The following is a 144,179-nucleotide window of genomic DNA, read 5'->3' as shown; positions in this document are numbered from 1 at the left end:
TTTAAAATTAATAACTCATAATTATTTATCATGCTGTATCAGTGAAGCTATGAATTTCCCTTTTCCCCAGGTACTTATTTCCTCTAGTGCTTCCCTCTCCCCCTGCACTTAGGCCATTAGGAGGCTCTGTTAGGCCCTGGATCTAATGCGGTTCCCTTCATTCTACAGGCATTAATTGGGATAAATCAGCACTTAAGGAAAGCCATCTATTCTAAAGGACAAATGGTGATAATTTAATCAGAGCTTTCTCTGAATGGAGGGGAGGGGGAGGGAGGGGTAGACAGGGATGAGGTGGGGCAAAAAGGGGACTCAGTGAACTCTAGTCATAAATGTTTTCGATCCCATACAAATACCTTGGAACGGCCAGCATTTTGCCATAGAAAGTGTTGGGATCAGATGTGATGAATAATCTCCATTACTTTGGGATGGGAATAAGCCAAGATGTCCCTCAGATCGCATGTGTTCTCTCCCTCTCTTTGCACACAACTGGAAAAACCACACTGGGAACGCTGCCTTAGTTTCCATGTGGGAGCACAAATCTAGGGTGGACAAGGTGTACCAGGCCAAATGCCCCCCCCCCCCCCCCGTGAGGGAGCAGGGAGAGGCGGGGCAACCTGCCCCTGCTCAAACTCCAGCCTGCAGACCGGCATGAAGCTTCCAATGCGGAAATGGACCTCCTTGTTTGTGACTCGCCATGTAATGTTAGAAAGGAAGAAAAGTTGTGTTTTATACTCCGCTTTTTCACTATGTATGGAAGTAGCAAATTGACTTCTAAACACCTTATCCTTCCTCTTCCCACTGACCACCTACTGGAATGTGAAGTAGTTTTTTCAGGCAGCAAAACGTTTCTGTTTGTGAGAAGAAGAAGAGCTGGTATTTTTACCCCTCTGCCTTTCATTGGCCAAAGGAGGAAGGCACTGGCAAACCACCCCGTATTCAGTCTGCCATGAAAATGCTAGAGGGCGTCACCCCAAGGGTCAGACATGACCCGGTGCTTGCACAGGGGATACCTTTACCTTTACCTATTAAACCCAACTTTCATTTGACGCTCTTCCTCGGTGTTTGTGGGGGGTACTGTTGCAGAGAAGCCATGACCTTTGACGCCGCCAGATGCCTTAACTATCAATGCAAGGTACCCCACAGAGATGCGCTGCACTTCCCAGAGGTCTCTACAAAATGAATGTCCTCCCTCTGCAAACACATTCACCCTGCCCATCACAATTCTGGACATGTCACAACTGATGCCGCAGCATGAACCAGAATTTCCCTATCAAAGATTGCACGGTCCTTGGCCCTCTTGCATATCCCTCCCAGTCTCCTTCCACAGCTTGCATCTCCTTGGGGATACGCTCCCACCCAAATGGTCTAAGAACCCTTGTCCTCTTTTAAAGGAAGGGTCCGCTTCTGCCAAAGCTTCATGGAGTTTTCTGGATGTGACATATCCCAGAGATCAAAGTGCTAAAATGTATTCAGTATTTTGATCAGAGACCTGCTGGAGGAGCAGAGTGGGCTTGGGTTGTGAGGCATGGAAAGGAGCAGAAATAATCAGCAGGCATTTATTATTCATAAGACTAATAAATAAGGCTAATAAATTATTTTTGATGTACAAATATAATCTGAGCTGCATCAGGCCTGAGCACACTGCTCAGGGACTCAGAGACTCCATCGATTAGAGTAGGGATAGTCAACCTGTGGTCCTCCAGATGTTCATGGACTACAATTCCCATGGGCCTTTTCCAGCAAATGCTGGCAGGGGCTCATGGGAATTGTAGTCCATGAACATCTAGAGGACCACAGGTTGACTACCCCTGGATTAGAGGACTGACCTTAGGCAAGGTCAAAACTCGCAGTGGCATAGAATCATAGAGTAGGAAGGGACCTCTTAGAGGTGGAAGGGATCTAGTCCAACCCCCTGCACAATGCAAAGAACTCACAATTACCTGGCTACTCCCAAAGGACAGATGAAGCAGGAGAGAAGAAAAGAAGATCAGGTGTGAAGTTAAAGATGGACAGACTTTCAACCCACTTGTTCTGTGTTCATGAAAAGGTTGGAGCACAGGACCCCATAACATGTCTTGCTGCACAGCCCTTAGTTCCTAGCTAGGCCACTGGCTGTCACTTGCATGCTTGGAGCTGAATTTACTTTTGAGTAAATGCATTTAGATTACAGGCTGTAAAGACTAGCTCTGCCCTCTCAGGCTTGTCCAGGATCTTCTTGACTGTGGTGAGCCTCCCTGCCCACAAAGGGAAAATACGGTGGGAGAAAGAAGACGCTGTCCCTTTAAAAATAAATAAAGGCCCATGCATACATATACAAGGCAATAAGGATATGCAAATACCTTGAGCTGTTCATGGCTGTCTGTGAAACAGATGAAGAAAAAAGTGCTTCAAGCTAAAGAGAGGAATGAAGCAGCAATAGCTGACCCCGGGGTTAATAATTTTTACTTTTCCATCTTGCTTCATCCATAAAATACAGGAGGGGAGGAGGGGAGGGGAAGGGAGGGGAGGTGGGGGAGAAAGAGGCAAGAAGATGCATAGTAGGGAAGCAGCATGGCCACAGTTCTTGCTGATGTGACTTAACATTCCCTGGAAGAAAACAAAAAGAGAGAAGAGTTCCAAAAAACCCTTTGTAGTTTTGGCTCTGACCATTTAGACGTATGAACCTGCCCTTCCACCTCAGTCTGCTGCACAAAGCAACCAGGCTTCACTTCCAGACTAAGAGTTGTCACTGTGTAGGAAGAGCACTTCTGGATCAAGCCAAAGGCCTGTCCGGTTCAGCATCCCCTTTCCTGCAGCAGCCAGCAAGGTATGTCCAAGAAACTCAAGGCTACAGCCCTCCCCAGTGATTTAGCTGAATATCTGGCATCCCTAGGCAGACTTACGGAGGCCAGCCTTCAGTTGGGGCCTGGGAATCTTCTGGAATTACAACTGGTATCTGGACTACAGAAATCAGTTCCATTGGAGAAAATGGATGCTTTTGAAGGTGGACTCTATGGCACTGAGGTCCCTGTCCTCTTCATCTCCCAAATCTCCAGGGATTTCCAACCTGGAGCTGAGAACCCTATCCCCCACCCCCTGCTGATGGTCTGAGGGAGGGTACCTGACAACCCTAGTGAGACTACATCTGAACAAGGAGATTCCATTTCTGGATTGCAGCTAATAGCTGTTGGTAGCTCTTTCCTTGAGAATTTTCCTAATCCCCCTGTTGAGGCTGGCTAAGAGAATGAGACAGAATTACATCATGCAGCCCCGAGTTCTATGTGTTCGGTTAGTATCATCTGACCCACTTGCTAGTGCAGTTCTTGCTCTCTGCTTTCCTGCTTTCTTAAAACACTTGTGGTTATCATGAGGAATCATAAGTGTAGCTTGAAGAGCAATGAGATGCAGAATAAATAATTTCAGTCTCTTCATCTAGAAGTGAGGCCTGGTTGCTTTCATCCTTCTTTCAAGGAACATGGCTGTAAAAAAGTCACATATAGGTTATCCTCCTGTTTGTTTTTGTTTTGAGATAGCAGACAGGTGAGCTAGTCTTTTAACTCTATATCTGCCTGATTCTGCCTGGCTTTAAAAACAGCATTCCTTTATCTTGGCAAATATAACCCTGCAAGGTTATAAATCCCTGGGCCCATAACCTGATCGAAGATGCACATAGGAAATTCCCTTAATTTGGATGCAGAGTGCACAAAGCTAAGCACAACAGAAATAAAAACATGCTCTGTTGTGAGTGCAGTAAGAAAAAATAACAAATGCAGTTAAGCAGGCTCAGACAGTACTTCTTCAGGCTAATATAACTAGTTTATTATAGGAAATTCATCAATGATAGCATTGGTAAAGATAGTGAGCTATTCTAGGCTAAAATGTCTAAGATAGAGGGAGATGCAAACCTCATATTTGCATCTTGCTCTCATAGATGGAAAGTCTTTACAGAGAAAGACAAAGAGTTGTAAAAGAAGGAGGAAGAAACCTCAATTTCCTGAGATCAACCAGTCTACTTCAAAGGAGACAGTAATGAAAGGTCAGAGAGTAACCGGGAAGTTTAGAGACCTAACATCTACCCTAAACTAAGCATAACACTCTTTGAAAGCTAGAACTCAGAGACAGTGCAATTTGCTTCTCTTCTAAATCTTTGTTCCTTGAACTGCTGGGAGGATAAAGACTGCCATACTGGAAAAAAAGAAACAGAATGCTGACGGAGGCAGGAAAAACGGTCTTGAAAGGTCTGGTCACATCCCTGGCTCCAGACATTTGCTGGTTCTTTTAACGCAGAGGCCTGCAAGAGGAGGAAGGAAGAAATGAAAACGGCCTCCCTTTCTGCAGGGAAAATGGTTAAGTATGAACCATCCCGGGGTATTCCTAAAAGCTGAGAACATTGGATGTTACATAATAATTGCCTGTGTACACTCCCTTGGGATGGGGGCCTGACTCTTCCTCCCCCTGTTTATTCATTTTACACACACAAACACACACACACACACACCCATCCCATGCTCAGGGCTCAGAGTGGGCCAGTCTTCTGTTCTCACCCTGTCAGGGCCTCGCTGGAGGAGCCGGTCTTGCGTTTGCAGCCCCGGGAAGCTCCTCTCACAAGGGTCTGTTATTTTGTTTCCCCCCAAGTGGCTCAGCATCTCTCCTGCTCCCCAATTAATTCCACCGGGGTCGATTTCTTCGCAAAGGTTCTTCTGACCCCGAGGGTGGGGTGGGGGTGGGGTGGGGGAGGTCGGTGCTTCCCCCACAATTCGGATCCCGGCCAAGCTGATTAAGGGAGCAGAGGGAGAGAGGCTTTGCTGCAAATAATGGCTGCCCCCTCGGCATGTGCCGGCGGGAGGGGAGCCCGGGGCAGCGCTTCGCCCGCCTTCCTCCCCGCCTGTGTGATTTTGCACACTGCTGTGCGGAGAAATTGCAGGCCATTGCCAAGTGAGCGGCACACTCCGGTCTGCGTTTGGCAGCAGTGTGCTGGCTGCAAGCAGAGAGGGAAGGCAACAGGGAAAATGAATCCCGTGCTTAACTCTTTCTGGCCTGTTCCCTTCCGAAAGAAATCCAGGGCCAGAGATTATTTTTTGTTGTTGTTTTTCTTATTTCCTCCAAAGCAAAACGAGGCCGATTGCATTAGATTCAGAACAGTGTCACCCCAGTTTCTGATTTGGCACACTTGTTCTTTCCGAACACTGCCCTCTCATGCCTGAAACGCGGTCTCACAGGATCAGAAGAGCCCCATCTATGGTGTGTCTCTGCATGAGCCAGCGTTCAGGGAGTTCTCCTTTGACGGCAGGGCGATTCAGCCATCTCTCTGCACTAGGGCTGATTGAATGTGAACATTCAGCAGTATTCACACACATACAAACACACACACATACATACAATGCCTTCCACATAGACACCGGAAGCTTGGATAGGAATGAGACCACAACGCTAAAACTTGCAGAGAGACAGTGGGCAACATCTTCTGGGAATCTGTGCTCACAAGAGACTTTAGGGTTGCAATTAATCTGTTTCTTGCAACACAGGGATGGGGGGGGTGAATACAGCTGCATGTTTTCAAATTTAAAAAAAATTCACTTGAGAAGCAATTTTAATTTTTTTTAATTTTACGCTTTAAAGAAAAGGTTACTTAAGTTTGAAGGCAAACATTTGATCTTAGAACCTGACCCCACAGAACCCACCTGTTTGGGAGGTGGTGTGAGAAACCACTCAAACAGGGTGCATCCATTGAGAGTAAAGTGACCAGATTTCGACATTGGTAAAGCAGGACACCATTGACAGTTCTTGATTAAAAATTCGGTCTATATGGAGCAACAAAAAGCTCCATAGCACGCATAGAACGCAAAAAAATAGTATTGTAACATATATTTTTAAATTTCAACATAAGTGCAATTTGCTGGGTGCCCCCAGATGTCCCTCCAAAAATGGGACAAATGGGACCTCTCTAGCATCAATGAATACCCGTGAACGCTATAAGGCAAAATTCACTGCCTAATGCAGGAGTAGTCAAACTGCGGCCCTCCAAATGTCCATGGACTTCAATTCCCAGGAGCCCCTGCCAGCATTCGCTGGCAGGGGGCTCCTGGGAATTGTAGTCCATAGACATCTGGAGGGCCGCAGTTTGACTACCCCTGGCCTAATGTGTCCTCCTGCAAGTTTTGCTAACATTTTGAATGACAATTTATATTTTTTCTAGGTTTTTTTTAACACCAAAAGAACAAACACTTCCCTGTTTTTTAGATTGGCAGGGGACATCTGCGTACCCACAGTGGATGCATATAAAAGATTATGAGGGCCATGGTATAGTTTAAGGTGGCATGGTATAGCTTAAGCTCTGAGATTTGGGAGCTAAGTGGGGCTGGGAGGTAAGCGAGGCCCAGAAAGTTCTGAGAGAACTGTGACTGGCCCAAGGTCACCCGTCTGACAAGACGTGGAGGAGGAGTGGGGAATCAAATCTGGCTCTCCAGATGAGAGGCTGAGTCTCTAAAAGGCGCTTCATCATATGTGTATTCAGTGAGAACAGTTTTGTTCCATTTGATTCAAAACTGGGCCAGATTTACTCAACAAATTCTGGAACAGAGGCCTCATTTCTGGGTTTGGCAGGGTGTACATGTGTACACAAACATCTGGCAATTGGCCCAAAGTTGGCCAGAACTCCCCCCCCCCCGTATGCCCCTGGTTGGCTGGCAGCTCTGGTTCTAGTTGTTCACTTTTCTGCTCCTCCGATCTGCCCCTGGTCCCGTAACTCTGTCACCATCCTTTTCCTAAGCAGCACAGGGCCCTATTGTGACTGTGAGCAGCTACAGCAGCCAGCCAGCCAGCCTCCCTCTCCCCCTGCCCCTGTCCAGCCTTGGGAAGTTTATGGCCCTCCACCCCAGGCAGTAAAAAGTGACACGTCAGCGAAGCTTGAGGCTCTGCGGCCTGCCAGCTTCTTCCGTGGAGAAAGCCCTCCTCCTCCTCCTCCTCTCCTCCTCCTCCCCGCTCCGGCAGATCAATACGGAGAGCACGGAGCTGACACTGAGTCTCATTAGGGGTTAGTTTTCATCTCTCTGCTCCTTGGCAGCCTTCACATTATCCCATAAAATTTATTTACTATTTCATGAATACATAAGCAGCAGGCAAACGCCGGCTTTTTATATATTTACACTGTATATATTTCACAGGAGAGTTATGTATGTCTCTGAGGCAGAGCGGAGGGAGGGAGCCGGGAACGCGAGCAGAAGGAGAGAACAGCTGTGAGGATGGAGAAGAGGCAGGGAGGAGGAGGAGAAAGGCTCCAGAGGGGCCTGCAGGGGTTTGAGTCCAGGCGCCTCTCCCTGGGGGCACTGTGCCCCCAAGGGCCCAGGCAGAAAAGCCCAAGGGTCTCCCCAATTGAAGAAACGGAACAATGGACAATTGGCCACCCTTGAACAGCTCCTAGAATTGTCTCCCTGAGGCCACTGCCTCCATTGCAAATTGACAGCCTCATGGTGGGATTGTCCCAAGCCATGATCCAGTTTCAATGTTCAGGGTAGCTATAGGCGTGTGGGTTTGTGGCTGTAAGCAAGGCAGAAGTCACCTTGGTCCTCTCAGCCTTCAGTTAGGAAGCATGACCAGTGAAGGAAGCATGACCCTGGAGGAAGCATGGGATTTCCCCCCAACAGAGACAAATAGGGGGCACGTTGCTGAGGAATCATAGAAGTGGGCACCTTGATCCAGTTTGCTTGAAATCTGGGAGGGAGGGGGTCTCTAGTGGCTTCCTACAATTTTGGTGTCATATGCTTGCAAAACAGCTGTTACAACCTCCAGAAAGTGCCTTCTGTATGGAACAATGAACTCCAACATTTCAGAACTCAGAAAAGAACCTGCATTTGAATGCCAAAATGGGATCCAGATGCTTGAGCAACCTGGAATACCAGTATCCATACCCTTTCTGAAATCAGAATCTGAAAAAAGTACTGATTTTTTTTCTAGTCCTCTGAACCACAGTATAAATGCTGCCATCCATGGTAGAATTGCAGAGGGAAGGTGGCATGGCATAGTCCAATTTCATCAGAACTCAGAAGTGAAGCAGAGTTAGTACCTGGATGGGAGAACATAGACGAAGGCCACCACTATCTCACTTGCCTTGGAAGCTTCTTGATGGGGTCACCATACCCTGCTGTGACCTGAAGGTCCATCTATGTGTATAGCTGAATGTTACAATACGATTGCCCTGATATGGCGTTTCCAGAGACTCTAATCCCAGCAACCCATCCAAGGGACCTTGGCAGTGGCATTTGGTGCTCCTTCTTGATAACTTGCCCCTTCCACATTCATTTAAACTCTGAATGATATGGAACATCGGAATGTATTCCTTAACTGAATTTGTAATTGTTTTGGTGAAAGCCACTGGACATTTTGCAGCGCATTGGTCCTCCCGGTTTGACGTATGAAAAGTTCTAGATTTAATTTTCCATTTCCAATCCTCTTGCTTTTATGAGCAGCCAGTTCCATGCAAGGATCCCTCTTGATATACATCTGTGTTTACAATGGTTTGTTAACAGGCCTGATCTCCCTGTCTCTTTAATAGAAGTTGAATGCGTGGAAATAGGCAGCTGAAGCTTTTAAAGGCATGGAGATAAATAATCTCACCTGATAAATGCCATCCTATTAAGCCACTGTTAAGGGGGCAGGGCATTTCTTGCTCTAGGCCAGGCTTTCATGAAACCCTGGGGTTTCTTGACAGCCCTGGAAGGGTTTCCCAAATGGGTGGGAGTTAATTTTTTAATATATTTTGATGATGATGAAGAAGAAGAGTTGGTTCTTATATAGCACTTTTCTCTACCCGAAGGAGGCTCATTCGCCTTCCCTTTCCTCTCCCCAAAACAGACACCCTGTGGGGTGGGTGGGGCTGAGAGTGCCCTGATATCACTGCTCAGTCAGAACAGCTTTATCAGTGCCGTGGCAAGCCCAAGGTCATCCAGCTGGCTGCATGTGGAGGAGCACGGAATTAAACCCGGCTCGCCAGAGTAGAAGTCCACGCTCCTAACTACTACACCAAGCTGGCTCTTTACAAATTTGTTATGCAGTTATTGGGTGATAAGATCATATATGGTCATGTCATCCCACCCACCCCTCCCCGAATGTCCAATGATGGGCCTGGAGGGGGTGGGAAGGGGAGGGGCCCTGGGTAGGTGTGTACCCAGCTATGGTTCCCAACTATATTGTACACAACTGCACCACTTTGGGGGTTTCTCGAAGCATGAAGAATGTTTCCGTGGTTCCTCAATGGTAAAATAGCTGAGAAAGGCTGTTCTAGACATTTGGCAACCCTAAGTAATAATCGAACAAACCAGTCAGTCCTAGAGGAGATCAGCCCTGACTGCTCCTTATAAGACCAGATCCTGAAGATGAAACTCAAATACTTTGGCCACCACATGAGAAGGAAGGACTCCCTGGAGAAGAGCCTAATGCTGGGAGCGATCGATGGCAAAAGAAGAAGGGGATGACAGAGAATGAGGTGACTGGATGGAGTAACTGATGTAGTCGGTGCGAGTTTAAATGGACTTTGGGGAATGGTAGAGGACAGGAAGGCCTGGAGGATCATTGTCCATGGGGTCGTGATGGGTCAGACACAGCTTCGCAACCAACAACAAAGTAATAATCGGGTGATCAGTTGGTTATATACTTCCTGTGTGGCCTACGTGTAATGCTGCATTACACCAAATAAGATCTTTGACCCTTCTAGCTCCCTACTCTCTACAGTGCCAGCAGATTTCCAGGGTCTTGGGGTCTTTCCAACCTTGCTGCCTGAGATCATAGAATCATAGAGTTGAAAGGGACCTCCAGGGTCATCTAGTCTAACCCCCCTGCACGATGCAAGATCCTTTTAGCAGTGACGCCAGGAAATGAACCTGAAACCTTCTATGTGCAAAAGACCACTGAGTGTTGGCTTCCCAAATCTCCTGAGTCTTCTTTTAAGCATAGGACAGAATGTCAGCAAAGATGTGGCCAGGCAGACTTCCCTTGGGGGGAAATGCCAAAGTTGCAGCACCGCTGTAGAGAAACTGGGGGAACACACGGAAGTGAGCTCTGAGAATGACCTCAGCGCGGATGTATAAATGACCTGTAAATCATAAGGTGTCCACTAACACCCCTCCCACCAGAGTTTTGAAGGTGAGTCCTGATCAGACATGTAACATAGCTTGTATTACACATCTTGTATAATGAGGATACAACTCTGCCTTCAACTTCTGTTTCCTCCTGCTTCGGTTATTTACGGCTTGAAAAATATTTATTTACTTTGCTTCCAGCCCACTTTTCCCACCGGGTCTCAAGTAAGAAAGCAATTCAACCAGATAGCATAAAACACGCTCAATTAACAATGCAATAATACTAAGATTGCTGCTTTTTCCTGTTTGCCTCGTTTCCTAAGGCATGATATACCATCAATTACACACTTGTTTCCCCTGTGATATTTGTTGGTCTCCCCCACCCCTGCTGTCCCTCCTCCTTCCCCACCACCTCTGTCTGTTTTCATCTCTTCCTCTAGGTCCCTTTCAGACCATTCAAGCTCCTCTCCTCCACGCAGCCGATCTCTCCTTTGTTAACCCGACCCCTGGTCATTCATCACTCTTCTGAGTCTGCCTTGATCAATTCATGTCTTTCTCCCGCGAGAAAATTGATGGTGAGGTGTAGGCTGAAAAGGTATTGATGCTCGGCCACAGGTAGCCGAGCACACGTTGTGCAGAAAATGCGAGGACCCAGCCGAAATGGGACTCAAATTGAGATGGAGTGCTACCCCAGGGGGCTTTGGCATAGCTGAAGAGCGGGCCACTTTGAGGTGCCACAGGAAGGTCAAAGGAGGAGAAGGTCTAAACCGAGGAGACCAAGGACAAAGGCCAGAAGTGAGGATGCAGGGAAACTGTGGTCAGGATGCAGATGGGAAGATATGGAGGACGGCAGGTTGGTAAGGCAGCAGGAGGCCTGGGATGCTGAGACTTTGACCAGCCCAGGGCTAAAGTGTATTTGTTGTGGAGGCAAAGAGCCAGACCTGTCCTGGAAGCAATTAATGGCCAAGCCAGGTCAGAAGGTGGGCGCAGCCAAGCTTGGAGCCGAGATAATGTCTGAGAGCCAGCGTGGTGTAGCAGTTAAGAGGCACAGCCTCTAATGTGGAGAAGCGGGTTTGACTCCCTGCTCTTCTTCCACATGCAGCCAGCTGGGTGACCTTGGGCTAATCATAGCAGTAGAAAGCCGCAGTAACACAGGAGAGACTACAGTCTAATTGTGCTCAAAAATAGCACCGTGTTATCACGTGGAAACTCTACCACCATCTGATAACCAATTGCCTTGAAATACTCATGGAGAAAGCTCTTCTAGGTGGTGAACCAGATGAATGTAATTGCTGAATCATGGCAGAGAGGCCCATCCGTGGCTGTTCGACCATGTTGGCCCATTGACTCCATGTCTGGGGGGCAGTATACCTCTGATTGCCAGGTGCTAAGAGGCAGGGGCAAAGGGAAGCTTTGGCCTTTGAGTCTCTGCTGTGGGCTGTCTGGAAAATCTGGCTGGCCACTGCACCAAACAGAATGCTGGACTGGATGTGCCATTGGTCTGATCTGGAAGGGATCTTCTTTATGTTGGTCGAATCCCCAGTACGTTTAACTTGCATGCCTTGAAAGTATGTAAAACCTAAACGCCGGCCTTTGTGTTTTCCATACTACAATTGCAAGGAGCTGATTAAGAACAAGCTCATTTGGGACTGAGGGGAAAGCTAAGAGCATGTGCCACTTCACCCAGTAGGTGGAGATTCACACTAAGTTTTCCAGTAGTGGGTTTCATATGTTCAGGATTGCACAACAGGCACTCTGTGTAGTAGGTGAAGCTGAGAGCCCTGATATTACTGCTCTGTGAGAACAGTACTATTAGGGCTGTGACAAGTCAAAGATCACCCAGCTGGCTGCATGTGGAGGAGCAGGGAATCAAGAAGCCCCTGGTCTTAACCACTACGCCACACCGGCTCTTGAATGTATAAACGGGCTCTTATGTCAGACCAGGGATCCACAATTTCGGCTCCCAATCTGGATGTGCCAATTTCCCCATGTTGGCCAATAGCTCTTAATAGACCCATCCTCCATGGCTTCCGGAGCCATTGCAGCCCACCCCCCTTGCAGACCTTGCGGGCAATGAATCCTAGAAGTTAATTATGCATTATGCACCAGACAAACCCAGAGTGCCTCGATCGAGGAGACAGAAACATGGACCACCAGTGTGAGCATCCTGCCTTCCACCCCCTTTTAGCACAGACCTGTCCAGGCCGGAGTCGCCCGGCAGCTTGATGGACGAGGAAGTGCTGATACAGCCAGCAGTGTCTTCCGACTTTACGCCGCTCGATACTTTGCCGAACGCGTCCATTTATACACCATGATATATAAGGCTATCAAGGCAGCGTGGTAATAGCTCCTGCGAGGATTGGGTGGGTTTCTCATCCCCTCCCTCCCCTCAGTCCAAGGAGCGGGTGTAAATTTAGCAAAACAGCTTCACTAACCTTTGACTGCCTATTACTCTGGAGCCTAGCTGGAAATTCAGGAGCACCCAGATTTGGCAGGGTAGGCTTATCGAGGCTGTCGCCGACCCCAGTGGGACTAAGGGCCAGTTGGCCTAATGGTTAAGAATGGCAGCTTCTAATCTGGAGAACTGGGTTTGATTCCCCACTCCTCTTCCACATGCAGCCAGTTGGGTGACTTTGGGCTAGTCACAGTCCTGATAGATCTGTTCTCACAGAGAAGTTCTCTCCGAGCACTTACAGCGGAGAGGAAGGGGACTGTAAGCCACTTTGAGGCTCCTTTGGGTGGTGAAAAACGGGATATGTAAAAAATGACTCTTCTTCTTCTTCTAAATGTGACCTGCTGTTGTCATTGAGAAGAGGCCGGGAGGTCTCTCTTCTTCAGAGCCTGCAGTTGTGGGAAACAGCGTCCCAACCTGTGTGTTTTCCTGAACTTGTTCCTTATCATTGACTTCTGCTGGCAGGAGTAGGAGAATACATGACCGGGTGACATCCCACCATGTAGGTGGAAGACAGGGGGGAGGATAGGGACACTGCGAATTTTGCTGTGAGTTACGATGCTTGATTGTGAGGATAAGTTCTACATGAAGACTCGAACGCCCAAGAAATAGGATTGAATCAGGATTTTGCAAAAACTTGCATATGCATATACATTGCTGCTCCAAAGGGATTGCCATTGCTAAGGACTATTTAGATGAACATTAAAACGATTGGGTTTAACATATATACACGTGCACATACCCATGCACAGTCTTTATTTACGACTGATTTTTAGGCCCTGTAATTGATTTCTCCATCTCGTAACTTTCTGAGCCTTTCACACCAAGGTTGGGGTGCGGGGACTCCCCGGTCAGCTCCGTGGAGCTGACAGGGGCATGCAGCGTGCCTCCAGGGACACTGTAGGTTGAGGGAAGGGCTAGGCCAAAAAGCCCGGCTCTTTCGATTATGCACGGGGCTGACCCGACCCAGCCCCCTCTGGCACCCGAGGCATCCCAGGGAACGTGGAAGATTCCGTGTTCCCTTGTTGCGGGTCTTCCAGGGCACTGCTCCAGGCCAGGGCTGGGATGGTGGCAGCGGGGTGCATAATCAGGGCTGCTCTGCTGCCACCATCCCAGATTTCCAGTCCCATGCATAATGGGTCGGAGAGAAGAAGACCCAGGAGGGAAAGGGGTGCTCTATTGTTCTGGTGCACCCTAGCCCACAGTGCTGAACCATGAATCCTGTTTACCAGTAAGTTTGGGGGACCAAGCCCTATGAAGATAGGTTGAGGGACTTGGGAATATTCAGCCTGGAGAAAAGGAGGTTGAGAGGGGACATGATAGCCCTCTTTAAGTTTTTGAAAGGTTGTCACTTGGAGGAGGTTGTCACTTGTTTCTGTTGGCTGCAGAGGAGAGGACATGCAGTAATGGGTTTAAACTTCAAGTACAACAATATAGGCTAGATATCAGGAAAAAAATTTTCACAGTCAGAGTAGTTCAGCATTGGAATAGGCTGCCTAAGGAGGTGGTGAGCTCCCCCTCACTGGCAGTCTTCAAGCAAAGGTTGGATGCAAACTTTTCTTGGATGCTTTAGGGTGCTTTGGGCTGATCCTGCGTTGAGCAGGGGGTTGGACTAGATGGCCTGTATGGCCCCTTCCAACTCTTTGATTCTATGATATTTTTATGTAAGCAACTAGACATGGATTTTGCCTTCTCAGGGGCTCTGCTGACTTCCTTGAGTCACATTGCAATAGCTATGTTGAGTTGGAAGGGTCATCTAGTCCAGCCCCCTACAGAGTGTCGAGGCTTTGCGAGACAAAGAAGGAACTCTTGGGACGATGAAGGAGAGGACAAACTCATTTGGTTAGGCGATTGCCATTCGGTTGTGTCCCTGTAACAAGGAATGAAGACAAAAACATTTAAACACACTCTTTCGTATTTGATCCCGGAATAAGAGACAGTAGCTTTTATTTATTAAACGGTTAGCTATCTAACTTCCTTGCGCAGCTCAACGTGTCCTGCCCCCCTCCCCACTTCCATGTCGAGTTTTGGCGAACTGCACATTTATTGAAATGTAATTGATTAATGAATCAATTAATCGGATCAAAGGTTGGTGATTAATCAGCTCAAAATTCTTTAGGCCGGTTGACAGCCCTCCCCTCCGCCGATAAAAAGCCTCCAGACTTCTAATCTGTTTGCAAAGCTCTTCCAGGCCGAGGCTGACTTTGGTTTTCCAAGAGCTCGTCCTCTGCCGCCTCCTTTCATTCCACACCTGCAGGTGAACGAGCCCTCTGCTTGTGTTGGGAGGAAGCTCATCTGCTTAACCAGCTCAGCCACAAGGGCTCTGGTGTGCGAACGCATACAGTGACAGACACTCATCATCGGCCCAGGAGAGCAGGTGATATTTCGGTATCGTTTTGGCAGGCGGGGAGCCTCCTCGGGGACCGGACACACAGCCTGCTGATGCCCCCCTTTTATGGGAGGGGGAGGGAAGCTTCCCTCCCCTTTGGAATCCCAAAGGGGAAAAGCCAAGAATCAAATCTGCAGATTATATTTCTCATCAGGACCGGAGGGGGAGAAAAAGAGACGGAGCCCTGACAAAAGGAGAAATCACCATAATCAAGGCTGGACGCCGCTGTGATTAAAATGCTGCCATTGACTCGGGTCCCTTTCTTTCGGCTGTGGGGCAAGCCATGTGGGAACGAGCCTTATTCACAAAGGAACGAGATCGTTTTCAACCAGGGAGGGGGGCGGGGGGGGGGCGGGAAGGGTCTGCTTGCAACACATGTCCCCATCACCTTTACATTCCAGTGTCAGCGGGAATGGAAGGACGACGTAGATATTCAGGGCTCAGTCTTATTTGGGGTCTGGAGGGTCAGTTGCTTCCCATAAAATGACACTTGCTCTCTCTGTCCTGGCCTGCTGTGCTTGGTTTTGCAAATTTGGCATTTTGGTCTCCGTTTTCACAGCGCGGAGAGGGACTGGAAACTCCATGTCAGCTCTGCACATTCAGTCTGAATCGGTGCACTGCAAAGCAAACCAAGGCAAACTCATGTTGCGCAGGGCAAAGGGGGCAGACCCCAGACCTAAGCTGGGTGGTTTGCAAGGTTTGAAGAACTTTTCTCTGGGTCTTAGAATACATTTGTATCTTGCCCTTCCTCTCTGGAGCTCAAGTTGCGATATATGGTTGAGAGGCAGCTTGGTACAGTGGTTAAGAGGGGTGGCCTCTAGTCTGGAGAACTGGGTTTGATTCCCCGCTCCTCCACATGCAGCCAGCTGGGTGACCTTGAGCCAGTCACAGTTCTCTCTCAGCCTCACCTAACTCACAGGGTGTCTATTGTGAGGAGTGGAAGGGTAAATGATTGCAAGACACTTAGAGATTCCTTCAGGTTGTGCAAAGGGGGGGAGGTACAGAAGAGAGTCCTTCTTCGACTTCATCTTTGTCTTCCCTCCTTTTCGTCCTGACAACAATCTTGTTAGGTAGGGTAACTTGAGAAAGAATGACTGGGCCATGGGCTTTCAGTGAGAAGAACGGCACACTGGGGATTTGTGCGTCGAGTTCCCCCAGCCCAATCTGTCTTCTCCCTCCTTGATCTAAGCCTTTCTTTGCACGACTCCCTCTTAGTAACAAGATTCTCTCTTCCTGCCAAGTGAACCTGCCATTTCCACTGTAGCGGACACAGCCCTCAGCTTCTGCACTCGACAAGTGCTACGTGTCCCTTATCAGCTTCTCTGACATCACTGCAAGCTTAGCCAATTACGTTTTAGCGTGGGAGAACTTGCAGATACATGACAGATGGTGGCTTTTTGCAAAAGCTCCCCATTGCTTCCTTTCTCTGCATCCTCCAGATGAAAAAAAAAAAAAACCCAAACAAACGCATGAACGACTGTGTTTCAAAAAATACTGCTTCTACCTCCACTCCCTCTGTGGGCCAGAAATATAGAATTTGGTTTCCATTGATTCATTGAACGCGGAAGTGTCAGAAATAGCAACAAAAAACCTGAGAATGGGATTGGAGAATGGGCTTTGTTTGTGGCTTTGGAAACGCAGAACGGCCGCCTGTGTGCGTGCCTGCAGCATAGATTCTCGCCATTGTATGCGCGCTGCACCAGTATCTGCGATTGCAGCTCCTTAGTTCCTCCGGCGCCTCCTGCTAGCTAGACGGGGAAATCGGCTCAGGCACTAATGCGCCGCACATCAGGATACAAGGCTGTTAAACAGCTGCCAAGCAGCCCCAAGGCCGGGCGCCTGGCAGGCAGCAAGCCCGTGCCTGCCACCGCTTTGCACTTTTATCAAGTGCTCAATTAAATGGCTTTCACTCTGGGCAAAAGACAGCTGTGCCCAACAAGTCTGGAATTGTTGGCTGGCCCAGTCCAGCCCATCAGGCTGTCCAGTTGCAGAGACAACTTCCTGTCTCCTGCGCAAAAGTTCCCCCTCTCCCTCCTTCTCAGCCTGCTGCATCCAACTTGGCACATCCGATATCTTTTTGGAGGGGCCTGCAGCCAGGATGGGCTATAACGCTTGTGCATTGTTCTCAGTCGTTGACCTATGACCCTTTCATGAGAGACAGAATCCCCCCTGAAACAGATGGTGGCGGTCAGGTAAAGTGAAATAGGAGATACAAGATCCAAGGCCCTCAGCACCGGAGTTGCTTTCATGGGACTACCAAACCCATAATGCTGTGCGAGTGTAAGGGGAAATAGCACAAGGGAAAAGACCCAGAGTCGGCAAGAGAAATTAGTGAAGGTTGGTAGCAAAATGGGGCAACCTGATAAATCATAAGTAGAATTCCTATTGAAGAAGAAGAGGAAGAAGAAGAAGAAGAATTGAGAGGCTGGTTCTTATATACTCCTTTTCTCTCCCTTTTTATCCATTAAAAGGATAAAAATGCATCAAATATAACACTTAAAACTTCTTAAAAATGCATCCACAATAAAACTTAAAACTTCTTAAAAATGCATCGACAACAAAACCTAAAACTTCTTAAAAACTTTAAAAAATAGTTTGCTAAATGCAGTTAAAATGTTTTAAAATTACACAGCTCATATTGCCGTAAATATGAGAAGGGGGGGGGGACCTGGGGGCTACAGGCAGAGTAGTCAGCAGCTAGATGTTACTGTAGGCCTCAGCTGTAGGCCTGAAATAGAAGAGCCGGTTTTTGTATCTCACTTGTTACTACCCGAAGGAGTCTCAAAGCGGCTTCCCTTCCCTTCCTCTCCCAACAACAGGCACCCTGTGAGGTAGGTGGGGCTGAGAGAGAACCTTTACTGGCATACACAAACACAATCCAAGGTAACCAAATAGATTAAATAATATTACATCCCTGAGTTGAGCAGGGGGTTCGGCTAGATGGCCTGTGTGGCCCCTTCCAACTCTATGATTCTATGATTCTACATTTCCGCTCTATAATAAATAAAATAAAAAAATAAATAAATAATTTATTTGGAACATGCTTCCAAGGGCATTGGCCACCCTGGCAAGTTTCTTGGCATCTTTTTCTGAAAGCATTAATTTGATGATGATGGATTTAGAATTGACTTTGGAATTTAAATCCCTCAAATATGACTGGACTGAAGCTTTTTGGGGAGAGAAGACTGGACACTCCAAAATAATATGTGGTAGCGTGTTGGGGACTTTACACCCATGTCGAGAAAGTATTTTGGAGTCGGGAATGTGATGGAATCTCCCCCAGGACACACTTGAGGGAAAGGACTTGACTCTGACAAGGATAATAAAATAACATTTCTTGGTCTACTACTTACTTTTTTTTTTCCTGAAAAAGCAAGTAGTAGATCAAGAAATGTGATTTTATTATCTCTGTAGCAATATTGTGCCCTGACCTGGATGTCTCAGGTTAGCCCAATCTCACCTGACCCCAGAAGCTAATCAGAGCGAACCCGATTAGTGCCTGGATGGGAGGCTACCAAAGATGGCTGTGCAGAGAAATGCACAAACCAACCCCTTCTACTGTCTGGTGCCTTATAAGGGCTATAGGGTTGCCCTAAGTTGGCGGCGATTTGACAGCTCTTCCCACCACCATAACTATATTGTAGCTTAGTGACAACTTATATTGTAGCACAATAATGCTACTGCTGAAGCGACTTGACGTGATTGGCTGAGCTGCTTTGAGGTCACAGAAGAGCTGGCCAGGAGGAAAGGATCCTGACTGCTTTTGATTGAGGGCTGCTTTAAACTTGAGGGCTGCAGGGCAAGCAGCTTGGCCGGGGGGGGGGGGGTCCATCTACACAACAGCCTTGCAGGGTAGATCGAGACAGAGCATTCATCTGTCTGGAGCAGCAGAAAAGAGTGAGATCGGCACGGCGGGACAAGAGGCAGAACTGAACTGAGAAACCCCGGAAAAAAAACAATTCATATACAATCATGAACAATGGATCGTCACGCCATTGGTCAGTTTCAGTTTAATTTTTGTGAACGAACACTTGCATAATTTTATGTTTGGGGCTCACCACAACATGGGGAACTGTATTAAAGGGTCACAGCATTAGGAAGGTTGAGAATCATTGCAGTACGTTCTACCCTACAGAGGCTTGAGTACATTTTCCTTATTTCCTTACTTTGATCCTTTTTTTTGGTGGGGGGGAGCAGTCTTGACTTGGGTCAGGATATTTTCTCCTTTTCGTTGTGACCAATAAGATCAGGCCGCTATTCTCTAGATTGCATTTTATTCTGTTCTTCTGCCCAAGAGAGTACAAGTCACCGAGTTCACAGCAGAGTGAACATTTGTTGTTGTTCTCTATTTTAATGTTGGGCATCTACCTTCAGTTAAGGCCTGACGGACCAGGCCAGGCATGGGGGTGAGGCCAGGATGAGAAAGACTTTATCTCTGATTCAGGTACTCAGAGAGTAAAATCATTCCCTGGCTGTATAGCAGGTGATTGTAGGCTTTGGGGGAGGGGGGGTTATGGGAGAGGGGAAGGGGAGAGAGTTTTTTTATTGGGTAGTCTTATTGTTGATTTGATTGTGTTTTAATGAATGCTGTAAGCTGCTGTGAGCTATCAGGCTAGGAGCAGCGGCTTAGAAATCAAACAAACAAAAAAAAACCAAATAGCTTATTTATATAGCACCTTTCGGCAAGAACGGAAAAGGCCAAAACATTTCTTCTTATTCAGGCTTTTAATTGAGTGGTTCCCATCTTTTAAAAGCCATTTCAACCGCTTGTTTTATGGCTGGCAATTCTGCTTTGCGGTTTTATTTTTTACTTTGATTCGATGAACCACCTTGTCCGTCCTTCTGGAGAGGTGGCAGAGACATTTGATTTGGGTTTTAAAAACACCATGTCAATTAAATAATCTATTGTACTCCGAAACGACAGAAATAGAATCTATCAGCAGCTAGAGTCAGGCCCTGCCAGAGGCCCAGGATCAGGTAAAACCTTCTCTCCTGTCACCCCTGATCTGGACAGCCCAGGCTAGCCCAATCTTGCCAGATTTCGGAAGCTAAGCAGGGTCACCCCTGGAAGGTATTTGGATAAGAGACCTCCAAGGAATGCCAAGGTCATGATGCAGAGGCAGGCAATGGGATACCGTCTCTGTATGTCTCTTGCCATGAAAACCCCAAGGAATAGCCATGAGTCAGCTCGGATTTGATGGCCCTTCCCACCACCACCCCCCTGGCATGCGTGGACCTTTGTTCTCGTCAAACACTCTAACCCAGGGGTAGTCAAACTGCGGCCCTCCAGATGTCCATGGACTACAATTCCCAGAAGCCCCCTGCCAGCATTGGCTGGCAGGGGCTCTTGGGAACTGTAGTCCATGGACATCTGGAGGGCCGCAGTTTGACTACCCCTGCTCTAACCATTACACACGACCATGCCCACAAAACTTCCCGCTAGGTGCTCCTTTGGGTTGCCACGAATATTCTGCGACCACACCTGCCTCTTCTCTCAAACTCTGGAAATCAAGGTGTATCGCTCATCGCTTTAGCATGACGCGTGGCGAAGTTTCTGGACCATCATGCCCGGGGTCTCCAATGGATCCCTACGCCTTTTCACCCCCTTTCGGTCTCATGATATCTCCTGCTACATCCCCTCGGATGGACTCGTCCCCCCGCCCCCCCCCCCGGAACAGCGCCCTTCTCTGCGTCCCCCCCCCCCCTCCCCAAGCCCACATTGTGTTTGCATTGCTGGGATGGAGAGGTTACTGTAAATGGCAGGAAGGAGAGGTCAAAAGTAATCAACCCGCCAGGTGACCCTTCACCCCTTCCCCAGCGTTACACATGCCCGGGCTAATACACTTGAGCCCAGCTGCTTGGCAGCTGACCCCCCCCAGAGGCCCCCTCACTGACAAAAGGCCTATCTTCTCTCCACCTAAATGATTTAAATTCTAATCAAACATCATTTATAGTACATCTCGCCGCCGTCTCCTGGGAACTGCTCCCACGTGAGCCGTTGCCAGGGCAACCAGGGGGTCTCATTTCAGAAATGTCAGATTGTATTATTGTCTTCACACTTCTCTGATAACCTGGTGTCTCTCTCTCTCTCCTTCTTCCCACCATCCCGATGTTTTTTTCCCCCCTGCTCTTCCCCGCCACCCCATCCTTCCCCTTGCCAATCCATCCCCACCCCACGTCCCAGGAGAAAATTACCATCTCTCTTTCATTACCTGCTCTGCCGCCGTCATCGGCCCTTACACGCGCATGCACACACACAGACACACACACACAGACAGACACACACACACAGAGTCATGCACATCTCTCTCCCCCCCCCCTTTGGGGCTCGACTGTGTGGTCGGGTGTCATTTCATTTCACTAGATATGAAAATGAGACATAGATTTTTGCCACAGATTAGAAAGAAGCCAGGTTGTTCCCGAGATTCTCCCTGGATTTAGGCCGCAAAGCAGTTAGGCTTCTAGGCCTGGAGATAACGCGTGACTACAAGACCTGGGAGCAGCCGAGTTTGTTTGTTTGTAATCTGGAAAAAGATTCCTTTCAAAGGAAAACGAGAATCGCCGGAACCTGAATACAAACACGTAACCCACCCTCAAGATTTCACTGAGGGAAATAGGGAAATCTCTCAGGTTTAGTACACAGTTGTCACTTTGGGAGTCCCGCCTTCACCAACAGAATTCGGAGAGCTGGTTGTTTGTATCCTGCTTGCTACTACACAGCGAAATCTCAAAGTGGCTTACAGTGGCCTTCCCTTCCTCTCCCCACCCTGTGAGGTGGCTGAGGCTGAGAGAGCTCTGAGAGAACTGTGACTTGCTCAAGGTTACCCAGAAGGCCACATGTGTCTCAAAGTGGCTTACAATCGCCTTACCTTCCTCTCTCCACAGCAGAAATGCCGTGAGGGAGTAGAGCAGAGAGCCATGAGAATATGGTGAATAATCCAAGGTCACCCTGATGGCTGCATGTGGAGGAGCGGGGAATCGAACCCAATTCTCCAGAGTAGAGGCTGCCACTCTTAACTACTAAACCAGGGGTGCCCAAAATGTTGCTCTGCAGATGTCTATGGACTACAATTACCATAAGCCTCAGCCAGTTAGCCATCCTGGCAGGGGCTCATGGTAATTGATGTCCATGGACATTTGGAGAGCAACTTTGACCCAAACCAAGGTAGGTCAACTGAAGACTCTGAATGACTTTCTGGATACTTGTGGTTTGTATTGCAATGACTTCATCTGATCCTAGTTGATAATCTAAAAAGGCACTTGGTCTTGAAAGTTAGATATCTGATTTAAATTGGACTATCAAAAGAATTTGCTCATTTGACTTTGCCTTATTTAAACTGGACTGTGAACTGTATAAGAAGAGTTGGTTGTTATACCCTGCTTTTCACTGCCCGAAGGCATCTCAAAGTGGCTTACAATTGCCTTCCCTCCCTCTCCCAACAACAGACACCCTGTGAGGTAGGTGGGACTGAGAAAGTTCTGATAGAACTGCTCTGTGAGAACAGCACTATCAGGACTGTGACAAGTCCAAGGTCACCCAGCTGGTGGCATGTGGAGGAGCGGGGAATCAAACCCAGCTTATCAGATTGGAAGCTGCCGCTCTTCACCACTACCCCCCAGCTGGCTCTCAAACCAACTCAGCGCTCCGTCAGCTGTGAAGGGGACTTACACATTGCTAATTTAGCCCATATAGCTGCTTTGCATGGGGAACAGCTAAGTTGAAATGAGATGCATGTGCAAAGTTGGACAGACAGGTGTGTTTTTTTAAATGTACAAAAGTTGTAGCCCACTTTTCGGCCCAATCAGGACTGCCAAGGTGGTTAACTGTTAGGACAAATAATTGTAAAGACCTATACAAAAACAATTAATAAAAGCGTGTACAACAACAATGGAAAGATAGGGCAGGAAGGATAGCAGAGGGAATGGCAGGTGAAACTAGATTGCAGCAATACTAGCAGGATTTGTTGTGGGGAGAGGAATGTGAAGGTGACTGTAAGCTGCTTTGAGACTCCTTCAGGTAGAGAAAAGCGGCATATAAGGACCAACTCTTCTTGTGAAAGGGTAGTCTGTTCCCAGGGAGAGCCTGACTGCAATCCAAAAACACTTTCCTCGGAGTAAGCCTCATTAAACAGACCTGAGAAGGATTCTGAGTAGCATTGCGTCAGATTGTGCTGTGTTCACGCACATGCACTGTCTCGTAGGCATGTATTACAAAAACATCGGGAGGGAGAGAAGTCCCAAAGAATGACAATGCAAGCAAAGAGCAGTACAAGCATTTCCCTAGGAAAACAGAGAGAAAACCGGACACCACGATTTACCAGAGAGGGGGAGCAAGTAGCTGTCCGTGGTCAATAGGGACGGTTATATTGATCCCAAAAGGGTTCATAGCAAGAAACCTGCAAGGCAAAAGAGGGAGCCACTTTGATTGAGGTTGACGGTTTACCCTACAGGGATATGTATATTTTTAAAGAGCACAATGCCCTTCAAAGGAGGTATCGATGGCCCGGTGGTTAAGGCTCAGGCATAGATATTGACAACTGAGCTCCAAATCCACGCTCAGCTCTGAAGCAAACCGGGTGAAGAGATTAGCCATGATCCCTACAGATCAGGTGGATGCTCAGCCTCGCCTACTTTGTGGTGAACATGAGGGAGGAAGCATGGGCTAGTAATGCCACAGTTCCCAGAAGATGGAGATGACTGAATTTTCTTCTTGTTGTTGCCTTGTCATTCCAGAACCTCCCTCTGTGCTAAGTCCTTCTCCTCTCCTACTGAATGAGGAGAACTATAATTGATCTGTGCCCCGTTGGCTATCACTTTCTATTTGTTCAGTATGTCTATATGACAGCCCTTCAAGTATTGACCCCCACCTGGTGGAACAAGCTCCCCGAAGAGAACTCCCACAGTTCCACAGCGCCTACAAAAGGGAGCTCCTCCACCAGGCATTTATCTGAGACTGACCAACCTAATACCATCTACAGGTTCCCCCCTCAGACACCTCCTCCATAGCTTGAACGTCTGACCTCTCTGGTTTTTTTTAAAATCTAGGTTGTCATTCCTGTCCTATTATTGTTGATCAATTTATTATTATGTTAATTAAAACCACTGTTGGATTACTGTTGATGTTATTTCTGATTATGTTATATGCTTAGGTTGTTCCATGTACTACCCCTCGGTGTTATATGTAAACCACCCTGAGCCATATGGGAAGGTGGCATAAAAATCAAATGAATGAGTGAATAAGTGAATGAATGAATGAATGAATGAATGAATGCCTTCCCTGTTATGTCCATGGTTGCAGGGGTCAGCTTGGTGCAGTGTTTACGAGCGGCAGCTTCTACTCTGATGAGACAGGCATGATTCCCTGCTCCTCCACATGCAGCCACCTGGGTGATCTTGGGCCAGTCGCAGTCCTGTTAGAGCTGTTCTCACTGAGCAGTCCTGTCAGAGCTCTTCCAGCCCCACCTACCTCACAGAGTTTATCTTGTGGGGAGAGGAAGGGAAGGCTTTGAGGCTCCTTCTGGTAGTGAAAAATGGGGTATAAAAAGCAACCCTTCTTAATTTCCTAGTGACTCCTCAGCAGCTGAGCTTGCATGTATCCACAGACCACAGAGACATTCAGGGCACCTGCTTCTTTCTCCACTTTACTTTGGCACGTGGAGAGATTCCAAGCATCCAAACACGACCATAGATAAAAAGAATGGCTGTTCTGAGTCAGTGGATGAGATATGCTCTGACTGACAGCAATGCCTCAATGTCTTCAACAGAGAAAGCTCTTTCCAGGCACTTGATACTCAAGATCCTCTAAATGCAAAGGCCCTGGGCCCTCCTGCATGCAAATCCACACAATCTGTGACTGAGACATCTCTCTGCGCATGCTCCCACAAACTGGTCTACATTGACTCATCCATTCTCATTCTTGCAGCTCAAATCTCACTGCTAAACGCAGAGAGGATTTCAAGCGTTCAGAGCACATGAGGTCAGCAGGGAAGGCCAGGTCTCAGGAAACAGTTCTGTGTTGCCAGGCAAAACATACCAAGCTGCCTTTCTGCTAAGACATCCAGCTAGCCAAGAATTGTCTTTTGCCTGGCAGCAGACAGCCTGGGTCTTAGGCAAGGGTTTCCTCCAGCTCTGTTAGCTAAACCCAGCAAGGGTTTGAATCTGGGATTTTCTACATGCAAACATTCCACAGTCAACCCCTACTGTATTTCCTGCTTGCAACGTATTCTCTGCCATGGAAGCCCTTGGTACGAGTCATTCATTCGTCCGTTGTTGGCAAAGGGGCGAGATTATATTTGGGCCTTTGTTTTTCAGGCTTTCTGGTTTTTAAACAAAGAATACCGGGGGAAGGAATTCTGCCTTAAGGGTCATAGGTACGGAGACATATAGTGACAAAGAGGCATTATCTTACCTCGTAATTTTTTGTCCAAGGAAGCGTGCCTGCATGCAAAAGCTCACGCCTCGAATAAAACTTTGTTGATCTTAAAGGTGCCTTTGGACTCACATTTCGTGCTGTTTTAATATCACCTTGCAAAAACTGCTTCCCCCTGGACACACACATGCATGGATTGAATATAGCACTTCCCCAAGAGCTATAAACTTCCAAGCAGTGGCCAGGTTAAGTTCCCTGAATGGGATATAGCACTAGTGATTTACAGCAGGGGTAGTCAACCTGTGGTCCTCCAGATGTTCATGGACTACAATTCGCATGAGCCCCTGCCAGCGTTTGCTGGCAGGGGCTCATGGGAATTGTAGTCCATGAACATCTGGAGGACCACAGGTTGACTACCCCTGATTTACAGCATCTTGGGCAGTGGAGAGAGAAGGGTGGATCTGAAAGACAAGTCCTCCAAGGGAAAAGTTGAAGTATGGAGAAGACCGAGGATATAGGAGCCCAGCTGGATAAGACCAGGGCCCCATCCAGTTCAGCATCCTGTCTTACTCAGTGTCCAGTCAGTGGCTATGAAGAGGAATAGCTTCCTGGAAGCTGGTAAATCCAGGACACCCCTCTGACTTGGGATCCAGTGGAGACAGCCATGTTTCCCAGCTCCCACCTGTCCTAGAGAGATGGTTAAAGGCAGGAAGAAACCAAGCTTTGACCCGGATCAGGCAAGAATCCTGTTTGCGAGGAATCCCATCTACAACTCACACTGAATTCCTGTTAGCTGTTTTAGGAGTCAACTTTTTGGCTGCCAAGTGGACTACAAGTGTAAAAAGGTTAAGCTGCTAGATGACAGGGGGTGGGGGAGAAGAGGTTTAGGATTTGGCCCAGGCTTGCAAAACAAAGCAACATGCACACCTCTGAAGCCATTTTCCAGTTCCACCCCCATGTTGGACTTCGCTCCTCTCCAGTGGTTGCCAGGAAACAATGTCTCATCCCTTTAATAGAGGCTTAATAGGCAGAAGCGGCAGGCTGAAGTTTCCAGGGCTAAATAACATGACCTGATAATTGTTGCAGATTAAAAGCTGTCCATCTTCCCTTTGTCTTTCGGGGCTGCAGTCATTTCCCAAAACTCTAAGGCCGCTCGTCTGAGTCTTTTAAGGTGGGACCCTTTTGGGATTCTGGGTGCTTCAGGCAAAAACGCATGGATCTCCCTGACTTAGCAAAGTGGGTGGCCTCTCTCCTCTACCCGAGCGGCTGTAATGAACCTTCCCACACTCTTCTCCGCAAAGAATAAACCCATCCTGGCCCAGGCGGTTAATATTTAACTGAATAAAGAGCCATAAATATGGAAAATGGGACTTTTAATTAAATAAGCAGCTTTTAAAAAGACCCTAGGGCTGGAGCGGCTTTTGTTTAAATATGATTGATTGGTCTCCCTTTCTCTCCTGCTTGTGCAAAGTCCAACGAGAGGGGATGGCCGGGCCTTGTCACACTCCAGCTGGCTGGCTGCTAAAGGGGAGAGCTTCAAGGTGGAGACGGAGAGCAGGCTGTATTTCATTGGGGAAGGGGAGGGGTGGAACTAAGGGTCAAGGCTAACTGGAAGTCAGAGGCTTGGTCTGAGTGACTGGTGTAAATGAGGTATGAATCAGGAAGTCTCTGGTTTCACTGTGCCATGAATACACAAGGAAGAAGAAGAAGAAGAAGAAGAAGAGGAAGAGGAGGAGGAGGAGGAGGAGGAGGAGGAGGAGGGGGAGGAAGGGAAAGGGAAAGGGAAAGGGAAAGAGGAAGAGGAAGAAGGGGGAGTAGGAGGAGTTGATTTTTAAAGCCCCCTTTTCACTTCCTGAAGAAGTCTCTCTGACAGGTCTGCTCTGTGAGAACAGCACTATCAGGGCTGTGACTGGCCCAAGGTCACCCAACTGGCTGCATGTGGAGGAGTGGGGAATCAAATCAGATTAGATACAAGGGGCGCTAGGAAAGCAGGATTAGAGAGTGTCCCTGGTCCCCCTGGGCCTCCCCAATTCCCCAGCTTCGGCGCGCCCCAAGGAGTTCCCCCCCTGCCTCCTACCCACCCCCCTCCCCGCCGACTCCCTGGCTTCGGCACGGGATTGCTCCTTTACCCCACCGCCCCCCAAAGTGCCCATTCAGTTGTAATTCTGGGACAAAGCCAGATTCCACCTGGAGGTTGGCATCCCTGGATAAGCATGTCATAAATCCCTCTGGGGTGGCCAAACTGGCTCTCTTAATGTCCATGGACTACAGTTCCCATGAGCACCTGTGCTGGCAGGGACTCATGGGAATTGTAGCCCATGGACATCTGGAGAGCTACAGTTTGGCCACCCTTGCTTTAGGGTAATCCATGATTTCCTGGTCAGAGAAGAATGTAGAAGCAACGTAGGATTTCCATTCCAATCTTTCTCTTTTTAAAAGTAGCTTATTTTTGATCCAAAAAGAAAAGAAATAAAACTAATACATACAGAGATTTAAAGTACAAACCACAAAGCCACCATAAAACATCAGTAATACAAGCCTGAAATTAATTTCTCATTCTAGATAGGAAAGCATTCCATTTTTCAAACTTATCATACATTTGGCTATGTAGCTGACAGGTTGGTTTACATAAATGAATACATTCTGCTAATTTCTCTTTCTTTGGGGTTATGTTTTTCTTCCACTGCTGAGCAAAAACTATAATAATTAACCCTGCAGATGTTGTGGCTGTTATTATTATTATTTAAAACAATTATTTCTAATAATTATTAATTATTAATTAATTAACAATTATTAATTAATAATAATAATTTCATTTATATGCCGCCCTTCTCTTTGACTCAGGGTGGTCACAGAGTTTGAAATACACATCTACATATAAAAACATATAATAATTTAAAGAATAGTGCCCATTCTTCTTCTTCTACTACTAGAAGAAGAAGAAGAGTTGGTTCTTATATGCCGCTTTTCCCTACCCGAAGGAGGCTCAAAGCGGCTTACAGTCGCCTTCCCATTCCTCTCCCCACAACAGACACCCTGTGAGGTGGGTGAGGCTGAGAGAGCCCTGATATCACTGCCCGGTCAGAACAGTTTTATCAGTGCCCTGGCGAGCCCAAGGTCACCCAGCTGGTTGCATGTGGGGGACTGCAGAATCGAACCCGGCATGCCAGATTAGAAGTCCGCACTCCTAACCACTACACCAAACTGGCTCTCTACTACTACTACTACTACTACTACTACTACTACTGCTACTGCTACTGCTACTGCTACTGCTACTGCTACTGCTACTGCTACTACTACTATTATTATTATTATTATTTCAATTTATTTCCCGCCACTCCTGGTACTGGCTCATGGCAGGATACAATTGTCCATAATAAAACCCCAATAACACTCCATTAAAACACACTAGGACATAAAAACCATATCACAAGAAATCAGAAATCCCAAGAACATGGCAGTGTAACCCAACCTCCAGTCCCCCCAGCAATATCTACTAGAGGAAGTGGGGGCGCAGATGCCACATAACCAGCCACTGCTTAACACCAGGGGGCCCAAGCAGATCTTCCTCACCACGTCGGCCTTAACCATAAGCCTGAGTGTTTCTCTCTGAAACACCTCCGATTTCTAGGAAATGGCGAGCAACAGTGTAAGTGTAGATGGGTGGGTGCAGGCTATCTGCTGACCCCAGCGTCTAGGAGCATCTCTGGAGTGATTTCCCATTCCTAATGTATGCATTGCCCATCTCCTGCTGGTGGTGGGTCTGCAGTTGTGCCATGGGCATCAGGAGATGCCAGCTTTGGTTACTCTTGTCTCGTGAAGACAACCTTCTTACCGTCAAGATTTCAGACTTAAGCAAGTGCTTGTAAAACTGTTCCTGGACAGTGGCACTCGAGGTTGCCCGCTACAGGTTGGGAAATACCTGGCCACTTTGGGGATAGAGATCCAGGAAAGCAGGATTTAAGGCATGGAGGGACTTCATTGGGGTATATTACCAGAGAGCCAGCATGGTGTAGAACAGTGGCTTCTAATCTGGCGAGCCGGGTTTGATCCCCCGCTCCCCCACATGCAGCCCACTGGGTGACCTTGGGCTTGCCACAGCACTGATTAAGCTGTTCTGAGCAGTAATATCAGGGTTCTCTCAGCTTCACGCACCTCACAGGGTGTCTGTTGTAGGGAGAGGAATGGAAAGGGGATTGTAAGCCACTTTGGGATTCCTTTGGGTCATGAAAAGCGGGGTATAAAACCAACTCTTTTTCTTCTACCTTCCAAACTAGCCATTTTCAACAGGTGAATTGATCTCTGTTTCCCAGAGATCAGCGGCAATCCCAGGAATTCTCCAGCCATCACCTGGAGATTGGCAGCCCTAATATCACTTCATGTGCTCGAACGGAGCTCCAACACTTCTCAGAAAGTTCGGAGAGGAAGAGTTAACCAGCTCGCGTCTTATATTTTTAACTGCAATTAAAATTATTTTTAACTGCTTTCGAACCTCCTTTCCGATTTCACCATGACCTGCCTTGAGCCTCGTTGAAGGGGCAGGCGTGAATCCCTCATGGAGGTAATCAACTCCTCTCATCCGACAGATGCCTCTGGATGACCAAAGGTAGGAAATGGCTTGGCAGGTACAGCTGGCTTCGCCCCGCCCACGGGGGAACAGAAGAGCGAACGCAACCTCAATCCCTCCAGCTCGTGAATCATTTTAATACAGCCACTGCCCTCTGTGTGATAATAGGGAGACTTGTCAAGTTCAAGCCCCTTGATTAGAAGTAATGCCCCCCGGCTGGCACAGGAATAACAGAGCCAGTGATGAGCACAGAGGATGGAACCTTTGCAAGAGATCTAAATGAGGATGGAAGGGTGGCTGTAGCCAGGCCCAGCAAACTTCACCTCCAGGAAACCTTTCTGGCCTTCCCAGGCTGTTTCATATCCAGCACCTGGATCCTTTAATACGAGAGGCTTATTAGCGGCTTGTGGGCCTGTGTGGTGCCAAGAGCCATTTTGGGGTAGTGGCAAAGAGCGATGGCTTATAACCTGGAGAACCGGCTTTGATTCCCCGCTCCTCCACATGCAGCCAGCTTGGGCCAGTCACAGTTCTCTCAGAGCTCTCTCAGCTCCACCTGCCTCACAGGGTGCCTGTTGTGGGGAGAGGAAGGGAAGGCGATTGTAAGTCACTTTGAGACTCCTTCAGGTAGTAAAAAATGGGGAACACCCCCCCCCTCCAGCTCTTCTATACTGGGTAGAAGAGCAGATGGACTATGGAGACTTGGGTTTAAATGCATTTGTACGTAAGACTTTGGGCTAGCTTGCTTTACAGTGCTGTTTTGAGGATCATATGGAATGAGAACCGTGTGGGATTTTAAAATGTGCAGGGAGTACCAGGAGAAAAGAACACAAAGCGATTGATGGTTGCTAAATGGAGCTTCTGAGTTCAGTGGCAGTATATCTTTCAGAACTGGTTTCCAGGGAACAAACATTGGAGAAGGGCTCTTTCCCTTGTGCCTGGCTTGTATGTTTTCCAGTGGCAGATGGCTGGGCCAGGGTTCTGAGCTAGATGCCCGGTGGTTAATGCTCATATGTTCAGAACCCCTCTGAACTCAAGATAGCTAAAATGTAGGACTTCCTAATTAATTACATTAAGAGCCTCTTGTGGCGCAGGGTGGTAAGGGAGCTGACATGCTGTCTGAAGCTGTCTGCCCATGAGGTTGGGAGTTCAATCCCAGCAGCCGGCTCAAGGTTGACTCAGCCTTCCATCCTTCTGAGGTTGGTAAAATGACTACCCAGCTTGCTGGGAGGTAAACGGTAATGACTGGGGAAGGCACTGGCAAACCACCCCGTATTGAGTCTGCCATGAAAACGCTAGAGGGCATTACCCCAAGGGTCAGACATGACCCGGTGCTTGCACAGGGGATACCATTACCTTTACCTTTACCATCTAGCCTGGGTGGTCAGTCGACTGTCCCTTCCCCTGAGGAAGGAAGGAGAGGTATTTGAACCCAAAGGACCTCCTGTTCGAATACAATCTGAAAGCACAGAATTAAAACTCCTAGCTTTAAAAATGGACCTAACTTGGCCTTTCATTTAGGCTGAGAATTGCCCTTCCAGCAAGTGGTCCACTCCAGAGCGGTACCACGCACAATATTTGCGGAAATAAATCTCAGTCCAAAATCCCACGCCCACGTTCGTTTCCCCCCCCGCCCCCATCCCATTCTCCTCTTGCCCGCCCCATGCAAACGGGCCTCTGGACATCAGCATCTTCATATCCTCTCTGCCTTGGCTGGTGGCATGAATCACCAGTGACATTTGGCCAGAGCTGGGTGACTGTGACCCTTCCCTTGCCCCTATTGCGTCCTCCGTCCCCCCCTCCCCGCAGCTCCTCTGTGGTGGTTCGCAGCTACCTGAGCGAACGCAACTCATCATCCGGCAGGCCCACCACTTGCCCTGTTGCCATGGCAGCAGCTGTGGCTTCGTGGAGGCAGGCGTGAGTGATGGCTCCAGCCTCTGCCCCAAGGCTCTCTCCATAAAGCGGGGATACGGTGGAAGGGCAGTGACGGCGGCTGTAAATCGCCCTCGGAGCTGGCGTGCGGAAATGAGGGACTGCTCTCGGTTCTCTCCGGCAGGGGGGGGAAGGCGAGGCCCGGCGGCTGAAGAAACACCCTGTCTTGTCCCGGTGCTGGGCGGAGGCGCTGTCCCTGTGTATCTTTGGGCTGTCCAGGCGTGCTCATGTGAATCTGGGAGGGGATGCTGCTTGTGGCTGGGGCATTCTGTCCTCTGCCAACTTGCCATTGTCATCCCTTATTTCCTCACTCAATTCCAGCCACCACCTTTGGCCTTTTTCGGGCACTGTGTGTGTGTGTGTGTGTGTGTATGTTTGTGTGTGTTTTCGACCTGATCCAATGCTAAAATATTAAAAGATAGATTCAAGCGGGTGGCCATGTTGGTCTGAAGTAGCACAATAAAACCAGAGTCCAGTAGCACCTTCAAGACCAACAAAGATTTATTCAGGGCGTGAGCTTTCGAGTGCAAGCACTCGAAAGCTCACGCCCTGAATAAATCTTTGTTGGTCTTGAAGGTGCTACTGGACTCTGGTTGTCTTAAAATATTAAAAATTCACCCTTGCCTTTATGCGGTTTGACAAGACCGGCTGTTTCGCTTTGTATTTTCAGAGGCCTCCGATTATTTTGGGGAAGCTTCATCTGAGTAACAGTAAGGGAGGTGTTCTGAGATGGCGTTCTCTGATAGGCACTGAACAATTTGGCACAGACGATACTGACTTTCCACCCCCCTTCCTTTTAAAGGAGCTTCTGGTCTGAAGAGTTGCTGAATAAGGGTTATGGTAGCCAGAATAAGATCTAAAATGTTCATTTTTACACACACACACACACACACACAAAGAGGAGAGTTGATGATCCTGTCCCTTTCCGCTGTGGCAGAAGCGCAATCTATTATGCAAACGAGTAAAATTGCTGCATAAATTATGCATAATAAGAAAACCGTTGTGCATTTGTATAATTTATGCAGCATGCATAATCCCACTTTTCCTCTTGCGGAATTCGAGCTACCTTCCCGCTGATTGATTTGTGTGCCTGTGGCACGCGTGGCATGCACAATGCCCTGTACATAAGCAAGCACCTGCTTTGGAGAGCTTCGACAGGAAGAGAACTGCAGCAGCAGAAAGGAACCGAAATCTTACAGGGAGTGTATACTTGGGAAAATTCTCTTGGTTAACCCCAGATCGCAACATGGGGAGACAGTCTTTAAGGTCTGTGTGCATCATTATTGTTCACATTTTTAAACTTCACAACAGCCCTGCAAGGTAAGTTAGATTGAGAGAGAAGGGTAGGGGATTTTGCGAAGGCAACCCAGCAAGCTTTACAGCTGAATGTAGATTTGAACCCGTTTCCCTAGTCCTAGCCCAGCAGTCTAACCATGACACCATCTTATTGTTCCTCTTGGGTCTTTTAGCCCAGCTTGGTAAACTGCACATGCACAGTAGGGCTCCCTGAAGTATTGATAGTTGGGTTATGTGAGGCTTGCTATGCTGCGTTGAAATATCTCCGGGGAAGGTGTGTTATCTTTGCTGGGTGTTGTGATGGACGCGGTGCACAGCAATGAGAGCTGTTTCTTTCGCAGTTTTGTTTTCCTCGAGGCAGGGATGCGTGTGAGCTGCGTCAGTGCCACTGTAGTGCGACTGGGCACAACCCACCCACTTCTGGACCTCAGGGAGCCATCAGGCCCCATTCTGGTGCCAGTCTCGTGATCCACGGACAGTGCGTGCATGGAAATCCTCCTTCCAATGACTTCCCAGGGGTTGGAAAGCACAATAGAATTTAGGCCTCGCATGGTGACAAAATGCACCTGCCTCTGGGAATTGCTTCGTTGGAGTGAGGATGGGGGGTGGGGGTGGGGGTGGGGAATCCTGGATTGGAAGGCGGGGAAGAGAAGCAGGAGTCATGCCCCCTGGCGGCCAGAGCTCTGTGGGACAGAGGTCTTCCCTGACTCCTTGTGATTCTGTCTTCTTACACTAACACTCTAGCCCTGTCACTCAAGCAGGCTCAAAATCATTGACTCTTCCTGTTGCCAAAGGGAACTGCAGAGAGAAGGTTGAAGACTCAGACACAACTATCCAAACGCATATATGCAGGAGTTTTTTTTTTTTAAGGACTTAATAGCTCCGGCATTGTTTGACATTTGGGTTTTACTCACTGTAAAAAGCAGCGCTAATTAGTTCTTGGTTTCTCTGGAGTGGCCGCAAAACCCATGCTTTTATGAAGTGCCCAGGACGTCCATGGTCAAGTCCCTTCTGCGGCTGAATATGCTACTGTTAGGATTTCCCCCGCTCTGAGCCCCCTGGTAAACTGGTAGATCGGTATTTCCACAAACTATGTGCCAGGAAGGAGATTAATTAAATGATAAGTGAGTTCAAAGGAGCCATCTCCAGAAGAGAGTTTGCTCGCTGTGTCTTTGCATGAGTTTCTGCAAGTCCACTCAGAACAGTGACTCATACAGGGACATAAGGGGTTTTCTCCCTTGAGCAAGGATTCTTAATCAGCATGATGATTTGGGAGTGAAATAATGAATTTCTTTTTCAGTTGTCGTTTGGGGAAAAAAACAGGCCAGCTATTTAGGAAGAAAATTGATTTTGATTGTAATCTTATGGGGGCAAGGAGATTTTTTGGGGGAAAGGGTGCTTATGGTAGTATGTAAAGCTTTAGGAATGTCAGCACATTATATAGTGAAATGCAACACTAGGGGCATTTCCGCACATCGATAAAAATAGCGTTATGCCAGCTGAATTGCGTAGTGCCTCCCAGCCCCTCCTGACCTTTTTGCTGTCTCACTCTTGTCTGTCGCCTTCTCACACTTCTCACTCTCTACAACAGCTGCTGGAAATGGCGGAATGCGCTTTATACACCACTCTCTTCTGCCTGTCAATCAATCCAGGCAACCAATCCCATTTCACCATGCTTTAATGGTCCCGCAATGCCCACTAATATTTTTTAAAATTCACACTTCTCTGTTTAAATGCCTGTGCATATAATCATAGATGCATGGTGCTTTTTGAACACCACCCCTTATGGAATTATGAGTCTTGATACTTAAAAAAATTAATCTCGTTCTTGATTTTTTATTTGGAGGGGGGGACTTTAGAGAGGCATGCTTTGTGTTACAACTTGGAGGAAAAATTATCTCTGGCATTGCCTGTACGCTTGTCCGCCTATTTGTTGCTCCGGTAATTTAGCCAAAGAAATTCCTGACCCCGGGAACAAGGGAGAGGGCGGCAGGTGGGAGGGCAGGACGAGGCAGGCAAATCCAACATGTTTGAGCCTCCAAACCTTCCCTTTGCTGGTTGCCTGCTGGTTGCTCTCCTATAAAAAGGTAAAGGTAAAGGTATCCCCTGTGCAAGCACTGGGCCATGTCTGACCCTTGGGGTGACACCCTCTAGTGTTTTTCATGGCAGACTCAATACGGGGTGGTTTGCCATTCCCTTCCCCAGTCATTACCGTTTACCCCCCAGCAAGCTGGGTACTCATTTTACCGACCTCGGAAGGATGGAAGGTTGAGTCAACCTTGAGCCGGCTGCTGGGATCGAACTCCCAACCTCATGGGCAGACAGCTTCAGACAGCATTTCTGCTGCCTTACCACTCTGTGCCACAAGAGGCTCATCCTATAGCTCGTGCTAAATAGGTTGGGGAATCCACTTTCTGCAATTCTCCAACTAGCGCTTTAAAATGGAGGATGTAGCCAGCCGGTTACTGCCCAGACGCTGGATGTTGGCGGCGTCATATGGAGGGGCCGGAATACGACTACATAAGGTAAGCATTTCACTACACTTAATGGGTGCAGAAATCCCCTCGAACTTGAGATTGCCCAACAAAACTGACAGGGAGTAGATTCTGGACTGACAAAAACAATTCTTCATCACATAATATGTATTTCATTCACACAGGTTGCTTAAGTGGCTTTGAAATGAGAATGAAACCAAATCAGATTGTTGTCAACGGCTCGTAGCCACGAATGATAGAATACCCATTTTCAGATATTGTCGCTTGAGGAGGGGCTGTGATTCAGTGGTAGAGCGTTAACTTTGCCTGTAGAAGGTTCCAGGTTCAACTTTTAGTTGCAATGATTAAGTCAGCCTTTCACAACTTTTGTATCATTGAGAAACCTCTGAAACATTCTTCAGGCTTCAAGAAACCCCAGGAGTGGCACAATTGTGCAGAATATGGTTGGGAAACAGAGCTGGATTAGCCCTGTATTAAGTGCTATGTAATTAGAAAGATCTCTGCCTGTGACCTGGGAGAGCTATTGTCAGTCAGAATAGACCATGTTGATTTTGCTGGACCAACCGCCCAGTTAAGCAGAAGACAATTTCATGTGTTCAGCTAAATATATCCATAAGTACTAGTTGCAGAAGGACAAAGAATGGGTGGATGTAGGATTTTTGCCTTGTGACATGCTTATAGGGTTCCCAGAAGCATTTTCTTTTAAACTAAAGCCAGGGAAACCCTGGTTCAAATCCCTACATACCCTGAATCTTTCTGGGTCTTTCCTCGGTCCAACCACTCTCTTAGAGCATTGCCATGAGAATCAGAGGGAGGGGGAGGAGTCACTTATGACGCTCAGAACTCCCTTGAAAAAGGGTGGGATAAAAAGCTTTTATTAGATAAAACAAACTGGGCCAATCATTGGTGGAAACTGCAAAAGTCTTTCTTTGATCCTGGTTCTTCTTCTAACGTTCCTCATAACCACCGAGGACGTGGTTGAGCTCTTGGGATTCTCTGGGCCCAATGTTTATAATGGGCTTTGAAATTCTAGGTGGAAAACCCATGTTCAGAATGTCCTGTCACCATTTGCAGCCACAGTTGAAACCGGAACAATCCTGGTTGTTTCCTCTCCGAAGGAGTGATTAGACCCCAGTCGGCTTTACTCCAGTGAGGTATTTGTAAGAAATGCCGGATAAAGGTTTCCCATTGGATTGGATGCCGGTGATGCTACCTTAGGCTCTCTCTGACCATTTACAGGGACCAAGAGTCTTGTACTATGGATGGGCCAGAATCACATGAAAATGCTCTGCCAGTCAATCTGCGGATTCTCTGATCGGCTACAATTATGCCCTCCCCCCCTTTCCTGTTTCACTGCAACATCATTTTCAATGTGCTCTTTCTTTCCCAGAAAGGGTACATTAGCTCTAAACTTAGTGATGCATGTGAAGGGTGAAGGGTCCCCCAACCTGCCCTCTGAACAGGCAAGCCTCCACATGCATGCCTCTCTGTTTCGGCTCCGTTCCTGCTTCCCAGATTCAAGGATCATGGCTGAATTTTCACTCAAGCTCTCCTGAGTTGCCTCTGTTCAGTTATCTCCCCACTATGAGAATTCACGCATCCTACATAAATTACTTCCTTTCCTAAACTAGAGGCCTTAAGCTGCCTGGACAAGCCCATGCAAATCTCAGTGCCCGCACCAGTTATATAAAAAAAGGGAAGAGGACAAATCTTCCAGGGAGAAAATCCCCCACTGGCACACAAGGCAGAGGTGAAAATGAGATGCAGCTGTCTTGTCGGGCCCAGGGAGAGCTGCTGATTTCACGCTTCTGGAAGCAGTAACTGGATTCTCAGGCGTCCACACGGACACCCCATAGCACTCCACTCCACTCCCAATCCATTTTTATACCCTTCGATGGCTCAAAGACAAGCTTGTGAACATGCAGCCTCTTCACCATGTTCCGGCCATACTGCACGAAGTCAATTTCTGCCAAGTAGGGAGGATCCCTGTCCCGTTTTGCTGGGAGCCGAAACCAAGCGATGATTGCTGGGGAGATCATCTTCACAGCAGCCGCGTGGCATGGGAAGGGACGGCAGGCTTCCACGACGAAGCCACTCAACAGGGAAATAAGCAGATTGTACCGATTTGTGGTGAAACGTATGAAGGTTTGCATCGGAACAAAACAGGTTTGAGACAAGGGGCTGGACAAGGTATTTCAACATGAGTGGTTATGGGCAATATTTTAAAATAGACGACTTGCCCATTTTGGAAGTATGGGTGTCAAGAGTGGCCCCACTACCCTCCCCCCAAAAAAAAGAGAGAGAGAGAGGGAAAAAAGAGAGAAGGTCAGATTCAGCCAGGAGCTTCCATGCTTGTGTTCTTGTGGCTCTTCTGTTATGCATCTCATGACCCAAGAAAAGGGGGAAGACTAAGATAATTTTAGGGCAGGGGCTACAGCTAAGTGTTGGAGCCCTCACGTTTTGCATGGAGACAGTCCCGGGTCACTGGTATCCTCGTTTGAAAAGGTTTCAGGCAGAAATCATTGAGAAAGACCCAGAAACCTGAGAGAGCTGCTGGGCATCTGAGTAGCTGAGCTAGGTGGACTCATTGGCTGACCTGGAATAAGGCAATCTCATGCGTTCAGCCAGATGCCAAATGGCGACATGCTTCCACTCCACTGGCTCCTCCCAACTAAGTCTTGTTTTTTGGCTAGTTGGCTGTGCAGCGTCATTCCAGGTACTTCTGTCTGTCAAGGCTGCTTGTTGACTTATTCTCACTTGCCTTCTCTACTTGTCTGCCTGCTTTGATTTAGAGGGTTGGCCAAACTGTGGGTCTCCAGATGTCCATGGGCAACATTGCCCATGTTGGCAGGGGCTGATGGAAATTGTAGTCCACGGACATTTGGAGAACCACAGTTTGACCACCCATGGACTAGGGGTCCCCAAAGTGAGTGGAATGCCTACCTGGGATAGCGGAAGGATCCAGGGTGGTGGTGGTGAGGAATTTTGGAGTAGTAATGGGACAGTAGTCTGACTCTTCCTGCTGTGGCTGCATTTTCCTACCTGAGATCTCCAGGAATTTCTTAACCCAGGGTTGTCAACTCTTTCCCTAAAATCTCTATGGATGGAAAAGCCTTCTCCTGCTTGGTCCTGGCCATGGGATTTTCCATTGCTTGGCTCTCTCTCTCTCTCTCTCCTGTCTATCTTTCTCCCCAATAAGAACACAAAGGGGCTGTTACAAAGAACTGATATCTTTTTCCCCAGACTAAAATATGGCCACTGTGATGATGATGTTATCCGTTCAATCGTGTTTGACCCTCGGCGATTCTATAGGAAAGTTTTCGCCATACGTTTCTGTCAATGACTGCTTCTTTCGTGGTCATCCCTGTATCGGCTTTGATTGTGTCGAGCCAGTGGATCCTTTGGCGACCATGTTTCCTTTTGCTGCTGACCATGCCCAGCATTAATTCTTTTTCTAGTGAGCTTGATTGCATGATGCATCCAAAGGAAGTAAGCTTTAGCCGTAACATCTTCCCTTCTAATGACATTGTTGGTTTGCTCCTCTCTAAAACTATCTTGTTGGTAACTTTGGCTGTCCGTGGGATTCGCAGCATTCGTCTCCAACACCCAAAAAAAACAGCCAAAAAAAGAAGTGTAGGCAATATAGTGTGTTTTGAATTTGCAGTAGACCTAACACCAAGAAAGAGGTGTGTGTTCGTATGTGTTTGTGTGTACAAGTGGGGCACTAGGGATGTGGCCTGGGAGCCAAAAAGTTTGGGAACCACTGATTTAGACCATTCCTGGGAAAATTTCTCAGGCATGACCAAGGCTCTGCCTATGGATATGCCCAGCCCTACACTCCATCTGATTGGGATTATCTGTTGGGACTCTTGTTTCAGCTTCCCCCGGTTAGGCCGACAACAGGAAATGCAGATAGTTGCAGGGATGTGGGTGTGTGAGAAACAAGCAGCCCAGGTAGCACAGGTAGCAAAGGAATGTTTTATATTAATATCCTGATGTGCTCCTCCGTAATATAATTTTCCCCCAGTTTTTTATTTTAGACATAGAAAAGAAAAAATAACAATGTCATCACAAATACTATGTAGAACCCCCCCAAAAACCCCCAAACAATAACCATGAAACAAATACAATATGATTAACTAAATACACAAAGTAACATATTTACATAATTAATTCCCAAACACTGCTATTTAAAGATTTTTTTGGTATTCTATTACATGAATCAAATTCATTCCTTTGACTGACTCCTTGAATTATTCTTATATTGTAAGTTATTTTTTCTAGTATCATAAGTTGCTTTAGTTTATTCCACCAGTAATCTGTCACCAAATTTTCAGCATTTTTCCAATTGTAGGACCTAATATAATTTAAAAAATAAGGGCTATACATTATTTTGAAGACTTTACAAAGCAAACCTGATGTTTCCAGGTAAAATTAATTTCACCAAACTGGTGTAAAACAGCCAAGGTGGCATTTTCCTGGGCGGACAGGTGCCAGGTGAAAGGCAGTGTCAGTTTCTCTTCAGGCCGTCTCAGATTCTGCCCAGGAGAGAGGAAGACCCCAAGACATCAACTGATGAGTATCGCTGCTTTTAAAGGGTAGATCTTTGGAAGATTCAAGGTAAGGCTCCTCTTAAAGATGGATCTTGACTCCAGTTCTGTTGGAGGGGAAAAAATACAGATGGTTATAAAGGCTCTGAAATCTATCCAGAGGGGAAAAGGGTTATGCAGCATGGCTTGTCCATCAGGAAATGACCTGGAGAAGCAGACAGGCAGATGACAAGCGACCCAAACTCTGCCCATGAAAAAGTTCACAGAGAGAGAGGGAGAGGTGCTTGTCCACATCCAAGGAATACAAACACAGGTGCCCATACGAAGAACCCAAGCACAGCATGATGGCAGGATCGGGGGACTGATGCCTAGGTTGGCATGCATCACGACCTCCTCTCCTTGCAGGGAATGAAAACTTGGGGGGGGGGGGGAAGAGGAGCAAGTAAGGAGGCTGCAAACCCATCTGGGTGATGCATCGCGCTGGAAACGGCGCCCTGCATTAAAAATTCACCAGCCAGTGAATTTTCAAGGGATTTGTAGTAATTAGATGACAAAATGCTGGCAAATCTCGAGCTTGCCGAAGATGTTACTCAGGGGTCAAAGACTCGACACTTTTGGCTGGGTAATTTGTAAGTGTCAATCACGCTCAGCCAGCGGAGGGAAAGCAAAGCTCCAGCGGCTGAATTCTAACTAAGTCCAATGCTCTCGCCCTCCAGCCACCCTGACTCCTCTCCTCTCCTCTCCCCACTCCCCCTCCTGTAATAGCCTCATATGCTTGCATGCAAATGCGGTGACTTCTTCTCCGCTGTGTTCATTTATTTATACGCTGCCCCCATCTTGAAGGCTCAGGGTGAGCAAAATAGAAAAAGGACACAGAAGAACAGCTGGCAGAATTGAAGGAATGGACCCCCTGACCTAGGGTGAAAGACTAAAGTGTGTTTTTGTTTAGGAACCAGAAAACTGGGGTAGCCTAAAACTTAGAGAATTTTATTTTGCTTTATTTTGGGTTTTATATGCCACTTTTCTCTACCCTTAGTCTCAAAGCAGTTTACAAATGCCTTTCCTTTCCTCTCCTCACAACAGACACCCTGTGAGGGAGGTGAGGCTGAGAGAGCCCTGATATTACTGCTTAAAAATATAAGATGTGAGCTGGATAAGTTTTCCTCTCTGAACTTTCTGAGAGGTGTTCAGACTTTGCTGTCTGGAGCTCCATTCAAGCACATGAAGTGGTATTAGGGATGCCAATCTCCAGGTGATGGCTGGAGAATTCCTGGGATTACCACGGTGGGGGCAGTGGCCCCCTTTTATTCCTCTTAGAACAAAATTAAAGCACAAGTGAGATATCCATCTGGTAGTTAGTTCTATTCTATTGTATGAAAATGCTAATTTTATTCTCCTTTTTTAAATATATACTCTTTACTGATTGAATGAAACAAAACCTCAAATCTTTACCGCTGCTGGTTTAACCCTTGGTTCCTGAAACCCAGCTCAGAAAAGGATGCTTTTCACTCTCCCCTGGGGGCTCATGGGAATTGTAGTCTATGGAGAGCCACAGTTTGGCCACCTTCTTTGGGGAGGCCATAACCTAGTTCCCATATCTCCAGTCCTCACCAGATTTGGAGGGAACTAATGGGGTCTAATTTGGGGCTGTCAAATGCAGAAATGCATACAATTGGATTCCCCCCTCCCCCAACCATTTTGAGTTGTTTCGGAATGCCCCTTTTCTTGTTGTCCTCCTCCCTCCCCTTTTCTGAAAAATCTGTCTTTTTTTTTTTTTAAGGGGGGTGATTGCATTACATCGCTGTTTTTAAGTTAAAAAAACCCCAGTCTTGCGGTCTTACGTTCAGGACCATTTGGGAATAAGGGGGGAGGAAATCAAGGTCAAAGAATGGTGGGATTAAGGGGCACAACGAAAACAAAGGCGCAAGCAGGCACCATTGTGTAAAAAAAAAGAAAAACCTACACTTTTGGAAAAGGGGAAGGGACCACATCATGATGGGAGGCTGCCTCCGTGGGACTCAGTGCGCAAAGCATGCCGTGAATTTCAGTCTGGGCAATGAGTGGAGGAAAGCCCAAATGCGGAAAGGAAAAAGTCGACTCGCAGCATCCAAAGGAATAGTGCATTGTGCAGGGGGGGTTGGACTAGATGACCCATGAGGTCCCTTCCAGCTCTATTATTCTTATTCTAAGTGGGGCTAAAATATGGTATATCTCCTGATGCAGAAACAGACTGGCAAAGCCCCCCCCTCTCCATTTCACAGAGAAATATCATGTGCTCCCCCCACCCCCTCCCCTGCCCACTTCCCCTTTTCATTTTCCATTTTCAATTAGGGAGTGAGATCCCCCCCCCCCCAACTTGAGGACAGAACCGGACTGCCTGTGCTCAGCCGAGGTGGCAGAAAAAGCCAGGAGGAAGTTAACTAGGGCCCCGGAAGCCCCGGCGAAGGCTGCTAAGCTGTCAGGCTGCCAGCCCAGCTCTCTCCTCCGTCTGCTAACAGAGATGCCTATTATTTTGCTGGCACCCTGGCCCTGGTTTGCATATTTCACCGATTCAGGTCACATCGCGTACACACGCATGCCGTAGCCAACGTCTGTTGATATTCTCGGTCTCTCGCCCAGCTCCAGTTTGAGGTGAAAGCCTTCCTTATTAGCCAATTTGGATGCCCATTTACTGTGAATTACTCAGCCTGATTATTATTCATGAATGGATAAATCTGAAATCTGAGCTCCCTGCTACGCCATTTCTCTCCCTCTCCCCCCTCCTCCTGCGAATGAATATATTTAAAGAAAAACAGGAGGCGATATGCTGCACTGCTTATTCCCAGGTAGACAAATGGGCTTTTGCCACAGGAAGGATACCTTCCCTTCCCTTCCAACCAGGATGAATCTGAAACTTCGCAGGGTGCACAGTGTCCCCCCCCCGCCCCTCCCCAGGTAGGAGAAGAGCCATGACAAAAAGTCAGAAGACTCTTGACCTGACAAGGGGCCCCCCTACTTAAAGACCAACTGAGGACCAAGCCTTCCAGCAAGATAGGGTGGTCTGGCATCAACCTGAGGCTCCCTGTAAGCCACCTTGAATGTGGTACAAGGCTGAGAATAAACGATAGCCATAGTGTGAACCTGCCTTTTTTAATGCAAGCAAATAAACAAACAAACAAAAAAGGAACGCTCTGCTTTTCCAGACTAACACTATCCTAGACTTGCAGTTTCTTTTATTGAGGGGGGATGGGAATGTTTGCTTTGGACGTTAAACATTTATCGAACAGCTTTGGGTAGCCTAAAAGCTTGTTTCTCTTTAAGTCGGGTACAATGACACATGTTAATGTGAGGACCACAAGTTCTGGAACAAACTATTAGAGTAGTGATTTTCCTATGCATTCAGTAAGGTAAAGGTAAAGGTATCCCCTGTGCAAGCACTGGGTCATATCTGACCCTTGGGGTGACGCCCTCCAGCGTTTTCATGGCAGACTCAATATGGGGTGGTTTGCCAGTGCCTTCCCCAGTCATTACCGTTTACCCCCCAGCAGCAAGCTGGGTACTCGTTTTACGAACCTCGGAAGGATGGAAGGCTGAGTCAACCTTGAGCCGGCTGCTGGGATTGAGCTCCCAGCCTCATGGGCAGAGCTTCCGACAGCATGTCTGCTGCTTTACCACTTCTGCGCCACATTTGGTACTGGTGGTGTAATTATCCCCGGATTAGAGAAGGGGAACTGAGGCCGAGTGACCAGCCCTTTCACTGAAATGGGCTGGGACACAGTTGCAAACGTCTAGCTTAGGAAGCCTCTAGGACTGCCCCCTGGGGTTGAGTAGAGCAGATGCTCTTTCACCTCCCAAGTTTAGTGGTATCCTTTCAGATTATTCCCTGCCCCCCCCCCAGTTATTTAGACCATAGAACAGGGGTGGCCAAACTGTGGCTCTCCAGATGTCCATGGACTCCAATTCCCACGAGCCCCTGCCAGCTGGGTTCCTTTATGCCAGGGGTGGCCAAAGTGTGGCTCTCCAGCTGGCAGGGGATCATGGGAATTGGAGTCCATGGACATCTGGAGAGCCATAGTTTGGCCACCCCTGCCATAAAGGAACCCCAGAGAGTTTCAGCCACATGCACTTGCTAATTGTAGGAAATTCAAAGATTACCACTGTGTTCCAATATGGTATTGAACTGTGTCTGTCGGAGCTAAAACGTTTTGATCACATCGGTAGATCTGGGACCCACCTATGACCTATACTTGAAAGATAGGATATATCTTTTATTTTTTTTATCATGTATCTCTCTTTTTCTTGCCTTTCACAGGCCACATCTGCCCCATAGACATCTTGATTTAACAGTCATACCTTCTCCCGAAGGAACTCTGGGAATTGTAGTTCTCTGTGTATGTCCAGGTAGGCATTTCCTACTGCAGATTCTTGGCATCTTCAGAGCGTTACATTCCCAAGGGACTTTTTTTTTGGGGGGGGAGGGGAGGCGTTCATGACAATTAAAGTGATAGAATTGGTAAAAACAAACCGCACAGGCATTCTATCGCCTTTCCTCGCCTTCTTTCTTTATACTGGTTTCTTCCTTAAACAAATCAAGAAACTCTTGATTTGACCTGTCAATTGTACAGGCACCTTAGGCTGGGCCGTACTAGGTAAAAACCAGTGGGATCACATGGAAAGGTGATGAGCCAAACATTTAAGTTCTCATATAACTGCTGACTTTTTCAAAGCCTAGAGGTGGATCCATCCACTTTTTTGCCACTGGTGAGAAAAGGAGGAGGGGCCCCTCCAACCACTACAGAGGCCATGCTGGGGTAGATCATGGGATCGTTTCCTGGACAGATTAAAGCTCTGTGTGATGTGGGTGGAAGCAAAGGGAGGAGTTAAGTAAGACTGGGTGAAAACGAAAATGACAGCAGGATCAAACCTACTAATTTGCCACTCTGAACACGTAAACAAAAATGGGAAGGAATACAGAGCTGGAAGACACACTGAGGGCCAACTAGTCCAACTTCTTCCACAATGCAGGAAATTCACAGCTGTTCCCCTCCTCCACTGACCCCTGCTCTATGCCCAGAGGAAGGCAAAAAATGTTCCAGGAGCCCTGGCTAAAGGGCACGGGGAAAAATTCCTTCCTGACCCCATAGTGGTGATCTGCATTAACTTAGGCAGATAAGAAAGGGCCGCAAGAGCCGAGCACTGGCTCTTCCCTTCCGCCCTCCCTCTCACAATCTGCCTAAAAGCTTTAAATTATGGGCACACGCTTTATGGTAGGGACCTTCCAACCTTAGGGCAGGGATGGCCAAACTGTGGCTCTCCAGATGCTCATGAACTACAATTCCCATGAGCCCCTGCCAGCAGCATGCAGTTCATGGGGATTGTAGGGCATCTGGAGAGCCACAGTTTGGCCACCCCTGCTAGAGAATGCATCTCTCTGTTGAGGGTCCCGTGCCCTTTTAGATCCTAAACACCGTTCTTATGCAAAGGACGATTATCACTGCAAAGAGTTGGGTAGGTGTTATATCATTGTGTCCGGCTGTTGCTCCAACAGTTTGGGGATGACCTTTCTACGGATGCCCATTTGAGTACATTCATCGTGTCCTCTGGATCCATTTGTTAGCAAATGGGTTTCTGTGTCTGATGCCATGTTTATTCTTTTGCTTCCTCTATTTGCTTGGCGCAAACGTTTTAAAAAAATTATTGCTCTAATATGACAACTATCAGCAAATAAATTACGGACTACTATTGCAGGCCTCCCTGGCTGGATATAAATGTTTAAAACGAAATAAACAGGGTTGTAAAAGTGAAGGTGTCGATCATCACAAATTCATCTGGAAAATTGGGGGGAAACATTTGCAACCGCTTGAGCGTTAACATCTTTGCAAAACAAAAGGGCCACCCTGCAAATGTCCCTATGACTCAAAAGCACTTAATTAGGGGATTAATTTCTGTCCACTCCATCCCATTAACAAATTGACTTGCAAATTCCTGCCCATTTCTATCTGCTCAGAATATCTGAGAGTACGGGAAAACATTGAAATGAACATACGAGCCAGGGCGGTTGAATTCCTTTTCTGCAGAGACGCTTGGCTTCAACAGGTAGCCCCTGTATCCGGATGCAAGACAGCAATGCCAAAGGGATTCTTTTAAAAATTATTTTAACAACAACAAAAAAAGACGCTCCCCCCTCCAAATCTCCTAAAGAAGATAAGCATCATTATGGGGAAACCGGGAAAAGTCTTCATTAAAATGGAAAAAAGAAAAAGGCAAAGGAGTGCTCGAATGGAGGGGAGGAGAGGAATCAAAGAGTTAAATTAATTTTCATAAAAATGTAAACTTCAGAAGGTTCTCTGTTCTCCTCCCTCTCCCTCCCCCCCTCCCCAACCTCGGGTGCTTTTGAACGTCTGACTGGCAAGCATTTCATATTTCAATCTCGGCAGAACAAATTGAATTAGATGTCGAAACCAAGCACGGCTCTGTTCTCGAAAACCTACCTGTTTTGCTTGTGCTAATCCTTTGCCTTGCCTTGCCGCTACAGAGCAGAGAGACGCTTGCAGCGAGAAAATCGCCCTGCTATGAAAGACAATACTTTGGGGGTGGGGGGGGGGGAAGGAAGAGAGGAGAAAGATACAAATTGCCTTTGGCAGAGGTATGCTAAATGCTGTTCTGTATATTAATTCTGCTGTCTGTCTTGATAGTGGCACCGCCGCCCTGCATCCAGCTGCACATTTAAATGAAAAAAATGGCACTGTCTGTTTATTAATTATATTTTTGCACTCATGGCTCATGACGCAGTTATGCATGGGATGTAAGCGCGGTCAAGCCGGGAAGCATGCCTGGCCCCGACCAGGGCCGGGGCCTTTTCGGTTCTGGCCCCGACCAGGTGGAATGAGCTCCCGGAAGACCTAAAGGCACTGATGGAGCTACCACAGTTTCGCAGGGCCTGTAAGATGGAGCTGCCGGGCATTTGGTTGAGGCCGGGCTAAGGAACATCTGGGTCCCTTCTTTAGAAGCCCCCTGGATGCCCGTCCATCTGGGCAGATGACATCACCCGAGGCTATTAGGGGTGTTTGAACGGGGGACTGGATGGTTTTATGGTTTTTTTTGTCATGGCCAGCTCGATATAAAATACATATAACATATTTTTATATATAAATATAGAAATACGAATCATGACCGACTTATGGCGACCGCAAAAAGAGGGCTTTTGAGGCAAGCGAGAAACAGGTGGTTTGTTATTGCCGTCCTCTGCAGAGCCTTCCTTGGTGCTCTCTCATCCAAGTTACTAAAATTTTCAAGATCGGACAAGATCAGGTTATACCATGCTCCGTTCCCTCCCAGAAAACATGGTTACCTTTCCCCATTTTATCCTCACAGGAACCTTGTGAGGTAGGCTAGGCTGACAGAGAGAGACAGGCAGACAGACAGACAGACAGAGAGGGAGGGCCAAGTGGAACCCTTTGAGCTTCAAGGCAAAATAGAATCTGATTGCATGTTGTGCTGTCTATTTGCATAGATTTTGCATCTCCTTGCATTATGTTTGTAAGCCAAACACCCCCTGGTGTCCTAGTCTGTTACTAGCCATGACTTTACACTGGACCCCCAAAGTTTTCATCCTGCTGGCTTGGGATGCTGGGCGATCTGTTTGCATGTAGCTGCATCGATTCCACATTCCCTGCCTTCTGCTGGTAGGCCAAACAACTACGCCGTGGTGTTAATCTCCTGATAGTTCTTCCTGCTTCCAAGGATTTGTCTCTCGCGTCCTTTCCGGGTCCATTTGAAACGTAAACTGAAATGCTTTGATCGGTCCCAGAAAAACGCCGTTTTGCTGCACTGAATACAAAGCCACTATTGCCCGTAAAAGCAGGGTGCCAGAAGAAAGACAGCAGCCGCTGCTGGAGATCCCAGGGTGCCCATGCAGTATCAGAGAAAGGTACTGAATAAGGGACCAGACTGGAAAATTGTTAACTCATAAGTGCCCCATATCGACACAACACAGAGCAGGGATTCCCAACCAGGAGTCCACAGACAGACCCCTGGGGGTCCATGGGAGCTCCAGAGGGGGTTCATGGCTTTTCCCCTCCTGCCATAATGGATTTGGCCACAAGCTAGAGAACCGGCTACCTCTGCCTGGAGGGCTCAATGGGTAGGCGGTGGGTGTAAAATCAAAGGGGGAATGGGTTGTGGCATGGGATGGGAAGTTGGGGCTGTCTGCTCAGCTCCTGCCCTTCTTTCCTGCCTGCTACTACAATCAAGATAGTAGTAGTAAAGATGGGGGTGGGGAGCAAAAGGAGGGTTAGGTGTGGGAGCGTTTATATCACTTCCGGGGTTGTGGTTGGGAGGTGTGACAAGCTGGCATCGTTTCCGGGCGCCCTCAAAGCCTGAGCATTTATTTCAGGGGCTCCCCTGTGGTCAAAAAGTTGGAAAAGGCTGGTCTAGAGTATACTGGGACAACTTATCTGTGGAATCCATACCTGTAACCCACTGACACAAACTGCCAGGCCTTATGAGAATGGTGTGGGGGTACGAAAAGCAGGGAGGTGTGCAGCGGGGCAAATCACATGCTCGGAATAATCCATGGGACGTGTGCATTCCACATGCACCCAGGCGTGGCAATCATACACGCCGCACCTTCCCCTCCTTTGCCCAAATGTCCTTTTAAAAACTCTGCCGCAGAACTGATTCTGGGCTTGCACAGTTCTGGGACAGGCACAACTCAAGACGCTGGCCTCAGCCCCTGGAGGCCGAACTCGGGCTTCTCGGTGGCCTCTCGAGATTTCCCCTGGCATTGCCCATGCCCCTGGAAGCGCCCCTTTGCATTCATACTGCCTAGAAACCTGCTCTTTAAAAGAAAAAGGGGGGAAAAAAAGCAAACTGAGACTGTCCAGCAACTGTTCTGTACTTGTTCTGCAGAACGGCAACACCCCCCCTCCCACACACACAAACACCCTGGTCGGTTCCAGCTTGCAGAATACATCCTGCAACGCAATGCGCTTTGAACCCACTAGTTCAGACCTTCAGAGCCTCTTGCTTGAGCCCGGCGTAGTCCACGGCTCCAGTGCCAGGGCCTTTTGCTCTCGTGAACCTTCCCGCCACCCTGGCAGCCCAGAACCTTTCCTCTGGCATCTTCCGCTGGAGTGGACTGCTGGCCTTAGTCAAGACTGGCTGCTTCTCTCCTCTCCTCTCCTCCACTCCACTCCCCCCCCCCTTCCCCATCCAAGCTGCGCTCTCCGGAGGAAAATGTCAATGGCGGAGGCACCCTGAAATTAGAGCACTTCTAGAAGGACACGATGAGCTGCCAGACCCTTTGCTTATTCCGGAGGCACGGTGGGAAGCAGGCAGTTACTTAACCTGCCAGGGATTAGCCCTGCCATCACGCAGGCCTCTTCCCTTTCATCAGGAGAGCCCCGGCAGCGGCACCGAGCCTGCCTCTCCCCCCCCCCTCTCTCTCCCGCGCAGCCGCCAAGGAGGCAGGTGTATTAGAAAGGTGATTGGCCAGCTGTGCACCCAGATGGAGCCTGAGCTGCCACTCGAGAGGCCGCTGTCGCCGAGGAGTCGACAAAAGCCCAATAATCTGTAGGGTTATGGCCGTCCCACGGCTTGGCGCATCGACGAGGGGGGACGAGAACAATAGGCTGGCGTCGGCAGAGGGAGAAGCGGCCGTGCTCTCGGCTAATGCGGCGCGGGCCCAGGGCAGCCGCACACAATCGTGAGCCGCGCGGCCGTCTTCCGCGCGGATCAATGGGGGCACCTCTGCGGCTCAGAGGGGAAAGCCGGGGAACGTGCTTTGGAGGCAATGAGAGCCGCAGACAATCAATCTGGAGGGGAAAGGACCGGAGCAAAGGGACAGACATCTTATGGCAGCCAGATAAACGCAGAAGTGTGTGTGTGTGTGTGTGTGTGTGTATGGTGTGGGGTTTTTTGGCAATAAGATGCAGGCAAGGCATCCCTGCCCCAAAGGTCCAGTTTCAGGCTTTTTGTATGCTGACATACATACATTACAGCCCTTCACCTCCTGTTTTTTAAGGACAGCACTTGTTTCCGAGTTGTCTTGGTGCGGGCAGGTGTGCCCGCGCCACGGCTGACGATTCTTGTGCACAGTCTGTAAAGCGTCTTCTTCCCCTCCACCCAGAACAAATGGTCTGTTCTGTCAATTTTGGGGATTGTGTGTGTGTGTGTGTGTGTTTTAAAGAATCGGGCCAATTTCTGCCTCTGGGTTTGCAGAACGTTGTTCCTTTGAAAGATGTCCTAGAAAGATGCGTCACGGGCCTGGTTTTTGCTGAGGAGGGAAAATTCTGTGCTGGAGCTCTGCTGCTTGAAATTGCAGGCTGGAGGGAAGGGGGGGAGACAACTCATGGGACGAACAAAATTACACTCTTCTAAGTCAGTCAGGCTTTCTTAGCCAGGGTTTTCTGAAGCCCTGGGGTTTCTTGACGGCCCTGGAAGGGTTTCCCCAATGGGTGGGAGTTAATTAATTTTTAAAATTTATTAAAACATTGATTGAGTGGCATGACCGTATATGGTCATGTTGACCTGCCCCGCCCCCCCCCCAAATGGCCAATGATGGGCCTGGAGGGGATGGGAAAGAGGAGGAGCTCTGGGTGGGCGTGTCCACAGCTCTGCTTCCCAACCATATTCTGCACAATCGTGCCACTTCTGGGGTTTCTCGAGGCCTGAAGAATGGAGGCGAAAAGGGCAGCTCCAGGTGGGTTCCTGGGCAGCCATCCCTCAGTGAACCCCCACCTCTACCCTTCCAACTCCCTGCTCCTGTCTTACTATGATTTTTTAGGGCTGCCGGATTGCCCCAGTTGAACTGCATTTAAAGGGGTCTTGGTCCCTTTAAATGCCTTCTGAGTTCACTCATGCCACTGCTGTGGCTTGCAAAAGACATTTAAATTTTAAAGAGACTGCATTCCCTTTAATGTTTAAATGCCTTTTCCTTCTGTAAAGGAAACAATGGAGGATGGGGCCACCTCCTTTGGACCCTCTGGTTCAATCTTCAAACTTTAAGGTTGTTGTTTTTTTTTTTTTAAGGCGAGACATCAGATGCTATGCCAAAAATTTGGTGCCTCTACCTCAAAAAGCAACATCTGTAGCGCTCCAGATACCCCTGTATTGATTCTCCATTATATCCTCTGGGGACCATTGACTATAATAGTCCCCATAGGCTAAAATGGAGCCAAATAAATTCAGCATTCCCGAATATTCACTGAATCCGAATACCATACTAGCACTCATGAATATCAGGAAATTTTTCAGGTTCAATATACCTAAACTGGAAAAATTCCATTGTGGTTTTTTTGCTCCCTCCCCTCAAATAAGACTCTTTTCTCTTATGTGAGCAATGGTGACAATATAAAACTGCCTTATACTGAATTAGACCCTTGGACCATTGAAGTCTACTCAGACTGGCAGCAACTGTCCAAAATTTCAGGTGGAGCCCTTTCATATAATAGAATCATCAAGCTGGAAGGGACCTCCTGATTCATCTAGTCCAACCCCCTGCACTATGCAGGACACTCACATCCCTATTGCTCATCCACTGTAACCTGCCGCCCCCTTGAGCCTTCACAGAATCAGCTTCTACATCAGATGGCTATCTAGCCTCTGTTTAAAAATCTCCAAAGATGGAGAACCCACCACCTCCCAAGGAAGCCTGTTCCACTGAGAAACCGCTCTGACTGTCAGGAACTTCTTCCGGATGTTGAGACAGAATTTGTTTTGAATTAATTTCATCCCATTCATTCTGGTCTGTCCCTCCGGGGCAAGAGAGAACAACTCTGCTCACATCACCTAAAACCTGATCCTTAGTTTGAGCTGCTGAGGCTTGAACCTGGGACCTTCTGCATACCTAAGCAGATGGTCTTCCATTGTACCAAGGCCCCTTTTAGGTTCTTTTTGGTTTCACTCTCTGACAGTGGGAGAATTGGGGAACAACCATTTCAGTAAGTAAACATGAAGTAAATAAATACATCTGCAGCAAACCATAAAAACCTTGAGAATTCATTACAAGACATCCAGCTAGAAATGGCACCTTTTATAATATTTAAGAGGCCACGGCTTGTCCCACGTGGAGCTCTTTGAACAAAGAGGTAGCGCCAGTCCTTATCCAGTGAGCATTAAAAGACTATTCAGCAAGGTTACCAATGGCCTCTGCATAGACCTGGCTGAAAGAAAGTACAGCAGCTTAAGAGACCTAGAGCAAAAGCTTGGAGGAAAATTTGGAAAGCTCCAAATAAACTGAGCCACCAGATGGGGTTTGAATGACGGCAGAAAAGAAACGGGGACAGGTTTCCCTGGTGGGACAATGGCAGTCAAAATAGCAGCAACTGAATGGGGATTTTCTCTCCCACTCTCTTTCACACACACTTGTCAAATGATCAGAGATACTTCCACATACCTTGTGGGTTGGTAGGGAGAGGGTGTCAGTGATCCTAGCTGCCTCCCTCGTCATCCCCTTCTTCTTCTAGCTTCTCCAAGATTTCTTCTAGCACAGTCGACTGTTTCTTCTTCTTTGCCGGAGATTCTGTGTGGGCGAAAGCAACAGCGCTCAGGGAGAGGGAAGAATCATAGAATCATAGAGTTGGAAGGACCTACTGGGTTATCTAGTCCAACCCCCTGCGCTATGCAGGACACTCACAACCCTATCGCTCATCCACTACCACCCCCTTGAGCCTTCACAGAATCAGCCTCTCCGTCAGATGGCTCTCCAGCCTCTGTTTAAAAATCTCCAAAGATGGAGAACCCACCACCTCCCGAGGAAGCCAGTTCCACTGAGAAACCGCTCTGTCAGGAACTTCTTCTTGATGTTTAGACGGAATTTGGAATCATAGAACTTGAAGGTACCTCCTGGGTCATCTAGTCCAACCCCCTGCACAATGCAGAACTCTCCCAACCCTATTGCTCATCCGCTGTCACCTGCCGCCCCCCTGAACCTTCACAGAATCAGCCTCTCCGTCAGATGGCTATCCAGTCTCTGCTTAAACATTTCCACAGAAGGAGAACCCACCCCCTCCCGAGGAAGCCTGTTCCACTGAGAAAACGCTCTAACTGTGAGTAAAGGGCAGTTTTTGTCATTATGTTTGTGCTGTCCTAGCCAACCAGCAACAAGACATTCCTTCACTTGTAGCTTGCACAGCTATGATTCCAGAACCTGATCCAGTACGTCAAGTTCCTGTATGTGAGATCCAGCATGGAATTGTTATGCCCCAAACTGGATGTAGCAATCCAGGTATTTATGAACATCTACTCGGGTGCAGAGGAATTAAGCCCCCTTCTATCTAACACGTGGAAGATGTGTTAGGCCAGGGGTGGTCAACCTGTGGTCCTCCAGATGTTCACGGACTACAATTCCCATGAGCCCCTGCCAGCGGTTACTGTGTTAAGCTACAATTGTGCCACAATTGCATGAAGGCTCTTGACAACCTGGAACTAAGCTAAAGGAGACCAGCCTAAACAGCTTAGTTCTCTGCACTTAACACCTTAAAAAACAACAACCCCAAAAACATTCTGCACAAAGACAAGCTGAATTCTGCAACCCTAACCACACCATACTGCAGAATGCAAGCCTGAATAATGTTTGGCTCCTTCTGCCGGCCACAGAGAGAGGCACAAAGCTATACTCCACTGCTAGAAATTTCCCTCAGCCATCTCTCTGGATTCGTTCAGTGGGCATCGCCCACAGATTTCCCGGGATCTTTTCCAAGTCATAAGGAAGACAGGTACTGTTTTGTTTAAAAAGACCTGAAATTCTCTTGTGGAAGGATTTCATCTTGCAGGAGCTCAGCAAACCCTTCCCACGCTATCTTTAACAAGGGTTGGTGCACTGAAGAGGGAAGAAGGAGGCTTATCTACTCCAGGTGTGTCAGCAGGAGCGGCAAGGGGATGACAATGAAAGATCGTGATCCACTAATGCAAAAATTCTCCCTTTCGACGTCTACAGTTCACTCACACTTTCTGTATTTATTCATGCATATTATTAATGTTGAAAACCGCTCTCAGAATTGAGAGGGAGAGAGAGAGAGAGAGAGAAAGGGAAAGAGGCTTTTAACTATTCGATATACAAAGTTCTGGAATAGCTTCCCTGGGCAGTGTTCAAGTACTCCCTGAAATGATTCAGGGATCAAACCATTCTAACCTGGTTTAAGATAAATTTTGAAAGCGCTCACAGCTTGAGGTATGTGAATCGGGAAGTCATATATTTCCCCTGTAGGGGGAGTGTATATAAAGGCATTATGATCCTGGCGGTTTTATTTTTACGGGCTTGAAAGGAAAATGGCCTGCGTAGGAAATACCTTTCTATAAATACGACGCTGCTGCATTTGTAATACTGCGTCTAGTTCTGTTGCTCCGTTTAAGCAAAATAAAATCCTAGAGAGGCACGGGTGCATTTTAGAAGGGGGGGGGGGAATGTAGGGAAGGGTGGGAAGGCACAGAGACTTCTGAGATTACAAATGTTGTGAAGGGGGAGGAATTTTGTACTGCCGTCAAGGAATGAAGTTGACGGACAGCAGATTTCAGTCTGGGAAAATAATCTTAACAGCACATATTAAGACTAAAGGAACTGGCTGCCACACAAGGGAATCATGGCCAATACATAGACAACTTTTAAAAGGGATTAGGCAAAATGTATTTATTTATTATATTTATATACCACCCTCCCCTAAGACTCAAGATGAGACTCTCTCAGTGGCTTTTAGCCACAATAACTAAATGAAGCCTTCTATATAAAGAGACCAGGTACCTCTGAATACCAGGGATTGGGAAAAGACCCTTCAAGTCTTGCCTGTGGGCCTATTAGAGAACACCCAGATGGTTTATAGAGGAAAACGGGTGCAGGCTAGGTAGACTTTTGCTCAAATCTAGTTGGGCTCCCTGATTCATATCTTAGCCTCAGCCATATTTTGGATGTTAATACCGGGCTGTTTTATGGGGGATCTGTTCTTATGTTGTTACATTAATTTTGTGGACTGCTGCAAGCCAGCTTGCTGGGAGCAGCAGTCTATAAACAAACAAACAAACAAACAAACTAGCTAACTCAACAGCCATGCTGTTTATAAAAACAAGAATGGGGCTATTCTATTGCTTCCTTCTTGCTCACACAGGAGAACGTCTGGATAGATAGCACACCATAGATAGGGTGCCTTTCACGTTCTCTGCCTCAGGCATTGTGTCTCCTGTCAGCCTTCCCAAGAGGGGTGGTGTGATCCAGTGGTATCCTGACTTAGGCTGGGGGAAGTTCTTCAAGACAAGGGGTGGCCAAACTGGGGCCTAACAATTAATGGGAGAACCACAGTTTGGCCATCCTTGTTCTAGACTATGGAGCCTTTCACTAACCCCAATGGTTCCTCCGTTGGAAGAAGGCTTTAAATTTTGCTTAGTGGAGTGGTAGGATACAGACTATGTAAAGAATTTAGGGTTGCCTGCAATAGTGCTCTCCCCAATCCACCTATTTGTCCTTGGGGAAGGCAAAGAAGGGCCTGGTTGAGCACAAAGGAACCTGGAAACTTAACTTGTAGTGAGTGAAATGGCTGCCAGTGGAAAAAAGAAGGGGCAGGTTCATTAAGGTGCCCACATTTTCTTTTGTTGCCCCTTATATACAGAAGGGAGGACACTACTAGTCATGCCCCTCCTTGTACACTTTCAGCCTTTAGAAAGCCTCTTCCACCATGCTGAGAGTTATCTATTGAAATATCTTTCGGATGATATTTCTCATACATTGCAGTCAAGTTTTGTTGCATGATGATCCGTAAATGCAAATCACTTTTAACACTGAGTAATTGCCAACAATGATGCTGTTTTTATAGCCAGGTTTTTATCTTATCTTATTTACATTGTCCGATGGACATATTTTCTTATGCATAACTATATGCAAATATATATTTGTGCATGTCTTAGCTGGTCTTTTGCTCACTTCTGTAGAATCTAGTGCAGGGGTAGTCAAACTGCGGCCCTCCAGATGTCCATGGAGTACAATTCCCAGGAGCCCCTGCCAGCGAATGCTTGCAGGGGCTTCTGGGAATTGTAGTCCATGGTCATCTGGAGGACCGCTGTTTGACTACCCCTGATCTAGTGTGTTGAAATTTGCTGGTCCACAATTGTCTTAAATGAATTTAATTGAATTGTGGATGAACGAGCAAGCCTCCTGCCTGTGGGCCCATTCCGCACAAATTGGCGAATGCACTTTCAGTGTGCTTTTGCAGCTGGATTTTCCTGTGCGGAACAGGGAAATCTGCTTCTAAAATGCATTAAAAGTGCATTATCCAATGTGTGTAGGATGGGCCAAGATGGATACCCCATAGTCACAGTGCAAAGAATTAACTCTTAGTCCCCAAGCCCCTATATGAGGCCAAATATAGTCAAATGGAATGAATGCTCATTCTTTCCTGCCACGCTTTGACAATATAAGTAACTGGCCCTTCCATAACAGGAGTCAATTAGATTTAAAAATAATTCCATGATGTCATAGCAATGCACAGTTGCAGGAGGAAAAGAGATTCAGAAGCTTTCTTTTTTAGAAAAAAATCAAGGTTCTGATTTGATGTAGGCTTTTTGGCGGAGGGGACTTTAAGCAATTACATCTGTGCAAATTTGCATACGCAAACACAAAAGAACATACACTTTCCTTGTTTTCAGATTGTTCCTGCTGCAACACATATGCATGATCTTAGAAGAGGCATTCCCTTGTGTGTGAGACAGTGCCTCTTGTAAGAAGAAGAAGAGTTGGTTCTTATATGCTGCTTTTCTCTACCCAAAGGAGTCTCAAAGCGGCTTACAGTCGCCTTGCCTTTCCTCTCCCCACAACAGACACCCTGTGAGGTAGGTGAGGCTGAGAGAGCCCGAATATTCCTGCTTGGTCAGAACAGCCTTATCGGTGCTGTGGCAATCCCAAAGTCACCCAGCTGGTTGTATGTGGGGGAGCGCAGATTCAAACCCGGCTTGCCAGATTAGAAGTCCCCACTCCTAACCACTACACCAAGCTGGCTCTCCTTGTCAGCTCTTCCATTAAAAAGTAACCAGCAAGGCTTAGGACAAACCAACCACCACCTGATTAGCTGGGACATCGTTTTAGTTGATCGCAATATTTGAATAGAGTAATCTGAATAAGGACATTCTGCAGCCCTAATTTAAATCTGAATATTCCATCTAATTACCAGGTCCAAGAAGGCCCGAAGACATTAAGGCAGGGGTAGTCAACCTGTGGTCCTCCAGATGTCCATGGACTACGATCCCCAGGAGCCCCTGCCAGCATTTGCTAGCAGGGGCTCATGGGAATTGTAGTCCATGGACATCTGGAGGACCACAGGCTGACGATCCCTGTATTAAGGGATCTCACAGGGAACGCCCTTCCCCGAAGTATTTAGGAAACACCAAAACGACCCTCCTGCACTTCCCCTCATTTTCAAATGCAGCCCTTCCTGAGGAGAACAGCTGTTCAAAGCCCGATCTCAGACATCAAACGCCATCTCGAACAAACAAACAAATGTACTTGCAGGACTCGGGGAGATGGTGTAAAATGAATACATAGAACAAGCTGTGCATTTCCTTTCAGCATTACAGCTGCTTCCAAAGATAAACAACAAGTAAATGTCACAAAACATCAATACAGGAGAAATTAACCTGACAAAAGCCGCTCTCCCCCCCTCCCCCCTCCCTCCCCCCCATTCGCGACCAAACAATTTTGCATTTCTGGAGTCCCCATCTAATGATTTTATTTTTCAATTAATTCCTTGACAGAACGCCAGCACGGATCTCACTTCCGCTCCTGTATTTTATGAATGTTGAGAGAGAGAGAGAGACAGAAAGGCAGTTGTGGCTGGGAGGGGGGGGGGAGAGAAGTGACAGGATTTTTTTTTTCTTGACATGGCTTCAGCTGAGGAACGGGAACCTTCTTAGGAAGAAGGGTAATGTGTGGTTAAGAGACAGCCAGGATGGGCTCATTAGATTTATTGTGGCACTGAAAAAACACAGCAAAAGTGATATCTAGACGCAGGCCTCCTCCCTTGGGGTTGCCAGTTCTTGCAATAAAAAATGCTGGCACCAAGTCAGGGCTGTGGGGAGAGCCAAGAAGTTTCCGTGGATCTGGAGGTGGAGCCAAGCAGCTCTGGTAGGTCTCCAGGAGGTGCCAAGTGCTTGCTGACAGGTCCAGCTTTAACATATATATATATATAACTTTTCCATATATATGCTTTTCCATGTATATATGGAAAAGCAAGGACATAAGTCTGACTACCAAATGTAGACTAGTTAGATCACTGCTTCTCAACCTTCCTAATGCTGTGACCCTTTAATACAGTTCCTCATGCTGAGGTGACCCCCGAACCATAAATGCCAGTGTTCTTTTACAGAAATTAAACCAAAACTGAACAATGGTGTGAAGATTCATTGTTCATGATTGTATATAAATTGTTTCCCCCCCCCCCCCGGGGTTTAGAATCATAGAGTTGGAAGGGGCCATACAGGCCATCTAATCCAACCCCCTGCTCAACGCAGGATCAGCCCAAGGCATCCTAAAGTTTCTCAGTTCAGTTCTGCCTCTTGTCCCACCATGCCGATCTCACTTTTTTCCGCTGCTCCAGACAGATGAACGCTCTATCTCAATCTACCCTGCAAGGCTGTTGTGTAGATGGTGCCCCCCCCTCGGCCAAGCTGCCTGCCACGACCCCTGTGAAAGGGTCATTTGACCCCCAAAGGGGTCCCACCCTCAGGTTGAGAACCATTGAGTTAGATCTATCCTATTTCCCGTAGCCACTTATGGCTGTGAAAGTTGGACGATGAAAAAACCAGACAAGAGAAGAATCGATTCCTTTGAACTCTGTTGCTGGAGGAGGCTTCTGTGGGTTCCATGGAGAGCAAAAGTCCTAAACTAGGGAATACTACAGCGCATAATGTCTAATCTATCAGTAGCCGGCAGAATCACGAAACTCCAGCTCACTTACTTTGGTCATACCATGCAATGCAACTCAATGGAGAAAGCAATTGTGCTAGGATTGGTCAATGGGAAAAGGAAACCAGGCTGACAAAGGGCACAGTGGTTGGACACGATCAGGATGGACACTGGCCAGAACATTGAACGGCTGAAGGAAGTGGTGCGGTAAAGGGAATCATGGTGACAGCTGTGCCATGGGAATGCCAAGAGTTGGACACGACTGAATGGCTGACAACAACATTTGTATGTGTGTATGTATATGTGTGTATGTATATATATATATGTGTTTATGTATGTGTATATGTCTATGTGTATATGTCTATGTGTGTATGTCTATGTGTGTATGTGTATGTGTATGTATATGTGTTTATGTATGTGTATATGTGTATATGTCTATGTGTGTATGTATATGTGTATATATATGTATGTATCTATATGTATATACAACATATGTATATGTGTACACATATGTGTATATATGTATTTATATGAAGAAGTAAAATGGCCTTCGTTCTAGAAACCTATGAGGCAAGAATGGAGAAGGAGAATCTTTACCTGTTGAGCTGTTTTTCTGACCAGAAGATACAGCTCCCTGAATATTTTCCTCTGTGGAACTGGAAACCTGCCTTTCATACTGGAAAGTTTTTTCCAATATAGTAACAAATAAGAAGGATGTTTATCAGGTGGAAGAGGAGTCTGAGTGCAGATTGAATATGGATCCTAGAATGACATCTTAAACATATATTCTAAGAGCTGGTTTTTATACCATGTATTTCACTGCCTGAAGGAGTCTCAAAGCGGCTTCCAATCGTCTTCCCTTCCTCTCCCCACAACAGACACCCTGTGAGGGAGGTGGGGCTGAGAGAGCTCTAACAGTACTGTTCAGGCAGAACAGCTTTATCAGGGCTGGGAGAAAAGTACCTACAGCAATGGAACATGGAGACCTGAAGTGGTATGGTCAAGACATGACACAGTGGACAGCTGAAATGGTACAGTTAAGATACCAGTTTAATGCTAATTAGAGGCGTATAAAACAGCATCTAGGGCAGGGGTGGCCCCACTGTGGCTCGCCAGATATCAATGGACTACAATTCCCATGAGCTCCTGCCAGCATGTGCAACTGTAGAATCTTGGCGACTCTAACATCTGACAGAGTCTAAGCCAGGGGTAGTCAAATTGCGGCCCTCCAGATGTCCATGGACTACAATTCCCAGAAGCCCCTGCCAGCATTCGCTGGCAGGGGCTTCTGGGAATTGTGGTCCATGGACATCTGGAGGGCCGCAGTTTGACTACCCCTGGTCTAAGCAGTCCATCACAAGGCAAATCTCAGCTCCCACTACTCCTGTTTTGAGATCAACCAGAGCAAGGGCACCTTTGTACATAACCCAGTCGACCTTAAAGAAAAAGGAATCCACACTGCTTTTATCAACTTTTTCTTAATAACGTAACGTTTTGCTGCGCGTTTTAAATGTGCTCTTTCCTTCTCAAAGTCGAGAGGCATAGAAACAAGCAGGCAATAAAGGAGGGGTGGTGGTAAGGGACCAGGAAAGAAAGAAAAAGCTGACCCACACACATAATTATAAGACTCCAGAAGTGAAGATCTAAAGAATCCAATAATGTACAACCAGCAAAAACAGAGAGAGAAAGGGGGGGGGGGTGAGAAGACAAAAAAGAAACTCTTTGGTAAAGTTAGTTGACCTGACAACACACAGACGGGACCAAGATGCTTGGTGGTCATAAATGGCCACATAGGGGACTCTGGGCATTTGTACATTACGATGGGGATTTCTTTTAAAGTTTGGAAGCTCTACGCTAAAATTCTAAACAGAGCTGCAGCCTTTGACTGGGCTGAGGAAGATGGTACTGCTAAGGAGCTAAGCTGCAGAACAGGCAGGTGCCTGGTTGAACGTGACCTCTCAACCAAACTCCTTCTTGGCCAAGGCGGGACAACAAAGCACGTCATTCAATAGTAGAGAGGATTTCTCCTCCTCTTCCTCTCATACCTGTGATGTCATGTGACATCCTGTCACACGCTTGCAGCCCAATGGGTCGTATTCCAGCGGCTCCATCACATTTTGTGTAGAACAGGGGTAGTCAAACTGCGGCCCTCCAGATGTCCATGGACCACAATTCCCATGCTGGCAGGGGCTACTGGGAATTGTGGTCCATGGACATCTGGAGGGCCGCAGTTTGACTACCCCTGGTGTAAAAGGTAAAGGTATCCCCTGTGCAAGCACCGAGTCATGTCTGACCCTTGGGGTGACGCCCTCCAGCGTTTTCCCCTGGTGTAGAACATGCCATATTCAAGTGGCTTCATCACATTTTGCGTAGCTAATGCCACATTCTAGTGTCTCTATCACATTTTGTATAGCACCTGCCATATTCCAGTGGCTCTATCACATTTTTCCTTACACTCGGGCAAGACTGGTTAGAATTTTTCTCAGATCGGTAATAAAAGACTTAATTGCACTAGTTTCACTTTTTTTGTTGTTGTGGCTTGCATGGGTAGCAGGCAAGGAGGGAGTACAATACTTCTGACCAATTCCGCTCGCATCTTCTGCACCAGCGCATCCAAACAGGTACCCCGCCACGGCTCCCTCCAACCTTGCAAGCCGTCCATTTGCACGCCCCCCCTCTGTCCGAGACCCGCGCTCACTTCCTCAATCCAAGCCTCTGCCTGGGTTGAAATTTCCCTTCTGTCAGTTTAATTCTTTGATCGATGGGGAAGAGCAGGAAACGCAGCCCTGCGCAGCTGGCCTCCCAAGTTACCCCTGGCAGGAGATCGCGGGCCCTGCTGGCGACGGCTGAGTGAAATGTTTGTGGAGCGCACAGAACACAAGTCAATAGTAATTTAGCTGGATTGGGAGCAAGCACCTCCTCTGCACGAATTGCAGCTCCCGGGAGAGGAGGAGGTGTGTGCAGGATATTACTGACTCACTCGGAAATATTTCCAAAACAACCCTCCAAGAAGGGGAAAAGGGGGGCTGGGGGGGGGGAAGAAGAGCGAGCGCCTCGCGAACCGAGGACCGCAATGCAACGGCAGGTTCGCGCTAAATGCCTCGCAAGTGGCAACCCGGCACGTAGCTCGCAAGCACGGAGGAAGCCCGGAGAGGAGGATGCAACTGCTCAGCTTGGTAGCAACGTAAAGCAAGTCTGGCTCAAGTTTTGAGAACACCAGGCGAGGAAGAGCCTGGGTTCAAGTCCTGGCTTGGGGCTGGGGAGGCGGGAAAGCTCCATTGTCCATGTCTGTTCCCATCTAGGACCGACCGCGGTACTGCAAGGAGTATACAAAGCTGCTTTCTCCAAAAAGAAACCACTGGTCTCTCTGGCTCAGCACTGGCTATCCTAGGATCCTTGTTTTTATTGGCAACGTGTACGATTGAACCTCTGGCCGTCTTCATGGGCAGAACCTCTGAGCAATGGGGGATGAAGGAAGAGCAAGTTGATCCAGGTCATTCAAAGGAGTGAGACACCTAGGAGCAGAAGACACCTCCAAGTTCGTCTGAAGATCAATGATCTGAACGCTAAGACTTGGGGGGGGGGGGAGGGGGGATTATTTCCTTGCCTCTGAACAGACAACTGGTCAGACTCTGAGATAGGGTTACCAACTCCAGGCCGAGAAATTCCTGGTGTTTGGGCACCAAAGCCCAGAGAGGGCAGAGTTTGAGAAGGGAGTTTAGCATGGTGGTAATGCCATGGATTCTGCCTTCTAAAGTTGACATTTCCTCCGGGGGAACTGATCTCTGTAGTCTGGATCTCAGTTGTAATTCTAGGACAACTCCTGCCCCCACCTGGAGGTTGGCAAATGAACTTCAGACCATAAATAGACCTCAGTGCTTTTAGTGGAGTGTGACTTCGCATTGCTAGTTATTTTTATAATGATTGACTGCACCATTTACCCTGTCTGGTGTGATACCTTTTTAGGACAGGAGGAATTCACAATGGGTGGGTGGGCTTCTTGTTTCCACATGGCTGGGGCAGCGAGAAATATCAAGCTAGTGAAGTGCAGAAGGGCCTGTAGAACGGGGCTCTTCCACCAGGCCAGTGGGTGAGGACAGGATACAATGAGAACATCTATGGGCCTCCCTGTTCCAACTTTTCCAGGTATTTTGGTTACTCCCTGCATGGAAAGACCCCCTACCATAGCCTTGGAACACCTTGGTACAGAATGGCAGTGGATCTACAGGAAGGGAATAGCGAGAGATAATTTTAAGCGGCAATTTTTTAAAAAAGGTTTTATTAATGTTACTACAGAATTGACTGTAAGCTGCCCCAAGCCTGCTTGCAGGGAGGGGCAGCCTATAAAATGAAATGTAAAAATAATAGTGATAATTACTATAACAAGAACATCAAATCCTTACTCCCCTTCCCCATTTTTGTGCCTCTGTGTTCCTACAGCCTTTTAAAAATATTTTCCCTAACACAGTGTGCTCAAAAGTACAAAGGGAACCAATGTTTATTGCTCTCGTGTTCATTCGAAAGAATTAAGAATAAAAATGCTTTTTAAAAAGTTTAATAAAATGCTTCGTGCTCCTATGCATTGCAGGTATTCATCCCTCCCCAAATTTTCTGAACTTCAGTAAAGGTCATGGTGGCAGAGTATTGCCCTCCAAACAAACATCGTCCAAATCTGGCAAGCACTATCCGTAGAGTGGAAGGTGAATTAGAGTGCCAATCCAGGTTCCAGGAGGAAGTTTTAGCAGGCAATGACTTAGCACAGTGATGCCATCTGGCAGACTGCACATGGGCAAGTGGAGTATGGGCCGCAGTCACCTGGAGCAGAGTGGTGCCATGAACCTGTGACCTTCTGGACAATGGAAACAAGTTCACTTTTCCTGGTGAGAGTCCATATGACATCTCCCCCCTCAAGTATTGCAAAAAGGCCATGGATAAGGCAGCCAAGTTTTTCCTAGGGGAGCCATCTGTACAAGATGCAAGCTTTCCCTAGGAAGGGCTTAGAATCATAGAATAATAGAGTTGGAAGGGACCTCATGGGTCATCTAGTCCAACCCCCTGCACTATGCAGGACACTCACAACCCTATCGTTCATCCACTGTCACCTGCCACCACCTTTAACCTCTCCGTCTGATGGCTATCCAGCCTCTGTTTAAAAATCTCCAAAGATGGAGAAGCCACCACCTCCCAAGGAAACGTGTTCCACTGAGAAACTGCTCTAACTGTCAGGAACTACTTCCGGATGGTTAGAAGGAATTTCTTTTGAATCAATTTCATCCCATTGGTTCTGGTCCATCCCTCTGGGACACGAGAGAACAACTCTGCTTCATCCTCCATATGGCACCCTTTTAAATACTTGAAGATGGTTATCGAATCCCCTCTCAGTCGTCTCCTCTCCAGGCTAAACAGACCAAGCTCCCCCAACCTTTCTCCATATGTCTTGGTCTCCAAACCCCTCACCATCTTTGTTGCCCTCCTCTGGACACGCTCCAGTTTGTCTACATCCCTCTTCAACTGGGGTGCCCAAAACTGAACACAGGACTCCAAGTGAGGGCGAAATATAAGAAATATAATAAACCATCAAATAAATACAATCAAAATGGACACCAGCCAGAGCATTATACAAATAAAAGTATCGGCGCAAGATCAAAAATCATGGTGGGAGTTGAGCCGTAGGATCGCCAAGAGTCAGACTCGACCGAACAGCCACCATCCTCCTCCTCCTCTCTATTTGGGTGTAGTCCACCCCTAAAACAAAACTCAACTGCATAGACCAGGGGTAGTCAAATTGCGGCCCTCCAGATGTCCATGGACTACAATTCCCAGAAGCCCCTGCCAGCATTCGCTGGCAGGGGCTTCTGGGAATTGTAGTCCATGGACATCTGGAGGGCCGCAGTTTGACTACCCCTGGCATAGACCTTGCTGTTCTTCTCCTTCTGTCTCACATTTGCCATATGGATCAGCGGGAACGAGTGTGTGTTGGAAAGGTCTTCCACGCCCGTCTTATGGGAAACCTGAAATGGCAAATCTCTACATCCCCCAAATTAGGGCTGCTGAAATGTAACCCGTGTGCCTTCTCCTCCCTTTCCAGATCCATTCCCATCCCCAGAAATGAAAAGCACACTTATCATTCCACAGCAGCCTAGTTCGAGAACTCGGCTTCGGTCTGTATCGTCCTCGAGGGAGAGGCACAGGTCCTAAGCCCCGGTACACCGCTGGCACCTGCCCCAGAAGGACAGTTGGCAGACTGAGGCGAGCTTCTAAGCCCCGGCCAAGTCCTGGCCTTGGGGGATGGCGGCAGGTTGCTAGCAGCGGAGACCGCAGCCGAGCGCAACGTTCCAAGGTGAGCGGATAAGTGCACGGACTCTCCGCACGCAGCGGCCGGCTGGCAACAAAGGAACAGGGAGGGGGGGGGGATACAAGCAAAGCCGAGCATGCAGCCACATACAAACCCATTTCCTCCGGCCCGAGAGAACAGCAAACAAAGATTTTTAGAGCAGATACCTCCGGCATCATTATGCTCTTTCCAATGAATTCCCAGGCACCGCAGCCGGGAAACGGGACTGAAAGCCACTCACTGCTGTGGGCCTGCTGTTTCAAATGCCCTCTGGATAAATAGCACACAGCCAGTGACTTACTCTCTTCCACTTGGCTTTTCTGCCTGCCCTCTTTCCCTCTCGACGGCATCCCTGGAAGAATGCCCGCTTTTATTGGTTTGACCAAAAAAAATAAAAAATCAAATGTACTCCAAACTTTGGGTGGGAAGAAGAAGGGGGGAAGCGGAGTGAGAATAGGAAGAACAGATACAAACAGTTCTTTGTCAAACGCACAAAACCCAACAAGAACGAAGATGATAGATCTTTCTGTTGTCTATTGCAGTGGTCCCCAACCTTCTTATCACCGGGGACCGGTCAACGCTTCACAAATTTACTAAGGCCCGGTGGGGGGGGTAGTGTGGCAGGGCAGACCCCGAGGCAGCAGCCATGGAGGAGGACGAGGAGGAACCGCGGCCCGGTACTGAATGATCTACGGACCAGTACTGGTCCCCGGACCGGGGGTGGGGACCACTGGTCTATTGCCTTTCAAACTCGCTTTTCCTCCAAACCGTTGGGGGTGGAATCTTGAGTTTTACACACCTGAGAGCAACCCTGTAAAAACAGGTGAGGCTGATCCCAGTGGCTGCCCCAAGGTTGTTCCTGGATGAATGATCTAGGCAGCCTTGGGTCGGCCAATCTCTCTCAGCATAATCTGCCTCGTGGTGTTGGTGCAGGATTCAAAATGGTGGGAAGAAGACCGCACATGCTGCCCTGGTCTTCTTGTATGTTGGCTTCTTGGCCCAAGTGGGAAATGGGATGCAGGACTCAATGGGCTGTAGTCCCGATCAAGCAGGCCTTGTTGGGGAACGAGGTTTTTAGAAATGGCGGACTAAAGAGCCTGGGAAACAAAAGGGACACCTAAGCTTCCTATTTTGGGTGTTCGCCACACTTAAGACAAAACTCGACTGCACAGGGTGCAAGAGGGTCAGCTCGGCTGCAAGAGGTCTGGCTTGGGGTAGTGGTTAAGAAAGGCAGCTTCTAACCTGGCGAGCCGGGTTTGATTCCCTGCTCCTCCACGTGCAGCCAGCTTGGGTGACCTTGGACTAGTCAAGGCCCTAAGAGTGCTGTTCTGACAGTGCAGGAATATCAGGGCCCTCTCAGCCCTGCCTACCTCACAGGGAGAGGAAGGGAAGGCGACCGTGAGCTGCTTTGAGACTCCTCCTGGTAGAGAAAAGGGGGGGTATAAAAACCAACTCTTCCTCTTCCTCCTGCATTCAACTGCCAGAGATGGACAGATTCCACCCTGGGCTCTCAGCTGTGAGATGTCTATGTTCCCAGCAGTAACAGGAGGAGGAAGAGGAGAAGGAGGAGGTGGTGGCAGCATAAGGGAAAGAATCCTGCCAAGTGTTCTCTCTCCTTGGTTTCTTGCTTTGTTGGCAAAACACCTCCTAACTGAGTACCTGATATGGGAGGCACGATTTCCCCTCTGTCTCAGAGAAATGGCGGCAGGACACTTTGTTCTCCAACTGGAGCAGAAGGAAATGGCAGAGATGGAGCAGTCAGCCTGTGGCTCTCGCATATACCAGCACTGGATTCACTGATATGCTTCAGGCACACGTACATTAAAGAGAGAGAGACGTAGAATGTTCACAGCGAACAATCTACTGCCAAAGGAGTTGTGGCTCAATTCAAAGGCAAGGGGTGGTGGTCAGGGGGCAATTGTGTTAGCCCCAGAAGGAAAAGCTGAGAGTGGGGAGCATCCCAACCGTGAGATTCACACCTCCTCCACCCAACTAAACCCCTGTTCCTTTACTCTGTAGACAGTTTGTGCCTGGATACAACTTCTGCATGTAGCTTCTCTCCAACACTGTGGGGTGATAAGCAAATGACGACGGAGAACTGAAGAGACGAACTTGCTTGGTACAGAAAGAATCAGGTTATTGGGCAGTCTAAGAACAGCAGGGTCTACTCTGACCGACAGTAGCTCACCAAGATCTTCCTCAGCCTGAGATCCGGAAATGAACCTGGGGACCTTCGGCATGTAAAGTACATGCTCTACAGCTGACCCTTGGCCATTACTGTCAAGGCAAGAACTGCCTCCTTGCTTCCAGCCCCAGGAAGTGAGATGTGTATTTTAAAAATGTGTAGAGCATTTATGGGGTGATCTGACCGTATATGGCCATGTGAGTCCAAAATGGCGGATGATGGGCCTGGAGGGGGTGGGAAGGAGAGGGACCCTGGGGAAGCGTGTTCACAGCTATGCTTCCAAACAATATTCTGTACCATTGTGCCACTTCTGGGGTTTCCTGAAGCCTGAATAATTTTTCAGGGGTTTCTCAAAGGCAAAAAGGTTGAGAAAAGCTAGTCTTGGCTCTTAATCAGGATAGTACCCTCTAACATTGTAGGTGAAAAGTCCTGCTTTCCATACCAGGGTGGTTACAGTTTGTTTTCTGTTTCTTCTTCCTCACTGAATCAAGCCATTCTTTATAATCTAGCACATACCTTGGTGTGTTCGCTCCTTTTTAAAATTTGCTTTTATGCAAGAGGGCTGTGCCACGATCATAATGTCAAATGTTCCCCATATTCTGATTTTTTATTCAGTTTGGCTTCAAAACGTAAGATAATATAATGGCGCGCAGGCCAAAGCATAATGGCGCACAGGCCAGAGAGAGATCTGTATCGCTTGTAGGAGCAGTGACCATGGTCAGCTGTTGTATGCGCCGTTTGCATTTGAATCCGAACGTCGCTAGCTTGCAAGTATTGCTCTCCGTGAATGAGTGTTTCACTGCCCTTTAAATGCACATTCCTAGGCACATTTGGAGCAACTCGCTGCACATAAACAACATACATATGCATGACTCGAGATGAATTGCAGCATAAATGAAAGCAATTGTTTTTGATGTGCATTCCTTGTGCAAATATCATTACACGGTGTAGGGGGTGGGTGGGAATCAGGAATCTCGAGACAGCGTCTGGCAGGCCACACAGACTCGGTGATCTGAGAGATTTCTTCTCACAAGGGCTATCAAGCATGGCCGTGGAAAAAAAAAATGAACGCTAAGATAGTCTACAGGCACCCTGGCACTTGCACCAATTGTTTGGGTAGGCAGATGAAGTCACTCAAAGCTGCGTTCAGCACAAACACAGCGCCAGTGTGCCAAACACCACAGGGAAAACTTAACCTCGCCAAATTAACATGGGATTTGGCAGGCAGGACCCTGAGTTGGAAAGCAGTAGATCAAACACAGCCTTGCTGCACCTTTTTACCACTGAGAAACCCCTGAAATGTTCTTCAGGCTTCGAGGAACCCCAGAAGTGGCGCCATCAGGCAGAATACAGTTGGGAAGCATTGCTGTGGACACACCCACTTGAGGCCCCTCCCTTCTCCACCCACCCCAGGCTCATCATTGGCCATTTTGGGAGGGAAGGGTGGGTCAATATGATCAAGTATGGTCATATCGCCTGATAAATGTTTTAATTTTTTAAAACAAATATATACAACATTAATTAACTCCCACCCATTCAGGAAACCCTTCCAGGGCTGTCAAGAAACCTCAGGTTTTCACAAAACCCTGGTTGAGAAACCTTGATCTAACACACCAAATGTATGCAACAGACGTTAGCAAACATGCTCCCCATGTGAAACCTGAGACACATGATTAGCGTGACATTTAGATGAGACTTCCTCTCCCCTTTAAATTTCCTCATGGGAGGGAGAGATGAGCCAAAGGAAGCACATCGATCTGTCTTTTACTCCCTGAAGGAGGCTTGGGGTGAACCTTACACTAATATTTGCCAACCAGTACATTTGCGCTTGTCAATGCTCGTCGATAGCTGTACGAAACAGCAGTTTCCGCCTTCGGATATGTCAACGCTGGGTCCCTGATCCAAAGAGAACGTCTTATGCTCCATCTACTGCTCCTCAGAGGAGCTCTTCCTCTCTCACTAAATACCGTATATACCTGCATATAAGCCGAGGAGGGCTTTTCCAGTGTAAAAAAATGTGCTGAAAAACTCGTACTCAAGTATATACAGTAAACACATTCTTGTTCTGGGCTCAGAGAGAGAGTTCAAGGTGCCTGAGATCTTGAACTGGTCGGTCACCCCCTACAGTGGGTATCTTGTTCTTGCCTCCCATTTCCTTTGCGGTGACCCAATCACGATTTCTCACAGGTTGGTCAAGCTACAAGGGAAATATTAAGGAGCTTTCCCCCTAAGCCTAAATCTACCTCTTACCTAATCGCAGTGTCATCTGTCTTTTTAAAAATTACCATTTTTTCCTGCAATGCCTTTTAGGTCAGCCTTCAACCCCCGGTCCAAACTGAAACTAAGCCTACCTATGCTTAATTGCACGTCATCCCTAGTTAGCGATTAGAATGTAAGTTGGTGATTAGAATGTTAGCTCCTTATGGTAGAATTCTATCATTCTCCTTACACAGCTAACAGTGGGACCTAGTCTAAGTTAGTCTAATTTAATTGGAGCCAAGCAGCTTCAATGGGAATAACTTTTTCCCTGTGCTTCATACATTGATGGCACCATTAAAACAGCCCGTCATCCCAAGGGATCATATGTGTAAATATGGCAAGGTCTATGCCAACTTGGTGTAGGGTTTAAGAGTGGTGAGCTGCACATGCAGCCAGCTGTGTGACCTGGAGCTAGCTGCAGTCCTGTTAGAACTGTTCTCACAGAGCTGTTTCTCTGAGAGCTCTCTCAGCCACATCTACCTCACAGGGTGTCTGTAGTGGGGACAGGAAGGGAAGGTGATTTTAAGTTGCTTTGAGACTCCTTTGAGTAGTGAAAAGCGGGGTATATAAACCAACTCTTCTTTTTCTTATTTTCCTACCCAGCCAGAATGAAAGACTAGACTTACATTCAGGCAGATGTGATGGGCAGCATCATTCAATAAACTGCGATATGTGGATTCATATAAAAAGAAACTTTGATTAATACAAATTGTAGTTTACAATCCAGTTTCAAGTTGAATGCTGAGCAACAAATTCTAGTTTGTCAGACCATCTTGCATTCTGATATTTTAACAAATCTGGGTTGGATCAAACCAGGGTTTATCATGATGCCTAAATACAATCTTGCTGTTTACATAACAACATCTTCCAGTGATCCTTTTGGTACCGGGGTTTGGAAGCATCATGTCCAAAATGAGTATATTACCGCCTTTAACCACCAGAGACACCCTGAACCAGGAAATTCACAGGAAAGTGGGTTTTGTTGCAGAGCGACAAGGAGTAGGGGCTAAGCTTACTCCCACAACCAGCTAGCGGATAGACTAGGCCTGGTATATACCAGTAGTCTGGCCTTCTGACCCTGCTGAAGTTTTGCCCTCAGCTCTGGCTTGAAATCTGTTTCCCATGGGGAAAAAATCCACCCCAAAGCCTTTGTTTGGGTACAGTTTTCCATTCCTCCAGTTTTGCCGAGAGAACCAATTCTTCGTAGCATACGGGATTCACTCCTGGAAAGAGCTATACAAACTGCCTGTTCATCTTTGCTGTGTAAAACTACAACTACTCAGGGAGGTTCAGCAGAACTTAAGATGGCATGTCTAAAAATGCAGCAAACCTGTTTTTGGAACATTTAAAACAGTATTAAGCAGGAGATGGGTTATTTTAGCGGAATTGTTCCATAACAGCATTTATCAAGCTTCTGAATATTCCAAACCTTCCACAGAGATGATTTCTCTGTGGAACAACCCTGAAAAGTTAGGTCAGTGAGTCTGAGAAGTATTTTGCCTGCTCCAAGGCTACTTTGGAACTTTGTGACTGAGACGAGATTTGCATCGCTGACTTCCCCATAGAAGCCAAAGGTTATTTCAGGCAATCTTAAGACTACACATGGGGCAAAAGAGAAGAAAAAGGGAGGGAGGGAAGAGTACATCTCAAAATAAGGGTGCTACACAGAGTCTCTGGTGGAAGCTACGTTACCATGAAAATGCTCGGCTGTTTTCCGTCTCAGGGTCTCCACTGTTTCCTCTGAGTCAGCCCATTCCAAAACCAGCCTCCTTCCATACAAGTGGGTGCTGTGGCACAGGGCAGTGAAAGCTCTCTGCGGAGATGGGAAAAAAACATGCCGTGTACAATCAACATGTCTGGCTTGTTTGAATGCTTTGGCCTTTCCCCAATCCATTTCCTGTCTTATACACACAGGCCAAGCAACCCCTTCTGTGACTCTATGAGCACTTCAGTCCCAGACCATGGTTCTCCTGGGCAACCTCGGCCTGGAGGGGCAGTATCCATCACTGGCTGGAGCCCTATGGAGGGCCTCTATACAGCAGTGATGGCCTACCTGGTGTTCATAAGAGCTTCTCCGAGCATCGACCCATGTGTCTGCGGAAGACAGATGTGGCCTGTTCCTCGCTGTCCTGCCCAGGAAAAGTTCCTCCCACCTCCCCCATTGTTAACCAGCAAGGCAGTGGGGTCAGTTTGTCTCAGGCCAGCTGATGACTGTGTCTACTGTCCTCCTCCTCAATTCCAAAGGGGTCCACAGGCATAAGGCAGAACATTCTTGGTTCTTCGTCTCCCCAATGAAACAGTCTACCCATTTCTCAACCACAACGAAGACTGCAAACCTGCACATCCTTACCTGGGAGGAAGCCTCCACAGAAACCGTGGGGAACATCTCTGAATACACATGTATAGGATTGCCTAACTTCCCCACCACAACCCACTCTGAAACGAATGCATTGCTATTCAATCTTTCCCCTCCCAAGTGAGCTGTCTTCCACTCCCTTCTTATGCAAATCCCAAAGACACCTGCCACCCCCCCAAAATTTGCATTCTTCACTATTATTGGCACATTCTTCTTTCTCCACCGTGTCCCTCAAAGACCTGGAAGAAATATTCGCCAGTTGGGTTCCATTTGCTTCTCCTCAAGGTTTAGGACTCCTCACACTTGTGCAGTGCAGGCTGGTTCTATTTTGCTTCCACTTGCTGCTTCTTTCTCCCCCCCCCCCCCACAAAAGGGCCTGTTTTCACATTAAATGTTACCCAATTAGCAGAGCAACGTGTTGACTTAAATAAACACTGCTTGGGGGGAGGGGGGGGAGGGAGAGAAGAGGGGAAAGGAGGAGTCAGCTGTAGGGAGCTGTGATGGCTGTTTATGTTGGCAGAAATAGCAGTTCCAGCCCTGGCAAGCAACTGCGGCTCTAATTGCAGGTTCTCATTTGCTAATTTGTACTTTTTAATTTCGCACTTCCCAGCATCGAATGGGGGAGGGGAAAGGGTGGAGAGAGAGAGAGAGACAGAAAGAGAGAGAGAGACAGAGAGAGAATGCATAGGAGAATGAATTGCCATGCGCCCGTTTGTAAGTGCATGCGCCAGAACAGCTGGGTGCACCAGATTCCTGAGGTCTCACCCAGGAGGAGTGTTGTGTCAGAGTCGAAATGACTGACTGTCACTCATACTTTTGTAGCCTCGGGGACAGGCTACAGTACCATTGTCTGAGCACCGGCCTATGCTTTACCTTGCGGGCGAGGAGTCTCTGGCTCCTTGTGTTACATGCATGGATCACACAACACGCACATACACAGGTGCTAACCCTTAGCACAACTCATTGTGGGAGTTTCCCTGCTGCCTGTAATCGCTTCAAAAAGGACGTGGGCAAAATGGAGGGTGCAGAGGAGAGCGACGAGGATGACCCGGGGCCTGGGGATCGAGCCCTGCGAGGAAAGGCTGAGGGACTAAGGAATGCTCAGTCTGGAGAAGAGAAGGTCGAGAGGGGACAAGATGGCTCTCTTCAAGTATGTGAAAGGTTGTCACACAGAGGAAGGCTGGGAAAGCTTCCTGTTGGCAGCAGAAGACAGGACCCAACGTACTTAAACTATGAGTAGAACGATATCACCTAGATATCAAGAAAAGTTTTCATAGTCTGAGAGCCAGCTTGGTGTTGTAGTTAGGAGTGTCTAACTGGTGAGCTGGGTTTGATTCCCCGCTCCCCCACATGCAGCCAGCTGGGTGACCTTGGGCTTGCCACAACACGGATAAGGCTGTTCTGACTGAGCAGTGATATCAGGGCTCTCTCAGCCTCACCCACCCCACAGGGTGTCTGTTGTGGGGAGAGGAAAGGGAAGGAGACTGTAAGCCGCTTTGAGACTCCTTCGGGTACAGAAAAGCGGCATATAAGAACCAACTCTTCTTCTTCTTCAGTAACATCAAGGCTCTCTCAGCCTTGCCACAACACGGATAAGGCTGTTCTGACTGAGCAGTAATATCAGGGCTCTCTCAGCCTCACCTCCCTCACAGGGTGCCTGTTGTGGGGAGAGGCAAGGGAAGGTGATTGTAAGCTGCTTTGAGACTCCTTCGGGCAGAGAAAAGCGGCATATAAGAACCAACTCTTCTTCTTCTGAATAGTTCAGCAGTGTTATCAGGTGCCTAAGGAGGGGGTGAGCTCTCCCTCACTAGCAGACTTCAATCAGCGGCTGGACAGATGCTTATCCTGGATCCTTTAGACTGATCCTGGATTGAGCAGGAGGTTGGACTAGATGGCCTATATGGCCCCTTCCAACTCCATGGTTCTATGATTCTATATCAACGTAGAGCTGGAGAAACCCATGACACAGAGGCCCCCACTCATGATAAGGCAGAATGAGTGGGGACGCTATACTGGGACTTATGAGGTTTGTGACATCTAGCGTGGCTGCCGGTGAGTCAGCGCATGCAGCAGCCTGCTCCCTGAGAGAGGCGGGGTGCCTGGAGCATATTACATGCTCCCAGTGTGGAATTAACTTTAGGAAATTTTCTTAGGGAAGAGAGTATGATGGCCAGTGGCTGAAATGCCTTTAAAAAGGATTACACACATTTGCGGAGGCTAGATCTATCTGTAGCTATCCGCTGCCTGATTGAGTGAAATGGCTAAATAGCCGCATTATCAGCAATAGCATATTTTCAAGGACCAGCCACTGCCTGGGGGAAGGGGGGGGAGCTGTGATGGTAGACACGCTTCTTCCCCCTTCCATTTTACCATCAGGACAGCCCTTTGAGGTACATGAGGTTGAGAGGGAGGGCAAAAACCAAGTGCGTTTAGGGACTGTCATAGGGATTTGAATGGGGATTTGACCAGTTTCCACGGTCCTGCCCTGAGATTCTACCTAACTAACCCCTATACCGCTCTCTCTAAGTGCTAAGTGGCCTCAAGTCTCGTTCCGACTGATAGCGATCCTATGAATTAACGTCCTCCAAAATTGTCCTACTGTTGACAGCCTTTCTCAGCTCTTGAAAATGGAGGGCCTCCTTGATCGAATCTCACTCCATCTCCTGTTGGCCCTCTCTCTTTTCCTGTTGCCTTCCGCTTTTTGGGGCATTATGGTCTTTTCCCATGACTCCTGTCTTCTCCCGATCGAAGTACAATAGCCTCGGCTGAGTCAGTTGACCTTCTTGTGAGAGTCTGGACTTGTTCTGGTCTAGAACCTACTTATTTGTCTGTTTGACAGTCTATACCAGGGGTAGTCAAACTGCGGCCCTCCAGATGTCCATGGACTACAATTCCCAGGAGCCCCTGCCAGCATTAGCTGGCAGGGGCTCCTGGGAATTGTAGTCCATGGACATCTGGAGGGCCACAGTTTGACTACCCCTGGTCTATACTATCTATACAATTCTCCTCCGGCACTGCATTTCAAAAGAATCTTCTTCTTCTCCTATTGGCCCTCTTAATCATACACATTTCAGGTCCGTACACTTTAATGGAGAATACTGTGGCATGAACTAATTCGATCGTGGTCACCAGTGATACAGCGTTACACTTAAAGATCTTTTCTGGCTGCACTTCCCCATCTCAATCTGCTTCTGATTTCTTGGCAGCAGCCTCCCTTTGGGTTGATGATGGAGCCAAAGGAAAGAAAGCCTTGTGCGATTTCCCTGTCTTCACCGTCAACTTTAAAACTGCCTAATTCTCCAGTCGTCGTTATTTTGGCCTTCCTGGTGTTCATCTGTGTTCCTGCTTTGGTGCTTTCTGCTTTAACCTTCCCCAAGAGTCGTTTCAAGTCTCTGGCTCATGGAATTTCTTTCTCCCTAAAATTTCTTTCCTTCATCTGTGCATATGGGATAGAATCACAGAATCACAGAATCATAGAGTTGGAAGGGGCCATACAGGCCATCTAGTCCAACCCCCTGCTCAACGCAGGATCGGCCCAAAGCATCCTAAAGCATCCAAGAAAGGTGTGTATCCAACCTTTGCTTGAAGACTGCCAGTGAGGGGGAGCTCACCACCTCCTTAGGCAGCCTATTCCACTGCTGAACTACTCTGACTGCGAGAATTTTTTCCCTGATATCTAGCCTATATCGTTGTACTTGTAGTTTAAACCCATTACTGCGTGTCCTCTCCACTGCAGCCAACAGAAACAGCATCCTGCCCTTCTCCAAGTGACAACCTTTCAAATACTTAAAGAGGGCTATCATGTCCCCTCTCAACCTCCTTTTCTCCAGGCTGAACATTCCCAAGTCCCTCAACCTATCTTCATAGGGCTTGGTCCTTTGCTACGCTGCATCCTGTGCAAGACCCTGGCTTGAACTTCTATTCTCCCTTTGATAACTTGCCCAGACAATAAACAAGGGAATGTATGAAGCTGCCTTTAGTACTCCCGGTGCAGACAAGCCTCACATGTGCAGCAAGCCAACAATAGCGATATATCGGGGACTTGACAATTCCACACCCCTTAAGGAGTCTTTCTGGCGGTGTGCAGTCTTGTGGGCTCGCAGGGGGGAAAGCAAGGGGGGGAGGAGTGTCAGAGAGCCGTCTGGGTTCCAGAGTGGTGGATGCCATAGATCAAAAAAGCAGGCCACCGAGATCACCTCCCCGGGGACCTACAGCTCAGCAGATCTAAATGCTCTTAATTTGGGGGACAGGGCCGCTCTGCCTCTTCGCTCCCCGTTGCCCTATTAAACACTCGGCCCAGAGAGCCCACAGGCAAAACCATTAGCGGGATACAAAAGGCCGACAACATTAGGCTGTTGATAGATTTCCCATCCTTCCTAAAAACAAAGACCCATCACAGCTCCCGGTTGAGGATATTCTCAGTAGCGCCAGCTGGGCTCTCGTAAGAGGGCCGCACTTCATTCCTGCCCGGATGGGTGATTTCTCGTTTCGAGACCAGCTGAGTTTTTAATGCCATACGGTTCCAGCAACTGCTTTGGGGTTCAAACCAATGACTTAGTGCTAGTGGAAATACAGGCAGCTTTTGGGAGGGGGGGGAATTGAAGCTAAACCTGCTTCATGTATGGTATCAAGGTAGAGGTAAAGGCATCCCCTGTACAAGCACTGGGTCATGTCTGACCCTTGGGGTAATGCCCTCTAGCATTTTCTTGGCAGACTCAATATGGGGTGGTTTGCCAGTGCCTTCCCCAGTCATTACCGTTTGCCCCCCAGCAAGCTGGGTACTCATTTTACCGACCTCGAAAGGATGGAAGGCTGAGTCAACCTTGAGCCGGCTACTGGGATTGAACTCCCAGACTCATGGGTACAGCTGCAGACAGCATGTCTGCTGCCTTACCACTCTGCACCACAAGAGGCTCTTTCATGTATGGTATACATGTGCACAATTGCACACTGAGGCCACAGTGTCTTCAAGAGTTGGGTGCGCATGCTTAGAACTTCCCTCTGTGCCTGTAATTATGCTGGAGAGAGATCTTGGGGACAAAGTAGAAACCTCGTGGAAAAAAGACAACTCAAGGAGCTGTGATAGTAAATAACGGGAGGGGGAATCAAACGGGAAAGGAAAAACAATGTTCCCGGATTTGCAGGGGGGAAAAGAAACAAGAGGAGCAGCACCCCCTAATGGATAATAAACGCAACAGACGTCTGTATATTTATTAGTGGATTTTTAAATAGCCCTTCCTCTACGGAGTTCGGTTCAGCGTATTTATTTTATTTTTCCCCACCTCCATTTTATCCTTTTGACAACTCCGTGTGTTAGGTCACGCGGAGAGAGAGAGGAAAAAAAAACAGGCTCAGGATCACCCACGGAGCTACACAGGGTGGGGGGTGGGGCTTGAAGTTGGGTCTCTGTTTGGTACCCAAAGGACCATGCAGTGCTGGAGGGATCTCAAAGGAATAGGAAATCAAGGTGGAGAAAGGGATATGATCCTAACTAATACATGTATTGCACACACTAGAAGAAGAAGAGTTGCTTCTTATATGCCGCTTTTCTCTACCCGAAGGAGGCTCAAAGCGGCTTACATTCGCCTTCCCTTTCCTCTCCCCACAACAGACACCCTGTGAGGTGGGTGAGGCTGAGAGAGCCCTGATATCACTGCTTGGTCAGAACAGCTTTCTCAGTGCCGTGGAGAGCCCAAGTTCACCCAGCTGGCTCCATGTGGGGGAGCGGGGAATCAAACCCGGCTTGCCAGATAAGAAGTCCACACTCCTAGCCACTACACCAAACTAGCGAAGGTTCTGTCGACATCACCGCTGGTAATATATGCAACACACAAACACACCCTATATGTGCAAAGCGGGGAAAAAAAGAAAACCAAAGAATCTGCAAGTATATAAAAGAATCTGCAGCTGTGGAACACTGTCTTTGGCAGATCAGGGGGACTGTGACAAAATCCTAAACAGCACAAAGCATGCCGCAAGAAATATTTTCTTGGGGGAAGCTTCTTTCGTTACATTTCCCAGGATTCCACACCGGAGCTGATCAGCCTCAAGAATGCCTCTCCATGGACTTTCCCAGTTCCCAAGCTTTGTGAAAGCAATCTAACGCCCTTCTTTACTCTTCCTCCATAGTACGACTACCAGCTAGTCTCTTTTTGGAGAAAGTAAAGAGGTGTATTGCAGACACTTTGGGGGCTGTGCATGTGCATGGACACACACACACTGATAAAACCAGTTAATGTTCCCATGTAGGTGAAACCTACTCCAGTCCTGGCTTCTGTCTTTTGCAGTGTAATCTTAAACAGCGTTGCAGCCCTCAAAACGCCTTGGTTTAGAATGGGGATTGGTAAGGACAAAATTCCTGCTTACTCTTAAGGATGACAAAATGTCGGCAGAATGGGATGAAAACAGGGGCCTGGTTTTGTGCTTTTCCTGAACCAAGGGGAAGGGGGTTGGGATTTCCTGAACCAGCAGAGTCCCACTTTACCTTCTTTACTCCCTCTTTCTCCCATCTCTCCCCATTCTTCTTTGGGAATCTTAGGTTCTCCCTGTCCCAAAGGCCTTTCCATCTTTCCTGCAAGCCCTCCAGGTAGACACTGTGGGCTCCAAACAGTTGTAATGTAAAAAGCCCTGTGCAAAGCCCCCAAATTTCTCCTTTCCTTTTTAAAATAATATGTACATGAAGCCCTAGTTAGAACTGAGTACGACTGTATTTTGTTTTTAGACCTTGTGAGCTGCCTCAAGCAAATCTCTGGGGAGGCAGCATATAGATGTTCTCAAACCCATACATAAAGATGCCAAGCCATGTCAAAGAGTCCTCTGGTCGTTTCTGCAACATCTCAGGGGAAAAGAAAACACATAGAAACACCCTGCTGCTTTCTGTCTCCCGTGTCAATCCCCTGCACTCTGGGACTGAAGGAATTGCTTTTACCTTAGCATCCTGCTTTGTGAGGAAGTCCACAAACCCAAAGCCACGATGGCTTCCTGTCCCAACCATTTTCTTCGGGAGGCGGACGGTTTTCAGCTCTCCAAAGGTACTGCGGGAAGAAGAGAGGGGGCTGTGTTAAAAAAATGGCTGATCCTTTATCTTCTTCCAGATCTACAAAAGCTGCGTGTCCAAAACACCCCACTCTATGGGTGTCGGTGGAAAAATGAGAGAGATTCCTCAAAATTTTAAGGTTCTGGCTAATTCCACTGGGAGAGTGGGGGACAATACGGACGGTATGCGCCCTGGTAGGGCAGGTGTCTCATGGAAGGCCTATGCTGATGGGGAAAGAGGGAGGCAGGGCTCAGCAGCAGTAACTTCCCAAAGCCTTAAAGAGAATGGTGGGCATGTGAGGGGCTTTGGGCTCAACCTCTGTCCTTTTCTAGGCACACACCTAAATATGTGGTGTACAGGTGAGTCAAGATGTGTTGGAGGCACGAATGCTCCCCAAATTGGAGGCAGCTCCCTGATGAGAGCGACCTCAGCGGCAAGCTCAGGGCCCATTGCCAACTAAGCCGCTGACAGACTCCATAGACAATTTCTTTTAGCATCCCACGGAGAATCTGTCCTTTCGTCAGAGCTCTTCAGGTGCTTGCAGGCTGGTTCACGTCCCTTCCCCTCATGGCGCGTGCAGGAGAGATCCTGCCCAGATCGAAGCCCCAGATTACTCCATTCAGGAGGACAATGAATGCATGCAAATGAATACACACACACAAGACTGCCACACACCTAGATTGCTTGCATTTTGTTGGTCATTCGCCATGCACGTATAGCGGAAGCTATTGGTGACACCTTGCATTTCTAAATATTGTAATAAATATATTTGGAGTGGGGAAAGGAAAGGTTTGAGCACCTCTTTCAATGCAGCCTCTGCCTGCCATACCTTTAGAATGCCTCTGTGTGTGTGTGTGTGTATGCAAAAAGGGATCAGGATGAAGAATTCCAGGCCGGTCTTCTTTATGACACGCTAGCTTTCCACTTGCAGAGAGATTGTGACAAGCAGGACCACTGACAGTGACACGTCCTTTTCCAAACCATTAGAACCGATTATCAAAGGCAGCGTGGTCGTTCCAGTGTATGTTGCCGATCATGAACACAGATTCATGGGCAGAAGATTATCCCAGTCTAATGCAGCCAAGGGGGAAAAAACGTAGGAACTTAGCCGAAAAGAACCCAGCGCCTATCACGGAACTCCCTTCCCCCAGAGTTGCCCCAAATCCTTTTTAAGAAGCAGTACGGTGGCTGGGTATTGGGAAGAGAACGAAGAATTCCTTTTGGTTTACAATGCCTGGCCTTTTTATAATGTTTTGCAAGCCCTTGCAGTTTGGATAAGTCAGACCCCAAACAAGGCTGCCCTCCCCCTAAACACGCCGCCAATGGAGGAAGCCGTGAGCAAATATGCAAAGGACAGCTACAAGGAACGTGCATCTTGCTTGGGGATTTGACGAGGGGGTGCGTGCAAGAGTGCGAGAGGGTGGAATGGAGGACCCCAGCCAACCCCTCCCAAGGGGCGTCCTTACCCCCAACCGCACGGCAGCCCCATAACAAAGAAGCGTCTTTTCCTGCTGCCAAGAGTCAGCTGCTTTCCCCGGGCTTTGGGTCCATTTATCAACACCTACGCACAAATTGGAGACAATGAATATTTAATGCGGGCTCCGGCTGACTAGGTGTGCTATTTTATCTGACAATCGACACGCGGGCGCGCGGGCCGGAGGAAGCCGATGGGCCAGAGAGCGACTGGGAATAAACACGGTAAAGTGCCGTAAACGCTCTCGTGAAATGATAGAAGCCAAATCCAGGGAGTTAACCTGCTGCACCGGCAGCATGACCAGGCATCCATCTGGTGAATTTCCTTGGGCTGCGCCGTGTGTAAGTGGAGCATTATGAAGCCTCAAAATGAATCTGCACGTCTCCCCTCCTTGGAGCTTCCCCCCACGGCTGCTGCCGCCCCTCCTCCTCCTCCTCCCCCCAGCCTCCATCTCTCCTTTCTTTGAAACGGGGAAACAGGAACAAAACGAAAAAAAAGGAGAGAAAATACAAACAAACTAGAACAAGGGAGACAACACAGCCTTGGACCACCGGAGCCTAAACCCAGCAGGAATGTTACACGTTACGGGTAATCTTCAAGGAGGTGGGAGAGGGAGTAAACAAGAATGCAACAAGATCTTTTGCTAGCACGATTTCTACCCCATTAGCTGCTTGAGGGCTCCATCAAGACCCCGCGTCCAGTTGTGACGGTTATCATTTAACCTTCCCCTTGGCACCAACAGCTTCTGTCTCTCTCTTTTCACAGAACTGACACTGTTTACACACAGCCAGATCTCATGCATGTGACCACACCGACCTCCGTATCCCTTGAAGTACCACGGGAACCATCAATGCATCCCTTGAAATACCACATGAACCAAATACCACATGAACCGTTTTCACCGTTGCCACAGATCTGAGAAACAGAATAGCTTGGAAGGATCAGACCAGGGGTAGTCAAACTGCGGCCCTCCAGATGTCCATGGACTACAATTCCCAGGAGCCCCTGCCAGCGAATGCTGGCAGGGGCTCCTGGGAATTGTAGTCCATGGACATCTGGAGGGCCGCAGTTTGACTACCCCTGGATTAGACCCTAGATTCATGTAGGACAGCATTACTACACCCCCCTCCCCCCCGATCAACTACATCAGGCTTTCTCAGCCAGGGTTTTGTGACAGCCCTGGAAAGTTTATCTGAATAGGTGGGAGCTAATGACTTTTTAACATATTTTTTAAAACTTGTTAAACATTTATCGGGTGATAGGACTATATATGGTCATGTCAACCCAGCCTGCCCTCCTCCCAAAATGCCCAATGAAGGGCCAGGAGTGGGTGGGAAGAGGTGGGGGCCCAGGTGGGTGTGTCCCCAGCTCTGTTTCCCAACCATATTCTGCATGATGGTGCCAATTCTGGGGATTCTTGAAGCCTGAAGAATGCTTCAGCGGTTTCTCAGGGGTAAAAATGCTGAGAAAGACTACATTTGTTCGACATAATATATTTCTGGTAAGGGCTTGGAGGAAGAGCATGTCTCGCGGCTTAAATGCCACTCAGTGCTTAATATCCACACAGGGAGCCTGTCCCGCCCCTGAGTCCCTCCTCCTCCAACAGGCTTGCCTGTCTGTCCAGCAGCCAACCAATCGCCTTCTGCCCCCCCTGACCCCGCCTTCCACTTCCCTCCGAGGCTCGGAGGCTGCAGATCCCCGCCACGTGAGAGATGCCCCTGCCAGTTAATTCCCTAACAGCTGTCTGCAGCCTTTCCAGGTCCTGAGGAGAGGGAGAGGCCATCCACAGAGTTCTTCCCCCTTCTCCTTGGTCTGTAGTTTCCATAAAGCCAAGTTCAGCAGGAAGGAAACAGCCCTCTCCGTTAGCAGAGCTAAATGTGAGTTCAACAGCATTGTAGGGACCAACGGGACTTTTTTGGGGGGGAGGGGGGGTAAGTTTCTCAGACTCAAAAGCTCCTTTCCATAGATCTGAAAAATCTTGTGTGTCTCTTTTGAATCTAGCGCTTCTCAAGAATGAAAACACTGCTCCCGCACCTGACAACTGCTGGCATATTCTGTGAATTTAGGCAGATTGTGAGTGGGTGGGCAGAAGGGACTGTGTCAGTGCTTGGTTCCCGTGGCCCTTTCTTGTGTGCCCAGGGATATGCCGATCGCCACTTTGGGATCGGGAGGGAATTTCTTCCAGGCCAGACTGACCAGGAATTCTGGTTTGGGAGGGGGGACGCATCACCAGAGCATGGAATTGGGGTCATGTGCATGAGCAGGTAGTTGTGAATTTTCTGCGTGTTAGATGACACTGGAGGTTCCTTCCAACTCTATCATTCTATGTACCTGCAGTTTATCCATGGCCTTCTCACAGGCTTTTCTTCCCATGATCTCAAGGCCACCTACTTGCATTCCTCTTATAAATGCATTATTTTCACCCTTGGTATGTTATCTGAAGAGGATGACAGTCTTTGAAAAACATTTCATGGCCCTTTTGTGACCAAGAAAACTTCCTCCGTGAAATCTGGACTTCTTCACTTGCAGGAGAAAGAGGAAATTGTTATCCAAAGCATAAATAGCATGTGGAATTCAGTGCCACATCCCTTTAAATGGGAATGCAAAGCAAGGGATGGGCACTGCTTTTCTGCTCTCTCTGATCTATGCACCTAAGTCAGGACAATTATTTAGCAAGGAAGCTACTTTTCATGCTATCTGGATTCAGAGTCATCTACAGCACCGAGATAGCTATGAGGAATCAAACAGGATGTGTGCAAACTAAAAAAACACCCGTAAGAGCAGAATGAGCTGGCCAAGGTGGTGACCTCTGCAAACTTTCCCAATCTCATTCCATGTCGTCTTTCAAACCAAGTAGGCAGTCTGTGGTCACGTCCATGCTGGTTTCCAAGAACTGAGTGCTTCTCAATTCTTCTCTGGGAACCTTGACGGCAAATTTTCAAATGCACCCGTATTGGAAAACGAGTTGACCTTCAGCCTCAGCATTTGACAGCCAAAGGTTTCCGCAACTTCGGCCAACGTCTGACAGCAGACAAGCAGGCACCAAGCGGCATTTGACAGCTGGCTTGCAATGGAACGGGGAGAATTTTACATTCAGTCAATCGAAACCGGAGCATTGTCATAAAATCTGGATCCAGAGATCCAAACTTGGAGACGGATTTCACCATCCCAGTTCGGATTTTTGATGTCTGAACACTTGTTGCATTCCAAAAATTTCTCAAATTTCATCTCGGCTTGAGGAGAGAGGTCCTAAACATAAAAGGGAGAAGATGTTCTACCACTTTATGGAGGTTTTATGCCCTCCAACCACTGGATGCTGCTACATAATTCAGCTTCTATTAAATCTTTGTCTACTATATCACATAAAACTAATTTCCTATTTGGCTCACGAGAGGACTATTGTGTTATTCTTTGCTTCTGTTTTACAACAGACGTTTACATTCCAATTAGTACTGATGATAATTCTGAATTACTTCTGCAGGAGGTTTTCAAAAAAGAGAGTAGCTTTTGTTTCCCAGTGTCCTTTGGTGTAACTTGAAACTTGTTTTATGGCCAGCATCATCTAATTTAATTAGGTTTGCAATACTTCCTGTATCCCGCAGACTTGGGGTTTTCCCCCTTTTGTCCCTTTGTGCTTTATGCTGAACGTCCAGTCTGGTAAAGAGATGTGGGGAACTCAAAAAAAGTTGCTTGCTACTTTGCAATGATTTACTTGACGCGGACAAAAACTATTCCACTACTACCACATCGGGATTTATTTTTGGGCAATGACCCACCAGAGTTACCTTCTGTTTTTGTACATTGCAACGCTTCCATCATTCACAGAAACTTAGAAGGACTGCCCAGTTTCAAGTCTGCCTCTTTGATGAGCCTCATTCACAGCAGCTGAAAGGGTCAGAAAGGACTGGGCACTTCTCCAGACCTGGTTTGACCCCCAAAATTGCAACCAATACCATGGACAGTGAATCGTGCTGGTTGCCAATATATTCACCGAAAGTGTGATTCAAATTACACAGGGGCAGTACAGCAGGACCATCATGGATCACCTCTGGCAATAATTATTTACAGGACTTCCAAAAGGGAGACAGGGAGTTTTACAGGTGTAACAATAACAACCTGTATGGGGAGCTGCTGTAATTCAGTGGTACGGCACATGTTTTGCATGCTGAAGGTCCCCGTTTCACTCCCAGGCAGCTCCAGCTAAATGGAGCCCAGGAAGTAGGGTTGAGAAAGGCCCTTTTATGCCCAGAGCTCAGGAGTGGCACTGCCAGCTGAGGAATCTACGGAGGAAGCCTGACCCAGAAAAGGCATTGTCATATGTCTTTTGCATACCTCGCAGGATTGTTGTAAAGTTTTGTCAGACGAAAGTTTTGTCAGCCAAGGCTTAATCAATTTGTCTGAACGCTGGTGTTGGAGAAGGCTTCTGGACAAAGGCAAAAGTCACAAAGAAATACTGCAGCACATCAAGCCTGATATATCACTGGAAGGGAAAATCACAGACTTTGGCCATGTCATGCGATCCAGTTTGATGGAGAAAGCCATTATGCTGGGATTGGTCAGTGGTCAAAGGAAACCAGGCCGACAAGGAACACGGTGGTTAGAGAGGATCAACATGGACACTGGCCAGAACATTGCACAACTAAAAGAAGCGGCGCAAGATAGAAAATTGGGGCAACTGTTGAGCCACAGGCTTGCCAAGAGTCAGACTCGACTGAATGCTAACATCATCCCTACATGAGCTAAGGCAAGCTCATTGAAGGACTATTGTTTTTATTTTATTCATTTAATGCATTGCATTTTCTCCTCCTCCTTCTTCTGCAGGATAGCAGTGGAAAGGCTTCAGAGGAATGTCTGGGACTTTTTCAGTTAAGAGAAAAGGTGACTCAGGCGGGATGTGATGGAGGTTTATAAAACTAGGCACAGGGTGGTTGGAGTTGGCAAAGAGACAATTTTCTGCCTCTCCCCCCAAATGCTGGAACCCACGGCCATCTAAGGAAACTGATGGGTAACAGATTCATGTTGGCCAGAAGGAAATACTTCTCTATGTAGCGAGTGATTAAAAAGTGGAATCCACTGCCAGAGGATGCAGTGATGGCCACAGGCATAGACAGTTTGAAAAGGGGGGGGGTTAAATAGATACACGGAGGGCACATCGGTCAGTGGGTCCTAGTCCTGGTGACTCAAGAGAAACTTTGTGTTCAGAGGCAGTCAATCTCTGAATATCAGAGCCAGGGAGCAACAGGAGAGGAAGGCCTCGGCCTCTACCTCCAGAGGGACTGGCTGGCCACTGGGTGAGACAGGAGGCTGGGCTAGAAGGACTGCTGGTTTGATCCAGCAGGCCTCTTCTTATGTCGACCGTCAGAGAGAGAAGCCGGGTAATAGTCAGGCTAGGCACGCCGGTGGAAAAAGTCCTACATGCTATTATTACTTATCCTCCAATTGGTACCGAAAGTAACCGGGAATAGCTTGCCTGGTGACGGCAGCAGATTTGAATTGGGGGATTTCCTGATTCGAATAAATCTCTGTAGGTAAGATGCCACTGGACTCAAACTTCTGCAAACAATTACATTTGCATCCCCCATAGCCATTACGTCACACTTCCCTCCCCCCCCCAACAACGCGGAGAGCTTAGGTAGAAAGAGCACTGCAGCTAAATATTTCACAGTGGTTGCTATCCATAGTTATCCTTTTGTGGCTAGCACAGTGACCCATGACACTCTGCATATCAGGCTTTCTCAACCAGGGTTTTGTGAAACCCTGGGGTTTCTTGACAGCCCTGGAAGGGTTTCCCAAGTAGGTGTGTTACTTAATATTCATTCATTCATTCATTCATTCATTCATTCATTCATTCATTCATTCATTCATTCATTCATTCATTCATTCATTCATTCATTCATTCATTCATTCATTCATTCATTCATTCATTCATTCATTCATTCATTCATTCATTCATTCCCACTCTCAGCCCAGCTGGCTCATTGCGGTTTACATTAAAAATATATATAAAATCAACATAAAAGCCAATACAATCGACAGCGGCAACAATCGGCAACCTAGTCTTCCCTGCGGATCCTTGACTCTACTGCTAGCAGTAGCCCGTTAGATGACCCCAGGTGATGTTAGCCTGAGAGGGAGTACAGATTGCAAAAAGGAAGAGAGGTCTCCACCGGTCTCCACCCTGGCCTCAACCAACTGCATGGCAGAAGAGCTCCATCTTACAGGTGCTGCAGAACCCAGAGAGTTCCGTCAGGGCCCTCAGCTCTTCCGGGAGCTCATTCCACCAGGATGGGGCCAGGGCCAAAAAGGCCCTGGTCCTGGTCAAGGCCAAGCAAACATCCCAGAGGCCAGGCAACCAGAAGATTCCACCCACAGAGCGAAGAGCCCTGCGGGTGGCATACAGAAGAAGAAGAAGAAGAGTTGGTTCTTATATGCCGCTTTTCCCTACCCGAAGGAGGCTCAAAGCGGCTTACAGTCGCCTTCCCATTCCTCCCCCCACAACAGACACCCTGTGGGGTGGGTGAGGCTGAGAGAGCCCTGATATTACTGCTCGGTCAGAACAGTTTTATCAGTGCCGTGGCGAGCCCAAGGTCACCCAGCTGGTTGCATGTGAGATAAGCAGTCCCACAGATAGGTAGGACCCAGGCCACGTACAGCCTTAAGGGTCAGAACCAAAACCTTGAACTTGATCCGTAAGTTAACCGCCAACCAAATGCAGCTGCATATATTTGTATATTAATTTGTTCAAGATATATTGGGTGATATGTTTCAGGGTAAACATGTTTCTCAATGGTAAAGAAGTTGGGAAAGGCTGCTGTAGATGAATGGAGATTTGAATACAGGTCACTACGGCCCAAGACCACACTGGCTCTCCCACTGATAAGTACACCATTCCTTCCACATAGTGAATAAACACATTTCCTCTGAGGAGAACATTTTTTGTATGAAGATGTTTTCAGGATCAGTAGGGATGTTGCCAAATTGGGCACCCACGTGGTTTCCATCTAAGAATTATGCAGTGGTTAAGAGCAGTGAGCCAGTTTTGATTCCCCACTCCACCACATACAGCCAGCTGGGTGATCTTGGGCTTGTCACAGCCCTGATAGTGCTGTTCTCACCAAGCAGGCCTGGCAGAGCTCTCTCAAGGAGAGGAGAGGAAAGGAAGACAATTGTAAGCCGCTTCGAGACTCCTTCAGGCAGTGAGAAGCGGGATATAAAAACCAACTCTTCTTCTTCTTCAGTTACGCAAGTCCCTCATCTGCAGCGATACAGCCCAGATACCATTTAGAGCAGTGGCCCAGTTCTTGCTTAGGTGGGCAACCCAAGGAAAGTTTGGGCTTAGGGGGAAAAGGGGCCAGATTTAGGGACTCCATCGCCTCTCAGAGAACCTCAGAACAGTGGAATCAAGAAGCCCAGAAGGAGAATTCCTGTGGGCTTCCCCCTTGAGTATCTCAGCACCACGCTAGGAAGAACAATAGGGTAACCAAGGACTCCTTGACCGGAGAGCGGGAAGAGGAGGGGCAGAACCCCCCTCCTCCCCACTGTGTTGATAATTAGAATCCATAACACGGCCATTGACATCCCTGAAGCTGCGAAAATGATGGAGGGGGGGAGGCTTTAATGCTCCCCCCTCTGAGCCCAAGCGAGTCGCTAACACCTCTCTTTTCCAATTATGATGTTCACCTTTTGAGGAGTGGGAGGAGGCACCAATTACCCTCTCCAGGAGCACAATGCGCCCTGTCTGTGAAGAATAATTTATGTTTTGATCAACAAGAGGAGTTCTCACATTTCTAATTTGTGTTGTGGCATGGGATGGGGTTGGTCCATACGTGCATGTGCGCAGGGCGGGAGGGAGGGGAGAATGTTTTGATGGAGCCCAAGAATAATTATAGCTTTCCTTGAGGGATGGCAGCTACAACATGTACACGCGCCATTTGTATGCAGATGCTAGAATGAATAGGATAAAGGGCGGCGGGGAGGAGGGGAGGTCCCTTCTTGGATGAGATGGGAAGGTTACTTTGCAAAACTGGTCAGTGCGTTGTCAAAGCCTACCAGCTATGCACGTTTTCCTGTGCATTAAAGGAAAACCACCAAAACAGCCTTCAAAATGGGTGAGATTCATTTGCATAGAACTGAATAACAGCCAATTGGTTTTCCTTTGGTACAGGATTGGTCTTTTAAATCAAGGGTTTATCATATTAATATTATGTGCTCCCCACACAACATTCAGAACTCAGCTTGAACAACAACAAGAAGAAGAGTTGGTTCTTATATGCCGCTTTTCTCTACCTGAAGGAGTCTCAAAGCGGCTTACATTCGCCTTCCCTTTCCTCTCCCCACAACAGACCCCCTGTGAGGAGGGTGAGCCTGAGAGAGCCCTGATATTACTGAAGAAGAAGAAGAGTTGGTTCTTATATGTCACTTTTCTCTACCCAAAGGAGTCTCAAAGTGGCTTACATTCGCCTTCCCTTAAGACCCTTAAAAAGTTATGAGAACTAGACAGGTATGCTGGAGTCCTGGAATACTGCAACAGTTGACAAAGAGCTAAAGGAAAAAGGGAGGGGAAGAGGAGAACACATTTGCCTGTATGGCCCCTTCCAACTCTTTGATTCTATGATTCTATAACAGGAGCCTTGAGTGCTCAATTTGTGCCAAGAAAATTCCTGGGGAGGGGGAAATTGGGGCAAACTACCTGCCTGCCATTGACCATTGCTACAAAATACGTAATTCCGTTTTGTTTTTTAAATTGAGAGATACAGTCCAACGTCTTCTGCAAAATGTGCAGCTTGACCTGGTTTCATTGAAACCGAGAGAACTTACTTCTGAGTAATCATGCCTAGAATCAGGCAATGATCCACCAGAAGCAAGACCCCCCCCTCTAGCACCTGCGACTTTGCATCTGTACCAAACACACAACCAGGGGCACAATATTAGAGAGATTCTTCTACCCAAGTCTCTCCTTACCAGATCTGCATCTTTCCAAACAACCCCCAAACAACGGGATAGCTGCAGAACAATTTCCAGCCAGCATCGGAGGATTTAAAAGGCAATCCAGTAGTGCAGATGGCAAATGAGCCATTGGAACAGATTTGTTCAGCAATTCCAATACACACCCCCTCCCCAGCTCCTGCCACTCTCGACACATTTGCGCTCACAACTGACACGCACACAGCAGCTCCTGGGCTTGGTTGGCGAAAAACAAACAAACAAGCAAACCAAAAACCAAATGCAAAAATCCCCACGACGTTGAGCGATCCCTCTAGAAATCTCTTTTATGATCAAATCTGATTATTTGCGAAAGCATTTCTTCTCCCTCTCGACACAGACCAACAAGCTGCTAATTTTCTCACTATTCCGAGGAAGCGAGCCATAAAACGGAGGAAGCGCAGGGGCACAGGTCTGGGATTTGGTGACTGATGTTGGTGGTGAAACCAATGCTTTCGTGGAGAAGGTGAGCTTTGGAGGGGCAATCTAGCTCGTGGCAGCATCACGGCTGGAGTGCCGAGAGTCCTCTAACGCAGTGGTCCCCAACCTTTTTATCAACGGGGACCGGTCAACACTTGACAATTTTACTGAGGCCCGGGGGGGGTAGTATTTTGCCGAGGGGCGTCACCACCGCCTGAGCCCCTGCTCCGCTTGCTTTCTCGCCGGCGCCCCTGACTTCCCGCCGCCCACTGGGGGGCGCTGTCAGCAGCAGTTGCGCAGTGCCATGCCGAGGGGGAGCCCCAGGCATGGTGGCCACCGGAGAGCACCAAAGGTGAGCCGGCGGCAGAGTGGCAGGGCAGCCCCCGAGGCAGCAGCCGGGGAGGAGGACGAGGAGTCGTGGCCTGGTACTAACTGATCTGTGGACCGGTACCGGTCCCCGGACCGGGGGTTGGGGACCACTGCTCTAGTGTATAATGGGCCAAACATGAAAAAAAAAAAAGGATTGGGAAGAGTGATGTAAAAGAAAAGAGACTTTAGGGCACTCGAGGGTGGTAGAACTGAAGCTCCAAAGGCAGAGATGGGAACGGAGGAGAGACTTTGAATAGCTTTTAATGAGAGGGATAAAGGGATTCAGGCTGGATGTGAACATGCATGAGGGGAACCCACCAAGAAGGGACACGAGAAGCCTTAGCGAGGAGAGAAATTAACGCTTTTGGAAACACTAGGCTTAAACAGAGGCAGGGGAACCCCCAAGGACAACGAGGAAATGCTCGAGAAGGGATGGCTGGAATCCAGGTGGAAGGTTACGGGACCAGAGATTTTAGGGGAGAAGGGGCATGTCGCGGGGAGAAGCAGGCAACCGGGTGACAGGCTGAATATGGGCATGAATATTTGATGGAATCTGGGGCTTGCTAAATATCGCCCTGATGGATGGACGTGGCTCCAGCAGGGAGACAGGACAAAACAAAGAGTCGTTATGCTTACAGAAGGGAACACGGGTTTGTTAGCCGTGCGTGCTAAAAAACGTTATAAAAATGACTCTCCGCACTCCTCCTCCAAACACAACATCTCACTCAAGTCCCTTGGCTGTGAATGTCGCGTCATTATCACCCAGACATCACTGCTGACCCTTTTTATCCTTTGTGTGCCGCGCAGCTGGGACGGCGGCCAACTCCTGCCATTTTTGGGCTCTGTTCCCTCTCTCTCGTGCTGCCAAAAGTCTGCCTTAGACTACCTGAGGCAATTTTTCCCTTTCAACCCCCTCCTCCCTCCCGTTTCAAAGAAATCTGTCTTAACTGAACCCAAGAGAATCTCCGCTTTTGACAACTTCGAGGACAGGCCGTGCTTCCTTTTAGGGCCCGAATGGTTACAGCATAAGTGTGCAGAAGAGGAGGCCCGCTCCCACCCCCAAAAGTGATTAAACACTAATTTGATGACCGACCCTGTCGAATGAGACTTGACAACATTGCATAAGCAGCTTCCAAGTGGCTCAATGAACAACTTCCTACAGGGCACTCTGGCATCTTCCAATGGAGCTTTAGGGTCTGGGGTTGCCTAGGGCAGCCTTTCACTTTTTACCCTTGAGAAACCCCTAAAACATTCTTCAAGCTTCATGAGACCTTAGAAGTGGCATGACGGTGCAGAATATGGCTGGGAAGCATAGCTGTGTCCATGCCCACTTAGGTCTCCTCCCCTTCTCACCCCTCCAGGCCCATCCTTGGCCATTTTGGGAAGGGTGGGGTCAACATGACCATATATGGTCATATCATCTGATATACTTACCAAATGTAATACATATACATATACATATACATATACATATACATATACATGTAATTAACCAATTCAGGAAACCCTTCCAGGGCCGTCCAGAAACCCCCGGGTATCCTGAAACCCTGGTTGAGGAAGCCTGGCCTAAGGTGAGCATATCTAGAGGAGAACAGGCCTCCTCTAGGATGAGAAGGGTACTGGGTCAATTCCTTTCAACATGGATTCAATAACTTCTGCCCCTTCAAGAGACTGAAAGGCAATGTCTGAGTGGTGAGCAGCAAGGATGCTTGTTCAACCCTGGTTTCAGTAAAGCTTTTCTGCTGTCGCCAAACCTGCAATGTAAGGATACTATCAGCCTTCCTCATAGGGCAGCTGTTTATGATAATTGAGGCACTGTATGTGGATCAGGTAAAGTTCTGATTTTGTTTTGATGTGGAAACACATCTACGGGTGCACTTCCTGAAACAGAAATAATTACGGATATGATGTCTGTTTGTCCAACCCCAGGGAGTGGGGTGGTGGCCAGGCCTGGCACTGAGCCCCGTTTGCTGTGCTGTCACCGCCACTTCCACTGCCCATCTTCCAAGGCTGGCCCAGTCCCAGACTCCTTCCAGAATCAGTTTGTTGCAGATTATGCGACCATCTGATTCTTGGGGAAAAAATTTATTACACTGTTTCTTCTGTCCCTAGATTTCCGTGCCTTGCCAAGTCCACCTGCAACCATGTTAATATTATGAGCTTTAGCATCACTACCTTGGGAACAACTAACCCAAAGCAATCCAGAAAAAGAGCAAGTAATAACCTCTCTATTGCATGAAGCTTACTGGGTAACCTCGGGTCAATCATATACTCTTAACCCAACCTATCTTGCAGGGTGTTTGTGAAGATGAAAGGAGGACAGGGAAAAAAAACTGCATGTTGTCCTGAACTTCTTTGAGGCATGATGGGATAAAAATGGAATGGATTCCTTCCCTCTGTCTAACTGTGCGAGGGAATCTGGGCTGTCTTCTCAGCTCCTGCTCTTCTTTCCGGCCTTCATGAGGCAGAACTGCAATAATAGTAGTAAAGGCGGGGGGGGGGGGGGGAGAAAAGGGAGGGCTAAAGGTGTGGGTAGTGATGCCACCTCCAGGACTCCTCAAAGTCTGCAACGCTATATCTTTGTGGTCAAATGGTTGAAAAAGCCTGGTCTTACTGCTGAACTTTTCAGTGATTCCTTTAACAAAGATCAGCAAAACACCAAGAATGGTGAAATTTGTGTTCTCTGTTTTCTAAATTCCTGCCTTTCCAGAAAGCTCAAGCTGGCTTACACTTTTATACATACTGATGATGATGATGATTCAAATATATAACATGAAAATACTAATTAAGTGCCATCTGAACATATACTGTTATAGAAAGGGGGGGAATACTATAGAGTAAACATGAACCCTCCTCAACAACAAAAATTATTTGTATAAACCAGTGGATAGGAGGCCCCCTGCAAGAGTTCTTCAACCTCTCCTTGTCTGCAGGTTTAAGGTACTGGTGCTGACCTTTAAGGCCATCCGTGGCTTGGGCCCTGCCTATCTGAGGGACCGCCTGTCTCCTTATGCCCTCCACAGGGCTCTCTGCTCTGCAGCTGCCAACTTACTGGAGGTCCCTGACCCTAAGGAAGCATGCCTGGCCTTGATCTGGGCCAGGGCCTTTTCAGTCCTGGTCCCAAACTGGTGGAATGAGCTCCCAGGAGAGCTTAGGGCCCCAATGGAGCTATCAGCATTCTGCAGGGCCTGTAAAATAGAACTCTTTCACCAGGTCTTTGGCTAAGTCTAGGGTGAGGAACAACGAGGCCCCTCCTCAGGCTAAATAGTGACATCTATCGTATCCTGGAGAAGAGCCTAATGCTGGGAGCGATTGAGGGCAAAAGAAGAAGGGGACGACAGAGAATGAGGTGGCTGGATGGAGTCACTGAAGCAGTCAGTGCAAACTTAAATGGATTCCGGGGAATGGTAGAGAACAGGAAGGCCTGGAGGATCATTGTCCATGGGGTCGCGATGGGTCGGACAGGACTTTGCACCTAACAACAACACTCATATCCTGCCCGGGGTTGATGGCTGCGGGAAATAGGGGGCAATGGGGGAGGGGGGCGCGCTTATACTGCCAATCTTGATTCAGGTTGCTTCTTAATGTCCTGTCAGCATTGTTATGGGACTAGATGGGGTATATATGTTTTATGGGGGTTTTATACTGTAACCCACCACAAATCTCTGCATAGTGGTGGGCTAAAAATCTAATAAATAAGAATAACAAACCCCCATTCAAGCTCAACAAAAGGCCCTTTACAAAATAACTAAATACAGGCAACAATGGTGCCCTTGCTGCTTCTTTCCAGCATACTAGTCTGTAAGGTCAGAGCCAAAACAAAAATGCCTGAGACCAGGCTGGGAGGGGGGGAAAAGATAACAAGCAAAGACTGCCTGGATTGGCAGATGGCGCCCACAGCTTTGTGCACGGGAAGGTGGTCCTTGAAAGACGTGAGGCTCAGGTGGTGAAGGGCCGCAAGCGAAAAGAATCAGCATCTTGAACTAACCCCGGAAGCCAACAGGCAGCTGAAGAAGTAGTTTCAGAACAAGCGTACCTTGCCCCACCCAAGAGATGGGTGACTTGGCTCACGTGTTAAATTAATTGAAGCTTATGAGTTCGTTTCAGCTGGGTGTGAGAGCTGGCTAAGAGCCCCAGAGCCTTGTAGTAGTATTTAATCCCTGATGAAGTGAACGGTCTAGCAAGGTATAGAGAATATCAGCCTTGTGCAGTGGTTAAGTGCGGCAGCTCTAGGAGGACTGTCACCCAACTGGCCCATCTCCCTTCCCAAACCCCAACATCTCCAGTCTTCACCCTCAACTCTCCAGGAATGTCCTGATCTGAAATTGGCATGCTTCTCCTATACCAGGCTTTCTCGACTGGAGTTTCATGAAACCCTGGGGTTTCTTGATGGCCTTGAAGGGTTAATTTATTTTTAGAAATGTGTGAAACATTTATCGGATGATATGACCACATATGATCATGTTGACCTTCCCTCTCAAAATGGCCAATGATGGACCTAGAGGGGGTGGGAAGGGGAGGGGCCCCGAGTGGGCGTGTCCACAGCTCTGCTTCCCAACCCTATTCTGCACGCTCTGGCCACTTCTGGGGTTTCTCAAAGCCTAAAGAATGTTTCAGGAGTTTCTCAATGGTAAAGAAGTTGAGAAAGGCTATGACACAAGCAGACTTGATAGGAAGCCAAGCCAGGCTGCAAGACTCTTAGTAATATACTTGGTGGCCGATGTGGGCTCATTCTCACAAAACGTTTGAAAAAAAAATCTGTCGGCATCCATTTGAGGCCAATGTGAGAGAAGAAGGTTTAGGGCGGAAATTGTTATTTTAAAAAGGGGGGAACCATGTGGCTGAAATTGTGGGAACTGGATTCTTACGATCCTATGCTCCTCCCCCCCCCCACGGCATTTATTTTAAACAAAAAGATGGGATTGAGAATTTAAGGTCAAGAGTTCCTGTGCTCTAACGAGACTGGCCTCATCGTCTTGCAGCAAGCTTGCCTGGAACCGGGATGATAGTCTACATCTCTGCAAAATGCAGCCAATGCAGTGCAATCATTCCTCTATCTCTAACTACCCCAAAACAGCATTTCCCCCAAACTATCCCTGACCATCTCTGCCCTGTGCTGATTTGCCGATTAGGGAGGGATAATGGGCTCGTTTTCATCCTTTCCTGCTTGTCTGAACGAAGGGGGCTCTGCCAAATAGTTTTGCCCCAAGGCCAAGCTGAGGTCGGTTCCACCCCTGCGGGACGGCATTCACGAATCGCATAGCGGTCCGTTCCCCTCCCCGCCTCCCTTTCTTTCTTCCCGCCCCCTTCCGATGACTCCGGCACTGCTAATCCCATTACAAGAAAATAACTCGGATAGTTCAAGCTAATGAAATCATTACAAGAATACGGACAGCCAGAGGTGGACATTGAGAGCTAATTTAACACTCTTGGCTGGCGTTCTCCTCCGCACAGGAAATATCCGTAGGGAAGGAGAGAAAGGCAACCCTCCTCTCTTGTTAGGCTCAAATCCGGGTTAGCGGGTTCAGGAAATCGTCTGCCACATCTCTTTTCCTATGACTATTACAGCTATCATCAATAATGTCTCCTAGGTAACCTCAGAAAATTAATGAATGAACAGGCAGGGAAAAGGGCACGGATAGAATACACCTTCCCACATGCTACTGTGAGTCTGCTTTTGCTGGGAGGGGAAGAAAGTGAGGAGGAGAGGAACAGCATGGGTGGGCTTTCAGCCACAGTCACCCTTAGTCACTCTGTAAAGGTACTTAAAATTGCCTTTTTCAACTTGTTTATCATTGAGAAATTCAGAAGGGGCGCAACCGTGCAGAATATGGTTGGGAAGCATAGTTGTGTGCATGCCCACCTAGGATCCCACCCCTTCCCATCCCCTCCAGGCCCATCATTGGCCATTTTGGGGGAGTGGTCGACATGACCATATGTGGTCACATCACCCGATAAATTTTTAACAATTAAAAAATAATAACTAACTTCCACTCACTCAGGAAACACTTCCAGGGCTGACAAGAAACCCCAGGGTCTTACTAAACCCTGGTTGAGAAACCCTGGCTTTGAAGAACCATTGTAGATGGATACAGAATTTTTTGAATCCTAGAGCTGGAAGGGGCAAGACAGGCCATCTAGTCAGGCCCCTGCTCAACGCAGGATCAGCTAAAAGCATCCAGGATATCTGTCCAGCCGCTGCTTGAAGACTGTCTGTGAGGAGGAGCTCACCACCTCCTTAAGCAGTCAATTCCACTGCTGAACTACCCTGACTGTGAATTTCCCTCTGATATCTAGCCGATATCGTTCTCCACGTAATTTAAACACATTACTACGGGTCCTCTCCTTCTTTACCGGCGAAGAAAGCAGCAAGAAACCTCACTGGCTTCAAACATCCCCAGGGGTAGTCAAACTGTGGCCCTCCAGATGTCCATGGACTACAATTCCCATGAGCCCCTGCTCATTAGGAATTTATTATTAGGATATTAGGGAAACCAGAAGAGACATTTACTGGTTGATGCAGACTTGTACCTCAAGGAAATTCCCCTTGAGAAAGTTTCCAAAAGCACAGAACGGCTAGCGTCTCAGTCTGGCCAACCAATTACACATCAGTTTTTGGAGTTTACTGGAGCCCCAAGGGCAGAGGTGTGTTGTCCAACTTTATCACCATCATCTACTCTCCAGAAGAGCCATGAGAATTTCTGCTGATATGTGTAACATAAGAACTCTATTGCTAAAAAGTTGCCTATTAGGGGAGAAGAGAGAGTTTGGAGGTGGGGGGGGGGGAGAGAGGTGACATTCTTGGACAGAATAATGGTCCATCTAGCTCAACCCACCATCAACCCTGGCCTCAGGACGGTTCAAAACTGTGCTGTCTCAGATTGCGTATGGACACAGGTTGTCCTTTTGGTTAACTTTCAGCATCCATGCTCCACGTACTTCCCCATCACCCTCTTTATAACCCATTTGACGTTGATGGCCAAGACGTCGAGATCCGTCAGCCGAATACGTGCCGAGGTCAAATAGCACCGTCTTCTCTTTGCCAACTTATCAGTTTCAAAGGTTATTTGAAAAAAAAGATCTCCCCGCCTTCACTGCTTGTGGTTGTATGAATTTTAAAGACCTCCTTGCTTTCAAACAACTCCTCCCCCCGTAACACATCTGAGTTTCATCAGGATTCGCCCTAATCCCTAATCATTTCAGACCCTTCCCTCAATATATTCTTCCAATTCTGCTGTGTACACAAAACACTCCCCTCTCCCATTCCGCTTGTAAGAGGAATGCGAACCGCAGCATCCCTTTAAAGACGCTGCAGCAACCCAGGGTCCCTACTACCAAAAGGCTGTGTGTGCAAGAGACCAGACACAGTCACTGTGATCACTACTAGTAAAATCCCCATCAGAATCTGCAGCTTCCCTCACCTGCTCCGACCCACTTTCCATTCACCTGGCCAAAATGCCCCTGGATTGGTGAGATGTCACAAGGCAGCCAGGACTGGGCAACCTCCGAGTAAGGCGGACACGAAATCTCATAATTAGAGCGGTCATTAGCAAGGCACACAGCAGAGGGTCTTGCAAATGAAGTGTAGATTTCGGCCTCTTTTCAACTCACCGGGAATATGAACAATCAGTTGGATTAGTTAATGGGACCGGTTTCCAGGGGTGGCAGGAACGACACTTTGTCAGCAAGTTTTAAGACGCCTTGCTGAAAATGCAGGTGACATAGCAGAGTGACGGGACTGCTGTTCCTTCCCTTGTCAGCTCGTTGTTCACTGTTATTCCCCTAGCCTTCATCTTGAGCTGCATAGGATCTGATCGTTTATCTCACTTGTATGTTCACGACAAGCCTTTTCATTGAACTCCACCAATGACAAGTCGATCGTGTTCCCCCTCTCCCTACTTAATTCACAGTGTTATCTTGGGCCCATCTGGATTTCTCAACTTTGGGAGCAAGGTAGATATCGCCCAGGGACTGGGTCTTCTCTGTGGTCCAGCCGTGTTCCTGAAATTTGCTCCCTCAAGAGGTCCATCAAGTGAGGACAGACTTGGGAACAGGTTCTCACTTAGCCCATCCACAGGTAGGACTATCACACCTACATGAACAAGGCTATACCTGAAGTCTCCCAGCTTTCCACACTCAGGATCCCACATAAGGTGGGCCAGTGTGGTTATAAATCTTTATCGGTAATAGCTGGGGCAATTATGCAGTTTTGTAAATTTTACCATTCTGTTTGTGTAGCTGTTAATGTTATTGGTCTTATTGCATCTTTAGGTTATGTAAACTGCCCCGAGATGGTATTCCAAGAAGGACAGTCTATAGATCCATGAATGAATGAATGAATGAATGCACTCTGAGAGCCAATTTTAAATGTTAACCCTAGTTCAAATGTATATTAGTGTTTTTTTTAATGTTTTTAAATCATATATGTCTTCTTTGTCCCCCCTCCCCAGAATTCTCTCTCTTAAGAGGACTTAAAACCAAAACAGGGTGGGGGGAGGCAGTTCTGCATTTTGTGCAACCTACCCTTCGTCGGGGCACCCCCCAAAGCAACGTGACGCAACCTGGCCGATGCAGACTGATGACCCAGGCTGATTCTCCTAAATCAGCAGCCACAGAAGTCAAATTGCATTGCATTGTCTCAGTCTCCTCTACAACCCCCCCCCCCCCCGCCTTCCCTGAGTTATTACTTCTTGACAGCTCCTCAGCGGCCGCTGGAGAAGAGAATGACAGGCACAGACAGGCAGAGTTGCCTCGCTACAACTGTCACAGTAATTTAGCACTCCAGAGTTGGCACCCGCAGAATAATTTAACCAAGAGAGGTGGGTAAGTGGATGGGGGGGGGGGGGAGTGCTGGATAATTTTACCCAAGGGATCTCGTTTGTTCTGGCAGCACGAGGGTCCCACCCCACATACAACTGATGTGTACATTGGAGAGGTTCCATGCTGGATGGTCAGGAGACGTGGACGTTGGCGACATTGTGACGGGAGGACCAGAAGGTACAATCCTCAGTCTGGTTTTGTGTTTCTGTCAACAGTGGATTTTGCTGTGCTCCAGTGTTTTCACACAGCTGTGAACATCTATATACGTGGAGGGCTTCAAGTGAATCGGGACCCCAATCTCAGGGTGACTGGCCACTTTTAGAGCAGTCTTTCTCAACGTTGTTACTGTCGAGAAACCACTGAAGCATTCTTCAGGTTTCGGGAAAACCTAGAAGTGGCACAATCATGCAGAATATTGCTGGGAAGCAGACCTGTGGACACGCCCATCCAGGGCTCCTCCTCTTCCCGCCCCCTCCAGGCCCATCATTGGCCATTTTGGGAGGGGGACAGGTTGACATGATCGTATGTAACACAATGTTAAAAATTAATTAAGTCCCACCCATTTGGGAAACCCTTCCAGGGCTGTTAAAAAGAACCAGGGTTTCATGAAACCCTGGTTGAGAATGCCAGTTGCTCTTTATGTTCCCATGAGAGTCACTGTTATTGGAGGTTCAGGACTGGAAAGTGATAAACCAAGAGGGACAATTCATGATGAACTCACTACAGGCAGCTTCCTTTCAGGAAACCATTCGGTCGTACCATATCAGAAGATGCCAAAATATCCAGATAATGCCTGATGCAGAGGCACAGCAAAATGGCCAAATGGAGGCTGACTGGGAATAAGACAATATAGCATGCAGAGACACAACAGGGTGCCTCCTCTGTGCATATGGTTTCTTCGGACCATCCAGGGACCTGTAATTTACCAATCCCCCCCCCCCCCGAACACATAGAAAGGGAATTACTGCTCTGGGTATGCTCACAATCCACTTCCAGAAATTAGATCACAGAATCCTGTTGAAGTAGAAATAGTAGAATTTCAGTGTTACTTGTTCAAACACACAAATTGAAATTGAATGTCCACAGAAGCTAGGTACTAATTTTTTTTTTTTGGTTGAAACATGTAAAGGCAGATTCAGGAACAAATATGGACAGAGATCACTTTGAAAGAGGCACTTGTGGTTTAAAAAAATGGCAAAAGACTTTGAAGAGAACTTTACTTTTTATAATTCCAGAAAATGACTTCAGCTAGATTAATTATTTTAATGAGGAGAATAAGGAAAACGTGTGCAGAAGATCAAATAAATGCAAATCCACTAAAGGTTTGGGGGATTCTCATTAAGCATTTTCCATTAAAGAAATGGTGAGATGTTAGGATGTGAAATAAGTCTCCAAAAAAAGGGGGAGTGGGGGAGAGCTCTCATCCTCCAGGACTTCAAAACGAGAAACCAGGCAGGAATAGATGAGCCAAAGGTGCAGCAAAACATACGAGAAGGGGAAAAGAAACTTCTCTTTTAGCTCATCTGCTATCTAGACAAGCCTTTTTTTAAAATGAAATTTCTAAATTGCATCCACAAGTATAAGTGATCGTAAAGCCTTTGTAGTAAAAGAACACAATTTTGATATTGCTATGTTTGTTTAAATGGCATCAGAATAACCCATCAAAGTTTTTGTATAGAGATATTTCTTTTGTTCCAGTCCTGGGTTAAACAGCCTCCCCCCTGTGCAAAAATCTTTGGCAACCCGTTTTTGAAAGTGTGCAGGGAATCAGAAAGCAAAGCTTTTGTTCTTTGCTTTCAACCCGTACTGTAGTAGCAAGGAAACGTTGCACAAAAAGCAAGACATCTGCTGCTCACAATAATGCCCTCTAAATATCCTAAAATCAAGGACTTCAGGTCTTCGGGGGGGGGGGATTCTCTGAGACCTCCTTACATATGCCTCATGTTTTCTGAGACGACGCGTGATAACCAATGAGAGGCTGCTCTTTTTGGGACCTCTGTGATGGGATGACAGCAAACAACACTCAAAGCTTAACCAGCTAGGTCCAAAGTGAATTTTAAAACTTCCCCCCAAGTATTGGATCGTACATTTGTATGCCCACCCACGTTTCCCGGTCAGCTGCTCCTTCCGATGTTGTATTGTTCCGCAGTTATACAGCTGCTTGTTGCTTTTTCTGTTGTTGCTTTTATGGTTGATGTTTATGCTTCTTAATGATTCAGTGGAGTTCGGAAACCCTCTCTAAAACTTAATGGGGTGGCCAATAAATATGTGTTTTAAATAACCAGTCTGAGCCCGGATTTCCTAAGGAAATACCATTTATTGATTTTGGAAGCCCTCTTTAGGGATGCCAGTTCCCAGGTGGGGCCTGGGGATCCCCCGGGTTTACTGCTCATCTCCAGGCAACAGAGATCAGTCCCCTGGAGAAAAGGGCTGCTTTGGAGAGTAGACTCCTTAGTATCGTACTCCACGGAGGTGCATCCTTGCCCCAAATACGTCTCCAGGTATTTCCCAACCCACCCAATTTCTTGAGGGGAAATGATCTGTTGCTTGGAGAAAAGTTGCATAACTGTGGGATCCCCAGTTTCCACTCAAAGACTGGTGAAGCAGACATTTGAGAGCCAGCTTCTAATCTGGTGAGCTGGTTTTGATTCTGCACTCCCCCACATGCCACCAGCTGGGTGACCTTGGGCTTGGCACAGCACTGAGAAAGCTATTCTGACCAAAGAAGAAGAAGAGATGGTTTTTATATGCTGCTTTTTTCTACCTCTGAGGGAGGTGAGGCTGAGAGAGCCCTGAGATTACTGAAGAAGAAGAGTTGGTTCTTATATGCCGCTTTTCTCTACCAGGAGTCTCAAAGCGGCTTATATTTGCCTTCCCTTTCCTCTCCCCACAACAGACACCCTGAGAGGGAGGTGATGCTGAGAGAGCCCTGATATTCCTGCTCAATCAGAGCAGCTTTCTCAGTGCTGTGGTGAGCCCCAGCTGGCTGCATGTGGGGGAGTAGCGGGGAATCAAACCCAGCTTGCCAGATGATCATTATGATCATGATCATCATTTTATTTATATCCCGCCTCCCCCCGGTTAGGAGTCCGCACTCCTAACCACTACACCAAGCTGGCTCACAAGTGACAAGCCGGGGAGAAGGCAGACCCTTCTTGTGTCTGCACAACTCTAATACCTGGGGGTTTCTTAGCTCTAACTAATTCCAGCCTGGTGCAGTGGTTAAAAGCGAGGCATGTGAAGGCATAATAATACAAGAAAGCTGTTCTGACCGAGCAGCGATATCAGGGCTCTCTCAGCCTCACCCACCTCACAGGGTGTCTGTTGTGGGGAGAGTAAAGGGAAGGAGATTGTAAACCGCTTTGAGACTCCTTCAGGTAGAGAAAAGCGGCATATAAGAACCAACTCTTCTTCTTCTTCTTCAAAAAGATATTACAGACAGTATTTGCAATAAGGCTAATTCAACTATCCTAAGTACACAATTGCGATCAGGAGGGAAACAACCATTTCATGCACTTGCGGTGGTGCAGCAGCAAACAGTGGCGGCTTCTAATCTGGCAAGCTGGGCTTGATTCCCTGCTCCTCCTCCACATGCAGCCAGCTGGGCGACCTTGGGATCACCACGGCACTGGTAAAGAGCAGGAATATCAGGGCTCTCTCAGCCTCACCTCCCTCACAAGGTGCCTGCTGGGGGAGAAGGCGATTGTCAGCCGCTTTGAGACTCCTTCAGGCAGCGAAAAGTGGGGTATAAAAACCAACTCTTCTTCTTCTTCTTCGACCCACTGACCCAGCGACTCAACAAAAACAATCTGGGCCTGCTGTTATGCCTTTCGACAGCAGGGTAATATGCAGTTTTCAGCCTGTGAAGCTCTCACAGCATCGCGATGGGCGTGAGCCTTTGCTAATATCTGCAGATCAAGCCCAGAGGCAGGGGACAGATGAGAAAAAAAAATAGCATCCTTGCTGTAAACTGGCAAGACATTTGCCCACCCTAATAAGTCCTAGTCCTGAATCTGAGATTCGGTGTTATTGGAGAAGGGCAGTACGGTGGGAACGCCAACCACCACCATGACCATACAAGAAGACCACCGAGGCCGGCTCTTAAAACGTGCCTATCGGGTAAAGGAGACATTATGGGAATTGGCTTTGGGAGAAGAAAGAAAGGAACTCTGATCCGTCTACCCTTTTGGTCACGTAAATGCTGTTAGAGCAGGGCCCACTCTACGCTCCTTAAAATAAAGTTAAAGCCCGCCCAGCAGACACACACCCTCCCTTCCTCCCTCCCGCGTTTCGTCCCTTTGCTCTGAAACGAGAAATGCGAAGGATCCCTCCGGCCCGCAAGACAATTTAGCGGCTGCTGGAAACACTGGCGCCGGGCCATGCGTTGGGGGGCCGCATTCCCATCCACCCTCTGCCGCTAATCAGATTCTAATCAGATTCCGCACCATGCCAGAGGTGTCTGCAGCCAATAAGAGGTGATGGCAGGCAGCTGCTCTTTGCTGACAGAAACTGTCAAAATAGCCTTGCAAACAGGGGGTGGGGGTGGGGGGCTTGATGATAATGCGAAAATGAGATACAAAACGAGGGGGTACTGGGCGGGGGGGGAGGTGTGGGAATGTAGCGGCTCCTTTCTCGCTCCGGATAACGATGATGTTTGCTTTGGGAGGGGGGAAAGAGTTAACCGAACGCTGGGATTCAAGATGCACGTAAACACTTCCGGCCTCTTGCAAAAAAGGAGGGCGAGAGGGCAGCATCTGCAAACAACCCTGCAAGGAAGGTCACTATTAGTCCCAAGTGAGAAAACGGAGGTTGAAACATTGCAAGCAGAAGAAGGGGAGCTGGGTTTTGTATACGCCGCTTTTCACTACCCGTGGTCGTCTCAAAGAGGCTTACAAACATTCTCAGCCTCACCCGCCTCACAGGGTGTCTGTTGTGTTGGAAGGGAAGGTGATTGGAAGCTGCTTGGAGACTCATTCGGGTACAGAAAAGCGGCATATAAGAACCAACTCCTCTTCTTCAATAATATCAGGGCACTCTCAGCCCCACTTACCTCACAGGGTGTCTGCTGTGGGGAGAGGGAAGGCAAATGTAAACCGCTTTGAAGTCTCAAAGCAGGTAGAGAAAAGCGGCATATAAGAACCAACTCTTCTCCTTCTTGTCCTATTCACCAGTCCCCTTCTACAACTGCCTTCCGCCAGTGAGTAAAGACTTTTCTGTATCATCCGGGATTCTTCCTGCTCTATATTTTCCTGCTCTATATTTTAATTATACGGTTTTATGGGCCTTTATAATGTACTATTATTTATTTAATTTGTATAACGCCCTTCCAGCAAGCCGGCTCAGGGCAGCAAACGGCAGGATCGGTAACAGAATGGAATTTAAAAACGGCCACATGGACAACGTTAGTTATCGCAATATAAAAGCAGTTAAGATCCTCATTCCGCAAACCAGCAGCAACATCAATTAATTCATTCCTGGTATGATCTCTGCTCAAAGACGGTGCCTTGTGGGGGGAAGGGTGATATTATATAATTGAGATTATAGGACCAACAAATGCTTTGGTGGCCCTACAGAACTGGGCCAGCTCTGTTAATTTAGTTTTGCTTTTTATTATGATGGTATTTTAAGGGTTTAGCTGCCTTGCTGGCCCTGATTGGGCAGAAAGGCGGCGTACCAGTTCTGAAAATAAAATTTAAAAAGACGGCGGCTGCTTTTCATACAGGGAGCGAATAAACCAGCCTCAGACTTTTGAGAATACCAAAGACCCCCCTGGATGAAAAAAAGGGGGGGGGATCACAACACCCGCCCCCCACCAGCCAATCTTCTCTATCTCCATTGCTTATTTACGCTTCTCTCCCTGCATCAATGAATGATTTTCTGAGTGTCCGAGAGAAAGGAAGGAGCCGGTCTTACAATTAGGGTTGCCACCATTTGGGAGGGAGATTCCTGGAGAACAGGGGGCGCTGCATGGTGGGATGCGACCGAAGTCACCCTCCAAAGCTGCCAATTCCTCCAGGAGACTGATCCCCGTCTTCTGGAAATCAGTGGAAATGCCAGGAGAACTTCAGGCGCTTGGAGATTGGTAAGAAACTTGGGGATAATCGGTCTGGGCAGCTTAGAAGGGGTTGGTGGAGAACGGGCAAGCAACCGTAGAAGCCGGTCCTCTCCTTCCCAGAAAAGTGCTCAGACGGAAGGCAAGAAACCCACCAGTGCAGCTCCCTTCAAAGTCCTTTTGGTGCTGAGACCGTGTGCCTTCCCCGCCCAGCCCTTGCTAGGCTCCGCTGGAAGAGCCACGAGGCAGCCCTGCGTGACAGCATGAAATTAATACCATTTTGGGGGAAGCTGGCAGTGAATAATGAGAGCCTGAAATACCTTGTTTCTTTCGGTTGCCTCTTTAACCCTTGGGCTGCTGCAGCACTCTGGCAGGAGGCAGGGCATTCACAGTGCCCATGGGGTAGCACGGAGGGTGGGGAGCGGAGGATGGGGGGGGCATAGTTAACTTAGCCCTTCTCGACCTGCCACCTTGAGTCAAAAGAGGCGGCTTCTTTTCTGAAGGCGGCCAGCTGCAAAACAGCTATCCCGGGTCACATTAAAACAGACAAAAACAGGACGGCATGACCCTGATCCCCACATTATGCATTATGCACGAGCGTTAAGGATTCCGTTTCTCTGTCTGGAAGGTCGGCCACATCGTCCAGAGAGGCCTGCTTAGTGGGCGCCAAAATACTCTTGCGTGCCTCTGTAAAAAGCTATTGCATCGAGGCCTCTTCACTCTTTGACCGACGAGGGATTTAGGTCTTTCAGAGTGTCTTTCCCACCGTCCTACCCCTGCTTTCGCCTTGCACCACCCTCAAATGCTCAGGATGCTTCGTTCTGCCATAGCTAGCTTGGCGACAGAGAAACTTGGCCATTATTATCAGCTGGTAGGGAGGAAGGGTGCAACTTCTGCCTATCCCCGACTGATCCACCAGTTTCTCTGCTGGGGTGTGCAGTGCACCCTGCACAGGGATCTCCGGTGCTTTCATGACTATACATGGAATGAGGGATAGTGCCTGGAAGCGCCTTCTCCCAGGCTCAAATGCTCAGGGCTAACTGGCTTTGCCCATGAGGCTGGGAGTTCGATCCCAGCAGCCGGCTCAAGGTCAACTCAGCCTTCCATCCTTCCGAGGTCAGTAAAATGAGTACCCAGCTTGCTGGGGGGTAAACAGTCATGACTGGGGAAGGCACTGGCAAACCACCCCGTATTGAGTCTGCCATGAAAACGCTAGAGGGCGTCACCCCAAGGGTCAGACATGACTCGGTACTTGCACAGGGGATACCTTTACCTTTAGTCAACCTGTGGTCCTCCAGGTGTTCATGGCCTACAATTCCCATGAGCCCATGCCAGTGTTTGCTGGCAGGGGCTTATGGGAATTGTAGTCCATGAACACCTGGAGGACCACAGGTTGACTCCCCCTGGTTTATAGCATCAGGCTTTCCTCCCTCCTTTGAGACAGGAAATCCACAGAAGCAGCCATGGCTTTTGCTGTGGTCTGTCATTCTGTTGGCCTGTTGCTCCGTGAACAGCAGCTGATTTGCACACGCACATATCAAACTTATATACCTAAAACTTTAAAGAACTCCACCTGCCCCCACCTGCATTTGGACTTGTCTACGGGCAGCCAAACTACCTGGGAGCATTTCAATTCTCCAGCCCGCTGGACGAATCCTTTGCCCGCTGCCATTTCGATTGCTATCGCTGCAGGAGGAGGAAAAAAAAAACAAAACACCCCGACTTCCAAGTGTTCGTTTCATTAAAAAAAGAGAAAAAAAAAACAACAACAACCAGGGAGTCAGTTCAGATGTTCGCCTAACATTTTCTGCTCGAGCCGAGGGTGAAGCCGCTACACAGCACAAAATATGTTCAGCAGGCTTCCTTGTTCTCTGGAACGAGGCCGTGTTATTCTGAACGGTGGCATGCTGGGTCCCCTCGATTTTCAGGGAGATTTTCCAGACCGAAGCATCTCAAGCTGCAGGCAGAGGAAGTCTGAGGTGCAACCTGGATCTCTCGTTTGGGTGACTCATTCTTTCCTCGGCTGGCCCGGCTTGACAGGCCAGGGGTCAGCTGGAGGCGGCCCAGGGGGGACTGTATTTTGAACCGGGTTTCTCAAGAAGAGCTCAGGACAAGGAAGGGAGAGGTGAATGCACATGGAAAGAAGTGATTTCACAGGCCCAGCTGAGGACTGACGAAGCAAGAATAGAACAGAGCGAGACCAACAAAAATACGACCAGGTTGGGGGTTCTGTGCAGGTACAACAGGGATCTGGTTGTGCACTGTTTTCAAAGGCAAGCACTCCCAAAATTGATTCCCCTGCTTTCCCCCACAATGGAGGAGCAAAGCAGCATCCAACATGGCTCTCCCATCCTCCTTTTTATTTTAGCAGCCACCCTGTGACGTAGAAAGGGCGGGCGCCAGGTCACCTCGTGAGTTGTGGCAGAGTGGAGGTTTTTGCCTCCCGGCTCCTACTCCAGCCCTGCTTCACCTGACTGGTTCTCATTACAGAAGATGGGGGGCTGCCACCGAAAACAGAAAAATGGCATGCTCTCCCCATAATACGTACGGCCATTCCCGTGACATCTTTATGGGACGTGCTTTGCCACACCCAACAGTGACGGAGAATTATGACAAGCAAGGGTGAGAAACCGTGGCTAAAGGGATGCAGCGGTGAGCCCCCCCCCCAAATAAATTGATATTGAGAACTGCTACAGTCTCATCATATAGTATTGATGTACTCTTTTAGGATAATGCACCATCTTTAATATTTGCCTGTATTAATAGGAGTCTTTAAAGTATTTTTAAAAGCATCGTCTATTGCCTCAAATGAGCCAGATAATATGAACAGGGCTAACCATTAAGAACAGGGTAAATAATATTGCTGTGAGGCATAACCTTTACACTAGGCAGATTTGACTTAAGTAAATCTCCATTCAAGGTAAGCTTGCCCAGCCAGCTTGGTGTAGTGGTTAAGAGTGCCAACTTCTCATCTGGCGAGCCAGGTTTGATTCCCGTTCCCCCACATGCAGCCACCTGGGTGATCTCGGGCTAGTCACAGACCTGATACAGCTGTTCTGACCGAGCAGTAATATCATGGCTCTTTCCGCCTCTCCTCCCTCACAGGGTGTCTGTTGCGGGGAGAGGAAAGGGAAGGTGATTGTAAGCCACTTTGGAACTCCTTGTCGTAGAGCAGGGGTAGTCAAACTGCGGCCCTCCAGATGTCCATGGACTACAATTCCCAGAAGCCCCTGCCAGCATTCGCTGGCAGGGGCTTCTGGGAATTGTAGTCCATGGACATCTGGAGGGCCACAGTTTGACTACACCTGTTGTAAAGAAAAGAATAACCAGCAGATTGGTCCCAGCCGAGTGCAAAGCCCTTCAAGGGACACAAGGAGAGAGACGGTCCCTCAGATATTAGGGTTGCTAAACTCCAGGTGGGACCTGGAGATCCCTTGGAAACATAGCTGATTGGAGACAATGGATTTGGATTGGGGAATTCACGATACTGAATCCTGCAGAGATCCCCCTCCCCTCTCCAGACACCTCCTTCCCCAGGCTCCACCCCAGATCTCCATGAACTTCCCAACTGAGAGCTGGCAGCCCTGCTGCAGATCTTGCCACAAAAGTGACCCGTGTCTGGTTTAGCTAATGCGAGCACCCAAGTCTTCGTTTCTACACTGCAAGCCACACAACCAACAACGACACTTAAAACGTTCAAAACAGAAGGCTTATTGAACGCAAAAGAGGATAATGTGCGCAGACTCGGTAGCTAGCAGCACATAGCATGTCTGGTGCAAACCGAAGCAGGGCTCCCATGAGCAGAAGACCTGCTTTGCATGCAGAAGGACACAGGTTCAATCCCAGGCATCTCCAGCTACCCAGCAGCAGGAGCTGTAGAAGTCTGAGATCTTGAACAACTGCTGTCCATCCAAGTGGACAATTTGAATGACCTTGATGGTCTGATTCAGCAGGAAGCAACTCCCTACGTTCACTGAAATAGCTGGGGAAGAGTCACTGTGGTCGCAACAAAGAAGGGGAAGGGAATCGTATCCACTTATTTGACATTAGGGATATGGGATCGGATTGAGCCCCAAAAATGCAATCACTGAAGTTACTGTAATTATGGGAATTTAAAGAGACGGGAATGTCGATCACAGTAGTCAGCCAGATGCTTTGGGAAGGTCATATCATTCATTCATTCATTCATTCATTCATTCATTCATTCATTCATTCATTCATTCATTCATTCATCATATGATGTGTATAGCATAGTTAGGAGATCTGAGGATTGTCTGGCAGCCAGGCAAGGGATGATCAGAGGTGGTTTGCCATTGGCGGCTTCTCCTTCAGGATTAGCAAGGTTAGGCCCAGCTTAACTTCCGAAGTCTGATGGGTCTGGGCTTGTGTGGGCTATCCAGGTCAAGGCTGGGAAGGTCACAAGCACACTATGAATGCCACAACTCTCCCCCTCCGCATTCCGCAATTGCATCGGGACGGAAGGAGGGAAAAGGCTTATATCTTAGTGGACGCAAACACAACCTGCATGTTTTGCTTTCTTTATATCTTCGTAATGAAAAGGCCTAGTGTCTTTTAAAAATGGAGTCATGCGGGACATTCAGGAAGGATTTTGAGGGCTTTGGCATGACTGGCAACAAACCAGAAAATAGGACGTTGTCCGAGATGCAACCGTCTGTTTAACACATCTGCACCCACAATCTGTACACTCCCCTTAGTGTTCTCCCCCCATCCTTTCTAATGCAATATCCAAATGCAGGTGCCTAGCCAAGCTGGAATCTGCACCCCCCACCACAGTGTTTCTATGCTGGGATCTCCCTTATGTAGCTTACAGTGCAATTCTGCGCGGAGAATAAACTCATTGATTTCAAATCTATTCAAATCAATGGGCTCTGATTGAGGTAACTGCACATGATGGCACCAGACCACTGGGGGGGGTGTGTGTGGGGGGGGGGGGAGAAAAGCCAAAGGATTCATTTAAATTTTGCTCAGCACGAGGAATAAGTCTTTTCACTGGCCAAATTCATTATGCACCGCAGCTGTCTTAACTATCAAGACCGATGCAGAACCTTGCCCCAAGGCTTCACCCTCCACACTGGGCAGCAAAGGGTTAAAAGAGTCCTTGGGCTGCATCAGGAATCCACTCAGGGGAATCTGTGGGTGCTCAGCTCAAAATGCGGCCTGTGATTTAAATCAGGGGTAGGCAAACTGTGGCCCTCCAGATGTCCATGGACTACAATTCCCATGAGCCCCTGACACACTTTGCTTACCCGTGATTTAAAAGTTAGTTCTGTTTCACATCCAGTAGATCCCCAAGCAAGGGCCTGGCCTTCGTTTTGCTTCCTTTGGGCTAGCAGCTAGTGCTCTAAATTGCTTAACCAACAACAGAGCATAGAGCTAGAGCATGGCTCAGAAACAAACCAAAAAACACACACATCGCCTTTAGACAACATGCATTGCACAGAAATAGATCTGAGACGAGGCATTTCCACCTACGGATCAGAGAGGAAGGGAATCCTCTTAAGATCGTTTAAGGTAAAGGTATCCCCTGTGCAAGCACCGAGTCATGTCTGACCCTTGGGGTGACGCCCTCCAGCGTTTTCATGGCAGACTCAATACGGGGTGGTTTGCCAGTGCCTTCCCCAGTCATTACCGTTTACCCCCCCAGCAAGCTGGGTACTCATTTTACCGAGCTCGGAAGGATGGAAGGCTGAGTCAACCTTGAGCCGGCTGCTGGGATCGAACTCCCAGCCTCATGGACAGAGCTTTCAGACTGCATGACTACTGCCTTATCACTCTGCGCCACAAGAGGCTCTTAAGATCATTTACCCGTTTATTAATTAGATACTGTTTTTGTCGCCACTCACCCAAAAGAGTCTTGTGGCAACTTACAACATTAAAACCAATAAAACAACATTACAACATTAAAACCAATAAGGTAAAAAACATACAAAACACACACAATAAAAACAAAAATAAATATAAAATATTAATGTTAAAATAGGTGGCTATCACCATGCTACTGTTAAAACACTCCAGATATCTGCTGACCCTCCAAAGGCCAACCTAAATAATTCAGTTTTGCATGCCCTGCAGACACTAACCATGTCCGGCAGGCTACGAGAGTACATTCTGCAGGACAGAGGCCACAATCATGAAGGCCCTTTTACGTTTGCTGGCAGGGGCTCATGGGAATTGCAGTCCATGAGCATCTGGAGGATCACAGGTTGACTACCCCTGCCCTAGAGGATGACTGACGGCATAATGGGGGGGGGGGCTGTAATGAGAGAGGAGGTCCCGTAGGTACGAGAGTCTCAGACATTTAAGGTCTTTAAGATCCTGTGCTTTTTTTCGTGAAACAATTTAATTGCAGTCCTAATAAAGAATCAATCAACCTCTATAGGAAAAAGTAATCACTATCAGCACAGAAGAATTCCGGGCTTTACTAGGGGGGGGGGGAGATACATCATGGGGATTGCTCTGTTGGCCGCACCGGCTTTTAGCTCTGCTCTCGTTATGCTCCTGCATTGCTGCGAATGAAAAGAGCATCATTCCCTTAGCCAAAAATAAAAACAGGGAAACGTGTATATGCAAGGGCATCTCTCCATACAGAACACGTGGTATCCTGACCCAGACAGGCAAGAATTTCCTAGGAACCAGGTTAAGGTAACAGACACTGGATTTCTCAGAAGGAGCTTCTGATGGCATGAATCGACAGAGTTCCACCCACTTTGCCTCCCACCCCAAATAAGCCTTGTAACCTCCATGGGCAGCCCAGCCAAGCAATGCTTAGCAAAAGCATTATGTACTGGGAGCCCTTCACCAGCAGCTCCCCTCCAACAAAGGCTAACAGTGCCCCCTGCAGGCTTGACTGAAGAAGAGCAAGCAACCCAAACAACACCTGCATTACACCTACAGGAGACTGTTACAAAGCTACAAGGAGGGGCCGGAAATCAAGAGCGGCTGCTTACTCTTAAGTAATGTTCAGTTCTGAAGCCACAGAGTTGCTTGTAAAAGAAAGTGCTATATGCACTCTATATACTTTTAAACAGCTTTTGTCTTCAGTTTTTGCCTCCCCAGACATAGTCGCTTTATGGACAGCACTTTCCAAATCAAGTATAGAGAATGTCTTGATGGGTCTACTGCGTACAGGGTGGGTGGTTACAACAGGGGGCTTTCTATTTCTTCCCCTCCCCTGCCATCCTGGGGAGGGGCTGTGGCTCAGGGGTAAGACCATCTGCCTGGCATGCCGAAGGTCCCAGGTTCAATCCCCGGCTTCTTCAGTTCAAAAATTATTCAGGTGGTAGGTGATATAAAAGACTCTGAGACTCTGGAGAGTTCGTGATACTGTCCTTTATGGACTGAGGTTCTGATTTGGTATAAGGCAGCTTCCTTGGTTCAAGCAATCCTTTTATTCCTAGATCTAGGAAATTGACCCTTCCTAAGAGATCTAAGAAAAGCCAACCTGGGCTCATAGATTCAGGTGGGCAGCCGTGTTGGTCTGAAGCAACAGAACAAAGTTGGCCTCCAGTGGCACCTTTAAGACCAACAAAGTATAAATAAAATTAAATTAAAGAATTGTTTGTCTTGGTGTAGTGCTTAGGAGTGTGGACTTCTAATCTGGAAAGTCGGGTTTGATTCCCCGCTCCCCCACATGCAGCCAGCTGGGTAACCTTGGGCTTGCCACAGCACTGAGAAAGCTGTTCTGATGGAGAAGTAATATCAGCACTCCCTCCTCCTCCTCTTCTTTTTCAGTGTACCACGGGACTCTCACTCTGTTCTAGAACCTACATGGTTAATGTCTTGCATTTATATCTCACTTTTTCTCCCAAAGCGGCTATCAACATCCTTCTCTTTCAATTCATCCTTGCAACAGGTGTGTTTAGCTGAGAGAGAGAGAATGATCTGCCCAAGGTCACCCTACCGTTTTTGGGGCAGAAGGGGAACTTGAATCTACACCTTCCAGATGGTAGCCTGGCACTTTAACCACCACGCTACACTGGCCTGCGTAACACCAGGAGAATCTGTAAATCGATCCGCAGTTTTTTTAAAAGTCCCTTTCAATCGCAGCCACAGAATACCATATTCAGATCGGAACCAGAGCAGAGAGGGATACTTGATAGTTTAAATTTAAAAAAAGCAACCTTCTCATGCTGTTTTCATGCTCCCATTTGCCTTCTCCTAAGCACCTGAATCATTTGCCCCATGGAGGAATCACACAGGTCCCTTACTACAGGGGTGATCAACCTGTGGTCCTCCAGATGTTCATGGACTACAATCCCCATGAGCCCCTGCCAGCAAATGCTGGCAGGGGCTCATGGGGATTGTAGTCCATGAACATCTGGAGGACCACAAGTTGACTACCCCTGCCTTGCTACACATGACAGCCAACCGAGTGACAGGGAATTCAGCTCTTGAAAGCACCATGGGGGAAAGACTTAACTCCCCTTCACTGCATCCTCAAGCCAGCAAGAGAGTCAATTAGTGGATCTCCCTTTCTAATCTGGCCGACATCGACCTGCTTACATGCAAGGGCCACGTTCGACTTCCGTTGTTCTATTGGCTGCTCAGCAGACGTCGTCCGTCCGTCCCCACTCCCCTTGATTCAATTTTACCGGTTGCTACGGATTATATGTGTTTTGAAGTTAACTATTAAAGGTCCAATCCCAAAATCAAAGTCCAGCTCTGCACAGTCACAATGCTGGTCCAGGGCACGTGTGTAGGCCCCTCCCTGGTCTTTTCAGAGCCAACCCCAGCTAGCATTACATTTGCACCATCATTTTCACTCAATCCAATTGCGACAGAAGTACAGGTTGCAACCGTGACGGGAACGGTGTTTGGGACTTGCCACAATGAATTAAGAGGCAGTCATAACAATCATGATAGGGAAGGGTTTTCAAGAGGAGGCTCAGTGGCAGAGCATGCCCTTCACATGCAGAAGGACCCCAAATTCAGTTCTGGGAATCTCTAATACCAAGATTCCAGCCCACACATCTCAGGAAAGAGTTTCTCTATCTGAGACCCGGAAGAGCCAGTGATAATACTGAGCAGGACAGTCATCTCATTGGTACAAGGCAGAGTCTATGTTCATAATTAGAATCATTGAATCATAGAGTTGGAAGGGGCCATGCAGGCCATCTATAGTCCAACCCCCTGCTCTATGCAGGATCAGCCCTAAGCATCCTAAAGCATCCAAGAAAAGTGTGTGTCCAGCCTTTGCTTGAAGACTGCCAGTGAGGGGGAGCTCACCACCTCCTTAGGCAGCCTATCCCACTGCTGAACTACTCTGACTGTGAAAATCTTTTTCCTGATATCTAGCCTATATCGTTGTACTTGTAGTTTAAACCCATTACTGCGTGTCCTCTCCTCTGCAGCCAGCAGAAACAGCATCCTGCCCTCCTCCAAGTGACAACCTTTCAAATACTTATCATGTCCCCTCTCGACCTCCTTTTCTCCAGGCTGAACATTCCCAAGTCCCTCAACCTATCTTCATAGGGCTTGGTCCCTTGGCCCCAGATCATCTTCGTCAATTAATTCCAATACCTTAAGGAAAAGGAAGCGTCCTTGGGAGAGGGGGATGGGACCCCAAGATCCATGGTAGGGATAGTGTTACGAATGCACTGAACTATGCAAATTCATAATTCATGCCTCAAGGGTTTGGGTTTTTAACAAAAATATGCACTCAATATGAAAGCAGCAAAAAAAGTTCCCTAGATTATACAGTAAAAAAGAAACACAGTGCATTCATGGAACATCAGGGCATATTGCAACAATTATTTAAAATTTATTCATATTCCCAGCTCGGCTAAGCAGCCTTAAAAGAGCTCAACTTTTTCCCCAGGCTCTGACTCCCCTTTACTGTTTTGGTGGCAAGTCTATTGATCCAGATTACCCAAAAGTTCATTATAAACCAGTGTCATGCCACAATTCACTCCACATACACATCGAGACGCGAAAAGATGTGACACAAGCCAACAAAACATCTTGGAGCTTTTAAAGCTCACATTTCCAACAAGCAAGTTTCAAGTCCCTACGACAATGCTAAGATCTCCAAAACGACTGGAGTATAGGATTATACAGTGGCCACGAGGTAGGGCTTCTGCACTTACACAGAGCGTGGTAGTTTTAGACCTTGATGTTTTGCCAGTAACTGTGGCTGGCATCTTCAGACATATGACACTTTAGGCACGGAGAGATTCCCATCTCTCTGTGCACTTTTGGGCTTTATCAACAGAAGCATCACTTCAAAATCCTGCTGTATACCGCATTGGTCAGACCACACCTGGAGTACTGTGTGCAGCCCTGGAGAGCCAGTCCAGGACACCCGCAACAAACAATTGACTCTAGCTGTGAAAGCTTCGATCATTCAAAGAGACACACATTTCCTTAATATGGAGAATGTGTACTGATGGCCGAATTCCGATTTACTCTTAAGCACACATACATTTTCGGCCCCAGCTATGCAGAGTCCTGCATAAAACTTTCCAAGATAGAAAGGCAACAGAGAGAATGCTTCCCAGTTCAGTCCACCTGCCCTTAACGTTGCCAGAGAAGACGCACAACAAACCATCTAAAGCAAACTCCCACCACCACCCCGCAAATTGCCAATCCGTCCTCTCTTCCGTCGCTTTGGATGGCTTGAGATCGTAAGCAGGGAAAGCCAGATGCAGACAAAAGAGGTTTCCTTACCTGAAAAGCTCTCGGATCTCTCTCACGGTCGCCTGGAAGGGGATGTTGCGCACAAGGATCTTGGAGCTCTTCTGCTTTTTGCCGGTTTGCTTCTTGCGGGCCGAAGTCACTGCTGACCTGGTTTAAACACAACGGAAAGCCAGATGAATTGCACCAGAGAAATACAGCAAGCTCTACGGATCAAAGGGTAAAGGTGCATTCCGTGAAAAATTTGCATTCCCATCTGCCATGGAACTGAAAAGGGCCAAGAGGGGTCATTTATGGTTCAACTTCCTGCCATCCCATCCCTAGCACAAAGCAGCACTTTATGCAATCCAGAATATAGGTCCGACTCCGTTTTACATTTCACTAACAGGTCCAGTGTTTGAGGAATACAGGGCAAAATTGCATATGTTGAATCTGAACAAGATGGATTGTGATGACAGGAAACATGAAAAAATCTGTATAGTGCATTCAAGTGCTTGGAGTGGTTCACATTCTGTAATCATTAAAATTCTGTACAGTAGGCTGACAGGAAGACACGCCAACAGACCATCAAGGGAATTAAAGACAGACTTCCCAATCTGTGATTAAGTCCCTTTGTTGCTAGAAAACACCAGCTCCTGAACTCCCTCCCCCCCCCCCCCATGAATTGGGGTAAAGTGAGCTCAGACTGTTCAATTAAGATTAGAACTTTAAAGACTCAGGTTCAAATCCCCAACTCAACCCTGAAGTTTACCGGATGACCTGAAAGCTGGCCACAATGAATGAAGGAAGGAAGCTGGCCACAATGAATGAATGAATGAATGAATGAATGAATGAATGAAGGAAGGAAGGAAGGAAGGAAGGAAGGAAGGAAGGAAGGAAGGAAGGAAGGAAGGAAGGAAGGAAGGAAGGAAGGAAGGAAGGAAGGAATCTAGATCCCCTGAAGAAGTGCAGGCAAAAGATGTCAGGGCAGTATAACGGAATAAAACTATTATTTTCCCTCCACTGCACCATTGCATGTGCTGTGGTCCTTTTAAAGCATGATTTGGAGTCGGTCCCTGTCTCTCAGCCTGATCTACCTTACAGGCTTGTTGTGATGATAAAATGATCCATGCGCAGATGTGAGAAACGCCACATCAGCCACTCTGCACCCCTTAGAAAATAAAAATCAAGTAAACATTACATATAATTCAGAGTGACTACAGAGAGGGACGATATTGTGAAATAACACACGACCTCTCTCCCACCTTGAATGTATTTTGTTTATTCCATCCCACCTGGGAATAGAAGGCGGCCTCCCATTCAAGTGCTTATCAGGCACATATTGGTTTTAGCTTCAGAAAAGATGCTCCTGTCTTGTTCCTTCAGACCCTACCCTGGTCTCCTCTTTACCCCTTCGATCCATTCGCTCCCCAGTTAGCAGAAATTTCCATCAGCATTTCTGCCCTGCTGATTTTTTATTCCAGGCACAGGGATACGTTTTTGCTTGGAGCAAGACTGCTCCAGGCAGAACAGCAATCTTTCTCGCTTGAGTCAGCAGGAATTGCCCCACTCTACACGCCTATCAAACAGGATTGCAATGCAAGCAAGATAGGAACAGTGGCCGTTCCAATTTCGGCCGAGAACAGATAGCGGGGAACCTTACTTGATGGCTCTTTCGGAGATCTTCACTTCCAGGCGATGGTCATCCACCGAGCAACCCTGCAAAGCACAACAAAACATATTCATAAAATGCAGGGATGGACGGGGGCTAGATTCCTTGTTGGTTCAAGAACGCACACAGCTAGAAGAATGAAAAGCATATGAATATAAGAACTTGGAGAAACAAAGTATGAGAAACGGCAAGACCTTTGAAAGTGACCGCCGTTCAGCGGCTTGGTTTAAATGGCTCCCAGCCATTTAAACCACTGCTTTCTGCTCCCCATGAAAAGAAGTGGGGAGCAGAAAGCAGGGGTCACGAACCCATACGAACCAGAGCAGTTCGCAAAACAACCTCCCATTTCATGGCTCAGCCATGAACCATGAACTGAACTACAAAAATGTGGTTTGTGCCCATTTCTATTCTATGTGTCTCTCTACACCCCCCAGTTTTTATGCAATGGAACCCAAGATCCTTTAAATTCCTTGATGAAGCTTTCATCTAGGAGCTTAGTGGTGGGAAGGCTCACTGACAGAGCGCCCACTTTGAGTGTCAAGTGTCCAGGTTCAGTACCAGGCATCTCCAATTGAAAGATTTCAGGTAGCAAGTGTGTGGATGGTCTTTATCTGCCCAAGATGCTAGAGGACTACTGTTAGTCACAGCAGACAGCACTGAGATATGCGGACCAATGACATCACCTGGCATGGTAGCTTCATCTCCTCAAGTTTGTATTTGCCTTCTGGCACATGGTAATAAAATCAGATTTTCCCCCTATACATACACTGTGAACCCTGGTGTGCTTGACTTGTACGCTGCAACTCAATAGCCAATACCCAGCTCTCTGAAAAATGCAACTGCACGATACGTGCACTTTCAATACACCCAATTGTTTTGTTGACATATTACCATCATGGTTAAGACTGGAGGGCTCTAATCTGGTGAACCAGGTTTGAATCCCTACTCCTCCTCCACCTGCAGCCAGCTGGGTGACATTGGGCCAGTCACAGGTCTCTCAGAGCTCTCTCAGCCCCACCTACCTTGCAGGGTGTCTGTTGCGGGGATGCCTTAAGGCAGCAAAAAGCAGGATATACAAAAAAACAGCTCTTCTTTTTTAGAGGACTGAAAAGAAAAATAACTGGGCATGCGCTGAAGGAGCAGAATGGACAAGGGAGAAGGCATGAAAAGAAAATTTGCTGCAGGAGGAGAAGTCTGTTAGGGCACCAAGACTGCATCCTAGTGGTTTTAGAGGACCTGTTTAACTCCGATTAAAAGTGCAACTCAGAGGAGACATTTCATATCCACAAGCAGAAGAGCGTTCAGAAACAAAGATCCCAGCCAAGGCAGATAGGGGATAATTTTAATTGTTTAACTGCTTTTATAAACTATAAACTTTTAATCTGTTGCAAACTACTCCAAGTCAGTAACCCTGTAAAGGGCGGGTGGGCTGTCTATCTGTCTCTCTAAATCAATCAATCAATCAATCAATCAATCAATCAATCAATCAATCAATCAATCAATCAATCAATCAATCAATCAATCAATCAATCAATCAATCAATCAATCAATCAATCAATCAATCAATCAATCAATCAATCAATCAATCAATCAATCAATCAATCAATATTACCTGTAGCTGCTTGAGGGCCTTCTGAGCATGTTCTGGTTTCTTGTATTCCACAAATCCAAACCCCATGGAAAGCAGCATGCCTAGAAAAATAATTCCAGAGACATGGAAACGCCTTTGTTAAGAAGCAATGGACACAAAAGGCAGTCACAGACTCCAGAGCAGGGGTCGTCAAACTGCAGCCCTCCAGATGTCCATGGACCACAATTCCCAGAAGCCTCTGCCAGCAAAACCTGGCAGGGGCTCCTGGGAATTGTAGTCCATGGACATCTGGAGGGCTGCAGTTTGACTACCCCTGCTCCAGAGTCAAGCTGTAGGTGACACGGACTTTGCCAGCGATCCCGAGGCTAGTTCTGGCCATCTGAGTCCACCAGAACTAGCAGGGCACTCCTGTCCCAACCTGCTCAACAACTCTCATAAGCACAATGTCAGCAAGCTAAAGCTAGGGAAGTGGGGTGGGAGGGGGTTGAACATGTTGCTTTCAGGGCACCACTTGACCACAGGTGGATGTCTAGCAACTTCCAGGAAGCCCACGTGAAGTTCTACTGAATATAGTATGGACAAAGGGGAGGAAGCACTCCCGCCCCTTGTATTACCCCTTCAGTTCACCATTCCAGCTATCTCATCCTCCTTCTGGTTCTTCTTTTCCGTCCCCCCAGCATTCCCATGTCTGCCTTTCCTGCTTTCTGCCCCACATTCACCAACATCTCCCTAACTTCCTCCACTTGGCATTCTTACGCCCTTCTCCTCTAAGGGTAGCACTTTGCCACACAGAGCTGAATGGCAACTATTCAAAAGGATGCAAGAGAAAGTAAAGAGATGCACTCCAGGGTAATAGGAGGGCAGGGACTAAATGTCTTCTAGCTTCTGACAAATTCAGCCATTAAGCGTCAGGCTTCTTCCTTTCGGCACGGAACCCCTTTGAGGTTCAGCGTCCTGGTTTCTTTAAAGTGTGGCAGAGTGCGGAAACAAAAATAGATACCGGCTTTATCTTTCTTCTTTGAGATAGTGCAGCTCTTCACCGCTCCAGCTTTAGAAAAAACCTGAAAAGGAAAAGAAAAAGAATAACACACTAGTCCAGGCTTTCTCAGCCAGGGTTTTCGTGAAATCCTGGGGTTTCTTTATGGCGCTGGAAGGATTTCCTGAATGGGTGGGGGTTTAATTCATAAAAATTAATTCATTTGTTAAACATTTATCAGGGGGTATGACCATTTATGGTCATGTTGACCCGCCCTCTCCTCCCCAAATGGCCAATGATGGGCCTCGGGGGGGTGGGAAAGGGGAGGGGCTCTGGGTGGGCGTGTCCACAGCTCTGCTTCCCAACCATATTCTGCTCGATCGCATCACTTCTGGGGTTTCTCGAGGCCTGAAGAATGTTTCAGGGGTTTCTCAACAGTAAAAAAAGTTGAGAAAGGCTGCAATAGCCTAGGGAAGAGTTTTCTCCGACCCGGTGGTGCTGATTCTGGGCCCTCATTCTGAACTTTTGCCCAGGCCCCAGAAATCTCTAGGTCTCCTGCTGGCCAATGAGAAGGGAAGCAGCCAAGCACTCCTAAGGAATGTGTGCGCACCTCCTTTAGGGTATCTTCAGTGGTGCTGAAGTTGAGGTTCTTGATGAAGAGTGTACATCCGGGAATGCTTTCTTCTTCATCCTCGTCGTCATCTTCCTCTTCCTCCATTCTGGTTTCCTCTGGCTTCGTTTGAGCGTCTCCATCTTCACGGTTCTCTGCAAAGCAAGAGAGAAACATGCAGCCATCACATGGAAATCAGTCCCTCTTTTTTTGTCTAATACTTTTTTTTTAAAAAAAAGAAGAAATTCACAATTGATGCCTAATTTATTTTTCATTTCCACGTGACGTGGATTCCATCAGGTCAAGATCTGTAACACCTTTAAGGCAAAGCCCTACTTTCCTTTCCCTTCATTAGGGTATTGATACAGGGCCAAAACTCATACTGTTCTACAAGAAATGTTTAATGTTAAGCATCTAACTTAAACCTAGAAATATCTGTCAGGATAGCTCTTAGATCGTATCAAGCAGTTAACGTGAGGTCTACGATCTCTCAAGTAAGTTGATTAATAACAACTTTTCTTTTGTATATCTAAATAGGCCTTTTTTAATGTAGTGGAAATGTGGATGGCTCTTAGACTCAGTTTTGGGCAAAAGTTTATATCACTGTGTAGTTAATGTGGGGTCGTATATTTTCAAACGATGATTATATTTTATTTACTGTTTTTTGTATTAATAACTCGTATTGCATCCTATATTTCTATCTTTATGAAAATAAAAAACTTGTATATATATATTTTAAAAAAGATCTGTAACACCTTACAGGGGCAAACCTCCTCCCCCAGCAGACTCCAAGTACAGGGGACAGAATGTCGATCTGTGACAATTGGCATTACGGAACCTCTGTCCGTAACTAATCTCTCTCCTCTGTCTGAAGTATTTGGATTTGCTTCAGTGCAGCTGCAAGGGGACAAGCGCACACAGACACGCAAATACAGACCTAAAATTTCCATTAGGAGTGTGGTATGAAAGTCTGAGCCACAATCCTCCCCCCCACTTCCCCACTCCCAGTTCCACAAAACTTCCCCACCCTCCATGTGCAGCTGAAATGAAATCTATCAAGCTTTCTAATTAAATCTTCAAGAGTTCCATCGTTAGCACGCGTTTGATGCTCTAGCATAAACTGAGTGATCATCTTGGGCTTCAGCCAGCTTGGTGTAGTGGATAGGAGTGTGGACTTCTAATCCGGTGAGTGGGGTTTGATTCCCTGCTCCCCCACATGCAGTCAGCTGGGTGACCTTGGGCTCGCCACAGCGCTGATAAAACTGTTCTGACCAAGCAGTGATATCAGGGCTCTCTCAGCCTCACCCACCCCACAAGGTGTCTGTTGTGGGGAGAGGAAAGGGAAGGTGACTGTAAGCCGCTTTGAGCCTCCTTCGGGTAGAGAAAAGCGGCATATGAGAACCAACTCTTCTTCTTCTTCCAAAGGAGCAGGGAATCTTCACATCTCTCTCAAAGTTATCCTTTCACCTCAACTGCTAAGTAGAGTACTTGAGAGAGTATGAGCAGGGCAATAATTCCCACTTGCTTAGGATGGCACACTTTCTGCCATTTTGGACATCTAAGGAGGAGGGTGAAAGATGCACGCTTGGGTAAGTGGAAGCCATATCTTTCTCAACTCACTTCCTGCAGCTAATAAACCAAACTTCCAGTTTGAAGAGTAGATGCCACAGTAGACCAAGGACAGCTTCTTAAATACTCACAGCATGTGGCTATTACAGTATGTTACCAGAGACCAAAAAAACCCCCATCCCATTTGATTTTGGAAAATCTCCATTCTTGATAGATTCAAGTGGGTGGCTGTGTTGGTCGCAAGTAGCACAACAAAATCAGGGTCCTTAAAGGTGCTATTGGACTCTGATTTTGTTGTGTTCTATTCTTGATAGTGAGCTAGCCCATTGTCAAGGGAGCATAAGAATGATTCGGCATGATGATTTCATTGGTAAGCCTCAGTTGGCCATCGCCTATCAAAGCAGAGCCCTGAAACCAGATAATTGGGTTTGAAATGGGACTGCAAACCATGGTTTAGGCCAGGGGTAGTCAAACTGCGGCCCTCCAGATGTCCATGGACTACAATTCCCATGAGCCCCTGGCAGGGGCTCATGGGAATTGTAGTCCATGGACATCTGGAGAGCCGCTGTTTTGACTACTCCTGGTTTAGGCTAACTAGAGCTTGATATGAGATTTAAGCCTATCAACGCCATTTGCAGCGGCTGCTTTGTCTCTGAAGGTAACCAGGCCACAAGATAGGGGGTGTGGCAAAATGAAAATAAAACAAAAACAAGAGCAGGTTTAAACAGGTCAGCCCATATATTTGGTTGAGTAATCTGACCTGTGGGTAGCACAAACACTGGTTGGCAATAATGCCCTTCCCTTTAACCAAGATAAACTGCATATTATAGAACAGGCCCTTCTACAGAAATACACTTCAAGGGTGGCAAAGGGAAAAAAAGTTTTGCAGCATGCACAAATTAGCACCGTGTTTGCTGGACTCCACGGATTCTCAAGCGGGGGGGGGGGGCAAAAGAAACCAGACTGGAGCAACAGGAAGGGCAGGGACAGGAGGAGGGCCCTCCCCCAACCTGCAGTTTGCACAATAAAAATCAACTACACTGAGCTCTTTTGTAATCAGACATAAGAATTTACTGCTGCTTCCCCTGGGTGCCGGAGGCTGGCAGCAGGGACCCTTATCGGCCGCTAGCAGATTTCTAGGCACTCCAGCGCTTAAAGCCCGTTATCTGGAGGTGAAGGTCTGGGGTGCAGGAAAAAGAAAATTGCTCACTGGCAACAGCACGTAGGAAGGATTGCGGAGTTCACGGGCTCATCCCTCCCCTTTCCCCCTCCCTTCCTTCAAGAACCACACAGACTGGAGGTTTATTTTTGAAAAGAAAAGACAAAGCCCAAGGTGAGCGCACAAGACAAAGAAGGTCATGTCACTAAACCAAGAGCGGTGGGAATTTGCAGCCTGACTTGACATTAAAAGACAGACACGCCATGCAGCTACCAACAAGTTCCTGGGCACAGGACTTTCTACACCCCGGTACCAGAAATTTATTTTGGCAGAAGAACAAAATTGAGCTATAGGACTTTTGGGGTGTAAAGCGCTGGCCCTGCACTATGAGCCACTGAGCAGCCTCCACGAATATGGGAATCTAGTTCGCTTCTCCCAAAATCACGCAGCGGTGAGTTCCACAGGAGAACAAACAACTGGCAACAGCTTTTCAGAGTCTTGGGTACCAAGTCCTTTTAACTGAGCCTTAGCAAAGAAGAGACCCTGCCACCAAGTCACAGTCCCATAAAAACACAATTCTCCCACCTTTCTCCTAAGAAAGCTTGTTAAGTCCCACTGCTCTTCTATGTGCCCAGTCTGGCCTCCTCCTTCTTCAAGCCACAGACGCAAGCGGTTTTAATCTCTCCAAGGCCATGGCCAGTTTCCAGAAACCAAAGAGCAGGGACAGGAAGCAGTCTATCTACCTATCATATTTTGATCTGGGACACCAGCAGACTTTAAGGATATCCTCATATTCTTTGGGGAAAGCCAGGGAAGATGCCTGTATCTGCCAGTCTCCCCCAGAGTTTCCCAAGGAGAGCAGTGTCTGTTTGCCACAAACGGATATCCATGGTTACAACCTAAAGGTTCATTTTTCAGAGTTGGTGCTGTAGATGCCATTTTTAATTCATGTTCCCTGGGGAACCACCCTGAGCTGCAAGGGAGGGCAGTATAAAAATGTAATACATTATAATAAAATAATTTTAAATTCCCAGTACATACCAGTTCCCAGTTGTGCCTCGCCTTCCTTCTCGCCTCCTGAAGTCTCAGGTTGCTTCTTTCCTGGACCAGAAAAGACACCCATCGGGGCCCATTCCAGGTACAGGGGAACATGCCGGAACTGAAACAGGGAGAATTTCACTGCAGTGCAAGAGCACCAAAGAATCAGCCAGAAAACTAAAAGGCAATTTTACACAATTGGGCTCCTGCTGCTGTTTTAGATCTTCCATACATCTGTGGTGGGGTCACTGGAACCAAATATTTTTTTTATTTTTAGCTCCCTGGTAAAATCAGTGGGAAGAAAAGAAGAGCTTCGTGTATGAAGGCTCAAAAATAACCTTAATGGAGTGAGAACAGTGATATGAAAACCAGGAATAATGTAGGCAAAGAAGTTAATTCAAGGATGTGCGAAGGCCTTGAGATACAAATGGAGGAAAATGCTTACTAGCAGAGCAGAATAAAAAGAAACGAAAAAAACAAGGATCAGGCCTGTGACCTCGTAGGATGTAGCATTCAGGTGATTATATACATTTCAAATACTACCCCCTCCATGGCTGCACCTCCATGCTGTAAATAAGCATTCTTAATACCATTTCATAATTGTTCATGTTACATTTGAGTTGTTGAAGAAGAAGAGTTGTTTTTATGCCCTGCTTTTCACTGCCCAAATGAATCTCCAAGCAGCTTACAACCGCCTTCTCTTCCTCTCCCCACAACAGACTCCCTGTGAGGTAGGTCAAGCTGAGAGATCTCCAAAAGGACTGCTCCGTGAGACATCCCTAAGAGAACAGTGACTGGCCAAGGTCACCCAGTTGGCTGCATGTGAAAATGTGGAAACCTGACTTGCCACCACTCTTAACCACTACATCAGAGGTAGCCAAACTGTGGCTCACCAGTTATCCATGGACTACAATTCCCATGAGCCCCCGTTGGGCCATGGTGGCAGGGGCTCATAGGAACTATAGTCCATGGACATCTGAAGAAACTGTTTGGCCTACCCCTGCACTACACCAAGCTGACTCTTTGCCAAATATATTTTAGAAACTGGGGGAGGGAGCGTTGACCCCAATATCTGGTGTGGTGGATATTCTAAGCACTGGAGGCTTAGCATAGCATCCAGAGATTCAACCTCCATAACTCCTCTGTGGATAATTCATGAGCATGCCCCTCTATGGCAAAAAAAAATCCAAAAACCAATCACTGGAAAGGCACTACTGCTCATCAGAGAAATTTCCCACGCTTGGTTTCTCTGACTGTTCCATGTATACCCATCGCCCACCTTGAATCTCAGTAAAGAAGGTGAAATAAAAATAAATAAATTGGAACTTTGCGCATCTTCCAGGTCGTTGCAAGGTGACTTCCCAGGCAGGCAGTTGAAAAGGCACGACTGCTTAAGAGCCTCTTGTGGCGCAGAGTGGTAAGGCAGCAGAAATGCTGTCTGAAGCTGTCTGCCCATGAGGCTGGGAGTTCGATCCCAGCAGCCGGCTCAAGGTTGACTCAGCCTTCCATCCTTCCGAGGTCGGTAAAATGAGTACCCAGCTTGCTGGGGGGTAAACAGTAACGACTGGGGAAGGCACTGGCAAACCACCCCGTATTGAGTCTGCCATGAAAACGCTAGAGGGCGTCACCCCAAGGGTCAGACATGACTCGGTGCTTGCACAGGGGATACCTTTACATATTCCTCTTTTGTAACGTGAACACAGCCCTGCTGGATCAAACCAAAGCTGAGCATTCCGTTTCACCCTCTGAGCAGCCAGACAGCACCAGGAAGCACAACAATAACGTACCAAGGGGCCCCTCCCCTTCCCACACCTCCAGGCCCATTTTGGGAGGGAGGGGATAGGTCGACATGACCATATATGGTAATATCGCCCAATAAATGTTTATCAATTTTTAAAAGATATTAAAAATTAATTCCCACCCATTCAGGAAACCCTTCCAGGGCTGTCAAGGAACCCTGGAGTTTTATGAAACGCTGGTTGAGAAACCTTGATCTAACATAACTCTCAAGCTTTCTACGATCTCGGGCAGAGAAAGGCATTTCTTAAAACCTTTCCCTGAGGCCCTTTTCACTGCATATGCTAATTTATGAACTTAGAAGAGGTATAGAGGATGGAGCAGAGTTGTTCTCGCCTTGGAGAGACCAGAACCAGAACCAATGGGATGAAATTAATTCAAAAGAAATTCTGTCTAAACATCAGGAAGAAGTTCCTGACAGTCAGAGTGGTTCCTCAGTGGAACAGGCTTCCTCGGGACGTGGTGGGTTCTCCATTTTTGGAGATTTTTAACAGAGGCTAGATAGCCATCTCACAGAGAGGCTGATTCTGTGAAGGCTTAAGGGGGTGGCAGGTTACAGTGGATGAGCGATAGGGTTGTGAATGTCCTACATAGTGCAGGGGGTTAGACTAGATGACCCAGGAGGTCCCTTCCAACTTTATGATTCTATGAGGTGCTCATGGAAATGGGCACAGTTTGGTGCCTCTGCACTAGGGATGCCAGTCCCCAGGTGGGATCTGGGGATCCCCTGAAATTCTAGCTCATCTCCAGGTGACAGAGAGCAGTTCCGTGGAGAAAATGGCTGTTTTTGAAGATGAGGTCCATAGCATTCTATTCCATGCAGGTCCCTCCCCGCCCCAAATCCAATCCACTCCCAGCTCCACTCCCAAAGTCTCCAGGTACTTCCTGACCCGGAGCGAGCAACCCTACTCTGCAGGGCAACAATGCTCCCACCTTACCTTGGAATATGCTAGCTTGGTGAAAGCTCGCTTGGCTTCTGTGGGCTCCAGGAATTCCACTAGAGCAGTCACCCCCCCTTCCGGGAGCAGCACCCTTCCAAGACTCCCGTAAGCCCCAAAAGATTCCTCCAGTTCTGCTTCCTTGGTGCCAGCAGGCAGGTTCTTCACCAGAATGACAGTTTTGCTCCGCTCCCCAGCAGCCTAACAGAATGCGATGGGAGAAAGAGGGAGAGAATATTTAGAAGTGATCCAAGAATTCTTTATGGGTCAATCTAACATGCTACAGTTACTGAGTACAATTACTTGAATACAGGCTAGCCTGGTTCTATCAGACCCTGGCTACCCTGAGGTAAGAGCCTCTTGCGGCGCAGAGTGGTAAGGCAGCAGACATGCAGTCTGAAAGCTCTGCCCATGAGGCTGGGAGTTCGATCCCAGCAGCCGGCTCAAGGTTGACTCAGCCTTCCATCCTTCCGAGGTCGGAAAAAGGAGTACCCAGCTTGCTGGGGGGTAAACGGTCATGACTGGGGAAGGCACTGGCAAACCACCCCGTATTGAGTCTGCCTGTCATGAAAACGCTAGAGGGCGTCACCCCAAGGGTCAGACATGACTCGGTGCTTGCACAGGGGATGCCTTTACCATACCCTGAGGAGTATGGGGGCTATTGTTAAATTCTTCTTCTCAAAAGGAAGCTGCTTGGTTGACCCTGCCATTAAATTATTTGGAAGCAAAGTAATATCTTCCATATTATATGGTTGCTACTTCAAAAGAAGTCCAGCAGAAAGCATATGCAGGCTGATAACCTGAGAGACACTGTGGTGCAATGGTTAAGAGCAGCAGCTTCTAGTCTGGTGAGTTGGGGGTGATTCCCCGCTCCTCCTCCACTTGCAGCCAGATGGGTGACCTTGGGCTCCTCTTGGCCCTGAGAAAGCTGTTTTGATCAACCAGTGATATCAGGGCTCTCTCAGCCTCACGCCCCTCACAGGGTGAGGAAGGGAAGGCAATTGGAAGCCACTTTGTGACTCCATTAGGCAAAGCGGAGTATAAAAACAACCTCCTCCTCTCCTCCTCCTTCTTCAGCCACATCTTAATCAAAGTGACTTATCATCTGTATGGATGGCAACAAAGCCCACACTCCTCACCTGACTGAAAGAATCCAGACTGACTCCGTTGTCTAGCAGGAACTGGCGGACGTTCTGTACGAGCTCCGTTTCCCCCAGAGCCACCCTCACGGCCACGCTGCCCTTGCCCTCCTGTCAGGGGAGAAGAAAAGATCATTAAGAGCAACTCCAGGTGAGCTGTGCTCTCTAGACCCTGTGGCTTCCTAGTACCTGGATGCTGAGGAGATGCAACAGCTGAACTCCTAAAAGTCTGTAAAGCAAAAGTGTCCAGGCTCAGTTCCCAGCATCCCCAGTTCAAAAGATCTCAGGCAGCAGAGCTGGGAAAGATTTTTCCTGCACAAATCCCATTCTTAGCTCTTTTTTGTTCTAAAGCACACAAAACTCAGCAATATGGACCAATGGCCTCACTTTGCATAAGCTACAGTCATAAGGAAACAGGCAACTTGCTTCAACTTCCCAGTTTTGAAAACAGCAGAGATTTTTGGCACTGCAGGTAACACACGTGGCTGTGTCTTACAGGGGCTCCAATATTGTTTAAAGGACCCTGATCTCACTAGGCAGAGAGTTCCACCAGGCCAGGGCCGCAGCTGAAAAAGCCTTGGCCAAGGCCAGTTTTACCTCTTTGGGGCTGGTGACCCTAAGCGAGTTTTGGTTGCTCAATCTTAACCCCCTTGGGGTTAAGTGGAAGAGGATAGATACAGGGGTCCCACATCATTTAAAAAATCAGAACCTTGAGCCTCAGTAAAAATCAGAACCTTGAGCCTGAGACTTTCCACAATCTGGAGCCAATGCAGTTGGGAGAGCACAGGTGTAATATGGACTCCCCATTGGGTCATAGAATCATAGAATAATAGAGTTGGAAGGGACCTCCTGGGTCGTCTAGTCCAACCCCCTGCAGTATGCAGGACACTCACAACTCTATTGCTTATCCACTGTAACTTGCCACCCCCTTAAGACTTCACAGATGATGAAGGCATGGCTGGGTAGGGCTTTCTCCCAGTAAGGAGGCAAGTTTCTGTATTTTGGCCCAGTTGGGCAGGCTCAAGGACAGCCCTGAGTAAAGCCCTGGCCCCTCCCATTTGTCCATTTCCCCCATTGCAGGAATCTTCGCATCACGCAAAGGTTGGAGCATCCTTTCCGTTTGCAGAAATGTTGCAAAACCATCGTGCCGACTCACGTGATCCAGCACTTGGCTCTTGGTGGCGTTGTATTTTTGCGCAACGGCATCTGCCACAGCGTTCGTCCCCATGAACAGCGTGTTCCAATTGTGAGAACTAGTCCAGAGGAGAAGAAAGAAGGGGAATTTCTACATTGGTGTGTATCATGAGAGATGGAAAGCCACCGTTCAACTCTCACTGGGAAGCCCCCAGCAAACAGCTGATGCTCAGATGCAGCCTTCTGTCTGCACTACGACAGGGGTAGTCAACCTGTGGTCCCCCAGATGTTCATGGACTACAATTCCCATGAGCCCCCTGCCAGCGTTTTCTGGCAGGGGCTCATGGGAATTGTAGTCCATGAACATCTGGAGGACCACAGGTTGACTACCCCTGCACTACGGGGCTGATAATACTGGTCTACATTACATGGTTCCTGTGCCTTCTCAAAAAGCTACATACATCACAAGTTGATCATCACTATGATCCTCATTGCCCTTAACAATCTCAACAGACAGACCGGAAGGACAGCTACTCTGGAGGGGGCGGTCTGGCACTTTGGGTCCCATCTTGGAGATGAACCTCCAAGATCCTGGAGGAAAAGTCAGAGTTGCCACCCATCATCTACACATCTATCTGGAAATGTGAAACCTGCGGGGGAGGGGGGGCAAAAAGGGGGAACAATGGTTCAAAACATATTTATTGGTAAGTTAGGGAACCCACAAGAGGTGTGTGTGGGGGGGGGCACTGTGGAGTATGTTCTTGATCTACACCCTTCCAAATGCACATCAGCTTTCCTGGGGAAGGAGAGAGGGAAATAAGTCCCTTCCCCTTTGCCTAATACAAACCTGGAACTGCTGGCTTTATCCTTGGCCTCCTTTTGCTTCTTGTAGGAAGAGGGTCCTACTGCGTCTGAATTCTCCCCTTCCTCCTTCTTGATAGTGGAGGGCAAGACATGCAACATCCGGCCCTACGAGGCAAGAAGAACCCCGGATTCACCACTGAAAACTGCAAGCAACGCAAAGGACATGAGAACACCTGAGACCTTTTGAGCTTGAAGGCAAAGGGAAGGACAATCCGGCCTCAGCAGCCATCCCCAGGAGTAGGAGCTATTGAGAAGTTGCTCCATTTTCTTCCAGGCAAGAAAAGGTCATCCTGGTTCCAGCTGGATGAAAATGCCTGGTAATGCATTCTTCTCAGAATTGTCAAACTGATCTCCCTTCCTACTCCCCTCCCATTCTGTGTTTTTGTCTTCTGGCTTATAAACCTGAGGACAGGGAGTGAGTCCCTTGGGTTTACACATAACAACTCATGCCATAGCACTGCATTGAATTTTAGCGGTCTGAAGCTGCTTTAAGTAGACCAAATTTTGTCTGATGGAAATACCTATAAATATCAGCCCCCTCAATTAATCCCTCAAATTTAGATCCTACTTCCAGACCGACAACCTCTAAGTCCCTTTTTACTAAAAAAAAAAGGAAAGCAAAGCAAGTTTCTAGTCCTTTTGATGAGGAAAGATATGACTGAAACTCTGTGAAAGGTGCTTACAGAAGTCTCAAAAGTGGGTTAGGGGATACTAAGTTTTCCAACAATTAGGGGAAAATATGTAAATCGCTCAGTTTGCATGATTTAGTTGTGTTATTGTTGTTTTTTAAGGTAGAGTACACAAAACACTGCTTTCCCCTCCCATTGACAGTGTGAGTTTTCCCATCTTAGACGATCAGCCGTACCTGGAAAACCTGCCCATCCACGTCCGCAAAGGCCTTAACAGCATGCTCAGGGAACATGTAGGTGACAAAAGCAAATCCTTTTGGCTTCTTGGTCAGACTGTCAATGGGGAAGTGGATCTCAGAGAGTGGCCCTGCGGAGAAACACATTTATCTTATGGGAAAAGCCGTCATGCTCAGAATGCAAACACGCAGGGCAGCCGAAAAGGAAGTTCTCAAGTTAGGCCTGAGAAAATGAACAAAAGCAGCCCTGCGGGGTAGCAGCAACTCAGATGCCCCCCCAAAATCCCACAGTAGCAGTGTCTGCCCTCCCCAGCATCTTGTATTAACAAGTATACTGTCTCTAAGCAAGGAGGCTTCATTGATCTTTTCAGGCTAACTGATCACCAAACAAAAAAAACAAAAAAACGAGCTGGAATCAGTTAGGACCTGAAACATTGGATGACTGTGCAAATTCAGTAATAAACTGGGCAACCGATAACAAAAATATATGAACATTTATTGTGCACAGCTTTTTAAACAAAATCTTTAAGGTTAAAAGCACAAAGTCCATAGGCTATTATTCAAAAATTATCATATGGGCTGGACAATCTTAGGTCTTAGAGCTTCTTAGACCTGACACGTTTCAGTCCTCACTGGGTCTTCTCTTGGAGCCCCTCCAATAAAATATTCAATTAATTAAACATTTAATTAAAAGATTTATTCTTCAATGTGCTACCCTTATGGAAGCCCTCTCCCAGCCTGAGTGTATTCTCATGTATCTCATGGAATGTCCAAGAGAAAAATCTGGATGCATTTTAGTAGTGTGGGAGTCTCTTGGTTCATATTGTTTATCACTTGATTGTCTCCATTATTACATCACATGAGTGCATTTAAATATTAGGCCACTGAAGAAGACCCCACAAGAGGGGCTGAAACACATTTTGGGTTTTCTGGTTTCTTGTCATTTATCCATGAGTCGAAATGTTTTGGGCTTGTGCAATAGTGCGCGATATACGTTGATGTTCTAAAGTTTTATATGACATGTATTGAAATAAATATTTGCATTTTAACATTTTAATAAAAACTTTGCTGCAGCTCAACCTTTCAGGTTCCTAGCTTATGTAGACAGGTTGGGTTACTTGGTTCCCTCTTTTGTTGTTTCATTGTCTATCTGAGCAACCAAATCTGCCTTTCACACAAATTCAGGCTCCTTTAAGTATCTTGTATCAGAGACGGCCAGAAAGTATCCAAGTGCAGAACGGAGCCTGAAAGCTCCATTGAAGCCAAAATCCCTCCAACATGCTTCCTTGGCTTCTACGAGGGCTAATGCTCTTCTTTGTTCCCAGGAGCCATACAAATGTCACTGCAGAAATTATTAGTCCTTCCGTAGAAGGAAAAGAGCAGAGTAAATCTAGGGAAACAACATACCATATTTGGAAAATATTCCTTCCAAGTCTTCTTCAGTGCTAGTGTACGGAAGGTTTCTCACAAACAGTCTTCCTGATTCTGACAGATCTTCTTCTTCCTCGTTGTCCTTCTTTGTCCTTTGCCATACCTGGGCCTGGCTCTTTGAGGACACTTTCATCTTTGTACTGCTCTGTTCAGGAAACACCTCAATGTACCTTCCACCTGTCCGAGAGAGCACAGGGGAGAGAAAACAGCGCTGGGAGGCTGCTGTTTATTTCCTGGGGCTGCAACAATCTTGTGAAGTAGGATTATGAAGAAGGGGAGACTAACTGGCTTTAAATTATCCAATCTGCTGAGTTTCATGGTAAAGGTGGGGTCTGAATCTAGGTCTCTCCAATCCTAGTTTAACACTCTACTATACCACATAGTCTGCTAAACCCTTTCAAACCTGTTCAACGTTTGCCAGAAATAGCAGAGAAACCTTAAACTGCTGTGGATGTGACGTCCCTCATGTGATGTCCCCCATGTAACCTCCCCCAATCCTCTATCTTGAGTCACAAATTCAGAATGCCACTTAGAAGAAAGGTTGGGTTTTTGTACCCCACTTCCTACTACCTGAAGGAGTTTCAAAGCTGCTGACAATCATCTATCCTTCATCTCCCCTCAAAAAACACCCTGTGTGGTAGGTGGGGCTGAGAGAGAACTGTGACTGGCCCAAAGTCACCCAGAGGAAGGTAGGCAGTCAACCTCCTCTCACAATATGACGGTTTAAACTTCCCTCAGGAAGATATGCCACCTGCTTGGGACATCACGGGTGATGATCAAAGCCCTCTGCCGACCCTATGGCAGGCATACCGTTACAGGGGAAAGATCTCTTTTGCCGCCATGCTGTTTTAGTGATGTTTTGTAATGTTAATGGGGTTTTAATAGGGTTTTTATTAATGTGAGGTTTTATATGTTGTAACACACCATGAGATGGTGTCCCGAGAGTGGCAGGTAAGAAATTTAATAAAGAATAAATAATAATAAAAGTCCTTGTGGTTTCCCAAATACTATCCATACCGTTCTTTATCATAAGCATCCCCCTCCCCAGGAGGGTAGGATGGAATGTTTCTCATTGGCCAAACAACTCCCCTGCCCTCGACAAACCCCCAAAGCTTCAAATACCAACATCATAACTGGACAATGTGCCTCTTTTAAAATCAGTTTGCTCCGACAAGACCACACAAGTACCAGTTTGTTCTATGCAAACACCCACACACACAAATAAAAACCAGATTTTCATCTAAAAGAGCCATTCTGAGTTCAGAAGAATCTGTTTACGGATTTCTAAAGTCATATTATAAAGAAAGAAGAAGGCTAAAGCAACGTGAGAGAGTCAAAGAGGCGTTTTCCGCATTATGTGGTGGTGAATTTAGGTGCATCAATGAACACATGCTCCCTCAAGAAGTCACAGCCAATCCCAGACTCTTGAGAAGCATTGCTGTACGGCACACATGTTTACACACAGACATTTCCTGCACTCACTGGGTACATGCTCAGGACATCTTACATAGATAATCCCTCCTCCACAACAGTAAAGCACAGACAGTTTCAAAGACTACAGAGTTACAAAGATTCTCCTGCTGCCTCTTTCAACATAGTGACATACCCATGTATTCGTGATTTCGTTTCAAGGCTTTCTGAACTTCTTCATCGCTATGGAGGTCCACAAAGACATAACCTGAAAGGAAATCAGGGACACCAAGTAAGAGCCAGGCAGGCCATGGAACATTAAATCAGGCATACATCAAAGGGCAAAGTAACAATGGAAACCATTTCCTCCCATACGAACATCTATTCAATTTCATTGTGTAGGGTTCAAAAAGATGACCCTGAGTGAGGGGAGAACATAGAAATTTATACAATTATAGAAAGACATTTATACAATTGGAGAAAGTGGAAAGAGAGAACTTGTTATGACTCTCCCGTAATACCAAAATCACAGGGGATGAGCAGGAAATTCAGGACACTGAGAAGAAAGTGCACTTTTGCAGAATGCCTCATTAGCTTGGGGAGCTCACTAACACTAGTTCAGAACAAATTTACAAGATAAAAACACAGAGACAAGTTCCATGTAGGACTGTTGCCCATTATGGCTCAATGTAGTTTGCTAGATGTTCAGATGGCAGGTGAGTGCTAAATGTGGTATGCTAGATGGCAAAAACAAGGGAAGGCTTCTGCATTCAGGTCCTGCTTTAGTATATGAGCAGACAGTATGATGTGGTGGTAAAGAAGGCAAATGCAGCCCTGGGCTGTATCACCAGAGGCATCACATCAAAAACACAAGGTGTGATAGTCCTCTTGCATACCATATTGGTCAGACCACACCTGGAATCCTGTGTGCAGTTCTGGAGGGCTCACTTCAAAAAGGACATGGACAAAATGGAGAGGGTACAGAGAAGAGAGACAAGGATGATCCAGGGAGGTGGAGAGGGGACAGGATGGCTGTAGTCACTTGGAGGAGGGCAGGGAGCAGTTCCTGTTGACAGCAGAACACGTCTAAACACCCCTCCCCATGCCATAGCCAGATTTACCTGTCTTGTTCCCGTGGGCATTTCTTGCAATCCTGATTGCCACCGGCCGAAGAGGCAGGAGGAACTCCCTCACATTTTGCTGTGAACAGCAGAACATCAAGACAGTTAGCCTGAGAAGTGTCCAGGAGTCTATCTTCCAGTCCACCCCAAGACAGTCTTTCTGGTAGCACAGATGCAAAGGGTAAGATTCCAGGTAAGATGCCAGTGTTTGCTGGCAGGGCTCATGGGAATTGTAGTCCATGGACATCTGGAGGACCACAGGTTGACTACCCCTGCCCTAGGTGACCCTCCATCCACGGCTGAAGAAAACCTATTCACCATCAGGAGCTTAAAGATGACTTGGGCAAGAACTGATGGACACTGGAGGCCTGGTCCAGTGAACCTGTCTTCAGAAGTGGTGTCCACGGAGAGACTCCTTTTGGAATGCCCTCCCACACAGGGGATGGCCACTCAAGAGCTATGCTTCCACCACTTAGGCATCAAGGGCTTTTGTACCCAGCACAGACATATGCGTTATCTAAGTCCTGGATCAGCGACCGCAGAAGGCACTTACCTCCGTGACGTTGAATGGAGCACCACGCAGTTTCACTGTGTATGGCGTAGTAGGCTCATTGGCACTTAGGGTTTTGCCCTGTGGAAATAGGTGTGGTGAGTCACTCAAAAAGCTTGAGAAATTCTTTCACTGTCTCAAAGCAGCTTACAATCGCCTTCTCTTCCTCTCCCCACAACAGATACCCTGTGAGGGAGGTAGGGCTGAGAGAGCCCTGATAGGACTGCTTTGTGAGAACAGCACTATCAGGACTGTGACAAGCCCAAGGTCACCCAGCTGTCTCCATGTGGAGGAGTGGGGAATCAAACCCGGCTGGACAGATTAGAAGCCTAGATGGACTAGATGGCCTCTCTTAACCACTACACCACACTGACTCACTATGTCATGCTAGTGAGCTGTATGTCAGAAGTGAGATTCAAACGGGATGCATTACAGGTGCATATAGGGCCTTAGTGCAGTTGCATTTGGGTGCACCTTCAGAATGGAAAAGTTCAACAAACCAAAACCACAATCTTAAACTCTGCATGACCCTCTCCAGGCTTAGGCTGCTGCATACCTGGGCCGTGTCTTTTAATTTCTTCTTCCCTACTTCCTGGCCTTCGGCCTTTTCTTCCTGGATATCCTTTGCAGCAAGGCCAGAATTGGCAGCTTTCTTGGGCCTAAGCAGCTCCTCCTCCTCCTGATCCTTCTCCTCTCCAGACTCGGCACTGTCTGCATCCTCCTCCTCCCCGCTCTCCTCTTCTGATGAAGGCATCATGATGCTGTGGTCATCCTTCACCACTTTAGACTTCAGGTAATCCATGTCTGAGAGCTCTTCGCGGGCTGCTACCTTTCCTTTGGAGCTCTTCTTCTCTGCATGTTGGGAAAAGAACAGGCAATCTCTAGCTATGCAGGATCCTTTTTTGAGGGCTAGAAGATATAACCCAAAAGCTTGCAGGAGACCAAACAAGGACTTGGCTCTAACAAGGAATGGAAAGAACACACCCACGGCCACACAACTGGGCAGTGACAGAGCAAAAAAGTGGGGATTCTCCAATGTCTCACTGCCTCCAAAATAACATTAGTAAAAGCAGAGGGGAAGCAGCACACAGATGCAGAAAGCATAAGATGCTCAGGGTCCCATATAATGGAGGGTGGGGTGGAATGAGGACCAGATTAATGGAGGAGAGATCCATCGGTAGCTACTAGCCCCAAGGGCTAAGGGGTACTTCCACAACCAGAGGTGGCAAACCTCTGGAATCCAGTGCTGTGGGGAATCCAGGCCTGTTTGTTGGCCCTCCAGGACAACTAGATGACCACTGTATGAAACAGAACACCAGCCCAGAGTGTACCTGTTATGTTTTTATGAAGGCCTGCCAGTTATGCAGACATGAAGAGCTGCCCAAAGGGATATGCTCCACGCACTTAAAATATCCAAAGTGCAGCAATCATTATACAGATTATGAAAATGTGCTTCATTCTTACCAACGTTTAATTTTTCAGACAGTGCTGGGGAACAACGTAGAATTCTGCAGAGCGCTGAAGTCCTTCCCTCCTGTCCCATCAATAAAATCTTACTCAGGTTGCAATCATATGCAGAGTTATCTGGGAGGAAGGCCCAATAACTTGCTCCTGGGTAAATATGCATGGGGCTGTCATGCTATTCCTCTTGCATTGATTTTACCAAGTTCTCCCATATGCTATTAACATAGACAATATTGAGTCAAGAGTAGTTCAGCCATGGAATCACTGGTGTTCTTCAAGCAGGGGCTGGGCAGATACTTATCATGGATGCTTTAGGCTGATCCTGCATTGAGCAGAAGGCTGGACTAGATGGTCTGTCTGGCCCTTTCCAACTCTATGATTTCAATGATTCTATAAGCAGTGACTGGACAGAGACTTATCCTGGATGCTTTAGGCTGATCCTGCATTGAGCAGGGGGTGGGACTAGATGGCCTGGATGGCCCATTCCAACTCGATTCTATGATTCTAACTTAATGTACCATAGTTTCATGCAACATAAGACATTTCTGTAGGTCTAGTTTTTAGAACTTCAGGAAATAGACGTCTTTTCCAGTTCACCTGAGCTTCACATTTTCTGCATCATCACCAAGATGTTGTCCCTTCACAACCATGTCTGTCTTACCCAATATTAACTGTGAGGGCCCTGTGTCAAAGAGCATAAACAGAAGCATTAATTCCCCCCCTCCTGTTCCGTCCAGTGAGATACTGATTTTCCTGCCTCCTCCATCAATACAAGTATCAGAAAATCTACCACTTACTTTGGGTAGTTTCAACATCTTGTTCCTCCAGTCCAAACTCAGCTTCCTCTTCGCTGAGGCTTTCGGACTCATCGGAATCAAAGTTCAAATAATCATCCGTCGGCTTCACTTTGCTTTTCTTGGGCTCCTCCTGTTTCGTGTCATTGGACCAAGTGGCCACCTTGGACCGTTTCTGATGCACTGCAAGAAAATCTTGAAATTCTTCATCTCCTTCCAGCTGTCATGGGGAAAGAAATGATAGAGAGAACATCAAGACATGTTGCAAATTCGTGGCTGCTCACTAGAAGAGCATATGTTCTTCACACAAAAAAAAGCTCAGGTTTGATCCTTGGCAATTCTGATTAACACAAGATCTTAGGTGAAAGGCTGAAAAAGGCACATGGCCAGAAGCTCTCATGACTTCCAAGATGGAGACAGCATTCCAAAAAGGTTTTGAGGCCAAGTGCAGGCAGATTAAGAATCTGGGCATGCTGCTTGTCCATGAACAAATCATATGCCGTGGATTGTTTTTCAAGGCACAAACCTATTTCGTATTTGCAAAGCAGGAAAACACATCCCAAGGAGGTTAGATAGTTCAGGCCCTGTATGTTCTCCTTTGGAGCTATTCAGAAAACCCACAGAAAAGGGAAGGAAACCATAGGAAGGCTGCACACTTTCAACAATCTTAAATCCCCAGTTCCTACTAATCATTACGCTTATTCAGCACTGCACCTTTCCAAACCAGACACCCTTTTGCCCTTTGGGATAATTTTCACTCTTCTTGGAAAAGACCTAGACTTGCCTCTTCTAACTGTCCTGTTACCGTCGTCTTCTTTTTGCCCTAAAAATAGAAAAGAAAAAAAGAAATGTCCACTTGCAGGAAGATGACAGGTGAACGCAGATTAACTCTGTGTCCGAGAACTTAAGAAAACAAGGGACACGGTAAATTAAAAAAACAGAATGTGAGGGGTATTTGTTACAAAAAAGGAAAAGCTATATTATTCTTACCCGATTTACTTCTGTATGACCTGCAGTCTTTGTGAGATTCTTGGGAGTTTCTTTCAACCCTGGAGACTTTGCGGAGTGTTTGCTCCAAGCTCTAGGTTTCAGTGGGTCCCCAAAAGACTTACAGAATTCAACCTGCAAAGAAATCAGAGTTGGGACTGTACTGCTACTGATAATGGTGCTTTTGAGAACTTCGCAGACCTAGATAGCTCAGGCTACAGCCCAAATTCTGCCCAAATTCATCAGATCTCGGAAACTAATCCGGATCAGCGCTGGTCAATATTTGGATAAGAGACTATGGGAAACCACCTCTGAATGTCTCTTACCTTGAACACCTACAGGATTGCCAAACCTAAAGCTCACATGAATAAAAGACAGAACAAATTTCGAGACCAGTGGCACCTTTAAGACCAGCAACATTTAATTCAAGGTATAAGCATTCATGTGCAGGGACACTTCTTGAGATACTTTATTCAGTGCTTCTCAGAAGCAATAGAAGAAACTTTAAGTCCAGGAGCACCTTTAAGCTTTTGTGGTCCTGCATGATTCTTTTGTGTGTAAGCACACAACTTCCAATTGTATCTGAAGAAGGGTGCATGCACATGAAATCTTATACCTTGAATAAAACTTGGTTGGATGTAAAGGTACCACTAGCCTCAAACTTTGTCCTGCTGCTTCAGACCAACCTGAATATAAATAACAGGAAAGCAATGTCTATGTTAGCACAATGAATGAAGCACATACAAAAACACAGATTAGGCACCAATGAACAACAGGAAATAGATTAGCAGTTCTCCTGCCTACCATCTGAAAAATTAGTAAATGCACCCACTTTTCTCCAGAATGCCTAATAATGTCATATGTTATAAACTGACTCCTTTAAGCAGATTTTCATTATTACACTTGTCACTAAGGATAGATTCAAATGAGTAGCCGTATTGGTCTGAAGTAGCACAATAAAATCAGAGTCGGGTAGTACCTTTAAGACCAACAAAGATTTATTCAAGGTGCAAGCCTTCGAGTGCAAGCACTCTTCGTCAGACTAAGAACTGCCCATCATAACAGTAGGAATATATAAGCAAAAGCTAATTCTGTTACATTAGTAAACTGTGTCACAGCATCCACACACAGCCACATAATTCCCTTGTTTGAATAAATCTTTGTTGGTCTTAAAGGTGCTACTGGACTTGTCACTAAAAATGTCTTCCCACTTTCTCTTGCCTGCCACCAGGCACTCCATACAAATCAAAAGAAAAATAAAATATTTCACTAGACACGTTAAAGTTCCAGTATTGCAAGAAAAGTTTTCAAAAGCGTTCTTTAATCAAATGTCTCCATACCTTGTACAAGTTTATAAACTCCTATCATGTTCCTTTATAATCTCTGCTCCAACCTCCACATAGCAATTATAAACACAGGATAGCCAGTAATAAATAGGCAGAAATCTGGAATATGTTTTCTCAGATGGCTCATACTAGGATTGGTAACCTCCTGGTGACACCTGGAATTACAATTGATCTCCATAACAGAGATTAGTCCCCTGGAGAAAATGACTACTATGGAGGGTAGACTCTGTGACACCACATCCCCACTAAGCACCCTGCCCTCAAACATCTAGGAATTTTGCAACACACTCCTACTCACAGCAACAGCCGCGCTTTACCTGACAAAGAACAATCAGCCTATCAGCAAAGTCTAAAACATTCCCATTCCTGAAATGGACATAATAAAGGCATTACAATACACTCACCGTGACTCTGGCAGTGTCTATGAAGCTTTTATGGAAATGTGCCAGTGCTGCTTTGGCCTCATCTTCAGATCTGAACCCAATAAAGCCAAATTTGCGGAACTTGCCATCTTTTGTAAATTTCAAGCTGCAATCAGTCAGTGTTCCAAAGGCAGCAAAGAGATTCCGGAAGCGGTCTTCCTTCATCTGGGAGTGAGGGGGGAAACGTGGATTCATTCAGACAGTGTCAAAAGCCCAACACGAATTTTGCAAGGTAATACAACTTGTAACATGAATAACCCTGAGAGCTCAGCAGGGAAGAGAACCCCTCCCTCCAGCTTCTCCTAAGGTAGTGGTTCTCAAGCTAGGGGTTGGGGCCCATTTCAGAGGGGTCACAGCAGGGCAAGCAGCTTGGCTGGGAGGGGGGTGCCATCAACACAACAGCCTTGTGGGGTAGATGGAGACAAAGTGTTTGTCTGTCTGGAGCAGCGGAAAAGAGAGAGATCAGCATGGTGGGACAAGAGGCAGAACTGAACTGAGAAACCCTGAGGGAAAAAAAACAACAATGTATATACCATCATGAACCATGGAGGTTCACGCCACTGGTCAGTTTTGGTTTAACTTCTGTGAAAGAACAATTGCATATGGTTGGGGGTCACCACAACATGAGGAACTGTACTAAAGGGTCGCAGCATTAGGAAGGTTGAGAACCCCTGTCCTAAGGGTTAACAAACAAACAAAAATCCGGACCGAAAGAAACGAGGTACCCTCCCGTCACACCTGCAATCTCGTCCCAACAGGGGGTACACATTGTATTCTACATCAGTATTCCTGATTAATTTCGGTTCTTAAGAACCGCCTCGGGACCCCATTTCTTAGACTACTGGCAACCTCGGCCACCCCCTAGAAGCCCTCTTACCCCACTGGGCAGGTTTTTCACAATGAGCCGCGACATGCTGCCACTCTCCTCTCGAACAAGGCGCGTCAAACACAAACCCCTCAGCAACCACGCTGCCCACAGGGCGCCGCCATGTTGACTTCTCCGCGTTGTCACGTGACCCAAAGAGTTTCCTTTTGCAGAGCGCGTGCGCACTTGCGAAAAGCGTCATTCCTACCGCTGGGGAGAGTACTGTGCGCCTCTGAAAGAGACCCAAGAACTCCACGTTTCCGGTCGTCAAGCGAATCCGCTTGGGAACCGATGCAAGAAGGGGGCGTGCGTTTCCCCCTCCCGTTTTGCCAGCGTCGAACTAGGACAAAACTCTGCATTTACCTTTTAATCCCCAATGGCCTGCCACCTAAATTGCGTTTTAATTGAATAATAGACATAAATTACTGTTCTATAGGATAGAGGAGTAATCTTTTTTCTAAAAAACCTTGGTCTTTTAAAAATGGACAGTATAGATCAGGGGTAGTCAAATTGCGGCCCTCCAGATGTCCATGGACTACAATTGCCATGAGACCCTGCCGGGCAGGGGCTCGTGGGAATTGTAGTCCATGGACATTTGGAGGGCCGCAGTTTGACTACCCCTGGTATAGTTGAAGTTAAACTGTGTTGGTTTTAAAGGTGCCAGTGGACTCAAAACTTTGCTCTGTGGCTTCAGAATTGTAGTCCATTGACATCTGGAGAGCAATTTTTTGAGGATCCTGCAAGCTATGGTGAGCCCTAACTAGTATTTGGGTGCCAGATGTCCCCAAAGAATACCAGGGTCATGGCATGGGCATAAGCCAGGGGTAGTCAAACTGCGGCCCTCCAGATGTCTATGGACTACAATTCCCAGGAGCCCCCTGCCAGCATTCGCTGGCAGGGGGCTCCTGGGAATTGTAGTCCATGTACATCTGGAGGGCCGCAGTTTGACTACCCCTGGTATAAGCAATGGCCAGACATCTCTGAAGGTCTGTTGCCTTGAAAACCCTACAGCTGGGGTGGCCAAACGGTAGCTCTCCAGATGTCTATGGACTACAATTCCCATGACCCCTGCCAGTGCTGGCAGAGGCTCCTGGGAAATGTAGTCCAGGGACATCTGGAGAGCTATCGTATGGCCACCACTGCTTCAGACCAACACTGATTCACACCCGAGTAGAGGTTATGCATAATATTTCCCTCCCGCGTGGGGAAGGGGTATGTCTTGGGGAAACCAGAAATGATAAGCTACACGATCTGTTTGTCTTTTTGTCCTGCTCACCAACGCACCGAGGACCCGGATAAAATAATACTGCGGGTGGGCTGCAGGTGGCAGAAGAGAGCAGGCGGAACAGACTAGTCCGCTGCAGGAGTGGCCCAAGTGAGCCTCGCCAGATGTCCATGGACTACAATTCCCATGAGCCCCTGCTAGCAGCATGCTGGCAGAGTCTCATGGGAATTATAGTCAATGGACATCTGGAGAGCCACAGTTTGACCATCTATAGAGCATAATGTGGAAACTACCTAGAACCTGCTGGATGAGCATCCCTTTAATGCAGGGTTGGCCAAACTGTGACTCCCAGGGGCTCATGGGAATTGCAGTCCGTGGGCATCTGGGCAGCCAGTTCGACCACTGCTGCAAACATTCCATATACCTCTACTAGTAGCTCCCTGTTACCGTATTTTATTAATCGAACCTTGTAAAGCCTTCCTGCAGATATTTCATTGACAAAGTGGCACTCACGCTGGCAGGGGCTCATGGGAATTGTTGTCCATGGACATCTGGAGGACCACAGGTTGACTACCCCTGATCTAGATGACTGTAAGAACTACACTTTCAATGAGTTCCTGGCCCAAAGGCTTTCCTGCAGCCTGCGGCAGGCTTCCAAAGAACTATGGAGGAGGAGAAAAGGAATCTTGAGAGCAATTCTTTGTGTGGCCAGCAGGCGGCAAGCTTGGCTTGTTTATGTCTTCTCCCTGCAAAAGAAATTCTAGGCTCCCCAAGGCAAACAAGCTTGATCCAAAGCACGCATTAACCGCTTGAAAACAAACCCAAAAAACCCACTTTGCAGCTTGGAAAGGCACAAATACTGGAGTTTCTTTTTAAAAACCCTCATATATTGGGTGATGGGAATTTGGGTCACGTATCACAACCTCCAGGTCGAGTTTGCTTATAAAAGCATTCTTTGCTGTTGACCAGCAGCAATTTAGGGTCTTGAATAGAGTATTTCATCTCTCCTACCATTGAAGCCTGTGCTCATGAGCACTGATGGGTCTGTAGCTTATGGTCATGTTTACTGCCTGAATCACCTGGCTTTTACTGCCTTGGTTCTCCCTTTGTTGCCCTGTCTCTGCAACACAGTATCTCATGCCTTAAACCGCTTTTTATCCACATGGTTTTCTAATGGTGTCATCCTGCTACGTTGTATGTTTAGACCGCCTGAATGATCGGACAGACAGGCAGATAGAGAGCAGTCTGCCTTGAAGGTCGCAGTGTGAAAGGCAGCTGGCTAGATCTGTGAGTCCAGAGGTGGACACAGACACTGGTATTCATTCATTCATT

At 47.5% G+C, this 144,179-nt stretch overlaps 1 protein-coding gene across 2 annotated transcripts; it reads right to left on the bottom strand.

The window, feature by feature from the left end:
* Nucleotides 1–39,562: 39,562 nt before the first annotated feature.
* Nucleotides 39,563–141,776, bottom strand: RBM19 (RNA binding motif protein 19). 2 transcript variants are annotated; one of them, XM_077308329.1, is made up of 25 exons: nucleotides 141,635–141,776; nucleotides 140,740–140,922; nucleotides 138,993–139,124; nucleotides 138,787–138,825; nucleotides 138,006–138,222; nucleotides 136,301–136,596; nucleotides 135,748–135,825; nucleotides 135,195–135,273; nucleotides 134,270–134,341; nucleotides 132,640–132,840; nucleotides 131,233–131,363; nucleotides 130,351–130,472; nucleotides 129,526–129,622; nucleotides 128,370–128,480; nucleotides 127,231–127,431; nucleotides 124,499–124,616; nucleotides 120,730–120,884; nucleotides 120,144–120,204; nucleotides 119,165–119,244; nucleotides 117,544–117,599; nucleotides 115,935–116,051; nucleotides 79,024–79,129; nucleotides 71,432–71,552; nucleotides 52,476–52,601; nucleotides 39,563–40,206 (listed from the first exon to the last, which is right to left on the bottom strand). In XM_077308329.1, the coding sequence occupies exons 1-24, from the start codon at nucleotides 141,668–141,670 to the stop codon at nucleotides 52,510–52,512; spliced, it is 2,901 nt and encodes a 966-aa protein (XP_077164444.1). In that variant the 5' UTR covers nucleotides 141,671–141,776; the 3' UTR covers nucleotides 39,563–40,206; nucleotides 52,476–52,509. The 2 variants fall into 2 exon arrangements, with proteins under 2 accessions (XP_077164444.1, XP_077164445.1); XM_077308330.1 differs by lacking the exons at nucleotides 138,006–138,222; nucleotides 138,787–138,825; nucleotides 138,993–139,124; nucleotides 140,740–140,922; nucleotides 141,635–141,776 and adding an exon at nucleotides 137,209–137,348.
* Between the last annotated feature and the right edge of the window lie 2,403 nt (nucleotides 141,777–144,179).

Source organism: Paroedura picta, chromosome 13 (assembly GCF_049243985.1).
Source record: "Paroedura picta isolate Pp20150507F chromosome 13, Ppicta_v3.0, whole genome shotgun sequence".
NCBI lineage: Eukaryota > Metazoa > Chordata > Lepidosauria > Squamata > Gekkonidae > Paroedura > Paroedura picta.
Note: the sequence above shows the minus strand (reverse complement) of the source record. Positions and strands in the feature narration are given on the sequence as shown.

Coding starts and splice junctions, on each gene's coding strand:
- RBM19 (XM_077308329.1), bottom strand. CDS start 141,670: ATGTCGCGGCTCATTGTGAAAAACCTGCCCAGTGGG. Junction 132,841..134,269: donor ACGAAATCACGAATACATGG/GTATGTCACTAT, acceptor TCTCTCGGACAG/GTGGAAGGTACATTGAGGTG. Junction 120,885..124,498: donor CGAGGCACAACTGGGAACTG/GTATGTACTGGG, acceptor CTTGCTTTGCAG/AGAACCGTGAAGATGGAGAC.